Genomic DNA, 139,611 nt, shown 5'->3' with positions numbered 1-139,611 from the left:
TCCATACCCGATACAATGAAAGTGCTCACTAAACAATTGTCAGATAGGGGCGCCTGGCCCACTCAGTCGGTGGAGCATGCAATTCCTGATCTCAGGGTCATGAGTTCAAGCCCCATGATGGCTGTAGAGATTACTTTTTTAAAAATTTAAAATTAAATTAAATTTTGAAAACAGTTATCAAATAAAAAGGTACAGAAGGAAGAACGCTGCCCACAGCACATCTCTTTGGAGCTCAGTTTTCCCAACTGCATGATGGGATGATACTAACAATTCAGCCCTTGGCAGAGAGCTGTGAGATTAAGGGTGTGGAAGAGGCAGAAAAAGAACAAATGAATATTATCCCTTAGAACTGAAGAACGTTGAAATGAATCAGGGATAAAGGTGCAAAGAACTTCCTGGTCACCAGACCCAACATGTAGTTATAGAGTGTAATTGGAGATGCTTGAGGGATACTTCCTACCCTAAAATCCCTCACTGAGCTCCTGAGATTTAAAAAGAAAAAATTAGGGGCGCCTGGGTGGCACAGCGGTTAAGCGTCTGCCTTCGGCTCAGGGCGTGATCCCGGCGTTATGGGATCGAGCCCCACATCAGGCTCCTCTGCTATGAGCCTGCTTCTTCCTCTCCCACTCCCCCTGCTTGTGTTCCCTCTCTCGCTGGCTGTCTATATCTCTGTCAAATAAATAAATAAAATCTTTTAAAAAAAATAAAAAGAACAAATTAATGTTAAGTTAACATAGGGCTGCCATATATTAAACTTACTCCGAGCGTTACCCCACCTGCGGAGATGGCTTCTGATTATCAAGAGTGATCATATGTCTAAAATTCAACCCAAACTTGTCTAACTGCACAGCCCACGCCCTTATATCGTGTGACTTCTAGATGCTTAGGATTTCCCCACCCATTCCTCAAAGTGAAGGTTTGTGGAAATTCAAACAGACGCGAAAGGTCCGTGCGTTATCACGCAACCACGGCTCCACAGGAACTAATTTGTAAAATATTCTCCAACAGTCAACCGCCCGCAGACCCAGCTGCGCAGGAGTCCCTCAACGGCTAACATTCTGGTGGGAAAAGAAGAGGAAGAAAATTAGTGCGCGCAGGGGGACCAGCCAGCGCCAGGTGTCCGCTCCTAGCTCGAGCTCAGTAGGGCGAGAGAGAGAGAGAGAGAGAGATGGGGGGTCTGACTTCCACCCGCGGGTACTAGCACTGGCAGCTCAGACGCCCTCGCTCAGGTTCAGGATCTGGGCTCTCACTTCGGCCCCCCGGGGAGAATTTGGCTCCTCTCACGGAGGAGGGGGGGAGATAAGAGTGGGAGAAGCTGTCACACTTCTCACTCTCTGCAGCTTCCTATCTTCCTCAATGCCACACTCAAGAGTGTCTGGAGTCTTCCAAATATTTGCGTCTTAAAGGGTGGAAGGGGGAATGCTCCAGCTGGAATTCTCCATCTGTGATTGATTCTGAAAGTCGACTCCTTTCCAGTCAGAAATGAAGCCTGTGACCGATTAGCAATGTCTGCCATGGGTGCCATAGGAGGATAAGAACATTGTGTGATCATTTCTGTCCTTCACACCATGGGTCCTAAGTCTTTAAATCATAGACTGTTAAGATTAAAAGGGATCTCAGAGGTCATCTAGACCAGGGGTCTGCCAACTACCGCCCCCAGAGCAAATCCAGACAACTGTTTTTCTAAATAAAGTTTTATTGGAACACAGCCATACATTCATCCATTTATGCATTTCTGTGGCTACTTCCCCACTACAAATGGCAGTTACAGCAGAGACCTGCACTTACTGCAAAGCCTAAAATATTTACTCTCTGGTCCTTCACAGAAAATGTTTGCTGCCTCCTGATCTAGGCCACACCTCCAGCTTGCAGCAAGGAACTGAGGCCCTCAGGAGCGGGTACAAGCCCAGAGTTGCTTAAGGAGTTGGTTACACAGCACCAGACCGAGATTTACTAAAGCCAGTTACTCCCATGCTGATCCCCAGAACCTGCTTGGTTGGTGAACACTTCACCTCCTAACCTGATCTCAACCTGAGACTGATGCACGAAGCCTGCGGCACACACCCTCTGTTACCTTCTCCTAAATACTACGATTCACTCGTTCATTCAATTCATTCACAGGAGAGTTGTTTAATGAATTCTCACCTCCTGCCAGGTGCTGTGTGAGGCCCTGAGGCGCAGTGAAGACACATGGAGTCAATACCGCGGGGTCACTAAGAACCTAAACAAGTCAGAGTTCCCTGGGCTGGAAGAAAGGCGCTGAACGTCTCTGAGCCCGTTTCCTCAGGGTCGTATTGGTTTCTCCTATATCACGTGGCTGCTGTGGGGCATTAGGCAAACGCTCAGCACAGAGTCTGGTCCACTCAGAAGGGCAGACATGGTTCTCATCAGAGTCAGTACATTGTACACTGGGTACCCAGGGAGCTGCGGGCTTGAACGACAGACAGCCCCTGACCCTGGGCCTGGACCCCGCCTGGTCTGCCCCATTAAATGCCTAACTGAAGGACAGAGCTGCTTCTAGGACACCTGGGGGCCTGAGCAAATATTGCTTGAGGGGCCTCTGTCTATGGAAACAATTTGATTAAAAAATATATTATAGGGGCACCTGGCTGGCTCAGTCGGTGGAGCATGCGACTCTTGATCTTGGGGTTGTGAGTTCGAGTCCCACGTTGGGTGTAGAGATTACTTAAAAATTTTAAAAACCACTTAAATAAATATATATATATATTTGTAATATAATTAATTATATATAGTATAATATTAATTAAATATATATTTCTAATATACATTCTTACAATAGATATTTGTAATACGTACTTTCCAATTATAATTTATATAATTAATAATAAATTAGATTTTAATTTTAAATATATATGTAATTATATTTTGTTACATATATAATTATAATTTATTACATATTATATAATTAATTAATAATTATCTATTAATAATGATTAATAATTATATGCCTATATAATATAGTATAAATTATAAATATAATAATTATGAATTAGTATTATTATATATATATATATATATATATAACAAAATTCCTCTGTGCCCATGACAGGCACAGTGATTTAACCAGAAAGATTTGGAATAATGAAAGGGAGTGCCAGGATATTGGCTTGCTGTCCAATGAGAGCATGTGACATTTTCTCTCAGTGTCCAGGCGTCATTTCTTCCTCCACGGGTCCAGAAACCAGCTCTTCACTATCCTTATGGTTAGATGTGACGAGTTTCAGATCTCCAAGCAGAAGAAAAGATGGCAGCCCTGTTATGACTCAGAGGGCCAAGACTTTATATCATCTGTATTAAAACAATGTAGACCTTTGTGATGATTAATTTGCCCCATTGTTTAGTCAAACATCAGTCTAGGTATCACTCTGAAGGCATTTTTTAGATGTGATTAAACATTTGAATCAGTAGACTTTGAGCCCAGCAGATTTCCCTCCGTAGTGTGAGTGGGCCTCATCCAATCAGTTGAAGGCCTGAAGAGCAAAAGCAGGTTTCCCGAAGAAAGGAATGTTCCTTAAGACAGAAACCTAGAAAGCCTGGCTAACTCTCCAGCCTGCTGCTCCGCAGAGTTCAGGTGTAAGACTGCAACCTGAACTCTTACTTGAATTTCTGGACTGCCCTGTGGGTTTCATACTTGTTTGGTCTCAGGATTGCATAAGCCAATTCCTTGAAATAAAATGTCTCATTCTCTCTCTCTCTCTCCATCTATCTATCTATCTCTCATCTATCACATAATAGTATCATGTATATTATGTGTATACTATGTCCTATTATATATGTTAATATATGCATATATTATATTGCTTCTGTCTCACTACAGCGCCCTGGCCAACCCAAGCCCCTTCCCCCTGCATTCCCAGCACAGTTTCTTCAAGGCCACTTGCACCACTGCCCCTGAGACTGCAGCATCCAACATGCCGCCCCTCGCTCCTGGCTTCCAACTGGTGCTCTGAAGGCTGGTCTTTGTTGTCACCACCAGGGCAGCTGGTGGGAAGGGGGCCTTGTGGCTGGGGGGTCCTGCCCGCGGATGTGCAAGTGCCGCAGGGACCCAGGGCACCTGTGAGGCCCTGCACTCTCCCTGTGCATACCCCTGAGGGGGAGCGATACGACATGACAAATGAAACCTAGCGTGACCAATCGCAGGAAAAAGGGAAAAGTGGGGTTTTTGGTCGGGTAGGGGTATTTTAATGTCTTTATTGGCACTTTTCCCCCGCTTTTGAACAAAGCACCCACATGCTCACTTTGCCCTGGGTCCTACAACTTAGGCAGCCAACCCTTCAGGGGCTCATGGGGGAAGTGAGAGGAGCCGTCCATTTGCTCAGGAAATGTTGTTCCTCACCCTGCATGGCTCAAGTCTGACCCAGGAGAACACAGGTCAATCAGAGCTAACAACAACAACAACAACAAAAACCCCACCCCCAGCCCCCCATCCATCAGAAGGGTCTCTAGGGTTGTGGTCCAGTAGGGTGACTGTCCTGGATGCCAGCGATGAGGCCAGGCATAGAAAGTGGGAAGGACCAAAGGCAAGAAAGGAGAACCAGAACCCATTCAGGCCTCAGGCCAGGCTGGAGGTGCCACCCCTCCCCACCCCACCCCCTCCATGGCCCTGCGGCCCTGGTTGGCCCCAGGTGGCAGAGGGAACACAGACGGTTTTGAGGAAGGCACCCTAAAACGCAGGGCCGGGGAGGTGTGAGGCCCCAGGCAGGAGCCCCCATTACCCGTGTCTAAGGGAGCTACGTTTCCGAGCTCCCCATACTGATAGCAAACAGCATCTCTGCCTTTCACTAAAATTCATTATCTTTCTCAGTCTCAAAACCAAAAATCAAAACCAAAACCCTTTCAGAATCCAAAAGTCAGGAGACCAGGTTCTCATGGCTCATTCGTGTCTGGATAAGGCAGCCACGGGCTCTCTCTGTGCCTCAGTTCCTCCATCTGTCCCAAGACGATACCGTGACTCTGTAAGAAACAGTGTCGCCCTGCTTCCTTCCAGGTCATAAACACACCGCAGGAGTCGCAGCCCGTGTCCTGACCTCGGCAGTTGCCTTTATAACTTCACTTGAAATGCTCCCTCGAACGAAACACACATCATATGCAGTGGTGACTGAAGGGGGGTGGAGAGGCAGGAGCGGGAGCGCTGGAGAAGCAGCCAGACAGGGTGCTGAGACTATCGGGGAAGAATACCACCGAGCTGCGACAGAAAGAGCAGACTGAGAAGGAATTAGAGCAAGGGGTAGGGCGGGTCGTTTCAGTCGCCCCTGGAGATCCACAGGTGACAGAGATGGCAGCCAGATCTCCCCGCACCCCAGAGAGAAAAGAGGGCCTGGCCACTTCCTTCTTAGCATTTCTTTACCCAAGAACATTTGAGTTTTACAAGGTTTAAATTTCCTTCCCCAGCCACTCGTCAGATTCCTGACACAACTGGAAAATGAACTGTTCTTTTAGGCTCAGATGTGAATGGGGCAGCTGGGGAGCGCCCAGGTTAAGCACAATCCAGGCAAAGGGGAAAAATGGCCATCCGTCCAAGGTGGAAATAACCAGCAAGGGCAGATCTCAAGTGTCTTCCTACCTACCCATCGAAGAGGTAGTTGCTGTAGTCAGGGCTCTGCACTTTCGTCCTTCAAAGGCTGAGTGTCTCCCTAGGAGAAGACCCCGTTTCCTGTGAGGTCGGTGAGTCAGAGGCCGTGGTTTGCCGTGAGGAAATGCTTATGGGTCTGGGAAGACAAAAAAGAGAACAGGTGTTGGACAAGAAGTAACTGCGAGCAAGACTACCTTGGAAGGCACGAGGGAAAGAAAAATGGAAGTTTTAAACTCTGGAGCAGAGCTAGAAGCAGCCTAGGAAAGCATTCCCCCACATCACGAGACTCCACTGGTCTCCTGCAAATGTTACAGACTCCAAAATCAGTCAGAACGGGGATGATCCTGGCTTCCCCCACTTAAGGGCCGTATTTGGGCCATTGCAGTCTCCGTCGCAGACATTTACTGGGAAACATGATGGAGGGAGTGACAGTGTTAAGTGCTTTGCAGGCCTTATCACATTTCATTGTCCTGTGGTACTGAGTATGTACAGACAAGGCTCCAGAAAGTTCTCCCTGCAGCCTGCCAGGAAGGATGTCGGGGGCACTTGACGCACAGGCTGATGAGGGACGGATGGCTGCAGCTGGCTTCTCCATGGCCAGGCCTGAGGTCCGCAGAGAGCACTTAGGTGGCCCGAACAGACCAGGGGGCCCAGAGATGATGGAGGACCCGCCCTGGACAGCATGACTTCTGGCCCCCAGGGCCCTGGGGTCCTCAGGAGATAGAGCTGGAATCCTTCACTCGATGTGGGACCTCTGCTTCCCCCCGAGCCTCAAATTTCCATGTTTGTGAGATCTGAGTATTGGAACAGATGAGCCCTAGAGGGGGCAGATCTAGAATTTCAGCTGGGATTTGGCCTTAGAAGCACCCACCTCCACCACCACCACCATACTCAGGAGGCAGAGCGCCCAACCTTCCTGGAGAAGAATTCTAGAAATAGACACGATGCATACAGAGTCTCACAGGGAGCCAAGTACTTTCGCAGCCCATCTTAGAAGAAAAGGGAACCTCCGAGAAGGAAGCCCACTTGCCTAAGATGACATCATAGCAAGTGGGCGGCACAGCAAGTCTTCAGAATTCAGCGACGGGCTGCCTCATTCTGGGGCCTTCGCTCCCAGACCCAGGCTGGAGATGCCCGAGACGGAAGCACTGCCCGGAGGACCCGTGAGGCTCTGAAATGGCAAGCAAGACGGATGCAGAAAGGCAGAGAGAATAAGCAGAAGCCCTACTGAGGGGTGAGGGGTCGGGCAGCCCCTTGCCGGTGGGCCTGGGGTACCAGGACCCTGTGACCACCAGGGGCATCGATTCAAAGAAGTTTGATGACCTACACCAGACCTAAACCCCCTCGCGGCATTCCTCCTGACACAGGGGAGGAGCACATGCCTGTCTTGCGTGGTCCTTGTGGCACCTGAGTATCCATGGCCCTGACCGCCCTTTCCTCGAAGTTTGGAATGATGAGTCCCCTTCCTGGAAAGGCACTACTGCAAACTCTCTAAGCTTCACCTCATCAACAAAGCCACAGGCTAGGAACCAGAAGCCCTAACACCCTCCAAGCATTCCAGCTCCTGCCTGGGGTGGTGGACCCCCGCCACCTGCCTTCGTCCCAGGGCCGGCTCTATGCACTCCTGGAAGCAGGACGGGCCACCAGTCAGCACTACAGCACTTCTGGCCAGCAGGCTGCCCGGGACACTGAGGGACTGGGTGGCTGAGTGGTGGGTGTGCTGACTGACCGACTGACCATGGAATGACAGGCTGAGGTTTGCAAAGCCAGGAGAGAAAGTGCAGTTCCTTCCCTCCCCCCAGTCCACCTTCTGTGCTCCGAGATTCTATGATGTCAGGCTCTGGCCTTCCTGGTCCCTCTTTGCTCAATTAGAATTGAATCTCCTAAGCCTGGAGTGTCAGAGGGTCCTCATATCTGCAGTCACAAATACGATGTTGATATTCCTGTCGCTCCAGCAGTTCTAGTCGCTCCAATAGTTGAGGGCGTGGCATTTGGGGAAGAAGAAGCCAGATTCTGAAAGGGCAGACCGAGGATTCAGGGCATCATTGAGGCTAAATCATTGTTCTTGACCTTGAACATTAGGACATACTTCCCAGAGTGAGTGGGCGATGACCGCTGGCCTCAAAGTCAAGGGAAGGACCAACCATTGGGATACTCAGGACTCTGGGGAAGGAAGAGGGAAGACCAGCCAGTGAGCTGGCTAAAGGATAAACGGTGCCCGAGGACACGTACAGGGCTCACAGCCAGGGGTTCAACCCAGGGAAGGTCAGAGACTCACAGAGCTGGAGAAACAGCAGCGGAGAGTACCAGCGACGGGAGGAAGTCAGAGAGCAGCGTAATGGTGCAAGAACAGAATAACACAGACGGAGAGTTAGCGGCAAAGACAGCCAGTCAGACAAAGATGGTGAAAGAAAAAGAAAGAGCAAACCAGTGAATGATCCAGACTGAGAAGGGGACAGATCTGGAATCAGGGACAGGGTGAAGAGATGAAGAGAGAGAGAAACACGGATTTAAAGGCAGTTAGACATAGGCAGATAAGAAGATCCACAGAGTGGGAGAAGAAACGGAAACTTCTGGATGCCCAGAAATGCCACCAGTAGAAGCAGGTGGTCCACTGAACCTGCAGGGCTGTGGGGCCACCGGGAATGGGCCACCTGCCCTCTAGCCAGAGCCCCTTCCATGACTCTGCGACCATTATTGGCAACTTCCACAGCCTCGGGCGCCAGGATTTCAAGGATGGGAATCACCACAAAGGGTTTCACAGTGGGGGAAGACGTAGTGGTTGTGATGGCCCATTCCCAGCCTTGTGATGTCTACTGTCCTTAATTCGGCTTCTAGAACTGGCTCGGCTTTTCTGAGCTAGTGTTACATAGTCAGGAAGCTCAGCCAGACACCCTCAGTTCTGGCTCAGAGCAATGATAACGGCTTATCTGTTCCAGGGAGGACCCTGAGGCCTCAAAGAACAGGATGGGGTTGGGGGGGATGGAAAACATTTGAATGGGGGATCTCACTGGAATGAGCAGACCGCCAGCTTGCATGGCCAAGTTCTGAGCGAGGTGGAAGACTATGTCCGAACTCATTGTCAGCTGCACTTGAGACAAAAATCTAATTCACACAGGCATAGGAAAAAGCAGGATTTAGTGGCTCAGGAAAATCTGAATAAACCAAGAACAGGTGTTATTTTCAGGTGCAGTGTGATCAAGGGCTCAAATGATAGTTTCCAGAAGATTCTCTCCACTCCACTGCCCTTCGCTGCGAGGCTCCTTCCTGGTATATGTCAGATGGCTGTCTCTCTCTTTCCATCTCAAATCCAGGTGCAGGAAGAAAGCCTAAACACTTCTTCCAGGTAACCCAACCTATTAGAATTGACTAGAATTAAATCTTTGAACCAATGACTGGGGCCAGGGACGTGGATGTAGTGATGGACATAGGCTAAGGTCACTGAACTCCTCACTGGGTGAAGCCCCTAATGCAGCGTGATTTCCAGAAATGGGAGAGGGAGTGATTCTCCAGGGGAGATTAGGGCGTAGATGGGTGAACGGATGCCCAGTGGTAAAGACAACAGTGATCTCTCAGGCCTGTCCCTTACGGCTACTGAAATCAACGTCGTCATAAACTCACATGCAAACACTTCCCAAACCACCACCACGCACATAAAGTGCACTCAGTCTCTCTCCCGAGAAAGACAACAAGATGTCTTTTCTAGCACCCCATTCTCCTCCAGTTCCGGAATATGGATGAAAGCAGTTCTCTCCATGAAGTCCAGGGAGGGCTCCCTATAGACTTTACCGGTGAAGTAAATATAATCATTTTAAAGAAGTGTAACCATTTTGAATGTACCCAACATAAAAGGGTAGGATGAGAACAGACTAAGTGTCCTGAAAACTCCTATTCGCAAATGAGAAACATGGGAAGCAACATACAGGCGGTTACTGGCCCGTAGTGTATGTTGTAGACTGCAGAAGACAGGGATGTGAGGGCTTCCGCCTGGTGGGTGGAGTGACTTTCTTGTTCAGTGAATCGGGCTGATCCGGCTCTGCCATCTGGGAGCCTCTCCCTTGCCCAATGCCTGCCATGGCCATAACTCACGGAAGCATTGCAGAGGGTGCCCTTTTGGGGGAAAGGGGTCTGCACCTTTTTTGGGAATTCACTTCATAAGGGTGCAGTAGAAATCAGTCCATCAGAGAAAGACAAATATCAGATGATTTCACTCCTATGTGGAATTTAAGAAACAAAACAGATGAACAGAGGGGAAGGAAAGGAAAAAGAAAATAAGATGAAAACAGACAGGGAGGCAAACCATATTAGACTCTTAACTCTAGGAAACAAACTGGGGGTTGCTGGAGGGGAGGGTGGGAGGGGAGGAAGGGGTAACTGGGTGATAGGCATTAAGGAGGGCACGTGATAGAATGAGCACTGGGTGTTATATGCAACTGATGAAATCACTAAACTCTACCCTGAAACTAATAATACACTGTATGTTAATTAAATTGAATTTAAATAAAAAATTTAAAAAAATAAGGGCACAGTAGGACATCCATTTTGGCTGAGCAATTAGTGACCATCGCTGGTGAGGCTCGGGGTTCTTATTTAGTTGACTCCCGGTGCATTTGCTTCAAACAAGAGCCCGAGTTAGTAGCCAGAGTCACAAGTCTTATCAAGTCATGTTTGCCTTTTATGTGTCCTGCTCAGTCCTGAATGTGCACGTTTACTCTGAAGATGCATCTTTAGTTAATTCTGAGATTTTTCTTCCATTTCTCTATTGGAATGTTGCTTCTCTGCCATCCTCTCACTTCTCCTTCTGGAGCTTCCTTCCACTGGCTAATTATCAGACCTTCTATTTTTATTCTCCAGTCATTTTTTATTTCCAGAATTACTATTTGGAAACTGTATTATATCTAAATTTATATATATATATATATATATATATATATAATTTATATATATATATATAAATTTAGCAGAACAAAATTTTGAGCAATTATTAGGTATCTTCATGCCATGAACATTCAGCATCCTTGTTTATTTTAAATGAAGTCGAAAGATAACTAGTTTCAGTCAACAAGTACCTAACAATAACTGTCTTATTTGGTGTTCTTTTTCCTCCTGTGAATGAGAATCAGATTATCGATCAGTGGTGCTTCCATGTGAACTTAATTTTAAGATCCTCTCCAATCAGACAGGTAATCAAGAGCCATTCCTTGCGAAAAGAAAACACACGTTATATACTGGCGGAGGTAGAAAAGGAAGGAGATCAGCATGAGTTACTAACCCAGTGTGTACCTTATAGTTTTCACACAGGAAATGCAGATTGGTATCTCTATTCTGGCTTCTGTCATTTTGTATAGGTTGTTGGAGTAGCCGTGACCTTGGCTTGATTTCTGGTTCTCACCATAACCACCCCGGAGGAGAGGGTCAGAGGCCCTCTAACTCTTCCTGCTGGTCTGCTACCTTTGCCCTCTCCCTGTCCTCTAATAAATTCACGCATACGCCTTTATGAGGTTTGGAGTTTGGAATGGTCTAATATTTTCTTCTGAATAGTAGCTTTGGTGGTGCACACAACCTTGAAAGAGTCTGACACTGAGCAGATGGTAACGGCTCTTGAACTTTGAGAAGAACCCATAAGACAGGCTTGTGCTTGATTAGTGATCCGTGGGCACAGAGGATGGGACAGGACCAGAGAGCTCTCATCCGTAAGCTGATTACAACTGGTTCCGATCTTAAAATCATTGAATGTTTGCACTCAAATGTATTTCAGAATAGATTGAGGCCAATCTGTTCTACAGAGGAGAAGGCAGAATCCCAAAGGGAGGTGACCCATCCACAGTCACAGGTTCATTAGTGACACATGTGAGATGAGGTTTCTCTGAATTTGGTCACCAGAGCCTATTATTTGGCCACACCCTTCCTGAACTGATCCAGAGTCCAGATTCTTACCCCATCTTCTCCATCCATCCCCTGTCCTCTCCTCCTATATCTTGTATCCTGTAAGACTACTGAGTCTTAAGGACTCTTATTCATCTCAAAAAAATGTGTTGGGGGGCGCCTGGGTGGCACAGTCATTAAGTGTCTGCCTTTGGCTCAGGGCGTGATCCCAGCGTTCTGGGATCGAGCCCCACATCAGGCTCCTCTGCTGGGAGCCTGCTTCTTCCTCTCCCACTCCCCCTGCTTGTGTTCCCTCTCTCACTGGCTGTCTTTCTCTGTCAAATAAATAAATAAAATCTTTAAAAAAAAATGTGTTGGTACCTACTGAGAGCAAGGCACTTGCTGCAAAGGCCCTGGGGCTACAAAGGTTAATAGGACACACAGAAACAGTACAGTATAATGGATAAATGCTTGAACATCAGAGCTGACCCAATCTGGATTCAAATCTTGGCACTACACACACACACACACACACACACACACACACACACACACACACACTGGAGCTCACAGAAAGATATCAGGTCTTCCACCAACTGAGATTATTATATATCGAAAGATCTTACTCAGTCCAGTTCACTGTCAACCTAATCTACTTCCAGAGTCTAGAGCTTTTGCCACTGACTCACTGTGTGACCTTGGTCAGGACATGGTGGCTCTCTGAGCCTCAATTTCTCCACATGTTCGTGAGAAAATTGAATAGGAGAAGATGAAGGTCTCATCTAGAAGCGATGTCGCTGTTGCTAAAGACCCCCAGGATAGGCTGAGAGCCCCCCACCCCACTGCTGATGGCCTCTCCTGTTCTCAAGAACCTTCTTGGCTCTGTTCACAGGCTGGTCTCCTAAGGTTTAGGGTGGGAAAGGAATGCAGGAGGACATTGTGGCTGCTCCCTCTTCAGGGAGGCTGCTGGACCTCACCTCTGGTTCCTCCTGGCCCTCAGACTCAAGCCCACACCTCTGTCTGATGGACTTTCTCTCCTTCACTCACAGATACTATCTGCTGAGCCATCCATTGGTGTTGGGGGACCAGGGGGTCTCTGACTCTCCCTTTCTGTGTGAGATGCCCTTCTCCGTGCCTCATTTTACCTACCTCTTTGCCTTGTGATTTGTACGTCTCCACACTAGGTGATGATCTCCTTGAGGGAAAAAACTTATGTCCATTTTGCTTTTTATTAGTACTGATAGTCAGTAGGTCTCAGTAAGTGTAGATAGTAAATTCCATGAGTTTACGAACGGTGTCTATTTGGCTCTTTGTTGTATACCCACTGCTTAGCCTAAAGCCTGACACATAAGAACAATTGAATGAATGAATGAATGAATGAATGAATGAACCACTGAGTAAATGAATGATTGAGCGAAAGAACCCAAGAAGAGGCCACCAGTGCCCATCTGTTCGTCTCCAGTCCTCCCTAGTTTTCCTTCTGTCAAGGTGAAGAACTCTAAGGCTGGAAGCCCCATGAGACTGGCTAGTTGCAGGTACGGGAGTAGAAAGAAAAATAAAAAACACGCAGACGTGTGACAAACAGAGGTTGAGGAGGGAAGAGAACACAGCAGAGTCACCATGTCCGGGCAGCCAGAGCAAGCTGGGTCTTCAATGCTTTCCTTTGTCTTGAGTTTTTGCTCTTTATCCAGGTTGGATCCTTCCCTGCGATGCTGGGAAGACTGAGAAAGGTTGTTCCCGTCAGAAAAGAAGTCAGTACAAAGGAGGGCTGGGGACACCAAGGGGGAGGACAATGGCGGGCTGGGGACAGGGGCAGCGAATGTCTGAATCGGAAGTAGAAGCCAGGGAGCGTCCTCGGCCGGAGAATCTGAGACCTCGCCACGCTGGAAACGGTTTGTGACGATGTCGGATTTCAGACCAGGAGTTTCTCCCACTTCTCCCACAGGGCTGGCTAGCTCCCAAAAGGAAGGCATCTGCTTGCTCTGTGACCGACAGAAAAGAAGCTTTGTGACCCGTCCATAAAGAAGTGGTTTGGGGGCTTGAGAAACCAGACTGAAAACGGATGTGGCCTTGGCGGCGGCGGTGTTTGCCTTGTAATTACCCATTATGTTGTCCTCTTATTTTGTGTGCTTGTCCGAAAGTGTGTTTATTTTACAATGTCAGATGCCGGGGCGAAGAACGAGCATTGGAGACGAGGCGATTGTCAGCTACACTGGAGCGAGAAGGAGCCGTGACCCTCCAGAGCAAGGAGGCACATACCCCAGGCTCCCGGGAAACATCCCCCAAATGACCAACTTCCAACTCCTTCTGCTTGATTCCAGGGACTTTCATTAAAAGATCACAGACTTTGGAGTTAGACTGACCTGCTTTTAAATCCTGACCACCCCACTTAATAAATAGGCTCCTTTAGGGAATTACAACTAATAGTTACCGAGCACCTGTTACCTGCCAGGCACGGTATCGAGTTCGTTACCTGAAAACCTCGAGATTGTACGAAGAGGCGCTACAGTCATCTGATTTTGCAAACAGCAAAAACACGGCTCAGAGTTGGCCTCCTGTCTAACATGAGGGGAGGAGAGAACACTCTGGATGAGGTTGACAGAGGGCTGCCTACTGACTCATGCTCTCCGTCCAAAGCTGGGGATCAGAGGAGGGAACCCCTGGGAGGGTCACCTCTGTAGCTTGTGCAGTTGATGATGGGCCCCACGTACAAATGGTGAATGAGCTCCAGATTGAAGCATCGAGGAGCCTACATTTGTCCTTTGGGTCATTTTTTAAAAGAATATTTTTTTTTTATTTTGATGCACTCAATTTCACCCCCCCTTCCTTTATGGATTGTACTTTCTACGGCAATTTTAAGCAGACCATCCTCCCCTGAGAACAATCCCCTGTATTTTCTCTAAACCTCTTCAAAAGTTTTGTTTTCCACATTTCGTCATGAATCCATCTGGAATTTACTTTTTGTGAAAGGTTTGAACTAGGGATCTTGCTTCCATTTTTTTCCACATGGAGTGCCAATTGTTCCCCCATCTCATTGATCTCCTGTTAATTTATAAAACCACATCTGTTTTGTACCAAGTTTTCATTTATAGACGGACGTGTTCCTGCCCTCCGTAGGCGTTCTCGCTCAGTCTGTCCACACTCAAACCAGTCTTCTTTGGTCCTCTTTTAATTAACACATACCTTGTGCTTTGTTTTACATACCTTGGTGCTTTGCGGCACGCTTCTTTTCTGTTTCGCTTATTCAGAATTGTTTTGGCCTTTCTTGCGTTTTTACTCTACCACATAAATTCCAGAATCAATATTTCTTTTTTTTTTAAGATTTTATTTATTTATTTGACAGAGATAGAGACAGCCAGCGAGAGAGGGAACACAAGCAGGGGGAGTGGGAGAGGAAGAAGCAGGCTCATAGTGGAGGAGCCTGATGTGGGGCTCGATCCCATAACGCCGGGATCACGCCCTGAGCCGAAAGCAGAAGCTTAACCGCTGTGCCACCCAGGCGCCCCCAGAATCAATATTTCAAGGGCCTTAAAAAAATCTGTTGGGATTTTCATTACAGTTACATCAAAGCTCTAAATGACTGGGGGCAGCCAAAACATTTACCACAGTAAGTCCTCCCAAATAGAAAAACAGTGAGCATCAGTCTATTCAAGGCCTCTTCAAGTCATTCGATAAAGTTTTACTATCTGAAAATTATTTTAAAGTTTTATTATCTTTGCATAATTTTTGCAAACTTTGCCTTGGTTTATTTTTAGGTAGTTATCAATTTTATGATTACTGTGAACATAGAATCTCTTCCTCTTTCACATATTTAATTGTTTCTGGTGTATAAGCGTGCAGTTCATTTTTTTGTATACTGACGTGTCATCACACACTCCATGTATTTTCTCACGAGTTTTAACGGTTTCTTATTTCCATCACTGGAAACCTGTATGTCCCACTCCCCTTCCCCCATCTTGCCCAACCCCCCGCCCCAGCCACCACACAGATACGCTGCTTCATTTTTAGGTCTCGTTTTTATCGCATTGGTGTAAGATCACCAATATGATTTTGAATGACAGTGGCCATAGAGGGCATCTTGGACTTGTACTGTCTTTAGGGATGCTGCTTCTCTAGTTTCACCATTGAGCATAATATTTGCATAGGTATTTGGTAAATACCCTTTACCACGTTAAAAATATCCGCTTTTGTTCTTAATACAGTGTGTATTTTTATCAGGAATGAGCATAGAACAATATAGAATGATTTTTATAAATTTACCGCAAAGATACGGACATAGTAAAGAGAAGGGCCATATGCACCCCAATGTTCATAGCAGCAATGTCCACAATAGCTAAGCTCTGGAAGGAGCCGAGATGCCCTTCAACAGATGACTGGGTAAAGAAGATGTGGTCCATATATACAATGGAATATTACTCAGCCATCAGAAAGAATGATCACCCAACATTTGCAGCAACATGGACGGGACTGGAGGAGATTAGGCTAAGTGAAATCAGTCAAGCAGAGAAAGACAATTATCATATGGTTTCACTCATTCGTGGAACATAAGGAATAGCAGGGAGATCAGTAGGAGAAGGAAGGGAAGAATGAAGGGGGGGTAAACAGAAGGGGGAATGAACCACGAGAGACTATGGACTCTGGGAATCAAACTGAGGGTTTCAGAGGGGAGGGGGGGTGGGGGATTGGGATAGGCTGGTGATGGGTATTAAGGAGGGCACGTATTGCATGGAGCACTGGGTGTTATACGCAAACGATGAATCATGGAACACGACATCAAAAACTAAGGATGTACTGTATGGTGACTAACATAACATAATAAAAAATTAAACAAAAATAAATCGATTTAAAGACTCATCTGGCTTTTCTTCTTCAAACTTTTAATTTGCTAGGTCACATTGAGAGATTTTCTGTTCTTGAACCACCCTTGCATTCCTGGGATGTACCCTATTTATGTAAGAGGGATTTCTTTTTAGCACACTCAGTATCCTAACCCTTACTATGCTTGTCACGTTGAAATAATTTCAAATGCATAGAAAAAACTGGAAGAATAGTACAAAGAACTGTCGTATTCCTTTCACTCAAATCCACTACATGTTAACATTTGCCACGTTTGTTTTATTATTCTCTTTCCTCCACGTGTGAGTGACAGCGTAACGTTCTAAACTGTCCCTTGAGAGTAAGTTGTAGACATCAGATTTAGTTATGAATACTTCAGGATGTGTTTTCCGTGAATAAGGGCATTCTGCTACAAAACCACAGGTCAGTCATCAACTTCAGGGAACTCAACATCGACGATTTCCTAACGTTTTAATTAGGATTTTCCCATCATAGCTTCATAAGAAAACAACAAGTCTATAATTTTCTTCTCACACTCTAATTATACTGTCAAACATATGGTATAAAAAATAAAAGCCACAAAGTTTCTATCCATGCTTTCTTTGTTCTAGTCTCTGAAATAGCTTGGGATAGAAATGGTCTCTTTCTTACAAGTCTTGGTAAAAAACCATATTTGAGGAGAAAAATTTTATCACCAAATTGAAATATCTTAACCTATTTCATCTTCTGAAGGGAAAAATTTAACTATCACTTCAAATTCCTTAATGCTTATAGCTTTATTCTGGTTTTGAATTTCTTCCTGAGCCCAGGAAGGACAAAGAGGGAGGAAAGACTGGTCATATCTGGTCCCCGCTAGAGCAGTTCAGGGCAGACCCTTGTTACAACTCCTGAAAAATGAAATCAAGCAGCGTCACACCCCCGCGTGTGCTACCTTAATTTCGGAATAAAGCCCAATAGAAAGTCCTAAACCTGACCGTCAACAGCAAGTTGTAACACTTTCAATCAGAGGTGGAATGTGCTTTGGTGTGGAGAAGAACCTGGAGCTCACCCTAAAGGAAAATGAATATAACGTGATTGACTACTCACAAGTGCAACATCTTTAATGCTCACCACCGTCGAAGGAAGCAAGTACTGTTGACCATTTTACATGCCTGGAAAGGGAGGCTCAGACAGGTGAAGTCATGGGCTCAGCAATTCAGTGCTAATAATGCACGACTATGGTTCAAGCTATGATCCGTCTGACTCAGAGCCCTCTGTCCTTTCCACTCCTCATGCTGAGAAAGGAAGACCACAAATCGCATGGCCTCTCCCACTCCTCCCTCTCCTCCCGTCATCCCACATCCCATCCTGTCCCAGACAGAAGCTGAACGTGCAAAAGACATGAACTGATTCACTGTGTGTATTACCCACTATGTGCCCAGCCCTGAGCTGAGTGCTAGGGGTATGCGGATGAATGGAGTCCAAAGTTATCTTTGAAGGGTGTGTTCACACTGGGGACAAATCTTCTGCTTTTCCATCCAGGGAGGAGAAAGAGAGCCTTTGAACCACAGGACTATACGCTATTCATTTTCATTCATTCATTCATTCATTCATTCATTCAACAAGTACATGTTAAAACCAACCATGTGCCAGGCACTTTCCTAGGCGTGGGGAATTCAGAAGTAATGAAAACTCTAAGTCCCTGTCCTCTTGAACCTTGTAGAAAAGGAGGAGATTATGTTCTACTGTGAGCAGTTGACATTCTATGAGGGAGCTTCCCCTCTCTCCTGTGGGTGGTGGGAATCAGGTTTGGGGGATGAAATCAGGCCCATGCTTCAGCACTGGGGACCTGCTGTGTTTTCTTCCCACCCTTAGGGCTCAATGGGATGGATGAAGGCTCAGCACAGAAAGACCATTAGCTTGGGTTGGAGAGAGGCAAGTTCCAACCCTGGCTTCAACAGACTCCCCGTGTGATCCCATCAGTGATCTCAGTGGCAGTGGCAAATCTCCAGGGGACTTTGGAAAACCTGTAAAGGTTTTTTTGGGTTTCAAAATGATTGTGGAGGTGTACTCACCTCTAGTGGATGAGGGCTGAAGATGGCAGACATCATACGTCGCACAGACAATCTTTCACACCTAGCAAGTGTCAACATCTTGCTTGACTTTCCAAGTGTCCCATAATTGTGAGTCATGCTGCTATGAACATTTGTGTATAAGTATTTGTTTAAATACTGTTTTCAATTCTTTGGGGTATAGACCTAAGGCAAAATTGCTAGGCCATAGGGTAATTCTATGTTTGCCTATTTCAGGAAGGACTGAACTGATTTCCACAGTGTTGGTATATCCATACAATGGAATATTATTTTGCCATAAAAAGGAATGAGGTTCTGATACATGCTACAATGCGGATGAACCTTGAAAACACTACACTAAGTGAAAAGCCAGACACAAAAGATCACCTACTTTTATGAATCCATTGTATGAAACTTCCAGAATAAGTAAATCTATAGAGACATAAAGCAGACTAGTTGTTCCGAAGGGTTTAGGGGAGAGGGGAATGGAAAGCAACTGGTTAATGGTGGGGACAGGTTTCCTTTTGGGATGGCATCTCAGGATGAAATAGACGTGATGATTGCACAACACTGTGACTGCAGAAATGTCACCGAATTGTGCACTTGAAGACGGTCAACAGTAAGTTTATGTTACATGAATTTTACCTTCATTGTAAAAGTTTTTTTTAATGTCTTGCTGGGCATTTTGAAGGTGAAACATCTGTGTAATGGGCCTCATACTAAATTCACATTAGGTATCAGCACAAAATATTCTTTGTCCAATTTTAATAACCACTGTTCTTCTTTTTTTTTTTTCCAGAATGCAACCACCATCTAAGTTCAGAGAAGTTTATCTTCTGTTCAGAACTTCATCAAGAGCTGTTGACAATTTACAACACAATATCCCCAAGAGAGACACTTCCGTAATCTTTGAGTTGTAGCTACAGCCAACTGCATTTGTGGACATCAAGTCCCCATATAATGTGAGCTCCTCGCAACTTCCTCACATCTCCAAGGAGCCTTGGTGGGGCATTTAAATATTGGAACACATGTCATTTTATTATAAATTTTACTTTCCTTTTACTTCATTTCTATCATTACAGTTAGTACATGATAGCGACACGTTTCTGATATTACACATGTAGATAAGTAGAGGATGTAACAAAAGATTTGGTACTAAAAGGGTGCAGGACATTGGGTCCATAGGGTTGAAAAGCACTTACTTAGATCATCTTCAGAGGGACTCTGACTATGAAACAAGTTTGGGCTTGACTCTAGGCAGCGAGCCCACACTCATTCCCCACCCACCCAGAGACCCCAGCAAACCACTTCAGAGGTGGAATCTGTGGATTGACTCACTCACCATCCATTTCGACCTCTTTCTTTCTGGTCTACCTCTCAACAGCACAGAGGCTGGGAAGTTAAGAGCTACATTGCCATGACCCCCCAGAGCTGGGGTTCTGGCTGTGATTTGGGTTTCACCAACCAGATGTGCTCTCTAAAACATTGAACCAAAGCTTAGTCTGGAGGGACAGAGCAGAGAGCACAGACCGTAGCTGAGAGCATGTTCTCCAGTTGGTACCCTCCTGAACTGTGCCAAGGCAGCATGACTCAGAAGAGGAAATTTTCCCAGAAACTCAGTTCACAGCCTCCGCCAGCCCTCCTAGGGATTTTGTAGGATATCAGTTTCTGGTAATAAATCACTCTCTACTTAAACTAGCTAGAGTGGTTCCTGGTTTTGTAACCAACCCTTAACCAATATGGATAATAAGAGAGATACAGGGCTTGCCTGAGGTCAAATGCCAGTTAATGGCAGAACTGAGGTTCAAATCCAAAGCTCTTTAGGATGTGGCCTCCTGCCCCCCAGCCCCAAGCGGCCCTCACTCCCAGAACCCCGATCAGAGGGAATTGGGGTTGAGGCACTTCTTGGGGAGATCCTGTTGGTGAGGGAGGGATTCCTGCCCCCGGGTGTGAGGATGGCCAAACACATGACCCCCCCCCACGCTGGACAGATGATATCGACAGCTGTTTAGCAGCCCCATATGCTCACAGCTTGAGGGAAGACACTACATACTGCACAGTGGCACATGGCAGTTGTACTTGAAAACAGAGCAAACCACCAAGAGTTGTGGGAGGATGGGTTTGTAGTATCAACAGGGTGTGGTGTCCCCTGGTTCCCATGGGGGGATATAATTGGTTTGTTTCAATAATTCCACAACTGCAGGGAACTGAAAACTGGCTACTCAGGGGTAAGAAGGAACTGTGCCCGGTTCTTTGATAAGGGGTCGTTTAGCTAAGAGACTTTACCAGCGGGTGCAGAGTGGGGGTGAGGAGAGGCTGAGGTCCGGACATTCCACGTTTCCCCCAATCTTACCAGTCATCAAGACAACACATAATATTGAGTCTTAATTTGACACCTTACACCACAGCTCCTTGTGCGAAATTATTGAGGTGATAAAAGAAAGTGTTGAAGATAGAAATGCCAAACAGGTGCTCCACTAAGAGGTAAACACTACTGCCTCGAGCCCCCAAGGTCCCTCCAGGCCAGAACCAGGTTTTGTTTCAGCAGCTCAGAGCTACCCTGACCTGGTTCTAACATGGAGTGGACGTGGTTTCAAAGATCGTTGAGGCCAAACCAGCCATGTCTCTGAGAAAGAAAACAGACTCTGAGAAGAGGGGCCTTGCCCAGGTCACCGGCCAGGTAGATGTCACTCCCGGAGCCTGGTCTGTACTACCTTACCTCTCTTGACCAGCTCTTGCTCCTGGAATCCAACTGAGGCTTCTCCACCCAGCTTCCAACACCTCCTCCTAAATTGTACTTCCTCATTCAATCCCTTGAAAACGCCTCCTGCGTGCCCGGCACTGTGCTCGCTGGGGCAACTGGGAATAAGAAACCCACAAATGCAAAGCAGGCAGAGGTGGGCTGTGGGTCAGAATGGTCTGGACTCCAAGCCTGACTCTGCAATGTGTTTCCTGTTTGATTGGGGCAGATCAGGAGACCTCTATTATTTTTGGGAACCTATGTAAAATAGACATCATCATTCCTCCCTTATTTAGGGCCATTGTTTGCAGTAAGTGACGGGACAGTCATATGGCATCCTGTTCAGTGTCTGGCGGGGTGGGGGTGGTCAGGCTCTTCTGTCACCTCAGATCTTGCTCAGGCCAGGTGACCATCAGCCCCATCTGGTCCTGTCCTCTAAGTCTACAGTTCTCTCTCCACAGCCTAGCAGATGCCCTCTTTAACCTTGACCAGAGTCCCTCTGCCTCTGCCCCATCCTCTCTGAACTGGCAGCTCAGCGACCTGGATCCTCGAGACCTTGTCCCTGACTCACCCCACAGTCTTGACATAGGCGCAGCCTCTGTCTCTCTGAGCCTCAACTTCCTCACCTGTACAAAGAGTGTGTTGGGTTAGGTAAAGGTGAAGACCCCTCCTAGCACTGACACCCCTCAGAGTGTGGGAATTACCATGCCCTCTGCATCCTCCCAGGCGGCAAGCCCAAGATGGTCAGTCTCCCGATAGAGGAAAGCCCTCATGCTCACGGGTTTCCGTTAGCCAGCTCCAGCGAGGTTTCTTAGAGGCAAGAGGGGAGAAGGGATCCTCCTTAAATGGGGGTATGGGAGCCAACTTCTGACTCCAGAACGGCCCTGAGGCTCTACACTTCTGCGAAGGCTTCTTTATCTGAGGTCCAAGGATCCCCCATGGGCTCTATAAACCCCAGGAAATGTATGCAGATATCCTCTGCATCTCTGTAGCTCTCATCACAATCCCAAAATGGTTTGGACTCCAAAATGGTTAAGATCCACGGAAGCCTAGTGCATGCCTCCATCCCTTAACCTCGAATATCCTTGTCTGTGTTGACAGGCAGGACCTGGAATGTGGAGCAAAGGCAGCAAAGGGCTACCTCCGTGGTAGAAGAGGGAACAGACTGGGGGAGCTTGGATGCCTTCCCCACCAGTAACCCTGTCCAGAAATGATTTGGGAAGATGTCAGAGATATACCAGGGCATTCTGGCAGTCCCTCCAGGGCTCGGAAGAAAGCATGCCACGTATCAAGCTGCTGATGGAAGAAGCTGCAGTCTCTCTCGAGGAAATGATTGAGGGCCCTGACAAGACTGAGAAGAGATCATTGACGATTAAGAATCTGTCAGCCAGAGCTGGACACGATCCATGAGAAAGGCCATAAGAGAATCCAGAGGGGGATTCTCTGAACTACAAAACAGCATCAGGGATTTGTCATCTTTTTTAAAGGTAGAACTTATATTCAATAAAATGCACAGACTCAAATGACTATTGGAGGAGTTCTGATAAATGTGCATATGTAAGCAGTGCCCAGACAAGATACAGAACATTTCCAGCAAACCAGGGAGTTCTTTATAATCAGTTTCACCCCCCTCCATGGTCCCAGCCTAGAAAGCCAATTCTTTCACTGTAGATTCGTTTTGTCTGCTCTGGAAATTCAGATATATGGAATCGTATTTATGTAGTCTTTTGTGCTGGCTCTTTTGGGTCAACATAATGTTTTTGGGATTCATCCACATTGTTGCTCGCGTGGGTAGCCTGTTCCTTTTCATTGCTAAACAGTATTCCATTGTATGACGATATCACGATCTGTGTATCCATTCTCCTGTTGATGGCCGTTTGCATTGTCTCCCGTTTGGGGCTATTATAAGCAGAACTGCTGTGAATGTTCTTTTCAAATCTCTCCATGGATATTTGCCTTATATTCTGTTGAATAAATACCTATGAATGGAATTTCTGGTCACTGAGTAAGTGGATATTGAACTTTATTATAAACTGCCGGTCTTCCTAAGTGGTTGTACCATTTTGCGTTTTCTCCAGAAGAGTATCAGAATTCTGGTTGCTCCGGGGCACCTGGGTGGCTCAGTCAGTTAAGCATCGGACTCTTGATATCAGCTCAGGTCATGATCTCGGGGTTGTGAGCCCTCTGAGCTGAGCGTGGGGACTATTTAAGGTTCTATCTCTCGTCTCTCTCTGCCCCATCCCCTTCTCCTCCCCACCCCGCACGCACACTCTCTCTCTCTTTCTCTCTCTCTCTCTCAAAAAAAATTCTGGTTGCTTCACATCCTCACCAGCACTTGATATTGTCAGGGTTTTTGCTTGTTTGTTTGTTTTTTAATGTTAGCCATTTTAGTACGAATGAAATGACATCTCATTGTGGTTTCAAATTGCATTTTTCTGGGAATTAATGATATTGAGTCTCTTTAATGTGCTGCTGGCCATTCATATATCTTCTTTTGTGAAATATCAATTCAGGTCTTTGTGTTTTTGTGTGTGTTTAGTCTTTGGGTTGTAGATGCTCTTTATATAACCTAATAGTTTATGCGTGCCCTTTGTCAGATAGAAGTATTCCTCGTCAGGTACGTGCATTGTAAGTATCATTTTCTGTCTACCCGTATCCGACCATCCTTCCTAATGCAGGGAACCTCCTCTACATAGATGTACACGTCCTGCCTTAGGAAAAATGTCCCAGATAGAGCAGTAGTGGAAAGGACCGTTTCAGCTCCTGTGCGGAGTGTGATTCCACTTCTTAAAAAGACGTTGACAGGAGATGCCAAGTGAAGTGTGTGCATTTTTTTTTTAAGATTTTATTTTATTTATGTGACAGAGAGACAGCCAGTGAGAGAGGGAACACAGCAGGGGGAGTGGGAGAGGAAGAAGCAGGCTCCCAGCGGAGGAGCCCGATGCGGGACTCCATCCTGGAACGCCAGGACCACGCCCTGAGCCGAAGGCAGACGCTTTAACGACTGCGCTACCCAGGCGCCCCAAGTGTGTGCATTTTTGATACCTGTGTATTTCTGGTGACTGTACAGTGTGAAATACCATTTTTTATCAAGTTTTATAAAAATGCAGAATTTTATTTCACTTTTTTTTTAAAGCTATGTCATTGGCACACTGAACACTTCATTGTTATTTGGGAGAAAGGGCACATGTCATGAATAGAATATCTTCAAAGCTAGATTGAATCCAAGGGGGAAAACACCTTTCCCTTCTGGTTTTGAGGAACTTCCTCTTGGTTCCCAGAAGGAAGGATTCCTTGATGTTGACACACATGAGCCACCTTGGCGCAAATGCCTTGTGGTTTGGAAAAACTAAAATTCATTTTTTTATATCCTCTTCTCCCAGTCGGCCTTCCACAGAGACTCGACACCCTTAAGCCCAGAGACCTGTTGGAACCTGACCCCAAAACATAGTTCCCAGTCAGGGAATCTGGACATTCCAGTGTCACCATGGAGATGGCATACCTCCAGAAAGTTCTTTTACTTTTTGCTTGTGGATCTTCAGAGGGATAATTCTGTCATTTTCATTTCATTTCCTGAAAGTCAGGGTCGGCTTGCGAAAAGTTATTGAACAACACGCCAAATGTGAAGGGTCAGCCCTCACTCCGAACTTTCCTTGCTCAGAGCTTCGTGTGAAGACTTCATCGGGTTTCACGGTGGCTTTCTGATTGTGGCGTCCATGCAAGAAGGGAGTTTGACAGTTGTCTACTGTTGATGATTGTCTGCCCATGTCCTGCCTGAAATACCATGATTGCTTATGAAAAGTATCTTTAATAAAGCTGGATACAATGTGGCTTGGAAAAAAACAAAAATAAATCAAAAGAAGTTTATAAAAATACATACTGAAATCACTTATACAGTACTTCCTGGATGCCAGTCACTGAAAAGTTTACTTGAATTAATTTATTTAATCCTCAAGACAACTCTGTGAGGGTCCTACTATTATTAAGTCCATCTTATGAATGAGGAAACTAAGACAACTGATCCAACATATTCGTCAAACAAGAAACAAAGTTAGGATTCCAAACCAAGCACTCTGGCTTCAGAGCCCTACACTGGCTGCCTCTGTGAGTACAGGAAACGTCTGGAAAGAATCACAAGGAACCATTGTCCTGTGGTTACCTCTGGGGAATAGGATTAGGAGAGCCAGGTGATTTTTTTTTCACTTGATACTCTCTGTGTTATTCAAGTTTTATTTTAGCAATGAGCCTGAATTACTTTTATAATTACAAAAAAAAATGTCTGTAATACTAATAATTTATTTATCAGTTGTTTGTTTTTTTTTAAATCTGTGCATGTGAAGCTAAAAATGGAGCCCGTCCTGGAGGGAGGAGGCTCGGGAGGACGGTGAGTGCTGACACCTGCCATCAGGGAGCTCTGTCAGGATGGGGGGCTGGGGACATTGTGGGGGGACCCTGCAGGGGGAGCTGTGAGCGAGGCTGAGGAACAGGAATTGAATGCCATCACTCTTGGACCGCTGGTCACAAACTTGGGTGCACATCACCGCCCCGGGGGGTTTGTGGAAACGCAGATTGCGGAGGCCACTCCCAGAGCTATGGCGCCCTTGATCCAGGGTGGGACCTGAGAACATGCATTCCTACAAGCTCCCAGGCAATGATGAGGCTGGGGCGACACTCAGAACCAGACCTCTATCCTTCTCTCATGGGCAGCATTTTAAGTTTATGAAGCATTTGAACGTCACCTGTCTCATCGGATCCTCGCCGTGCCCTGAGACAGAAGGGGGCAGGCCAGGGAGGGGCAGCAGAGGAGCCCGAGAGGTGCCCACGGAGCACGGTCACCAGGAGCACAGCCAGCAGCCCGCCCAGCCCAGCTCCCCTCGGGGGCCTCTCGCCACCCACCTTCAACTCCCACCCCGCTGTCCTGCCCACCAAGCTTCAGCCCCGGGGCCTTCTTTTCTTGGCACTGGGGTCACCAGGCTGGCTCGCCTACAGCCCTGCATTTGCACTCTCGCCCCAGAACACTGCAAGGCCGGCCCCCTTCTCCTCACTTGGACCTCAGCACAAAGACCGCCACCTGGGGCAAGTCTCCCTTCACCACCTCTTCTGAAGTCTTCCCCTCTCTCCCTTCCCTACGCTGCCCAATACAGTAGCCAATAACCACATGGGGCTGTTAAACTTGTAATTAATTAATTAACAAATTAATTGAGACAATACTTAAAATTCAGTTCCTCAGCCACGTGAGCCACATTTCAAGTGCTCAGTAGTCACATGTTGGCTACTAACATTGGGCAGTGCGGATATGGACGTGCTGCCGAAGCGGGCACTGGACAATGCAGGACTAGAACATTTCCCCCGTCACAGAAACTCTACCCGACAGCACTGCTCCTACCTTTATTTTATTATCTTCTTAGTATTTATCACTATTTGAACCTTTATTCATTTACTTATTTGTTGTCCGCCTCCCCCTCCTAGAACATAAATTGGAGACAAGGAGTACGATCCTTTTTTTTAAGCATTGCATCCCCGGTGCCTAGGACAATAGCTAACATATCTCTGAACTGGACATTCGAGAAATACTCACTGGGAAGGTATTTTTTGAGCACCTGCCAAGATTAGGATTAGTTGCCCTCTATCAGGGGATAGAGGTCACGCTGCGATTCTCTTGTTCATCTGGGAGAAAATGCACCTGACTGTCCTGTGCGTGTTGTATGCTGGCATGGTTACCTTCCTCTGCCAGCTCCCTCCACAAATCCCCAACCCCAGCCTAGCTGCCAGGGCGAACTTCACCTGCCTTGTGCCCCCTGGTGGGGGAGAGGGGAGTCCCAGGGAACAGCGGAAGGTTTTATTCGTTTCAGGAAAAAGACTCTCCTTGGACCTGGGAAAGGCAGAGCAGGGCGTGGGGGCAGGTAGAGATGGGACTGCCCAGGGCAGGGCGAAGAGCAGGAAGAACCGTGACTCTTGGACCTAGGAGTTTTAAATATGCTCGAGATACCCCTCAACAGAGAACCACCATCCTGCCCCCTCTTCCCTTCCACACCTTGGGCTTTGCTTTTGTCGGCCTTGTAAGTTTCCCAGTAAAAGTTTCTTTGAAAAAGTTCAGCCTTGTCTCTGATGACTTGAAGGGTAGAAATGCGAGTGAGGCACACTCTGGGATCAGGGACACCTGGGTTCAAATCCTAGCTCTGAAGTTCTGTGACCTTGACAACTGGACTCTTTGAACCCGTTTTCCCTTTGTAAGTTGCGGGGTTTAAACACGACAATACAGGTACAAGACATAGCATGGTCCCTGGCACATTGTAGGTGTTTTGTGATTGATAATTTTCTTCTCTCCCGTTTCTCGCTATCTTGGGTCCAAAGATCCAGAAGAGTAGAGAACCCTTGAAGAGAGCAGCTTTGCCAACCAGAGAAACTGAGAAGAGCTTTGAGCTAGAAGGATAGAACTGCCAAAAATCATAGAGAAACAGAGAGGGGTGGAATTCAGAAAGGGGTCAGGGTAACTGGCTGAGGCTGCAGCCCTTCTTGCCCTTGGCCTTCCTGTGTGAGATCATGTCTAGTGCGTGCTACCAAGGATAAGGGACAGTTCCACGAATGACCTCTCAGTCAACCACTACAGAAGATACTGTCCTTTTTAAATATTCAGATCTGCAGGGAACCAAGAGGGCTTCAGGCTCTGAGTTCCCTCCAGGACACCTGGGCTCAAGAGTCCCCCAAAACATACTTGCCCTGTGCCCAGTCTTACCAGGTTCTGAGAGCCACATAACCGCCGTGCTCGCCAGGACTCGAGGAAGACCAGTGTCTGTTCAGTCTCCTTGCCTTCTCGCAACCTAAGCTTGCTTGGCAGTGTTACTCTCCCTCCACTGTTACTTGGATTCTTGTTTTCTGTTCTTGGGTTAATGCATATTTGTTTTGCTGAACCAATGAGCCCATTGTAAGTCTTCTATCCTTTGAAGGAAAAGGGTGCAAACAAAGTAGCAAGGGCCAGCTATCCATCTGTGGGACATTCGTTCTGATCCAAAAGGATAAAGGGGGTAAAAGGAAAGGGAAATGAGAGAGAGGGCGAGTTGGGAGATGGACAAGGGAACCTGCCACTGTCAACACCGACACATAGCTGTCGAGTAGCAGGGCTGGTCTACAAATCCAGGAGTGTATGGCCAATGCCTAAGGGACAGAAGCAGCTTCTAGGCTGGGGTTGTGGATCTTCCAGAGTGGGGAAGTGGTATCAAAGGAAAGGAGGGTCTTATGGAGAAGGGCAGGCCTGGTTCATCAGTCCAAGCTCCAGGTGTCAGGTGCCTAGGAGGGCGCTGGGACCCAACTCCAAGTCAGAGCTCTGGGCGCCATCCAGTGGCCACTAGGGAGACTGCAGGAGGAAAGAGCTGGCGAGGAAAGAAAGGCTGGAGAAGGGCCAGTTCTGGCAGGAGGGAAGGAGGGAGCCGTCCTTCGCCCTCAATGCTCCCCTCATCAGCTGAGGACCCGCTCCTCATCAGAGTCCCCAGGCCGCTGCCTCATCCGGCTGGTGTGCTCTCACTGCGTGATGCTGGGCAGGCAATTCTGTCCTCTGGGCCCAACTGTGCTTAACACTTCAGCTCACCTGCCCCTCTTGTGTGGGGAAGATCTCAGTCATCTTGCTCCCCCATACTCCAGTCACTCCTGACCACACACATTCACGCCGTGCAGAAACTCCAGCCAGGGATTAGGTCTGGGCTGCAGGTCTCCTCCTCCAGGATATCTCCCTGCTTACCTGCGCTTATCCATCTGCTCCACCTTCTCACCTGTAGGTCCCTCCTTCTGCTGCAGTGAGAGTCAGGGCACCTCACCCCCCCAGCCCTTAGCCATGCCCCCCCATGGGCTTTTCTCAGTTGTTTCTCCCTCTTCAAGCCTAGCAAGGTGCCAGGCATAGACGTGCTTCAGAGGTCTGCTCTGACGTCAGTCTGTGGGGCTTCAGACCTGTGTGTAGGCAGAATACGGGTCCCCCCAAAGATGCCCACACTCTAGTCTCTGGAACATGCGAATATGTCACCTGACGTGGCAAAGGGATTTTGCAGCTGTGATGAAGTTAGAGACTGAGATGCAGAGATTAGCATGGATTATCTGGGTCACCCCAGTATCATCACAAGGGTCCTTGTGATATGGAGACGGGAGGGGGGGGTCAGAGTCACAGAAGGAGGTGTGATGCCAGAAGCCGAGGTGGAGGTGACTCCAGGCCACAAACCAAATCGGGTAGCCTCTAGAAGCTGGGAAAGGCAAGAAAACAGAAGCTTCCGGAAGAAATACAGCCCTGCCAGCCCCTTTTGGACTTCTGACCTCCAGAACCATAAGATAATAAGCTGTGTTGTGTAAAGCCACATGGTTTGTCACAATGGCCATTGCAAACCAATATGCCCCACTTCCACTTCTTACTAGGTCTGTGACCTTGGGAAACTTACTTAACCTCTCTATGCCTCAGTTTCCTCCCTGAAAATGGGGGTGATAAAGGCGATAATTCCCACCTTCTAAGGTTGTCTGAGGATTAAATGAAAACACCTGCAAATCACTTGGAGTTACGCCCAAGACAAAATATGTTAACTATTATCATAAGATTAATAGCTACCGTTAATTGAGGGCCTAATATGTACCAGGCACAATTCAGATGCCTTGGAATCATTTCCACCATTCTCCCCGTTACCCTTGGGGGTAACAACTTCAATCCCCATTTTACAGATAAGGAAACCAACCCAGGGTTATAAGCCAAAATCTGGAGGACTGGAGTATTTTAATCTTAGCAATTTCTTACATGCACTTGGGAAATGGCAAGCTTTGTGCTCTTTCCTGATAGAGGGTTGACTTTTGTTTTTGTTTTGGGGGGTGGAGGGGTGAAGAGGGTGGGTCACAGCCTGAGCGGCAGCTCTGGCCAGAAGTCCTGGCTGATACCTCCTCGTCTTCCTTCGCAGTGGAGGGAGATAAAATCCAAGCGACACTCACCTATCCGCAACCGCCCCCCCACCCCTAGTCAAGGGGTTCAATGACTGACTCTCGCTTCCTCACAGACTCCCCGACCCAGTTCTAGCAGCTTTTCAGCCCGATCTGGGTGCACCACCAGATAGGCACGGCCAGAGAGCGAAGCGCTCGGTCCCATGCGGGATGGAGGGGTGCAGTCCTGCTCAAACCCCGAGGGCTCGCGCTGAGCCCCTCCCTTCCCGCTGCGCGCATAAGGAGCCGTCTGTTCGCGGCTGAATAAACAAGGCGGGAAAGCAGCGCCGGGCCCCCTACCCCCCAGCCCGGCCCGCTGCCCCCCAGCCCGACCCCCGCACAAAGCGCCTTTCTCCGACGAGCCGCCGCCCGGGCGCCGCCGGAGCGCGCTCCGTCTGGCCTCCCCTCCCCCTGGCGGCACAGCAAGACCCACAAACCGAACCCGTGGAAACAAAAAAAATATATTTTTTTTCTTTTCTTTTTTTTTTTTTTAAGAAAACAAAAAGGAAATCCAACAACGAACTGAGCGCAGCACGCAGCGAGGGCGTGCGGACCTAGTGCGCCCCTCAGTCCCCCGCAGTCCGGCTTCTGGTCCAGGCGAGGCCAGCAGGAGCGCAGCGCTGGGAACCCGCCAGCGCCCCCTCCCGACAGCCCAAGTCCTCGGGGGCCCCGGTGCTGCCGGGCCCCGGCGCCCCGACCGCGCACCGAGGGCACAGTCGGCGGGGCCGCGTCCCTGCCCGGCTCCCGGCCACCGGCGGCCCTCACTTCTGGGTGGCCAGCTGGTTCTCCAGATCCTCCAAGCGCGCCGTCAGCTGGGCCAGTGAGCTTCAGGTTAAGGAAGCCGCTGGGGGTCTCGGGGGTTCCTACACCTCCCCTCCAGCCCGGGCCCTCGACCCCAAAGGATATGGTTCTCCGTCAGCGTCTCGAGCGCCCCCAGCGTGCGGCCCTGGAACTCCACGAGGCTTTCGCACTCGCACGGGCTTCGAAGCTCTGTACCCGCGCCGATGCCCTCCTCTGCCGGCCGGGCACAGAGAGTCAGGGCAATGAGAAGGTGCAGGAGGACCAGCCGACCCTGGCAAGGCCCTCCGATACACCTCCACCCGCCTGTGGCTGAGTATGTGGGCTTCGGTCAAACAGACCTAGGATGAATACTAGCTAGGGAGCTGTGAGATACTGCAAACGTCACTCAACCTTTCCCAGCCTGAGTTTCCTTGTCTGTAAAAATGGATACAATGAGAAAACCTATTCATTGGGTAGTGCTGAGGATTCTATGGGGGGGGGGGGCGTGTGTGCGTGTACACATCTTAGAAGAGTATTTCTCAAACCTTAATGCTCATTGGAATCACCTGATCTTGTTAAAATACAGATTCTGATTCTGAATGGTGAAGGAGCCGAAACTCCACGTTTCTGATAAGCTACGGAATGATGCTGACGCCGCTGGTCTGCGGACCACACTTTGAGTAGCAAGCGTCCAAATGACAGCAGCACTCTCCAAATGAAACTTCATGCAGCGATGGGAATATTCTGTTTCTGGTCTGTCTAGTGCCATACCCACAAGCCACATGCGGATAGTTAACATTTGAAATGTGCCTAATTCATCGAAGAACTAAACTTTTAACCTTTTTAAGTAATTTAAATTAAGTGGGCACATGTAGCTGGTGATTACCTTATTAGAGAGGGAAGAGCTACTGTATTGCCTGGCTCAAGTAGACACCTTATTATGTATTTCCATCAGACCAGCAGTTCTCAAAGTGTGGTCCCTGGACCAGCACCAGCAGCATCACCTAGAAATGCAGATGATCAGACGCCACCTCAGACCTACTGAATCAGAAACTCAGGGGTTGGAGCCCAGCAAATGGTGTTGTAACGAAGCCTCCAGGTGAAACTGATGCACCCTGATGTCTAAAAACCACTGATCCAAGTCTATCTCTAAACACATTCCAACATTTCTGGAATCAAAATATGTGCCTTACAATTAAATTTGGCACCGATTTTTGCTTAGCAGTATATAAAATAATGGAGAGTCTTACAATGGGTGGTATCTCAGATTCACCAGAATTTTGTAAACGTGTGCCCTTTTCCATATAACAGCACAATGCCTGGTGCCTGGCCTTCACAAAAGAGTTGCTCTTATGATTTAAGAGTGATTTCTCATTCTCATTGGACCCTTAGCAAATTGCTATATGATATGTCATCAGTGGTCTTGATAACAGTCCTGCAAGGACTCCTAACGTCACAGCTGGGGACCAAGTGCCAAAAAAGGGGAAAGAGCTGCCCAAGGTCATACAGCCGATTGGTGAAGAGCCTCAACCACAGAACCCAGGTTTCTCTTAGAATTTTAGAGCTGGAAGCAAGCTTGGCCAGCCAGCGCCCTCCCCTGTTACAGAAAAGGAAAGTTATGGCCTTAGGGGTGGAGGTTAAGTGACTTGCCCAAAGTCACCCTGCAGGGGACATAAGAGTCAGGACAGGAAGGGTCCTGACAGAGCAGCTAATCCAGTGCCTCCACAATACCCTAGCTAATTATTAGGGTTAGCCTGGAGAAACAGAGAGGGAGAGAGATGGGTAGGTGTGTACGTGTATGTATGTATATGCACATACATACACCTATGTGCATATATGTATGCGTATATACGTATATGTATACACACACCTGTGGGTATATATGCATGTGTATATACATGTATGTATAGGTGTGTATGTGTATGTATGTATATGTATACATACACCTGTGTATATATGTCTGTGTATATACGTATATGTATACACACACCTGTGGGTATATATGTATGTGTATATACATATATGTATAGGTGTGTATGTGTGTGTATGTATATGTATACATACACCTGTGTATATATGTCTGTGTATATACATATATGTATACACACACACATATATTTTAAAACTATTTTTTGAAACTACAGATTCTCGAGGCCAGCCCAGCTCTACTGAACCTAGCTCTGGAGGGGCCTGGTAATGTGAAAGAGTCACATCTCCGGCCTGGGTTAGAGTCAAAAGACTCTGTGGTAAAAATTATGCCCGAGAAGTTCCCTATATGACCTACAAAGTACAGTACACAGGTCCAACAGCCCGCTTCTCCTCCGCAGATAGACTCGGTCCCTTCCTCCTCAACTGAGCACCAGATGCAGTTGATGGATTGAATTTATGGGCGATGTTGAAAAAAAAAAAAACTACATGCCTTTGCGAACTTGGAACACTCTCAGTCCTGCCACTTTGCCAGGTCTGTGTAGTTGAATTCCAACACGTTAAAGGAATATGTGATGTGACTCTGCTAGCAAGGAGTCTGGCGTGCCTTTGAAAAAGTTTCCTCCAATTACTGTGAACACCGACTAATGTGCGGGGCAGGTAGCCAGTCCAGTCTAGTGCTTAACTCTGACGTCCTTGGGAGTCACCCGAGGGTCTTGTTAAAGTACAAAATCGGGTTCATTGGGGCTGGAGAGCTCTGAAAATGCAGTGCTAACGAGCCACCAGGTGACCGCTCTGCCGCTGGTCCAGGGACCCCACTTGGAGTAACAGGGCTCTGTCTAGAGAGTCCCACCCCCGGCTCTAACTCTACCAAGGGGTTCGGGTTGGATAGGAGGCTGGGCACTGAGTGAAGTCGGATGCGCTCACCAGGGCAGATGCTGCCTCTGAGGTTGTCCAGCAGGTGCGTCATGGTGTCAAAGTCAGGGGAGTAGGACACGTGCAGCTCCGCCGGCTCGGAGGCGATCTGGCGCAGCTCCTCTTCCACCGCCTTGCCCACGCCCACGGCGTACATGACGATGCCTACAAGGCCGGCGGGGTGGGGGGGGGACAAAGGGGGCGCCCCAGGCCTCAGTTAGGATCCCCCCCACGTCCAACCCAACCCCAGGCCACTCCGTCCTGCGCCAAGCCCACCTTCCTCCTTGGCGCGCGCGGCCCACACCGAGATGTCATCCTGGGAGCGGCCGTCAGTGAAGACCAGGCCCACGCGAGGCACGTTGAGGGCGCGGGGCCGTGCGCCCTGCGCCTCGGAGAAGCTGTGCTCCACCATGTGGCGCAGTGCCAGCCCTGTCATGGTACCGCGCTCCATGTATTCCACGGCCAGGACCGCCTGCTTGACCTCGGCCGCGGTGCCGTAGCGGCCCAGCGGGAACTCGGTGCGCACGCGGCTCGAGAACTGCACCAGCCCCACGCGCGTGCCCTCGGGGGACACGTCCAGGAAGTCCACGATCTGGTTCACAAAGCGCTTCACCAGCTCGAAATTCTGCGGGCGCACGCTCTTGGAGCCATCGACAAGCAGAACCAGGTCCACGTGGCCTTCCCGGCACCCTAGCAGAGAGAAGAGCTTAGATTGGGGGCCAGATGCCGGGCTGGCAGCAGCCATCTACCCACCTGGTCATTCACAAACATTTACTACATAACAGGTACGATGTATGAAGTCCTTCCTGTGCCAGGAATTGTACTAGATAATAATAGTAGTAATAATAAATTAATAAAACTTAATAACAATAATAAATTTATCAACAACAATAAATACTGAAAAAAATATGTTGTTAATATATAAACAATCACAATAATAAATAAAAACTAAAACATTATTATTTGACAGCTTACCATGTGCCAGGTACTGGGCTAGGTGCTTCATATATTTTTTTTCAGTCCTCCCAATAATCTTGGGTACTATCCCCATTTTTTAAATTATGTTCAGTTAGCCACTGTATCCCCATTTTACATAACCTTAGGTTCTGAAGGTCATTTGCTCCAGACTCCATAGCTAATAGTGGCTGAGCAGGATTTGCAGCCAGGTCTGTCTGACCCCAAAACCCATGCTCCTGAATCACTCTACAATGTTACCTTCCTGTTCTGAATCAGGGACTTCGCTAGGCCCTGAAGGGGGTTGAACAATAAACGAACAGGACCCTGATCCTAAGGAAATCAGGACATAACAGAGCAGTCAGACATGCCCTATGCTGCAGCCTGGGAAAGTGCTAGAAGAGAGGGGCATATAGGGAGGCCAAGGTAGAAATAATTCACTCTTCCTGGAGTTGGGGAGGAAGGTTGCACGGATGAGCCCCTTCAGCATGAGCAGATGTGCTAGGCAATCTGCTGACGAGGTTGGCTGAGATGAGGTGAGCCAGTGGTTTCAAGATTTTGAATACACCCCACAGTAACAATAATAATACAATATGACACACTTCTGATGCTCACATATAATTAAATTTCATGAAACAATTCCTACGCTTTCCACATGCAGTAAGCTCTATTTTCTCCTTTTTAAAAAAAACTAATTTGATTTCATTATCCACGAATGTGGCTGCACCCACCATCTGAAAAACTCACGGGTAAAGCATCTGAACTCTGGGGTAGGCACTGGCAAGCCCAGGACACTCTCGAGCAAGGCAGAAATAGGATCAAATGTATACTTTTGATTAACCTGGGCAGCAGGGTAGAGGATTGAGGGGAAAGAGATGGAGGCAGGACAGGGCACGCCCTTCACCCCCCACCCCACCATCTCCAACACACACACATTCACAGCACACCCTTGGGCCACAGCAAGGGCAGAATTGGGGATGCTCAGAAGGTGGGCAGTGGGGCGGGGCAGACGGAACACCCTCCCACCCGTCACTCACGGTTGCAGCTCTTGCCATCTGCCTGGAGTTGCTGGCCCTCGGGGCACAGGCAGCGGTAAGAGAGGCCCTCACTCACACACTGGAACTCACATCCATGGTCTACACCATTGCAAAGGTCCCGGGCTTCAAGGAGAGACAAGACAGGATGAGTCAGGGTGGACTCTGCCAGCCAAGATCCCTTGCCCCTCTGCACAAATACAAGAGACGGCTCCTCACCCTGACAGCTCCTCCCATCGGGCAGCAAGTCGTGGCCCTCTCTGCAGTAGCACCGTGGCCCAGCGAAGGTGCTAACACACTCATGCTGGCAGCTGTGGTTCCCAAAGCTGCAGTGGTCAATGGCTGGTGGGAAGGAAGAGAGACAGCAAGGTGTCGCTTCTGATTGGAGCCATCAGGGACCTCAGTCCAGGATGCAAGTGGTGGGGCTCGCTTACCCCTGCAGCTTCTCTGGTCCTGCTGGAGTACAAAGCCAGCTCGGCAGCGACAAAAATAGGAGCCTGGGGAGCTGATGCAGTGGTGCTCACAGCCATGGGTCCCTTCAGCGCACAGGTCAATGGCTGGGGAAGAGGTGAGGTCAGCATATGCCCGGGTGGGGCTGCACTTCTCAGCCCCAAAAGAACACTCGTCTGAGGAACTTTTTAAAAAATACCCATGCCTGGGCCCCAATCCCCCAAGATCCAGACTTAATTAGTCTAGGGTGGTACCCAGGCATCTCTGATTTCTGTAAGCACAGGCCTCCTTTCTAGTGGGCCAGTGGCTCTCCCAACTCAAGGCCCAGCTGCATCCCAACATGCCCGTTACTAAGCCAGGCATAAGAGCAAGAAACCACAGCTGTAGAAGACAGGGCCCCTGCCCTCAACCTGCTGCCTGACACAGAGTACGACCAGGCTCTGCCACTCTACCTACTGAGCCTCTATTTCCCCGTCTGCAAAATGGGAATATACTGGAGGAGTGTGCTTGCTATTTACGACGTCCTTCCAAGGAGAGTGAACTATTGCCTGCTGAGTATCTTGAGGGTTTAGATGTGCAAAGACAGCCCGGAGCTGAGCTGGAAAATACGGACCGGAGAGATGTAGATTGCCCTGAACGAAAAAAGTGAGAATTTGGGGTTCCTAGAAGAGAGATGGGAGAGGAGAAAGAACAAGAGGATAGTGTGAGCATGAGTACCTGTGTGGGCTGAGGTTGCCAGTGAAAAATCACTTGTGACGGGGTGACAAGACTTCAGGGATCAAGGGTGTCTAATATTCTATTATTAATCACAGGTGTTTCTTTTGTGTGTATATGTTGGACTTTACTTAGAGGTAACACACACCTCTGTCCACTTCCATCTTTAGTAAAATGGACATACGCACGACTTCCATATACACACACATGCCCTTGTGTGCACAAGTGTGCAAACCAAGGAAGAGGCTGATTTGCATGCATAGAACAAGAACAGCACGTGTGGGTTGAGAAATTGAGCGAGGACCCATAAACGGAATGAATTCAGTAGAAGCTCAGAGCGAGAGCTGACCATAGAATGTAAGCACTTGGGGAATTCCCAGAGATGTGCTGGAGAGATTCAAATGTTCAGAGGTCATCACATGAGGCTTCAAGCCAGCCTTTGCTAAGTTCTAGAAACAAGAAGACCCCAGCTGACATCTGCATTATTGGGAACACATGACTTCTCTTCCCCAGTTGTTGTGAGATTGAGAGATGATGAATGGAAACCTTCAAGTGCATTGTCCAATACTAAATCAGGGCTCCACGGATGGTAGCTGCTGTCATGATCAAAGGATTGGACACACATACACACGAAAAAGCAAATCCCAATTGTATAAGGGAGGCATAGTGTGCCATAGCTTTTCAGAAGGCAAAAATGAAGAACCAGGCCTTGAAGCATTTGCAGAGAGAAGCAGCAGGGGCAGCCCAGAAAGAGCTAAGATGCAGAAGCAGAAACAAGCAGTGTATATGGAGGGGAGGGGAGAGGTATGGAGACCCTAACCGAAGACCCCAACAATGAGTGTCTGAGTAACAGAAACAGTAAGAAGATATGCATGTGAGAATTCACAAACAAATTGGGGAAGCATATAGGAGCCAGGTAGGAGACAAGCCTGAAATAAGAGAGACAATGATGTAGAAAGCATACTTAACCGTGGGGTCAAGATTTCACCAAGGAATTGCGTGGCCGCAGGAAATATGTTCCCTTTCTTAGACCCATAAAGCAAGGGCGCTGAACTTTTACTTCTAAAAGCCCTTCCAGATTTATCCGTCTGATGATGGGGGAATGGGGAGCCACAGAAGACTCAGGAGCAGTGAGCAGGGCAGGGACAGCTCTCACCCAAACAGCTCTTGTTATCTGCAGCTAGCTGGTAGCCGGGGTTGCAGGCACAGTGGAACGTGCCCGGGGCGCTGACACATTGGTGCTGGCAGCCGTGTCCCCCCTCAGCACACAGGTCCTTTCCTGAGGACACACAACAATAGGATCAAGGGACAGATGGGCAGAACCCTCCAACAAGAAGAGGCTGGGTGGGGTCAGGGGCGGGCACCAAGCTCAAGTACAGCTCTAGATGGGTCAAGCCTCATTTGAGAGGGCCAATCCAGGTGGGAGGGCTTAGGGAAAGAAGTGGGCCTGAGTAGCTCCTATGAATAGGCTCAGAAGGGGTCACCGGGCTAGATGCGTCAATGGGATAGGGCAGGACTGCACAAGGGGTAAGGTAGAGGAGGCGGAGAGGTACTAAATCAAGGTGGGTGAAATAATTCAAGGTGTGACTAGAACAGACCTGCGGCTTTGTGGGAGGAACTAAAATGAGAGTGGGCGGGGACATGCCCCGTGGGCGGGACATACTCTTCCGGGTGGACGATTGCTCTCAGCTTTGAAAGGCGGTGCTTTTAGTGCCGAGGGGCGATTTTGCAGTTTGGCCTTAGGCCTGTGGTAAACCACAATAGCTCATCCGGGTGAGCAGGCACGAGAAATGTTGCTTCTTGCGGGCGAAGCCTAAGCAAAAGTGGGCAGAGCTGGAATTTGACACAGCCTGCGGTAGCCCAGTGCCGCGCAACCATCTGGTGGGCGGGGCTAACGCCGGAGTGGGCGGTGCCTCCCCGCAGCTGCTGGTATTTATGTGATGGGTCGGGGCATCTAAGCGGCTGAGGAGTTCGCGCCTCGCTCTAGCGCTCTGCTAACTCACCACACAGCCGGCCCTGGAACTGCAGGCCAAACTCCTGGATGAGATCGAAGGACTCAACGAGGAAGACGTGCTCGTCCAGCGGGGGAGACGCCATGGCCCGCAGGGAGCCCACGTCGGCGCGCTGCACCCCCACTGCGTAGATCTCGATGCCGCGGGCGCGCGCCTGCGCCGCCACCTCAGCCACGCGATCCTGGGGCCGCCCGTCGGTCACGATGACAGCGATGCGCGGCACGCGCGCCTCCGGGGGGCGTGCGCCCTCGGCCACACTGAAGGCCACGTTCATGGCGTACTGGATTGCCAGCCCCGTCATGGTGCCCTGAGCTAGCGGCACCAGCGCGCGGATGGCGCGCTCCATATCCTCGCGGCGAGAGAAGGCGCCGAGCGGGAAGACGCTCTGCACTTGACTCGAGTACTGGATCACACCAACGCGCGTGGCATTGGGCCCCACGTCCAGGCCGCGGAGGAGGCCCACCAGGAACTGCCGCATGGTCTCGAACTCAAAGGGGCGCACGCTGCGCGAGCTGTCAATCACGAACACCAAATCCAGGGGCCCCGTCCGGCACCCGGGACCTTCGAGGAGATCAGGAAGGACTTTCCTAGGTCTGCAAAACCTCATCTGGGAGGAGATCCCCAGGGAAACCCAGGGCGAAATGGTGCTATCCCGGCGGTAACAGCGCCTAGCGCAGAATTAACCTAGCAAATGCGAGTTAGATACGTTCACTCCTCCAGCATTTGCTAAGGGCCTGGGCCAGACTTCCCCCAGTTCTCTATCCTACAGCTCTTAAGGCTATTCTGAGAAGGTATTCTCCAATTTGGGAGTGGGCGAAGGGATGTGGCAAACTCAAATGTCTACAGGGACCAGGCAGGCAACATGAATGAGTGAACTGGTTGGGTTAGGCTGGCGGGCACCTGTATCCCTCCTCCAGCCAAATGCTGCCCTGCAGCCATGTAGTCCCCAAGTTAACAGATCCTTGGATTTTTCAAGAGAGAAGTCCCAAACCAGGATTTGTATGTGAAGTGTCCTGATTTTTCAATTAACTTTTTAAAATTAAACACCAAATGGCAGTTTTGCATGACCTCAACTTTGTCACTTCTAAGCCACATCCTACAGATAAGGAAACTGAGTCCCAGAGAGGGGAAGCTGTGAACTAGAACCCCACCCCTTTATGATTTCAGAGCCTTTGCTTTTTCTCTCCCCAGCAGACCTAGCTGGCTGCAGACAGAGAACCAGCTTTTGCTCCCTTCCCCTTGTTGGTGAGGGCCAAGCCCCACTCACCTGCCAACTCGAGCTGGGTTTCCCAGGGCTGGAGAAGAAACAGCAACATGGGCAGTGGCCAGCAGAGAAGGCCCCTCATGGTGCTTGGGTGGCAGGGAACGGAAGTGTCGAAACCTGGAGGGTGCAAGGAAAAAAGCAAAGCAATATTTATGGAACTCTTATTCTGGGTTGTGGGCACTTGGAGGGGGAGAAGGATCATGGATTTATTTTACTAATCTCCCTACCTTTGTGTATGTTTGAAATTTGTCATAACAAAAAATATTGCATTACAGTGCTGGGAAATAGAAGGAATTCTACTTTGCAGAATTGCAGAATAGTAAATAAATAGAAGGTAGATTTAAATATATATATATATAACACTTAAAAAGAAAAAAGCCCCCTGGGGCACCTGGGTGGCTCAGTCGTTAAGCATCTGCCTTCGGCTCAGGGCGTGATCCCCGCGCTCTGGGATCGAGCCCCCCGCATCAGGCTTCTCCGCTGGGAGCCTGCTTCTTCCTCTCCCACTCCCCCTGCTTGTGTTCCCTCTCTCGCTGTCTCTCTCTGTCAAATAAATAAATAAATAAAATCTTTTAAAAAACCAAAAACCTAAAAAGAAAAGAAAAAGCCCCCTAAAAGAAAACAAAAACAAAAAAATGAAAAAGAAAAAAGCCTTTCTAAATACCGAGCACAGTATTAAATGCTTTTCATGCATTCGGACATTTAATCCTCTCGGCAGTTCTATGAGACTAAGACCGTTCCTGTTCCCATTGTACAGATGAGGAAACAGGCTCAGAGACGGTAAGCTCCGGTACCCAAAGTCGCTTGGCAAAAAAGTGGGTCGCCACGATACAGTCCTATGCTTAAGTGGTTCCAAAGACCAGCGGCGCGCTCCGTTCCTGGGAGAACCCCTGCAGACGAAAGCTGGTCATTCCCCACTCGGACCCCCTCCGCTCCTCACACAAGGGGCTTCTATGTGGCTGTCCTTCGAACACACAGGCGCGCGCCCACACGCACGCACATACTCAGACATGCACCGCCCAGCCTCGGGCCGCCGCGAGAGCCGCGCCCTTTCACGGGCGTCGGGGGTTGGGACCGGCCGCACGTAGGCCAAAGCCCACCACGCTGGTTTGGCGCCTCCACTTCCCTCCTGCTCTCAGGAGAGGCCGCCAGGGGGCGTCTTCCTGGGACTGGCTGCATTGGTTAGGTGGCCGTGGGAAGCCCACATCTGCCTAGCAGGTGCCCCTGCCCAGAGCAAACAGTGGCCGGGAGCCCGGAGGCCTTGGAGATAAGCCCGGGGCAGGATATATCCCGCACAAGGGCCAAGAAGCAGGGGCGCGCAGGGTTCGGGGGACAGCTGCATTGGATGCGCCCGGAGGGCGGTGAGTGAGGCCCGAGTGCGGCCATGGACCCTGTGCGGGCAACAGGTGAGCACTCACTCTCCCACTGCCCTTGACGACGCCCCTTGATAATCCCGAAGGATTCCCGTGTACAGATGGGAAAATTGAGGCCCAAGAAGGCTGCCCGCCGAGTTGCAAAGGAGCCTGCGACTAGAACCTGGGACCCCTGGCTCCCCTTCTCCCTTCTGGGCTGCCTGGCTGCCTAGCAACCTGGCGCCTAGGAGTCACTAAACCTCTTCTTATATTCACTCCCACTGCTCTGTACCCCGCCCCACCCCCGCCCCATGCTGAAGCTGCGTTAGCCATTTTTCTGTTGCTTGTTTCTTGGCAGAGGGGACCAGCTGCCCTAATCCAACCGCAGCCCCTCTACCCCCCCCCTCCCCCAATTCCATGAATGGGCCTATTCTGAGCAAGGTCGAGTGCCTGCAGCTCACTCACTCCAGGCGGCCTTTCCGACCCGGATCCTCTCCGCCCTCGCCTTTCAGGCCTGGTAGAAGAACAAAAATCCCTCTGGCAGGGCCCGTGGCGGGAGGCTGAGTAAGCCAGATGTGTCAGCTGCCGCTGGAATCAGGAGGGTGCAGAATGCCTTCCCCAGCTTGGGCCATAGCCAGGGCCAGCACCTCTGGGGAGCACCGGGGTCAAGACAGGGGCCTTTGCCACCTCCCGTTCTTTCCCACCTGCAGAAGCCTCTGGGCCCCCAAATCTTGATTAGGATTCCCCCTTATCCTGCTCTTGGCCTGAGCCAACGTCTGGCCTGGCACCCCACCGCCACCCCAGGAATCCTAGAAAGTCAAAATAGAGACTGCCTCAACGTCCATCACCTTCCCAACCCTCTCATTCCACGGAGGGAGAAACGAGGTCCAGAGACTAGTGTCTTGCCCAAGGTCACACGGCAACCTGGTGACACGTCTAACACTAGAGCCCTGAGCTCCTCTGAAGGGTTAATCCTCAAGTACAAAGATTCGGAAATGCCTGAGGGTTGGGATACAGGGCTCGAAAGGGAGGAGAGGTCTGTGAATAACTGACTGAAGTTGGCTGAAGAATAAACACCGTGGGGACGTTCTTGGAGGTTGGTTCCTCGAGGGAGGAGATTAGGGGGAAAGTCCCTCTCCCCGTGGTGGCCTTGTTGGTGGGGGCTCAACTTGGAAAGGACCCCACAGAAATGAAGATGGGCACTGCAAGTCAGACGGGGGTACCGTCCGTGATTAAATACGGTCGCCTGATCTGGCTTGACGCCTGCTCCCCCGCAGACCCCTTAGCGCCCCCAGGCCCTTTGACTCACCTGAGCCTGCCGGACAGCTCGGAGGCGCGGCCGCACAGCGGAGCCGACGGGCGGAGCCTCTCGGGCAATTGGACCAGGTAACGGCGCCGGCAGCGTGCCCGAGGTGGGGACTGCCAGGCAGCTGGAGCGAGCGGAGGCGGCGGCCGCATTTAACCCGGGGCTGACGGTGGGGAGGGGGAGCGCGGGCTGCGACCCCTCCCACCGGCAGGGAGCGATCCCCTTTCCTCCGAGGGCTGGGGCGGGGCCAGCGCGGCGCCCCTGCTCCGGCCACCCCGGGAGCCGGCGGCGCAAGCTGCGGGGTCGAAAAGCGGCTCCCAGCAGGAGGCTGGGCGGCTCCGCTCTCTGCCGCCGGAATGCGTCGGAAGCCTCCGAGGCCCTTCCCAGAGTAGAGCCCCAAGGGGCGGAGCGGAGCCTGGCTCCTGCCGCCGACTGCCTGGCCCCGCTTCCGAGGGCGCGGCCGGGCTCCTGCCCTCCGCTGCCCCCTCCAGGAGTGAGGAGAGGCCCGAGACTCTGGTCCTGCACGAAGGGTGAAGGGTTCGGAGGGGAAGACGCAGGGTTCCTGGCTCCCCGGGCCCCACCTGGTGGTCCCTCAAATCTCTGCCCTCGCGGACTCCTCCACAGGATCTCTGCGACTGCTTAAGTCTTGGGCCCACCCACCACCCTCGCTCCCCCAAACTCCCAGGCTCCTAGGCTCCGAGTGGCCCAGTCCCTTGATTATGGAGGCCCTGTTATCAAGGGAAGGAAAGTAGCGACAGTTTCAGGCCCCTTCTCTAGGGAGAAAGGGGATAAGGAGGGTTGTTTTGACCCTCCGAAGGACTCAAATATTCCCCCCAGGATCCTGGGCACACCGTTTGGGGGCGCTTCCATGTTTCCAGGCTTCTGAGGGCAGGCAAGAGAGCACTCTGGTCCAGGGGGTCCAGCAAAACTCTTCTCCCGGGCATCAAGATGTCATTGGGGTGGGCCCCCTCAAAGTTCAAGGAAACCATGCACCCTCACAGACTCACTCTCCATCCCAAGGCTGGCACAAGTGTGGCCTCTGTGCTGCTGAGGCCCCTCCCTAGTGCTTCAGGCTGCAGCGGGCAAGGCGCCAGACCTGCGGAGTGGTGCCTGGGTGGTCCCGGTGGGCTCTGTGCAGGCCTCATTGAGTACCTGGCAGCCTAAATATTTAACCCATGGCTTACACCCAAATCCCCTCTGTTGCCTAAGGCTTCCCCTCCCTGACCCTGAGGGGGGGAGGACTAAATTAGCCCCTTCCTCCCATTCATTTCATTCAACCTGCTTGTTGGGTTCCATGCTCCCCTTAACAATTACTGCTGCCCCGCCGCCGGCCTGCCCCCACTCCCAGGTCATCCCCAGAGCGCGCCGCGGTCCTGAGGGAAGGCGTGCGACAATGCCTGCAGCAACAGTGCGAGCGGACGGTGCGGATCCTGCATGCCAAGGTGGCCCAGAAGTCATACGGAAATGAGAAGCGGTAGGTGCCTCAGCGTCCCCTCCAAGCGGCCACCTTCCTCTCTATGCTTGCCTCCCAGTTCAGTGCCTTTTAGAAACCTGGGGAGGACTCAGGGCTCAACTCTTGGCCAATCAGAAACCTTTTTCCTCAGCCACCGCTAGCCCCCACTTTGGAACCTCCCTGTGAATCTGCAGTCCCCACTCACTCACTGAGCCACCCATTAATTCCTTCTTCCATTCAACAACTACTTAGTAGACATTTGTCGGGTGCCAAGGTCTGGACAGCGCTGGGCCCTGGACGTACAGTTCCAGAAGACAGATACAGCCCCTGCTCTCAAGGCATCTTCACTGTAGTGGAGAAGAGGCAGACTACAAACTCCCCACAAATCAGTGAACAAGATCCTTCCAGATCGTGAGAAGAGCTAGCAGAGGGATAGAACAGCATAATGTGGCAGACATTGAAGCGGGGGCACTTTAGCTAGAAAGCTCAAGATGGTGGAGAGGCCTTTTAAGGAGGTGACATCTGAACTGAGACTTGAATGTGAAAGAGAAGCCAGACAAGAGAAAATCCAGAAGTGTGTTCCCATTAGAAAGAAAAGAAAATGCGCACACCTTGAGGCTGTAACCAGCTTGGCCTGTTCTGGTACAAAAGAAGTCAGAGGGGCTGGAATTAGAAAAGGAGAGGGATGCTGCAGGGGATAAGGTTGGAGAGATAAAGCAGGGTCCCATCATGTGAGGACTTTGGATTTAAACCACCGAAGGATTTTAGGAAGTCAAGTAACATGATTGACTCGTGGTTTTAAGAAAGGAAAAGATAGTGTGACTGCTTTGTGCAAAGCAGATTGGGGGTGCGGGGGGGGGCGCGAAAGCAGAGAGAGCCGTGGGAAGGCTGGTGCTGCGTTCCAGGCAATGTGATGGCCGTTGGGATTAAGGTGGAGATGGTCAGACACCGGTGGATTCTGGGTGTGTTTTGAATGTGGAGGAGACAGAACTGATTAATGGGTTGAGTGAAAGGAGTAATAAAGAAGGTTCAGGTGTTAATGGGGTCCACAGTCATGGAGAAGCCCTGGGAGGGCGGTGGGAAAGGTGGAGGAGCAACCCAGGATCTTGCCCCATTTATGCTGCCTTTGAAATGTCTACAGACAGTCAAGTGGATTTGGACGTGCGAGTCCAGCCCTTGCTTGCATGTCTCCGCAGGTTCTTCTGCCCCCCGCCCTGTGTCTACCTCGCAGGTCCCGGCTGGAGGGTGAAGCCAGTGCAGGGCCAAGGTGAGGGCGGACTCCTGGGCTGCCGGACGCCTCCCTCTGCTGGGGGACGGCGCCTTGGGGCCTGAGAGCCGGGCGGGTCGCAGGCGCAGTCTCGCCGCGCCCTCTGGCGGCGAGAACTCAGCTTGCCTGCCACCTGAGTCCTTCCTGAGCCGCTAGCGTCCCTTTCCAGCCCATCAGGCAGGGGAAACCGGGCCCACGGTCTGCGGTTACATGGGACTGGACGGAGCGTCCGGCAGCACCGCCGAGACGCAAAAGTTGAATTTTGAAGAGCAGCCGGACTCCAGGGTGAGAGCGCACGGGACACGGTCCGATTCCGGCTCCCATCCTTGCCCCTGCCTCGGCGAGGAGGGCTCCTTTACACCCACCCCACCCCCGCAGAAGCCAAGAGACGGGTAGAGAGGCGGGGGGGGGGGGGGGGCGGTACCGGGGTTCTGCCTCGAGGGTGAGCCCGGGAGCTGGGATCGTGCTGCTTCACGTCACGTCTGATGGGGCAGACGTCAGAGAACTGGTGGCGGAGGGCCGGGATGAGATGGCCCCGTGCCCGCGCACCCCGTAGGAATTCGGTTGCGCCAAGACCCTGTACATCTCGGACGCAGACAAGAGGAAGCACTTCCGGCTGGTGCTGCGGCTGGTGCACCGAGGGGGCCGAGAGCTGGGCACCTTCCACAGCCGCCTCATCAAGGTCATCTCGAAGCCCTCGCAGAAGAAGCAGTCGCTGAAAAACACCGACCGTGAGCCGGGCGGGGCGTGAGCGCCAGGCGGGGCGGGGAGGTGCCACCTGGTCTGCAGCTGCAGACTGGGGAGGGCGGAGGCCTAGGCTGGAGGGGTGGGGCCAGAGTGGGAGAGGTGGAGTCTGAGCCGAGAGAGGGGCGGGGTCTGGGTGAGCCGGGGAGGCTGAGGTCGGAGAATGAGAAACCAGCAAAGCGAGAGCAGAGGGGAAAGGGGACCGACCCCAGACACAGGGAAGGGGGGCGGGAGACGGCGTCCAGAGCAGACAAAAATGGCCAGCGGGTGCTGAGCTAAAGAAATTAAAAGTGACAATAAAAGGGTAGCGGAAATTTAGTCAAAAATACCTAGTCAAGGGGCGCCTGGGTGGCGCAGTCGTTGGGCGTCTGCCTTCGTCTCAGGGCGTGATCCCGGCGTTGCGGGATCGAGTTCCGCTTCGGGCTCCTCCGCTGGGAGCCTGCTTCTTCCTCTCCCACTCCCCTGCTGTGTTCCCTCTCTCGCTTGCTGTCTCTCTGTCAGATTTAAAGATTCTGGATAGAATCTTAAAAAAAAAAAAAAAAAAAAAAACCTAGTCAGTGCCCGATGTAGGCCCGGCTCTGTGCTAGCGGCTGTCCTAAGTAAGGACAAGTGTTTGTTCTGGAGTAACCCACAGCCTAGCAGGGGGGGAAGGACACACATCGCTTATCAAAGAGACAGTTTGAAATCAGTACCGCCCTGGGTGCCAAGTGACAAATCCCGGGGCTGGGGGCTTTGAGAAGTGGGGGATGGGGCCTGAATAACAATGATGACATCACCACTACGCTGGCGGGAAGGTGGGGGAAGACCTAGGGGAAGGTGGAGCTTTCCTGGTAACTGGAGTCATCCTATTTGATGTTCATTCATCATGTCCCTCTGAAGTCGGTACTATCATTGTTTGTAAGTCAGGGATGAGGAAAATGAGGTCTGGAACCTTCACCCATTCACTTACTGAACTGTTGGAGCCTATGGCAATCCAGGTGACTTGGCTAAGACTGCCCAGCTAGGGAGAGACCCAGCAGGATTTGAACTTGAGTCAGTGTGACTCCAGAGCCCAGCTCCTACCCCCACATCGTACTTACCTAACTGTCCATTAAACACCCCGTAGAACGTCTCAGACCCAGGCAGCGCTCTGTCTGGCCCTTGGTATGAGTAAGTGCCATAGGGTGATGGTTAGCGGTGCAGATTCTGAAGCCAGGTGGCCTGGGTTTGAATCCTGACTCTGCTACTCACTGGCCTTGTGATGTGGAACAAGTTGCTGTCTTCAATAGAGATAATATCTGCTCCAGAGCACTGTTGAGAGACTCAAATGAGCTAATACATGGAAAGCGTTTAAAACAGCACCTGACACGGAACAAATGTCAGCTGTCATCATTACCCAATGGATGGGAACTTGGACTAAGTATAAACTGAGCACCTACAGTATGCCTAGCCCTGGGGGGTGGGGCAGGGATGGGGCAGGGAGGGAGATGACCCTGTGCTTTCTCCCCAGGTGGTTAGAGCTCAGTCAGAAAATAAAACCATGGCTCTGAGGATGTGTGAAAGCTAGAAGAGATCAGTGTCAAGCCCTAGAAATATCACACTGCTGTTTCACACCACATGGTCCTTGCTCATGCAGGCCCTGAGCAGCTCCTACCTACTTCCTGCTCCCCAGCTGAGAGTTTAACCTTCTCCAGGAAGCCCTCCTTCACGCAGCCTTTACCACATCATTTTGAAATTTTATATTTATGTCTCTCCTCTCTGAGAATGTGAACTCCTTCAGAGCAAAACTGGGTCAAATTCACCCTTTGGTGCCCAGTACCCAGCACAGTGCCTGCCTGAAAGGAGGCACTTAGTGAATACTTGGTAATATTGTTTGTCCAACTGAAGGATGCTAGGCAGCAAAAAGGAGCTGGGCAAATTTCAAAAGCAGGACTACAGCAGGTACTAGGTATATGACCATGAAATAGGCCCAGTGTGTCTAAGGCAGTGAGCATATGACGGGACTGACACAGGGGACAGGGGACCAGAAATTGTCTGGCACGTGCAAGGAACCAAGCCAGGCTTGGGTGCTGATTTCACCTCCCCTCACAGTGTGCATATCCTCGGGCTCAAAGGTCTCTCTCTTCAACCGCCTGCGCTCCCAGACGGTGTCCACTCGCTACCTCTCTGTGGAGGATGGGGCCTTCGTGGCCAGCGCACGGCAGTGGGCTGCCGTCACGCTCCACCTGGGTAACCACAGCAGCAGCCCCCGGGCTGGGCGCTTCGCATGCATGAGTTCATCTCACCTTCACTATAACCCCTCGAGAAAAGTAAACTTTGCCCACAGAATTGAGGCTTGCCCAAAAGTCCCAGTGAGTCTGTGACTAGTCCAAGCCATTCTGGCACCAATGTCCAGCTCTCTCCCCTCATCTCAAACCCCACCCACCCCAGGAGCAAACATTTTCAAGGATGGCCACACGTGACCCTCCAGGATGAGACCCTTCAGCCTTAGCTGCCTCCCTGCATGCTGACCTTACCCACAGGACTCATGTGTGATGTGGGGTGGGGCCAGAGGCAAGGAGGGCAGGGTTGGGTCAGAAGCTTGGAACCTCTGAAACCTTCCTTCCTTCCCTTCCCTCTTTCACCCCAGCTGATGAACACTGTTCCCAGGGGGACTTTCCGCCTCGAGAGGGCTACGTCCGCTATGGCTCCCTAGTGCAACTTGTCTGCACTGTCACAGGCATCACGCTACCTCCAATGGTATGAGAAGGGAGGACATACCTGGGGGGTGGGGAATCCCTGCAGATGCATGCAGAAGGTATGACCCACAAGGGCAGGGCTAGAGGCTGAGGGCCCCATCGGAAAGACACCTATTCTCACTCTGGCTACTTAGTGCTTTGTGGGACTGGAGGGAGGTTAAGGGTGGGCAGGGTGGGGGGAGGGGGGCAGAAACTGCCAGTGCCTACATGGCTATTGGATAGCAGAAAGCTAGCTGGGAGGGCAGCCTCTGGCCCCCCGGGCACCTTGCGGCCCTGCACCCCTTCTGCTCTAGATCATCCGCAAAGTAGCCAAACAGTGCGCGCTCCTCGACGTGGATGAGCCCATCTCCCAACTGCACAAGTGCGCATTCCAGTTTCCTGGTGATCCTCCTGGAGGGGTTGGCACTTACCTGTGCCTGGCTACAGACAAAGTGGTGCAATTCCAGGTGAGGGGTGGGGTCTTGGCATCAAGCAGCCTAGAAAGCTAGAACACAGAGAACCACAGATCATAAGATCAGCAGCGGCAGCATGGCTGCTGCTTACGGGGCAATACTGCCTCCCGTGGAATGTTAGACCATCAGGCCAGAATCCGAGAATGAGGACAAACTAGTAATAATATTACGGAGCCATGCTCCTTCCCAAAGAATATTAGAGTCATTGAAAGTTTGGAGATAAGATTATAGAATGAAAATAAAAATAGCAATTAGTAATAGTATTGAGTATTATTGTGCAAAGAGCATTAGAATCATAAAATGGTAAGCCATAGAATTATAGAATGTGGAAAATTATGATGATGATGATGATTAAGCAGTACAACTCTCAAAAGAATATGGTCATAGAATGTTGAGATAAAATCACAACACGTAGAAAATAACATTATTATTGAGCAATATTTCCTCCCAATGTAGAATAGAATTGCACACTGTTAAAAAATAGCATTCTAGAATCCTAAGACAATAGACCTTTAGAAACCAGCTAGTTCAGCGAACTTATTTACCTCTGGGAACGTAAGGGTCTTGTCCAAGCTCACAGGGCAGGTAGAGCTCAGAGCCTAGGACTGGACCTCAGAATGCAGAGACTCAGGTGGTCCGCTGGCTCCCCCCTGCTGGTGGCCACCATCCCTTCGGTCTCCTCCCAGGCCTCCCCCTGCCCCAAGGAGGCAAATAGGGCGCTGCTCAACGACAGCTCTTGCTGGACCATCATCGGCACCGAGTCCGTGGAGTTCTCCTTCAGCACCAGCCTGGTGTGGACCCGGGAGCCGGTCACTCCAGTGCCCCTCATCAGCACCCTGGAGGTGAATCTGGGCGCAGGCGGGTGCAGGCGGGAGAGATCTCACTGTGGGTGTGGTGTAGGGGCTGGCGAGGGAGAGCAGCAGGCTCTGGGCCACCCGCTCCCTCTCTCCCCCAGCTGAGCGGTGGGGGCGACGTGGCCACGCTGGAACTCCACGGTGAGAACTTCCACGCGGGGCTCAAGGTGTGGTTCGGGGACGTGGAGGCCGAAACCATGTACAGGTATGGGAGCGCCTCCCTTGGGCCCCGGGGGACTGGGCGGGTGCGCGTCATCGGCGTCATTGCAGCCCTAACCCCGGTGCCACCCCAGGAGCCCGCGGTCCCTGGTGTGCGTGGTGCCCGACATAGCCGCCTTCGGCAGCGACTGGCGCTGGCTGCGCACACCCATCACTGTGCCCGTGAGCCTGGTGCGCGCCGACGGCCTCTTCTACCCCAGCGCCTTCTCCTTCACCTACACCCCGGAATACAGCGCGCGGCCTGGGCCCCCGGGCGCCCCTGAGCCCGCCGCGGACGCCGACGCGCTCCTCGAGAGCATCCACCACGAGTTCACGCGCACCAACTTCCACCTCTTCATCCAGACTTAGGTCCGCGCCCACGACTGGCCCCGGGCCGGTTTTCTGGGTCCCAGGCCCTGCCCCCTGCCCCTTTGCTGCAAAGTGAAGGCCAAAGCGTGGGTAGGGGGGAGGCTCTCGCCATAGAAACTGTCACTCACTCGTCTTTATCCATCCAAGACGCGACCTGAGTGATGCTATGATGTCTGTGTCCAGACAGGAGTGTGGCTCTCCCTGTGTTTGTCCGACTCTCTTTTTAAATCAAGCAATCAATCTCTCTCTTCTGCAGTAACTTTGCATGTCTCCCTACTTGTGTGTCCCTATCCCTCCAACTTGGTCTCTCCCTGTTTCTCTCCATGCCTCACTAGGATTTCACACACTCTTAGACATCAAGTCTAGGGTGTTGACCCTCCATGCAGTTTTGTCTCCTCTTGCAGAGAAGACACCTAGTGTCACACACGTAGGCATGGAGCACGGGCCCCTGAGACATGCCCTGGACCATCGCGTCCTACGTGGAGTACTAGATCAGCCCTGCAATGCCAACTACCTAGAGCCCAAGATCCTGCCGACAGTACTGGCTCTTACCTGGGGCATCAGGGGCCACCTGGCACAGGTGCTTGCTGGAGAACCAGGTCCAATCCGCAGCACTGGATCCCACGGGAAGCACTGAGTCCCTCCTGGAGCATGAGGGGTCTGCCCTGGAGTACTGGCTTCCCCCTAGAACACAAAGACTGGCCCTTCCTCGTCCTCGCCATGGCCGGATCAGGCACACTACCCTTGCCTGTGTTTGCTGTCTGGCCTGTGGCTTTGGTGCCTGGGACAGAGGTCGGGTCTTGCCATCTTAACTGTCCACACAGGCACTTCTCTTGCAGGCCCAGTGGGATGCAGTCTTGCAGGTCAGGGATTCCTCTATGCCAAGGCAGAGTCTGATCTGCATGCCCTACCTCCCCAAGGAGGGGATGCTCAGTGTGCTTCCCACCCCCCCCCAACCTGATACACACACAGAAGGGACCACAAGTCCGATGGAACACAGAGCCTACCTTTTTGACTGTTTTTGGAGAAGGAATGGCGTTCAGAAGCAGCTAGCATCCCTGAGCTCCTGTTCCTGCCCCGGGGCCCACCTGTTGGCTCTAGGGATGAGTCACCCTACTAGCTATCCCCCCAATCCAAGCAAAGAGGCACCCCAGGCCCAGGGGCAAACACAGGATACAAAACACAGGACAACTCCGGGCAGAAGTGCTGGGATCAGCTGGGCAAAAACCCAGCTGAGAGAGGAGCTGCTCTGCATGGGGCCTGGGGACTGAATCAGTCCATCCTGATCAACCCGCCCCTCCTCTGTCGAGTCTGTGCTTTACAGGGAAGCAGAAACACCAGGCAGGGTCCTGGCTCAGGCCGTTGGAACCAAGGATATAGATATACCATGGGTGCCAGAGACCTGTACCCGTCCCTGTGGTGCCCCATGGGGAGAACTGATCTGAAATGTGAGTTCGAGGCTCTCACCCCTCTTGGCCCTTCCTTGAATTCTGAGCAAGGGCCCATTTCCCAAAGGGAAGAGGTGGCCTTTGCTCTTTAAACTTCCTAAAGTCATCGGGAACCTCCTTCATCGGCCATCAGCGGGCTGAAACCCACTGTGGCAGGGAAGGAAAACTTGTTTAAGGGATCTCGTGGCCCCTGAGAAATGCAGGGGCGGAGGAATGCAGGCAACAAGTTGAATGGGAAACAGCCCCCACTCGAGTGCCCGCCTCAGGAGAGTTTGCTCTCATGGCCCCATGATGCTGTTGGAGCAGGAAGCCACTTGTAGGAGACTGAGTTGCACAGCACAGCACACAGGGCATTGGGGCACGAGGGCCCATCCAGCCCTGCCCTCAAGGACTTCCTCTGCCACTTCACAAGGCAGGAGTCCTGGAAGCCAAGATCCTGGGTTGGCCTGAGCACCCAGGCCCAGCCGTGCAGCTCTGTCTTCTTTTGCACTCCAGTCGGGGAACCGTAGGGCCCTGGGTCCCACCTGGGCACCCACGTGGAAGTCTGTGACCTCAGAGCCCCAGCCCTGGCCTGTCTTCTGCGTCCCAGCTGCTGTAATGTGTTTGGAGGTCCTCCTAGTCCCGAACCTGAATCCCTCTAACACCCAGTCCCCTCCCTGTCCACCCCCTCCCAGCAACGCACCCTCCATCCCCTTCCCTCACACCTCCCCATCACAGAGGCCGAAGGACTCCACCTCTCCACCTTGCCTCCTGCACTAGAATAGGCTTCCTTCTTTCCTCTCCCTCCACCTACTGCCCTGTTCTCCAAATCCAGCTCAAATGTCACCTGTTCCAAGATTTCCCCAGGGGACGACCAGTTAGCTACATACCTTATGGGGCCCAGTGCAAAACGAAAATGTATGGGGGGAAAAAAGAAGAAGAAGAAGGAAATGAAAATGTATGGCACCTTGCTCAAAAATTATTAAGAATTTCAAGACAGTGACACCAGAGCATAAAATCAAGACGGCCTTGAGTGACTGCACAATTCACATGCCCTGGCCACACCCCGTGTTCCTTAGAACTTCACTGGGACCATGTAATCACCCACCCTGGATCAAGGGGCTGTATGTACATGTCAATTGTCCCCTCTATTTCTGTGAGCTCATGGGGGAAGAGGCTCATGGCTGTGTCCTAGAGGGCGCATTAGCATACCTTGAGCTTTGAGTGGGGCTCCATAAATATCAAACGCCATGCATTGCATTGGCAATTTGCATATGGCAAGTGCAAAGTGAGACCAGCAGGTGGCACTGTTTCCCACCCAAGAATTAAGTTTTCATTTATTTCCCGTTCAAGAACTGTTAGGGTCTTAAAAGATAATCTTAACATTTTCACACTGTTGGGATCTGAACCCCAGGGCTGAGAGTCCTTGCTCTAGACCATATGTCCTCTTTGTTTTACAAAAGGGGAAACAGGTTCAGAGAGAAGGCCCATGAAGCTCCAAGAACAGGCTGATGGCAGAGCCTAATTTAAATCCTATACTCCTGACGCTATACCTGGGGCTCTGAGGTTCTCAGAGTGAGAATATAGACGAAACCTCGGTTCCAAAATCTCCTAGTTTACCAGCTCTCATGCTGCTTGAGGTTCCACCATGAACTAGCTAGTCTGCAGGCTGAAGCCTTGACCTTTGGGTTTCTCTCTCTTGTTTCTTTTAAGTGGGGTTTTCTCAAAGAGAAACTGCTATAACCGCAGCGTGGGTAGAATTCTCAGACACCTTCCTCCCTGGGGAAGACTAGACTGCTGAGGGCACAGACCTTGAAGACAGCGAGGAAGGAAGGAAACAGCTTTAAGGGGAATGAAACCAATAAAATAATATCCACAAAGTTCTGAAAAAGTCATCCCTGACCATACTCACCAAATAAAGGTCCTCCAGGCAGGCTTGGCTCTCGTCCCAACCCAGGGGACAAAGGCAGGCGGGGCACTAGTGGCACAATAATGCTTTCAGGGGCCGAAACGGTAAACACCTGCTCCGGCTGGCTGCTGGCCCGAGGCAGGCAGAGTTCTAGGGGAAGGCAGAGCCTTGTGACCAAGTTCTGTATGGATTCACTGTGATTACAGAAGGCGGAAGTGGAGCCCACTCTGCAGGGCCCATCCCCAAGCCCCCATCTTGTTCAAAGCATCCTCCTCTCCTCCCCAGCCCTGTCTGGCGTCTAAAAGTGCACCATCAGGGCCTCGTCCTGGAGAGGGGTACCCTGGGCTTGGCTGATTTCGTCCTTCTCACACTGATTACTCGTATATACTTTCAGAGGGATCACCTTAAAACCAAGGGATACAGAGCAAATGGTCGTTTTTCAGACAGCAGCCATCTTGGACGCAAAGTTGTAGGTTGAAGCTGGGCAGGGTTTGGCAAGTTTCAAGTCACTTAACCTCTCTGTTCCTCGGTACCCCCTTCTGTAAAAGGGGAAGAGTTTGTTTCACAAGACATCACGAGGAATCAAATAACCAGAATATGTAAAGCACTTTCAGAGGCCTGGGCCCACTGTCACCATTTTATAGGGGACCCCGCTGCTTAGCCGGGTCTTCTGCTAAGGGTCTTCCAAAGCCATAATCAAGGTGCGAGCCAGGGCTGACAGGGCAGTGTGTCTGAGGTGAAGGGTCCTATTCCAAGCTCACTGTTGTTGGCAAAATTCATGTCCTTGTAGCTGCAGAACTCATGGGAGCTTGCTTTGTCAAGGCCAACAGGAGAACATCTCTCTTACAAGGAAGTTTCCACACCCTCTTATTCGTGCTTTCAAATGATTAAGCTTGGCCCACCCAGGGTAATCTCTCTTTTCACTATCTCAAAAAAAAAAACCAAACTAATTTGGGACTTCAATTATATCTGCAAAACCCCTTCGTCTTTCCTACCTAATGTAACCTAATCATAGAAGTGGTACCCATCACGTTCACAGGTCCTGCCCACGTTCAAGGGGAAGGAATATACAGGTGTCTACAACAGGGCGCAGAATTCTCAGGGGTCACCTTAGAATTCTGACTCTCCCACCCCCCAAAAGTACTTAACAAATTCTTGGCAAGGGGTATCTATTTGGCCTATAGGCCTCCCCATGCCCCGTGTAGGAATTGCCCCATACAGGGGTCCATGTTTCTCCTGCTTCAGGAAAATGGCAAGATCATGAACAAAATGGCTCAATATTGTCTAAAATCTACTTTGCATCTTGTGCCCAATTCTCAGATATAATATTATCCCAAGTTGCACTCAGAGTTAGTGCTCTCGGGAAATTAAGCCCTGTCCAGAGTCGACCAGCAGCCAGGCTAGCATTAACCAGCCTTTAAGATGGCTTCTAAGTGGTCTTGTCTCCCGAAGGCATTCCTGCCCTCCTGGAGTCTTCTTTCACAATGAATAGGGCTGACCTGTGTGACCAACAGGATACTTCGTGACAGTGTGTGACTCTAGCTTTAGCCGTAGAATGTATTGTATTTTCCACCTGGCTCTCTTGGCTCACTGTCTGGGAAAAGCCAGCCGAGCCGCTATGTCATGAGGACACACAATTGGCCCTGAGGGTCCACATGGCAAGGAACTGGGGCCTCTTGTCAACAGCCAGCACCAACTTGCCAGACCTGTGAGTGAGCCACCTCGGAAGTGGGCCCTCCAGCCCAGTCAAGCTTCCAGATGGCTGCAGCCTGGTCAACATGTTGGCTACAACTTTATGAGACCCCACGACCCCCTAGCTCAGCTGCTCCCACATTCCTGATCTGCAGAAACTCTGTGAGATAGTGGTCGTAAGCCCCTACCTTTGGGGGTGATTTTGCACAGCGATAGGTAACAGAGGGGCCTTCTGGCCAAAAGATGGCGCTGAGGATGAGAATAAAGTGCCTTTCATTGAGCACTTACTGCATACCGGGCTCTGACCTTCCCCCCTGCAGGCCATTGGTGCACAAGGCAACAGCTGGTCAAAGCTGAAATCCAAGCCCAGAGGTCGCGAGTCACAGTCTCCCATCACCCGACAGAGACCTACCAGAGATTTCTGAGACAGTGGACATGTTCTGCTCTGTCTGCTCTGGCCCAGGGTAGCCAGCAGCTGCACGTGGCCGTTGATCACTTGAGACGTGGCTAGTACAACTGAGGAACTGAGTTTTTCGTTTTTAAAAATCCACTTCGATGGAAACAGCCACATGGCCAACAGCTACTGTACTGGAGAGCGCAGACAGGCCTGACAGACGCGGGGAACTTCTGCGAGAACCGGGTTATCAGGGACAGGGACACACGCAAGCCTCACGGAACTCAGGAAAACAAGGCGTAGTGGGCGCCTCGGGAGGGACTTGAGACCAGACTCGCTGCTTCAGGGGGGTGAATGGGTCCCGAGCAGCCTCCAATGAAGGGGCCTTGGGCCACATAAACCCTTTGATGGGGAGTGTGGTTGCAGACAGACTCCAGAGCCCAAATGCCTGGGTTCAAATCCCACCTCTGCCGCTGATGAGCTGGGTCACTTCGGACAAGTCCTGCAACCTCTTAGCTGTAGTGTCCCCATCCGTATAACGCGGACACTAACAGCACCTTCTTTGTGGAATTGTTGTGCCGATAAAGTGGGTTCCGCCGAGAAGCATCGAATGGGTTCTGGCACACGCATGTGACGTGAAGGTTTGTTTCCACTGCCGGTTCCTCTGTATCCTTCCCCTGACCCCAGCCAAGCACTGGGCCACATGGCACCAAGGTCAGACCCCCAAAGCCCAACGCCCTGGAATTAACGTTTAAGTCTGCAGACAAGCTAAGGGCAGCTTTCCCCCTTGGTAAAAAGGCTCTTCCCAGGACCGAGAGAGGCTTCGATGGCGTTTGTCCAGTTACCGCAATGCCTGCAGTGGCCAAGCGGGCGACATGAGTGACAGTAGGTGGACAGAGACTGTGGCGAGGCAGGGAACCCATCTAGACAGGATCCTGCCTGTGGATAACTTCCAACTGTGGCCACGAGGCCGGAGTGGAGCCAAATCTTGAGTTTTCCCCAGAGAAGTGGTGAATTTGGATATATATGGGGGACATCATTTCTACAGCTGGCGCCTAATCCAAGGACTTTGGTGTTTTGTTTTTGCAACAAGGCGTCATCTGAACAAAACCAAGGCAGGCACGACAAGCCCACAGGCCGCCATGTGCACTTTCTGACTCTCCTCCTCTCCAAGCCCTTTCTTGGCTTCTTACGTCTCTGCCTCCGGTGTCTGGCACCCCAATTCTCTCAGGCTCTACTGCTATCAAGTGATACAGAACCCAAAAGGGATGACCTCTTACAAACTTTAACATGACAGGAAAAAAAAAAAAGAGACAGGCTATCTAGAAAGTACCAGGTTTTATTATCTTATCAAAAAAAAAATTAAGTAACAGACAACAGTGTGAGGTGGCTACAAGAGGTGCTCACTCCCAACATAGCCAGAAGGACATGGGGTGGGGGGGCGGTGCACAGGACCCAGCCAGCTGGGACCCTGGGTTGTGGTGGTGGAAGGTGCAGGAGGCAAGGGCGACTCCCCTGTACCCCCAGCCAGTGGGGTCAGGAGAAGCAGCAGCCTGTCCAGGCTAAGCCACCAGTCCTCCTCTTTGTGGAGAGGGAGGGTCGCCATTAACAAGCTCCAGAGCCAGGGCCCAGTCAGCCCTCCCCCATCCCCCCCTTTGTCCAGGGAGACCAAGGCTCCCCCCTGCAAGGCTGGGGCTGGGACTTGTTAAGCCAGTTTAGTTCTCTAGCAGTGCGGTTCAACAGGTGGACGTGGTGTCTACCTGCGTGTTCACTATAGCAGCCACGAGCCACATGTGGCAAACGAGCACTTGAAATGTGATTAGTGTAAATGAGGAATGAATTTTTAACTTTATGTGATTTTCATTGATTTGAGTAGCCACGTGGCCAGTGGCCACTGTAGCCAATAGCACAGCTCTCCAATTTTCTTGTGAATGTGGAAAGAGCAAACAAAGGAACACCAGTTGGGCTCAAAGCACGAGCTAGAAAGAAGGCAGAATTGTCTACCCTCAACTATTCCAGCCCAATCAGAAGGCACCAGGAACAGAGACAGAGAGAGAAAAAGAGAGAGAGAGAGAGGCAAAACCCCACTCAGCCACACAAAAACCCACTCACTCAACCATCCAGCCAACTTCAAATGGGACATATCACACTATTTCCTGAAAAAATATATTTATCTATTTTTCTAGAACCAAGGCAGAATAATAATATATTACAAGAAAAGAGACACAAATATCCCACCATCCCCCACACTGTATTTTGGGATCTTCTAGAAAACTTTCAGCAAAAGCTACTTCTTAGAGGAAGCAGCTTCAGAAAGGGCCAAGGTCATGAGCCGGGGAGTGTTAAGTTAAAAAAAAAAAAAATGGGGAGGATATTTAAAGAAAAAGAGGGAAGAGGGCCCTGTCTGAAGCTATAAATAGTAAAAAAAAAAAAAAAAAAAAATTAATAAAAATCATTATCTCCGTCTCTTCTCTCATTTTTGAGAAATAAAAATAAAAAACCATTAAATACAAACTGAGCAGGTACTGTGGAACGTGCAAGAGAGCGGAGAACATCTCGGCGTCGGCACACTTGCCCAGGCAGAGGCTCTGCACCAAGGAATGAACCATTCAGAAAAAAATACCCCACCAAAGGTAGATTTGCAATACTCAGCAAATCCATTTCGGTATGAACTTGGAGTTCTTCTCCCCACCCTCCCTCCTACCCCACCCCCTCCCCCAAATAAAAACGGCTGATTTCCAAAAGTCACTAGAAGGAGCCGAGAATGGCCCAAGGTATACCACAGACTCCTGCAGTGTGGTCACAAGTGCCCTTTGACGGACACATCTCAAGGTGCAGATGGCAAATGGTTCTAGTTCCTTCTCCCAGCTCCTTTTCACAAGAGGGAGGGAGAAGGCTGCTGGGGGCAGAGCTCCAGCAGGACTCCTGTCCCAGCTGCAGAGGGGCTCTGGGGGAGGCATGTTCACGATAGGTTGTAAGCTGGGCCCACATTTTAAGTGTAAGATTAAGAAATGATCTAATCCCAGACCTGCCTTCAGCAAGGCCAAGTGTAACCCTATTTTTCTGCCGGGACAATCGAGGCCCAGAGAATCAAGAAGAGGCAGGCAGGAACAGAAGATGATGTCTCTTCTGACGCTTGAAACAGAATCAGAGCTGGAGATGCCGACAGGTCAGTATTAGGTTGCCCTCCCCTTACCCTAACGTCCACCCTTCAAAATCCTCCAGCTTCCCTCCCCGCAGAGGTCCAAGCCAGTGCCCAGGTGGGCGCTTCAGGCATAGAACTCGTTGGTGGGGGCTTTCGTGTAGATGGGTTTCTTGCCCAGGTCATAGGTGCCTTCGTCCTTCTTCTTCATGCGGTACACCAGCAGCAGGACCAGGAAAACGGCGAAGAGGATACCCACGCCGCCACCCACGATCAGAGCTGTAGGGGAAGAACGGCAGAGCTGCGGGTCAGGACTTTGGGTACACTGCCAAATCCCCCCGTTCAGCTCTCTCACAACTGGACGTGCTCCCCTTTGCTGTCGCCTGTGCCTGGCATGACCTCATTCACAAGACCAGGGTCGGGGTGGGGGTCACCGTAAGTCACTGAAAACCACAGAGCTAGGGCGGCAAAGCCATCATTCCAACCTGCACCTGCTGGAGCCCAGAGCCAGGCACGCGCCCCAGCAACAGCTCAGCACTAACGGGGCCAGGAGCTGGCAAGCCCGTAGGCGGCCACCATCTGCCTTACAGCACAGGCCCGAGCACAGCGGACTGCGAAGTGGGCTGTGTGCACATACCCACACAGGCGGGTTTACACGTTCTCCACACACGCAGGTGCACACTACCAAACACAGCTCGAACACACGAACATGGCCAAGCTACTGTGTCACAGACAATAACATACTGTGGTTTCCCCTCCTACGTGTGCCGCTGGTGGCTGAGGCCTACGACCCACTTCCATTACTCATCGCTGGCTGTGTGATCGGGCGAGTTCCTTCATCTCTCTCATTGCAAAATGGAAATAGGAGGACCTTTCTCACACATCTGTCCTAAGGATTAAATAAATTCACCCACCGAAAGTACTTAGAACAATGCATGGCAGAGGCTCAGTACTCACTAACTGTAAACCTCGGGGGTTTCTATCTGTGTCCCTAACACCCTGGGACACAACTGGGCCTGGCACGACAGTTAGGTGCTTCTGAAATGACTCTCCCAATTCAGTGCAGACAGGAGCGCTGGCCAAGGGTGCCTGCTGGTGTCAGGCAGATGCGGGCTGCTAACCTCAGGTGAACAGCCGTTTTGCAGTGTGCCAGGCCGCCTGAAGGGGCTCATTCCTGTTTGTTGAGGGGGCAGGGATACCTCACAGAATCCTTGCTGTGGCAGACTGAGTTCCCTAATTCGGTCTTACTAGGGCTAAGGAGATCAATTTTCCATCCTGGCACACACTCCAAATCTATACGCAGAATGGGGGCAGAGTGGCACAGAGGAGCCCGGTAAGGTTCTTTCTTGGATAAAACTCTATGAAAAGGCAGCAACAAAGTGACCCCAGGAAATACAGAAAAAGCACATGGAATGAGGTATCAACTCCATGACTGTTTTTATCATTTTTCTCTCTGATACCACCGCCCCACCACCACGGGCTCCTCTTATCAGGACCTTGGTCTGCGCTGGGGCTCTCCACTAGGTTAAGGTTCAAGGACAGTCTCAAATGTGACTTTGGTCCTAGGTTCAAATGCCAGGGCTACCACTGCCTAGTTTTGTGACTTTGGACAAGGGATTTGGCTTCTCTTGAGCCTCCGTTTCCTTATCTGTAAGAGTACAGAGAGCCAGCCGTACCTGTCTGATAGGGTTGTGGGGACCCAGCGAGGGGTATCCGTGGACCAGGTGGCATCCAGCAAGCACTTGAGAAACTTCCAGGTGCCACTGAGATGCTACTAGAACGGAGGGTCCCACCCCAATTAGCGCAACGACGTAACTTCCCCCATGAAGATCTTATGCTCGTCTAACTCTCAGCTGGAAGATTTAAGAGATACCTGGCTTTGGTTCTGTCTCTTTTCGCTATGTGACCCAAGCGAGTGGTTTGCTTTCCCTGGGCTTCAGTCTTCCCATTTGTAAGACACACTTGGTTGGACTAGATCAGTGGTTTTAAAATTTTTCTTTAAAAGCAGCAGAAGCCTTAGTTGGTGAAAGCAAAACCTTATGCTAATCCCAGGGATGCCAGCTAAAAGTGAAACTCTGTGGTTGAAAAAGATGGGGGAAGTTTTACCAAGTATTTTGAAGCTCAGAAGCTTAAAAGGTCTCTAAGGGCCCCTCTAGTTAAAACAGCACCCCCTAACCCCTCCCGTCTTACATCGCACAGCAAGTAGTGAAGAAAAAGGAGAAAGAACATTGGTTCTGGTACCAGGAGGCCAGGGTCAGGACTGAGCTGGGCCCAAAGTCACCTGGGGTTATATTCTTCCAGGAAGCCTTATCAGCAAAATGCAGGGCACAGGGCGCTTTCCTTGTACCTCAAGCCTCCTGGGAGCGAGCACAGCTGGCTGCTAGGAGGCGGGTGTAACTGAGCCTGGGCCCAGGGCGCCCACTCACCAGGCTGGTTCATGCAGACAGGCCCTTGGCCTATAAAACTTGGCCAGAAAGAGAGTTCCCTCTGACAATCCACTCCCCAGCTTTGGAGATCCCAAAGCTGCCAGGGAGAGAGGGAACAGTCACCACCCCAGATGAAGGCCACACCCAGAGCCCCACCCTGGGACAGAGCTTCCACGATAGCACACCACAGTCAAGAACCCTGGGGCTCTCACATCAGGCCAAACACAGAACCTCTTTCTCTAGGCCTCAGTGTCTTCATCTGTCCTATGAAGGTTCCCAGTATGCCATCTAGTATGAAAAGTCAATGAAGACTCAATGACAGATTATTTCAGATTCTAATTTTCATGGAGTCATGACACAAACCCAAGGGGTAGCATTGTACCCATTTATAGAGGAGTAAACTGAGGCTCATCTCCTCCACTAGGGTTGGAAAGCTTCTCAGGCAAGGTCACAAGGTCACTCTGTCAAGTGGCACAGCAGGGGGATGGGGAGCCAGCCCAACCCAAAGAAGTCTCAGGACTTTCAAGGAAGTTAATGTTTAATAATTAACTCCCCGGGGACCAACGCCAGGCTGTGCAAATGTTTTAAAAACAAGACAGAAGGACTTCAGGCAAGTGACCCACTCTTAGGCTATTCTTTAGAAGCCTTTGATATGCAATTCCTCCCCCCTTCCACCAGGCTTCAGAGCCACCCCCTAGGGAGGTGTGGTTCCTTGAGTCTCCAGGGTACCCTGTGGTGGGAAGGAAGGGTAGACGGGCTCTGTGTCTGCAGCACTATCTCCTCCTGAGTCCTCTTCCCCTTCCAACTCTCTGGTGCGGAACTTACCTGCCAGAACCTCTGTCCTCTCAAACATGCTGCTGCCCTGCGCAGTGCTGGACATGGACACCTTGTTAGACACATCCTCATCCCCTTCGAAGGGTGAGATCCTTTTGGGGATGACCTCGTTCTCCTCCAATTCCTTGGGTTCGGTAGGCACCCAGCTCCCAGGCCCTGCCCTCTCAGGGATGTGGTTCTCTAGAGGCACCTGGATGGGGTGCAAGGAGAAGAGACAAACTCAGCGTGGTCTGGGTTCATGATGAACCCAGGGCAGGGGCAGGAACATTCACCCAGGGAGGGAGTCTGCTTTTGCCATCTCACTGGCTGAACCAGGTGGTCCTGGGACAGAAAGCAGCACCAACCTCTCAACAATGATGCCGTCGAATGCTCACCCTCAACCTTTTCAGATCTGCCTCGATGGGGCATGAATAATGTGACTGAGGGTGCAGGGAAGCAGGTGTTCCCACTGCCTGCTGGGTAGTGGTATTCGAGAATCACCACCCCGGAGGGCAGTGTGGCAAAGCTGCAGAAACTGCTGGCCCTTTAAGGCAATACCTTTGCCTCTGGGACTCTGTCCCAAGGAGCAATTTGGAGATTTGAGTGAAAGAAGCTTGCTGTAGGGTTATAATTTTAGAAAATCAAAAAATCATAAGCAACATTTCCATCAATAAGGGAAAAGCAGTGAACTATGATTATGTGGCCTATAAAAATGATCAGGAAGCACATTTAATTATGTGAGGAAATAAATTCAAACACTCATGACCACTTTAAGTGAAAAATACAGCACACAAAACCATATACAATTTGATATTAATGTTGGGAAATGCCTAGAAATGCGCAGAAAAGGGGCTGGAAACACATCTAAGTGTTGACAGTGATTATCCCCGCAGGAAGGCTGGCCTACCCATGACCCACCCTTGCGCCTGCCCCTCGGGAGCCAGGGCCACAGATAAAAGCTTTCCTGCAGAGTGAGGTCAGACACTCATTTATGGGCCCCTCTCGACAGGTGTTATAGAGGAGTAAGTGGAGAGAGGCAAAAGCATGGAATTACTCACCAGGGGCTGGATTACTTTGGGGAAGATCTGGGGGTCCTCTGAGTCATCTGGAAAGTCAGAAAGGCTGTGTGAGTGTGAGGTCACTTCCCCTTAAATAAAGGACCTCTCCCTTCTTCGGCCATGGCTGGTGGGAGTCCTAACGTACAACCAGCCCTCAAACGCTCCATGTACAGCAAGTGACCATTCCCACCCCGGCTTCAGTCACCTCATCTGTAAAATGGGGCTCCAAACACTGGCCTCCTTGGTTCTTCACAAGAAGGCTGAGCTGGTGGCTGAGCAGAGGGGAGGGGGCTGAGCTCCGAACCCTTGCTCTCTAATGTATGGATCTGGACCGATAGCATCCCCTGGGAGCCGCTTAGAAATGCAGAACTTCAGGGCCCACTGAATCAGAGCCTGCATTTTCCTAAGATCCCCAGGGGATTCTTTTGAGAAGACTCTAGATTGTAATATTAAATATTGGAACTTGCAACATTAAAATATATCCTGAGTGCTTGGTATATGTGCCAAGAGAGCTTCAACTCAGTCCAATTCCCAACACACTGCTTTACTATTTTACAGATTTGGAAGCCAAGGCTCAGAGGTCACAGAGAGGCAGTATGAACTCAAGACTACGTGACCCCAAGGCTCAGACTTCAAATCGTCACACTACTCTGCACCGAGGATGGACGCTTCTGAGTGGCAGCCAAGGTGGGGAGTCACCAAAGACCATGACGAGCCCTGCTCCTCCCCCTAGTCCAGCCCACCCCTCCCCTCCACAGGCCTGGGCCCCTTCATCCACTCCCCACTTTGAAGCAGGAGCTCGTTCCTGGGTCCGCACCCACACCTTTGCCCACACACACGCTCCCAGGCTTTTGAGCTGGTCCTTTTCCTTTTCATAAGAAGAAAACACTTATCAGTTCTTTCCAGTCCCCCCCCCACCCAGGCCCCCAGCCACAGGCAGACAGGTCCAGGCTGGTGCTCGGAAAACCTAGAGCTACAAATGAACTCAAGGCAACAAATAACTCTCCCAAGGAGGGTTGTCAGGGACGGAAGAGGGTTCATAGTTACTTTTGTTTCCTCTTTATGGAGAGGGGAGGAGCACTGTAGGAAAATCCCCACACAAACCCAAGTCTCAAAGCAAGCTCGCTACCCTGTGCTCGGTGAGACCACTTTCCCTCCAGCCCCATGACCCCAGGCCTGGCCACCACACCCTCCATACCCAGATCTCCAGAGCCAGACAGCTCAAAGTCATCGGGTTCCTGCCCAGGCCCCCCAATATCCTCGTCATCTGGTAGGGCTCCAGAAAAGTATCGGCCTTCTAGGAGGTCTTGGGGGTCGATGACTTCGGTCTCTCGGATCTAGGGTGAAAAAGGAGAGTCACGTCAGCCACATCAGTAGCCCCCCGGTGCTCTATCGCAAGGCCCCGAGCCCCAAAAGGCAGTGAAGTGGGCATTCAGTAAGATCATCTGGGGTGCTGGAAGGTAATGAGGCCAGAATTTGAAGACCTGGGTCCTGCACCCCTCCTGGTCCCTAACTTGCTGTGTGACCTTAGGCAAATCTCTTTCCCATCCTAGGCTAATAAAAATCATAAAGTTGGCAATAATCAGAACATCAAATATTACTGGGTACCGTTGACTAAGCAATCACTATGTGTTGGTCCCTGTTCTTAACACCAAAGGCATATCTTTAACCTCATTTTACAACAGAGGAAACTGGGCATTTCCTTCTAACACGAGCAGCAGGCGCGAGAGTGAAGATTCAGCATGGAGCTGCCTGACCGCAGAACCACGAAGGCTGGAGGATATGACACTGCAGGGCTCTAGGGTGCAGATGAAGTCACGGCTGATTCACCTGAGGCAGGGAGAGGGCTGGTGGCCCGGGTCTTGCCCAGCCCAGGACACCTTTCCCAGCTGACTCAGTCTGGGCTGGGACAGACAGGGCTGGCTCACCCACACCCCAGGGCAGCCTCAAGCCAGGCGCTGCGCAGACCTGGTGACTCACAAGTCCAGAAGCATACTCTCGTACTCAGCTTTCCAGCATCTCCCACAGATCTGCTCAGCACCAGCACTAGGGAGGGAGCACCCACAAATGTCCTCGGCCCCTACCCCTCGGGGACCCAGCCTGTCCCATCACAGCAGAATCTTAAACCTACTTCCACCAAGAAGCTTTCAAAGGGAAATTTCCAAGGTCCAGGGAGACAAAGACTTCCCCAAGGTCCTGTAAGTACATCAGCTACTCTGTTCCCATCCCCCAGAGCTCACAAGGGTAGGAAACATTCAGAATGCCTACCACCTTCCTCTTAGCTCTGGGGCTAAGGCTTCCCAAAGAACAACAGCCCTGAGCAAAGTTCATTTTTCTTCGCTGATTAACTCAAATACTAAAGTGCCTACTATTTGCCAAAAGAGTTCGGGTTTCCATGAAGTTCAATACACATCCCTCCTCTAAAACATTCTCCTCTTCTTTCCCTGAGCCCCTAACTGTAGGAGACCGGGGCTGTGCTCAGAACCACCAAAATACTAGCTACAGAGGCCAGGGAGGTCCCGTCCTCTCATTTCACAGAATTTGAGAGATTCTGAGCCCTGGACAGGGCAGTGACTTGCCTAAGATCACATAACTAAGTTAGCCAGACAGCTCAGAATGGAGATGCCAGGTGTCTGATGGCCCCAGGCTGTCCTTCACCCAGCTGAGACTGCCAGTGACACAGGGGGGAGCCCGAGAAGGAATATCTGTTCCTAGGACAAGGTAAGCATTGCAGGAGAGGCTCAGGCTTGTCCTATACTTCCGTCACTGGCTTCCGGGGAGAGGCGGGCAGGACCTGACTGTCATGCCCTCTTCCACCCCGGCAACGGCAGATGCTGGATTCCCGGAAGGGAGGGGGGTCAGGCTAGGGGGAAGGCAGTGGGCACGCAGCCCTCTTCCACCGGATGGGAGAATCTTTGCTGAACACTGGGCACACGTGGGGGTGGGGAGCCAGAAAGGGGTTAAGCGCTGGTTGGGGATGACTTCATGACTCGGGAATCAGGAGCTGCTGAGCTGCTGGTGTTGGAATTCCAGCCCCCGCACACAGCCCCGTGCCTGTGGCTTCGGTTTGGCAGCTCGGGAGGAAGGCCACGGTGGTTGCGAAACTGTCCCTAGGGCGAGGTCCCTGTGCTCCAACCCCCATCTCCTGCCGTGAATTCCCCCAGGCCCAAAATCTGAAAGAGCAGGACCTCCTAAGCCCTTAGCAAATGAAGTACGTCCTCCTGATAGATCTTGTGCAGAAGTGGAACCGGGGCCTCAGAGAGGTTAAGTGGCCAGCCCAAGGTCACATCGGCAGAAGTGGCCACTCTGGACCAGAACGCAGGCCAGGTCACCTGAGCCTTTAACCACGTGCTCATGAACACACCTGTACATAGATGGAGTGGCCGGCCAACCAAGCTAGGAGGGAGCCCTGTCGAGTGGAAGTCAAATCCAGCCCAGGAGAGAAAAAAGGTACTTTGGCCACTTGTCGACCTGGCCTGGAGACCAAACCACCTGTGGGAGTCAGGGGCTGGGGTCCCAACACTGGGCAGTTTCAGGCTGGAGACCCTCCCCACCCGGTTCTTGTCCCCCTTGTCCCCCGGAGCCCTGGAATGTTGTTTACACATCCTGCCCTTCTTTTACTATGTGAAAGTGCTAAGGGGTGTTTCAAAACAACCCATGGCATTGGCATGCTGATTGGCTGAGAGTTACCAGCTCCAGTTTTTCATTAGCCAAACGGAGCCAAAGAGAGGAGGCAGGTATGGTGGTCTCGAAACCAAAGCTGAAACCCAGATTCTCTGGCAGCTCAGCCCTCTCAGGGGTCACCTGGTGATCCCTCCTCCTTCCTTTCTATACCACGTTCCTGGGGAGGATAAACAGCTTGACTAAGGATGCACCAGGGGTCAGCGGCAGGGCCAGGAGTAGACCCGGTCACACACCTATCCCAGGGCTCTCAAGGCTGCGTTACAGGAGCCAACGTGCTTTCCTCCAGCAAGGCACAGGGCCTGGAAGCAGCTTTGTGGAGTGTGCTCATGGGAGGGCACAGGAAGACAAATCCTTCTCCCACTCCAGAAACACCCTCTCTGCCTGAGACTCCACAAGAGGGAAATTCTCAAGTGGGAACCCTTTAGGACTAGGTCAGCAAGAGAGGACCAAGCCCCACGGAATCGTGGGCAAGCATCCCTTTGTGTGTATGGGGGCGGGGGGCATGCCAACAGCCCTCCCTTGCCTCACCTGCTTTGCAGACAAGGCCCATTCAGTCTAGGGTGGATGTGAAGACCCAGGCTACTCAGCAGTCAGACCCAGGTCTGACCAGAGGCCCCGCCACCCCTGCTCCCGGCTGAGCTTACCCGTCTGTTCTCCACTCACCCCCATCCCTGCCTTCCGACCATGTGTTCACGGGTGTGCACGCACACACAGGCACCCTCTCTGGGCCCTCGGGTCTCCTTTCTCACAGACTCCAACAGAACTCACCAGCTCAACAGGTCAGTGGGCCTGGGTCCCACAGACCCTGCTTGCCCCGGGCCGTTGGGCACCTGGGATTGGTGCCCGGGGGTTGAGATGCTGGATGCCCCCCCAGATTATCCACAGAAGAGGGCGTAGGTGCTCTTTTGTTCTAAAGGAACTAACACCTGCCACCAGAAGGTAACTGAAGTCACTGAGCCCAACGGTCTCATTTTATAACCCAGCAAACAGATTAAAAGACAAAGGACTTCGCCAAGGTCACCCAAGCAGTTGGCAGCAGAGCTGGACTTAGAACCTAGGTCTCCTGGCTCCAGGCCGGAATTGTCCCCCCCCTGCTTCAAGGATTTTGGCTCCAAAACTAAGGGTCTCAGCAAACCCACAGGCTGCAGCTGTCACTCGACCTATTCCGCATTCAGTCCTTACGCTATACGCACGGAGCTAGGAAAAGGTCACCAACCCCATCTGCAAGTCCTCCAGCGTCAGTCACCAGGACAAAGCCTAGGGGCTGGGGTGACTAGCTCAAGTGTCCACTGTGAGCCAGGCATCAAGCTGGATTCTTCTCTTTATGAGCTCGTTTACATTGGCCCAGCAGTCTCGTAACGGGCTCTGGCCACTTTGCAGGAAACTCAGGTGCAACAGAGTCATTTATCCAAAGTCGCACATCCAGAAAGCAACGGAGCTGGGATTTGAACCTAGATCTTTCTCAAGACCATGCTTCAGCCACAACCAGGTTTCTCACTGCCACCCACGCGTCACCTCTCCACCCCAACCCCACACTGCCAGGCCGGGCTCCACCAGGGAGCAAACAAAGGTGAAAGTGATATTGCTTAAACAAAAGAAGAAAACCTTGGCCGGGGCACCAGCGAGAAGTTCAGGGTCAAGGCCTGGTTTGCTGGTGGGAGGAAAAGAGGGAGGAGAGCCTCCCCCCACCCCCTGCGCCCTCAGGCTCCTCCCCAGCAGAGGTAGGGTCAGGGACACACCTGACCCTTCTTTCAGGAGGTGAGACCAGAAGGACAACCATGCAAGCCAAACTGGGGGGGTGGGGTGCGCAAGAACACTGGGCTCCAACTACTGAACCCACCAGAATGATTCTGACCGGAGATTCCCCAGAAATGGCCTCGGGTACAATCACTGTCTGCCACCATCCCCCTTTCTGAAGGGTCAGATATCCCCCAGAATGAGTGAACCCGGGAGCCACAATCAGAGCTCTACACCTCGGCAGAAACGAAGGATCTGCCAGCAGAGTGGTTACCCACAAGCAAAGTACAGTCTGGCCACTTCCTAACTACAGGAGTCTTGGGGTGTACCCTCAGCTTTCTCTTCTGGTAACCAAGGCTGGGAGCCCCCTGCAGGATGATGAGGATTAAGTGCAATGCATTAGCGTGTGCAAGGGACTCAGCATATGGCCTGGTACACAGCAGGTGCTCAATGAGTAGCAGCTATTATTAATCCCCACCTGCCTTCCTCCTTCTGGCTAACGGGATTAGTGCTCAAAGGGTCAGAGAGACCTGGGAAAAGCTGTGAAGCCATTCCATTGTTAGAAACAAGGTGGTCAGTGGACGGGGGTGTGGGGAAGTGTGCTTTGCAAATTATGAATAAATACCTATAATGGATATTTATTTTGCTTCTGGGACCAGAGACTTTTCAACAACCAATCAGGTCCCTTGAAATTGCAAAGGACCCAGAGATGGGCAGAGACCACACAACGCGGAACACCCATTCCAGGAAGACAGAGGCAGAGGAAACTCAGTTGTATTCTTGCAAAAGGAGCAAATGGCAGTGACCAGAGATGCCTGACATTCTACTTGGCAACCTGTACCCCCCAGGTATTTCCTGACCTGCCTTGGGGACAAAAAAAAAAGTATCCAAAAGGCAAAAAGAAACCACATACCAATCCACAGCCTGATGCTCTGGTATCTGAAGGGTTAAGCCAGGTCTGGGGTGGGGGTGGGGCTACGGTGGGGGTTCGAATGTCAGCTCTGCCCACTCCAAGGTCGGGTTACTCTGAACACAATCACTCAGGAGAGAAGCCAGGCTTGGCACTGCCAGCAGCCAACTTTTCACCAACCCCCCAGGGCAACCCATTCCACAGCAAGGGGGCTCTAGGATCCTGGGGTGCCAGCTAGAAATGGGGGTGGGGGTGGGAGCTCCTGCATTCTGGACATCCCCCTGCCAGCAGGTGATGGAGATTGCCCCACTGGGCCTCAGTTTGCCCACCTGTAAAAGACGGTGCTCAAAAAGACAAGCCTCCCTCTGTCTCAGGGCCTGGTAACCAAGCTGGGCACCGCTCCGATTACCGCTGGAGACAGCCGGGAGGGGGCTGGCTCCCTGAGGGCCGCAGAGACAGAGGTGCATTGAAGCTGGGGCTTGTAATCTAGGCAGCAGATCCAAAGTCCCTGCTGGATCTACAGGCGGGACGTAAACAAGCCTCCCGTGTTCTCAAGAGCAGAGTCGATAGCCTTGTCTCGGCTGATTAGATCAGCCCTGGGTGCTGGCTTCCTGCCCCTTCCCAGCCTTCCCCCTCCACCCCCTGCCCCACGTGGGGAAGCCACTGCTCCAGACCAGGTCAGTCTGTCCCACAGACGTCTCCCAGCCGGTCTTTCCCCGGGCAAGGAGTGTCCCCACTCCCTGTGACCGGCCACGCGTCATCCCTGCCCCCATGCCCGGAGGTCTGAGTGGTACAGCTAGTCCCGCAGGCCTGGCCGCGACCAGCGCGCTCCACCAAGTCACTGTTTCCACACATACCAGCCTCTCCCTGCCTCCCCTTTCCATTACCCCAGGTGTCACCTGACTAGCCAGCCTCTTCCGTGCCAGAGAAAACTGGGGCAGCGGAGCTCCCAGCCTGCAGGGTGGGGGAGGGGAGAGGCACACTAAAGAAGGGGGTGCTGAGTAGGAGGGACTGGCCAGAGGGTGCGGGTGGTGAGTAACTGGGGGCACAGACGTGGTGATAAGTAGCAGGGATAGATAGGGGGGACTGTAGAAGGCCAAAGCTGGGAAGCACTGTTCAGATCATGAAGTGATCTCCTGGGGACTCCTGGATCCCTCTGGAAAGGATAAAAAGTTTTAAACCCCAAGAACTGTAACTATCGGTTTACATTTTCAGCAGGCACTCAGATACCACCTGCCTGAAGCCAACATCTGGCTGGGGTTAAGAACCCTCGTCTAGCCACTAAGATAATTTAAGATCAAGCCAGCGCTTTACAGGTTTGCCAGACACCGATGATGACCGTCGAGTGACACAGGTGTTTTACAGAGGACACACTGGTGAAGTGACTTATTAACTAACTGCATGTCCCTGGGTGAGCAGCAGAGCTGGGATGGTGATTCAGGTTTTTCTGGCTGTGAACTGTGCCCACTTCCAGACACCCTGCCTCTAGCAGACAGGGCCAAAGGGCCTGGCCAGGTGCAGGGACGTGCCTGAAGGTCACCAGTGAGTTAATAACTAACCAGCCCGAGAAGTCAGGCTTCTAGTACTTCTAGGGTTAAGTCAGGCCCCAACTGTTGACACAGGCCTTCTCCTCCCTCTCTAGGCGCCCGTGCACTGAAAACCTACTGGTTTTTCAGACACGGTCCCGTCCACCATCACCACACCCCTGTCTCCAAGGCCAGAGTGCTACTTGCAATTCACTCAGCCTCTGTAGGCCTAGAAACTCAGCCCCTCCAACTCAGGAGGGCGACCCTGTTCTGGGCTTTGTCCAGGCGGTCCCATACCCTTAGCAAAGCCCCATCACCCTCCAGGACGCAAACAGCTCAGTGAGGGGTTCCTATGGGTCCCAGCCGGAGGGGTGGGGCTGCTGAGAACGGGTTCTTGTTTAAATATAAACCCATCTGATAATTAGCAAACAGCCCACTTCTTAAACAAACAAACAGGAGATTTGAACTCCATCCACCCCACCCTAGACTCCTCTCCCTTCCCACCTTGCAGCTGTTGGGGGGAGGGTTCCAGGGGCCCTGGGAGTGGAATCCTCAAAGGTACAGGACCACCTGGCATCCTGGTCACTAAGAATGCGGCCTCCCGACCAGGCACACCCTGGGAGATTTACTTGCAGCCTTACCACCATGCCCAGGAAGCAGAGGCCGGGGAGACTGGGTGACATGCTCACAGCCATGCAGCTAGTAAGAGGTGGACTTCACACCCCTGCAAGTTAGGTCTCTCGGGCCCCAAACCACTGTTCCAGTGCTCTCCAGCCAGTTCCAGAAGCAAGGAGAGGGCATCTGAAAAATCCAAGCCTCGCGGGCTGTGATCGTATCTGGACAGCACCAGCTTTGCTCTGGGAGCTCAGACCATGGCATCTTTAACTCTGCTTTCAGGGAAACAAAGCATTACCTGCTTTGCACCAGGTCCGAAGACCAATTCTGAAGGCTGGCTGAATTCGCACCTTATGGAAGCCCACCCCCAGACAAGGCACTGGGAAGGTCTCAGGCCTAATAACTAGCATTTCCGTCCATCCCCTCAAAGCCCCAGGGCACTGAGACACTATCTTTAATAGGCTCTCAGAGGACAAGGTAAAACTCTGGAGCCCATTCCAACACCCCCCACCAGAATCATCCTCCTAGCCAAGAGGTTGAAAGGAAATGGGTGACTCAGGCCAGCCACCGCTCTCCTCCAGTGACTCACAGGCCCTGTCCAGCCCCTACCCCCAATTTTAAATGGTCATTTGGAAATCACACCCACCAGTGCAGGAGGCTGAGAACGGACTAGGAGCCAATTCCTCCCAAGAGGAAACTGGGGCGGGAAGCCCAGCCTGGCTCCCAGGACCCAGCTCCTCATTCAGGACGGCCCAGCACTCCAAGTCCTTGGAAAAGCCCTCTGTTTCCAGGAGCTGGGGATGGCAGAAGCTGAATGTCTCCACCCCCCAGCTTCTCCTCTTGTTTAGGATTTTACCAAGAGGGCCAAGAAAGCTCCCCTCCCCCCACCAGTGTGTTTTCAGGGCAGGAAGGACCCTTAGAGGGCTTTAGTCCAAGGTGGGCTTATTACAGAGTTCGGACACAGAGACCCAGAGATAGGCCACATTTGCTCAAGGTCACCTTGCAGTTCAGAAGCAGAATGCAAAGTATCTGCCTTCAAACCCAGCCGACTTCCGCATCTGGAATGTTCTGAGGATGCTCAAACCAGACTCCTTGTATGATCAGAGAGACCTGGTTCTGACCTTGGCAAGCCACTACCTTCCTCTGAGCATCAGCTTCTTGTAAAAACGTAGATAAAAAAAACCTACCTCACAGTATCCCTGGAAGACCTTCGTATTAGTGAGAAATAACCTCAATGCACCTTTTAGAATGAAGTTACGTGCATGAATTTATTCATTCATACAAACATTTCCTGAGTACTAAGGGACAAGTATTTCACTGAAGATGAATAGAGCAGAAATCCCCATGTGGGCGGAAGTGGTATGTGTGGTGGGGAGGGGGGGGAGGGCTGGATGTACGACTCAGAATTTGGTGGGATATATTTATTAATTATCTCACAGACTAAGTTTCTTCAAGGGAGGGAATGCATTAGATGTCCAGGGTTTCTACAGTCCCTTTCAGAGTGTAGGTATTTAATTAACAGAACACTTGAGCTGAAAAGGGCACTCAAGGTCATTTGTTTCAAACCCCATTTTACAGATGGGGGAATGTCAACCTCACAGAACCCTCTAAACCACGGCCCAAATTTCGTCTTTAGTGGCTCTCTGGGCTTCTAAGAATTCCAAAGAGCTCTCGCTGGCCACTCAAGGGTCCCAGAGCCCCTGGGCTTCCGCCCCACTCCTAACTGGGTGCAATCAAGGAAAGAATTCTCAAGGAGATCAGAAACATCTCTAAGTTGAAGTATACTTCCCCAGAACCCACTGGGCCTGGTGCCACATCAGCAGGCTGTGCCCCTGGGCAGCAACACCTCTGGGGGGGTCCGGCTCCCAAAACAAGGCTGTCTTTAATTGGCTGGGGAAGGAGTGGCAGGAAGGCAGCTCAGGGGAATGCTCCCAGCTGGACAGGAAGAACTGGTTTGGGATAGCAAGCCCCACCAGGGAAGAGGCTGGCTGCTCAGACTGGGTTCCCTTCCCAAAACTTGTGGCACCAAGCCCTTGGGGTGGGGGTAGGGTACCACCCAAGGGGAGGGCAGGCCTTTGGCTTAAACCTAAAACTTGGGGAGGGGCCTCAATAGCACTACTGGAGGGGGACCTCAGTTCCCTCATCTGTAAAGTAGGCATAATATAATCCCCACATGCTGGGCTTCAAGTGAGGATCAACTGCACCAGACCCGGCATTTGGAAAGCACTCAACAAATCATAACTGCAATCAGCAAATCCCTTCTCCCTGGGCCTGTTTTCCCCACCTGCAAAAAGAAGAAGGCAGACGTCTCCATCCTATCTATTCAGCTATGACTAGGTCTGATTTTCCTGACCACAACCTTGGCAGGAAGGGAACAGGGGAGGCAAAAGGGGAAGCCCTGTGACCCAATTAGAGGTGGAAGGTCTGTGACATTTCACCAGGAACGGGAGTGCTGAGGTCAGGATGAGAGAGACACGGACACCTCTCTCCGGAAGCAGCTGCTCAGGAACCGCTTCTCCCCAGCTGATGGGTCACCACGCGCAGGGCTGACACAGCTGCCCTCCCCCAAACCATATCCTTCCGATGGCCCCCAGGACACAGCTGTCTGCTCCTCACCCTGAAGCACCTGCGGACTCAATAGCCCCTGAACCGGGACTGCCACGTGACTGCCCACGCAATGACCTCACAACCTCCTGGGCCTTTCTTTTCCCCCTACACAGCCCAGGCCGACAGGACCCAACCCCGGCATTCCTTCAGCGGTCTCCCCAGCTGCTTGACTCCAACACATCTCTCAGGACCTAGGGAGCAGCAGGTGTAGGATGGAGTCCTGGCTCAGACACTAACCTTTCGGTCAGGTTGCCCTTGGTTTGGGGAGGTCATCACCTCACTCTGGGCCCCTGTTTCCTTCCACCTCAGAATTCCCTGAGGCTCGCCAGCCCCAAATCGCAACAGATTCTAAACTCTTGAGTTACCTGAAGATGGGACACGAGGGCAGCCCCTCGGAAAGCATCAGACGGCAGCTTATCGTAAGAGCAGGAATTTGGAAGCGCGGCTGCCTGAATGTAATGACTCAGCGCCTTACTAGCTGTGCAACCTTGGGTAAGTGAGCTACCCTCCTCAGCCTCAGGACCAATTTAAGAACAGTAAACTGCAGGGTGGTCAGAATTAAGCTGGTTGATAGGCCATTGTAACAGCCATTAGAAAGCTATTAGAACACCGTAAGGCACACCATAAGCGCTAAATGTCTGCTATCATCACTGCTTGCCCTGCAATTGTGCTAGCAGGTTATTCTCAGGGTCTCACTCATTCCCCAACAGAAGCCTGCCAGGCAGAAAGGACTTTCCCCTAAGCCCAGACAAAAAGGAGCCCCATAAAGGAATCGACAATGATTAAACTCCATAGACTTGCTCCCCCTAAAAAGGGGGGCTTAAGGGCATGAAGGCGGCACAGAGCTGGGGTTCTTAGGGGGCAGACAGCCTCTCCCATCAATTCCTGTTCCCCCAACTTCCCAGATGAGATTGCCACCCTCCTCCCCCTCTAGTGGTTGGGATGAATGGAGCTTCTGGTGGCCTAGGGCTTTGTAAACTAGGACAGGGACCTGCGGACAGTGAGGAGGAGAGCTTCTCAGGACTCACTGAGGCCTTCTCTCCCCCCAACCCCCTTTCCCCCACTCAAGGTGGGTACTCTGATTTCCTGTTCAGCAGAAATAAACAATATTCCCGCAGAAAGCAAGAGGTTCAACTTAGTGAAGTGCTGAGCCCAAACCATCCCTTCCATCTGCCCTTGAAGGGTCAGAGTCCCAACTTTGTAGGGACCCTAAAGCAGCACGGTCATCTCCTGCTGTGCTCCCCCAAGCCCGTTGTGCAGATGGGGAAACTGACACTCAGAAGGGGCAGGGCCTTGCTCTGTCACAAGCCAGTGGCGGGGCTGGGGCCAGACCTGAGGTCAGGGCTCAAGTCTTCACTCCCCGGTGTGTGAAACAACTCCCCGCACAACCGGTCCCATTCCCCCTTCCCCCTTCCGAGTACACGCAGCCCCCTGTCCCCAGGCCCTGTAGGACTCCAGAGCCGCCGCTCTGGGCGCTTACGGAGGGCGAGCAGGGGGATCCAGGACACGGAGCCTACCCCAGGATCACCAGGGAAGGGCGCGAGTGTGGGGGGAGAAGAGGTGACACCGGCTTAGTCACGTCCGAGCCTGGAGCGCGCGGCGGGGCCGAGGCCAGGGGAGGCGGGAAGAGCAACAGGCTGGGGCGCACGTTCGCGCGGGGGAGCCACCCCGGCCCGGCGCCTCCCCGTGACCCCAGAGCCAAGTTTCCAGCAAAGTTTCCCCGGCCTCGGCGTCTAGTTGGGGGAGGCGCGGTCCCCTGAGCCCCCCTATCCCAGGCCCTCAGGAACAAAGGAAGCACCGGGCCGCCCCCCAGGGATCCCCAAGCTCCTACCGATTCGGCAGCTACGGCGGGGGCGCCCACGAGGAGCAGCAGCAGCGCGAGCAGGCGGGCGGGGGCCATGGTACCGCGGTCCGCAGAGGGCGCGCAGGCGAGTGGCTCGGGCGGGCGTGCGGCCCCCTCTTATAGGCGGTGGCCGGCCCCGCCCCGCCCCGCCCCGCCCCGTCGCCGCACCCCGCCCGGAATTCCCCTGCGAAAGCTGGGCCTCGAGGCGCTGAGCCCGCCCACGCGGCTGGAAACCCCGAGGGACCCGCCCGGCGCGTTCCCGCCCGGTCCCGATCTACCCCGAGTCCCTGTCCCCTTTATTTCTTTAACGTCCTGCCAGGCAGGCCCCTAGAGATCACTGCGTCTAACCTCGTTTTATACCTGGGGAAACTGAGGACACGGCGTTGCCCACGGTCTTCAGTTTAGACCAGTGCTCCTCAAACCCCGTACGTTCCCCCTTGAGGGTACCGAGCACATTCCAAATGGGACGTGAACGTGCATAGCCTTAAGAGGTCAGCAAACTTTGTGTGAAGAGCTAAATATTTTCGTGTTTGCCGGCCATTCGGTCTGTTGTCATATTTAGCAAACTCCAGCATCGTAGCTTGAAAGCAGCCCTAAGTACTTAAAAGAAAGAACCTGGCTGTGTTCTAATAAAACACTGTTTATGGAACACTGACATTTGTATTTCATATAATTTTTATGTGTCACGAAATAGCATCCTTGTTTTGGTTTTTTCCCCCAATCATTTAAAAATAAAAAAGCCATTCTTCGCAGCAGACTGAGACAGAAACAAGCAATGGGCAGACTCTTTGGTCTTAGGGATGGCTGACCTCTATTTTAAGGGAGTCTTTTTCCAGATTTTGAACTTCAGAAAAAGTTTGATCTCTCTGAGAACTAGTCTGCAAGTCTATCTCAGAGCTGCTTCCACCCTTGTAAAAGAAGTTGTGTGTCTTCCTTACTCCTGCATCGTCCCAAGCAGTAGGGAAGGGTTGGAGGTGGGAATCCTCTGGGGCTCCCAGGTACAGATACTGCTGGAATTATTAGGGGGAAGCATCCTATGATAATCAGTCAAAGTACCAAAGATGCCTAGACTTCTCTCACCCTGATTGATTTCCATATGTATCTTTCTAAGGCAGAGGCATGGCTTCATAACCAGGGTATTTTTGGCCTCAGTTGGCAAACGCAATTCATATACTTTGTGGAGTAGAGAGTTGGGAGTGATCTTTCCTCTTCCCTCCCTTAATTATTATCAAAGGTTGGAAATTTCATGCTGCAGAAATCCTTGACAGTAAAGCAAGCTTCAAATGCCGATCATATTTTTCCCTACGGATTTAAAGGTAAGCAATTTTTTCCAGCTACTCCCCTAGGATTGAGAAATAAACTGAGAAAATGAGTGAATTTCATGTCAGAATAAAAAAATCCTTTCGCAAGTCAGATGGTTTTTGCAATCTTTGCTTTCCACACAACTGAAGGAGGGCCTAATCTAGTTGTCAGTACATAGATCATTAAAATAATTTTTTTTTTAATTTACTCGACAGAGATAGAGACAGCCAGTGAGAGAGGGAACACAAGCAGGGGGAGTGAGAGAGGAAGAAGCAGGCTCATAGCAGAGGAGCCTGATGTGGGGCTCGATCCCACAACGCCAGGATCACGCCCTGAGCCGAAGGCAAACGCTTAACCGCTGTGCCACCCAGGCGCCCCTAAAATAATTTTTGATGATAGATCATTATGCGATTTTGGTTCTCTGTCAACACTCACTATAACGGAACTCCTTTTACTCCCACCAACTTCTTACAGCCAGCCCTGTACTGGTAAACGTTTAACAATAGGTTGGGGGAAGCAGGAAGTGCTAATTTGTACCATTTGCCAATTTCTCCCACCCAGCTGATTTTAAGCTGTGAGTGTGCATTGAACGTGGAATTGGTTAGAGATGAGCAGTGTTTCTACCACACAGAGTGCAAAATTATAGGTGCAAATAATATCAAGAGCATAGATAACAAGATACAGTGAAATAATTAGGAAGTAATGAGTCTTGAGAACAAAGTATTCCCTTTGTTTTTAATATAGTTTATTTAATTGTAAGTTGATATAATTTAAGTTTTAGTAATGGTCATGTTCCCTAGGGTGCCTAGCCTCTGTGGGTGCCTAAACCACCCACAATTTCCTAAAACTTGAACCAGTACAATCTCATTCCAGCACACCACTGCTTGACAGCTATAAACAATTAAAAGTAGGAATAATATTATTGCTAAAGCTTGTCTCATTCTTGCACAAACAATAGCCCTCCAGGGACATGTGGACTAATGGGGAAGGAAACATTATCCAGTTTTACTTTTTTTTTGTTTAATAATTATTTATCAAAATTTGTAGAACTGGTTTCACCAGTGTATACATATGTCAAATTGCACACTTTAAATATGTGTAGTTTATTTTATTTCAGTTATATCTCCAAAACCATTAAAAATGCTTTTAGGACTTCAAAAAATTGTAATATATTTACACTGTTTGATCAATTGCATTTTTATGATAATTGTAATGATTGAAAATTTTAAAGCTAATCTTATGGTCATAGAAGGTAAAATAATGATTCCAATTATGTATATATATTTTTAGGCAGAGAAATATGATAGTGCTATCAATAAGCTATTTAAGCATTAAAAAATACATTATTGGTGGGCTGCCTGGCTGGCTCAGTCGGTAGAGCATGCGACTTTTAATCTAAGGTCATGAGTTCAAGTCCCCCCATGTTGGGCATCGAGCCTACTTAAAATAAAAAAAAATACATCATGGTAAATTTTTAATGTGGTGAAACATGGGGTGGACATTTGAGTTTGAATAGAAAAAAGAATGATGTGAAATTTCTATTAGAGAAGAACCTATTCATGATTGATTGGTTGATTGATTTTAGTAAACTCTACACCCAACATAGGGCTCAAACTCATGACCCAGAAATCAAAAGTCACATGCTCTACCCACTAAGCCATTCAAGCACCTCTGTTCATGTATTTTTCAAAAGGATGGCTGTAGGTATCGAATTGCTAGGATATTTAATTCAACCGGATATGTTTAAAAGAATGACATAAACACTTATTTTTTTTAAACACTTATTTTTGAGTGTATGAACTTATAATATGTCAGAAATGGCAGCCTTTGCAACTATTTAAACTCTTGATGATAAAAGGTTAGCTGTCAACTAAAAAATGTGCCAGGAAGTACATAGTTGTTCAATAATCATTTGGAAAGCGCACTAACAAAAAAGATTGAATTCTGCCAGTTTAGACAGCAGAAGCTCTTCTATAAAACCATCCCGACCTCCTGAAATGAAGGAATTCATTTCCCCTTCTCCGAGTTCTGAGAATCTCTCTGAAGGCATGAAACACGTTTGAATGTGGTTATTCGTAGATTTGTGGGATTTTAACCTGTGCCTCTTGGATTGGGGACAAGGGGGAACATGGATGGTCACTACTTCCATAGGGTATGTGTCTCTAGGTAAATTTCTGGGGCAAGAAACTTCAGATTCTCCCTTCCTGATCCCCAAGAGGTTCAAAACAATCTGAACAGACCTGAGGCCTTTTAAGACATCTTAATGGGTTCTTCAAAGGTTTAGTGAACTGAGTTGAAGTCCCCAATTCCCTACATGCGACTGAAGTAAAACACAACACAACAAAAAGCCAAGCAAGCAAACAAAACCCACCTGGGTATTAGGGCCGGAGGTTCTTGATTAAAATCCTGTTTCTGACACTTGCCAGTTAGAGGAGAGTTTGAAAGTCCCTTTGCTCCTCGGTGACATGGAGGATAAAAGGCCTACCTCTTGGGAAAATTAGGAGGATGAACTACGGTGATGAGCCCCTGCCCCCTACATTATGGCACTTCCTTATTTGCTACCCCTGCGGTGGAGGGAGTCTGGGGGAAGGCATGGGCCACACACAGATCCTCCTGCCATCTTCCTTTCAAGCAAAGAGAAGTGATTCAGGGAGTCAACAGGCAGCAGGCAGCTGAGATCTGGCCTATTAACTGGGGTAAAGCTGCCCCTCTCCCTTTTCTGAGGCCTCCTAGGCCAGAGGTAACCGAGGCTAATTACAAACCTGGAGCATCCAGAGATGTCCAGCCCAAGAAACTACAACTAATCCTGTCCTTAATGGCTCAGCTCAAGTGCCTCCTTTCTTGGAAGGCTTCTCAAAACCTTCTCGCCTTTTCCTTCTAGCGCTCCTCTTTCCTTCCCCTGAGGCCCCTGTCACTCCATCTGTCCCTCTTCTTGGGCAAACGTCCTTTTCTCTCTTATATTGGAGATTAAGGGCACAGGCTTCAGGGTCAGAGAGAGCTGGGCTATCATCCTTGCCGTGTGACCCAAGACAAGACACTTTACCTCGCTCTGTGCCTCAGTTTCCCTTTAGTAACTTGGGAGCCATGCGTGTTGAGAGTATGGTGCTTAGCACAACACCCACCACAAAAACGACACCCGTCTTTATGATCACAGAGGTCTCCCTCTAGAGTCTTGAGTTGGGGAGCTTTCTTGCCAAAAGCTCCTCACACGAAGTAAATAACAGGTAATCATGTCACTATTTTCAGAACAGCTGAGAGAGTGGGCGTGGGGCTCTCTCTCCCAGAATGGTGCCAACCCTCTTTGGTCTTCCTCACTCCATGCAAATCTCTCTCCAGCTCCAGATAATGACAGCCTGGAGTTTCCAGAGGCCATGGAATGTCCAGCCACTGCCTTGCATAACCACAGAACCTGGGAACACTGGACAAGGAAGGGCCCTCCCAGACCGTTCACCCCAACAGCACCCCCATCGTAAGACAGGCAAACCAAGGCCCACACAGTGAGTCAGCACCCACTGGAAGGATGGTAAAGAATTCTAAAAATAGCCCCACCCCCTCTAATCACTTTCTCCTTGCTTTGCTTTATTTTTTTTGTCATAACACTTTCCTCACCTGACATCATGTCTTTACCCTTTTCCTTGTTTATCGTCTGTTTCCCCACCAGATGAAGGCTCCATGAGAGCAGGGATGTTGTCTTGCGTGTGGATGGGTCCCTGACATCTCGCCCAAGATCTGGCCTAACTCAGTGTCCTGTAAATGTTTGTTGTGCAGATAAATGAATGAATGCCATTTGGATGTTTGTCCTTAGAGATTCAGACACAAGCCATTCACTCATTTGCTCATCTATCCAACAAACATTTGATGAACATCTTCTATGTGAGAGGTTTATTGAAAAATCCTGGTGAATGAGACACTGCCCTTGCTCTCAAGCAGCTCCCTGATTAGGGAACAGTAGCCTCCAGTGGCTAAGGACCTATTATATGCCAAGCTCTGGGCTGGCAATTTTATGTGCATCCTCTCTGTATGTGCAGCCACTGCAATATCAAAGGACCATGTCTCACTCCACACTCCTTAAGAAAAAAGGGCTTGGGTCTTATTAGAAGGATACAGGAGAGCTAAAGACTAAAACAGAAAGGAGGACATCAAGAACTGAGATGACTCCAGGGGCCGGCCACCTTATCTCCAGCTCTTAAAGCCTGGGTGGTCTTTATTTGAGGGTGTCTCTTCTTCCTGGATGTGTGCCCCTCTCTCTTTGACTGACTTATTAACTTTCTTTCTAGTTTGAGTTTGGGGGGCGGTCCATCTGATTGGCACTGCCAATGGCCTTCATTGTCTCCCAGAGTGAGGATTTTTAGGTCAAACTGCTTCTTGAATTACTAGTCGGCCTTGAGGGTAAACATCACCTGCCTTATAACATACCCTGAAAGAGGGTATCTTTAGTTAGAAGGGAGTGTTGAACATCATCCTCACTCTGACCCCATGAAGTTGGTAGTGTTACTTCTGTTTTATAGATGGGAGAACAGGCTGGGGGAGGGGGTGACAACAAAGTTGTAACAAAGCTGCCCCAGCTGACCTGCAAACCTATGACTGAGAAATACATGCCGTTGCTCTTTGCCACTGTGATCTGGAGGGGCTGTTTATTATGCAGCAACAGCTGACTAATACAGGATTAAATCAGGTTTCTCTGATTCAGTCTCACTATATTGTCCCACTGAATTGATAGCTCTGATTCCTGTTCTCCCCACAAAAACAATTTTTTAAATTTATTTTTTAATTTAAATTCAATTAATTAACATATATTATTCATTTCAGGGGTACAGGTCTGTGATCATCAGTCATATAATACACAGTGCTTATTACAAAACATACCCTCCCCAATGTCCACCACCCAGTTAACCCATTTCCCCCACCCCGCCTCCACAACCCTTATTTTGCTTCCTAAGTTTAACAGTCTCTTATGGTTTGTCTCCCTCTCTGGTTTCATTTTGTTTCATTCTTTTCTCTCTTCCCCTACGATTCTATCCCTTTTTTCTCAAATTCCACATATCAGTAAGATCATGTGATAATTGTCTTTCTCTGATTGACTTATTTCGCTTAGCATAATACCCTCTAGTTCCATCCATGTTGTTGCAAATGGCAAGATTTCATTTTTGAGGGCTGAGTAGTATTCCATAGTGTGTGTGTGTGTGTGTGTGTGTGTGTGTGTGTGTGTGTGTGTGTTCTTTATCCATTCATCTGTCGATGGACATCGGGTTCTTTCCATAGTTTGGCTATTGTGAACATTGCTGCTATAAACATTGGGGTACAGGTGCCCCTTTTGATCACTACCTTTGTATCTTTGGGGTAAATACCCAGTAGTGCAATTGCTGGGTCATAGGGTAGCTCTATTTTCAGCTTTCTTAGGAACCTCCACGCTGTTTGCCAAAGTGGCTGCACTAACTTGCATTCCCACCAAGAGGGTAAGAGGGTCCCCCTTTCTCCACAACCTCACCAACATCTGTCATTTCCTGACTTGTTAATTTTAGCCATTCTGACTGGTATGAGGTGGTATCTCATTGTCCCCACAGGAATGTTTTGAAGTGTTCCATCCCCAGGAGTAGAGAGGAAGATGCTGGAAAAGAGGTGAGAGATTTGTCTCTCTGAGAATCTCCTACATACTAAACTTGTGCTTCCCCTTCAGTCCCCTACACTGACAGCTGGAGAAAAGCACAGGTAATAAAAATCCCAACCATTCACAGAGTGCTAGACAGTTCTTCAAAGGGATTTTGTCTAAGTTATTGCATTTACATACCTCAAACCATCCCAGAGGGTAGCCAGGGCTGATGTTATTACAACCAGTTTATAGTTGAGGAAATAAAGCTCAGAGAGGTGAAGTGAGTTGTCCAGGTTACAAAGTTTCATCTAAACCTGGACCCCTTGTTTTCTAGCCCTGAGCTCCTTCCATATGCCGTATGTCCTCTGCGTCCTTGAGAGACCATCATCTGAGTGCTTACCTGTGGGAGGCATAGCACCATGGGATTCACATGCTGCAGCCCTGGGGCCGGAGTGCAAGGAGCAGAGCAGGCCACTCTGAGCCCCACTTTACCAGCATCCAGCTGAGTTTTCCCATTCCCCTCAACTTTTCCTGCCCCCCTCGAGGTCCTTTCCCCCAGCCTCCGTCCAACATCTGGTCAAGGTGGAGATAGTGCAACTATTTTCTAGATGCCACAGAAATCAGGGAAAAATGAAGGGGGGATATCAGAGGGGGAGACGAACCATGAGAGACTATGGACTCTGGGCAAAAATCTGAGGGTTTTAGAAGGGAAGGGGGTGGGGGGATGGGCTAGCCCAGTGATGGGTATGAAAGAGGGCAGGAATTGCATGGAGCACTGGGTGTTCTACGCAAACAATGAATCATGGAACATGACATCAAAAACTAAGGATGTACTTACTGTATGGTGACTAACATATCAGGATTAAAAAACATAAAATAAAATAATAATTAAAAAAAAAAGAAATCAGAATCTGCTCTTTGCAAATAGCAAAAGCTGTTGGTGCAGCGGAAATGGGGCAGTGAGGACAAGAACGTCAGCTGAAGCCTCCCCAGCCGTTTGACTTATGACATGCTCAGTCCTCCCACACCATGGGTCTGTTTCCTCCTCCAATAAACGAGAATCCTCCCGTGACGATGGGGCTATGACGGGCTATGACACCGTCTCCTTGCCCGGTACATCCTTGCCCCAGCTACCTCCCCTCATCTTTAGGGTCTACTCCTTTTACCACTTCCTCAGAGAGAACTTCCCCTGAGGCCAAATTGTCTTCCTGCCCAACTTCTTTTACATCGCTTCCTTCCCAGCATTCACTACAACTTCTATTTCTACCATCATGATTCTGTTTTCTGTCTTTGTTGTGTAGAAGCTTCCCAAGGGGAGGGACTAAGTCCGGTTTCTAGCACAGCACCTGCTACATCGTAAGTACTCAATATGTATTTGTCGGATGCGTGAATGAATGAATCTACTTTCCTCCTCTCATCCCTCCTGCCTACCCCCACCTGCCCAACCCAAAGAGCTCCCGGGGGTGTGGTAAGGTGATGATGAACTGTAGGCTGGAAATTCTTGGGCCAGGGCTGATGGCCGTAGCCTCCGCTGCTCCCTGTTCCTGCCACACTGGCCTTGCAATTCGGAGAATATGTCAATCTCATCCCTGCCTCACGGGTTTGCATTTGGGTGCCCTCTCTCTCTCGGATGTTCTTTCTAGATACCAGTTGGCTTCATCCTTCACTTCCATCACATCTCTGCTCACATGCTGCCTCTTCAGGGAGGTCTTTGCTGACTGCCATTTCTGAAGTAATCCCTCTCAGCTTCCCGCATCCATTGTTCTCTCCCCCTTCCCCCATCTTCATAGCTCTTCTCATGACTGGATGGTAAGTTTTACCTTATTGGTTGACGTATTTATTCTCTGTCTCCTCCGTGAGAACATACACTCTCTGAAGTCAGAGTTTTTCTTTTTATTTTCTTTATTCAGTTCCTGGCATATAGTAAATGCTCAGTGAATATTTATCAAATGATTGATTGGTGAAAAGGGAGGAGAAGAAAACAGCTTTCTTTTTAAAATAAAGCCTTGAATTCTTCACGTCAGAGCAAAGAATGATTTCTAGGGAGGAGCAGAGAGTATAGCACACGGCAGGGTCAGGAAGCCTGGGGAATGGAGCAACTCTTTTCAGAAAATTTCACTTCTCTTTCTCCGGGGGTGTCTTAGACCTGGTAACCAACCCCTGGAAAAGAGTTCTTTATTCAAAAGAAACAATACAGGGACGATTGGGTGGCTCAGTCAGTTAAGTGTCTGCCTTCGGCTCAGGTCATGATCCTGGAGTCCCTGGATCGAGCCCCGCATCAGGCTCTCCACTGCCTGCTTCTCCCTCTCCCGCTCCCCCTACTTGGACTCTCTGTTTTTCTCTCTCTCTGTCACATGAATAAATAAAATCTTAAAAAAAAAAAAAGAAAGAAAAAGAGAGAGAGAGAGAGAGAGAGAGAGAGAGAGAGAAACAATACCCCCAGAGGCCCAGCTGCCTGCTGGAACCCCTGGCAGCATCTACTCTTCATAGAGATGATTTGCAGAAAAGCACTGACCATTGAGCTTCCTCCTCTGAGCTTCAGTCTCCTCATCTGTAAGATGGGGAAGATGTACATACCTACCTCCTTAGGGCTGTCGGAATGATAGGAAGATCATGTAGGTGAAAGCCTTGTGTAAACTGTAATGTCCAGTGCATTTCCTACTATGCATTGGGAAGAGGTAGCATGTGGAGTCGGGTTGGCCTGGGTGGAGTTCCCGCTCTACCACTCGCTGGCAGTTGGCCTTGGTTAAATGGTGTCCTTTCTCTGAACCTTGGGTTCTTTATCTATTGAGTGGGACTATTACTTGTATCTACAATTTACAAGCTTGTTTTAGAAATTAAGTAAGAATCAAGTGAGATCATGTACGTGTCTGGCACACAGTAGGTAACTCAGCAAGTGTTCCTCAGAGGCACACACAGCCCTTAAAATACTCTGGATGGCTCAGTCAGTTAAGTGTCCAACTCTTGATATCGTCTCAGGTCATGAGATCGAGCCCCGCATCAGGCTCTGCACTGGGCGTGAAGCCTGCTTAAGATTCTCTCTCTCCCTCTCCCCCACCTCCGGCTCCTGCTCTATCTCTCTCTCTCTAAAAAAAAATACTCTGGGTAACAAAGTGTTCTCAATCTGAAGGAGAAAACAGACAACGATGAGTTCTTTCTCTCCAGTTTCTCTTCTGAGAGAGGAAATCACTGGCCAGAACCCATGCGAAGGACAGGCAGCCAAATGCAACCTCCCACATGGGGTTTCCGAAAAGTGTGAGCGCAGAGTTGCATAACCTGTCCTCGAGACACGTGTCTCTCCTGAAATGTTTTCGTCAGACATTCCCTGAAAGGGATCACGTGAGCAGGAAGCCTAGGGAGGGAGGAAGGGAGAAAGAGTGGTGTTGGAGAACCCTGCAGGTGGGGTGGGATTAAGAAAAGAAGGTACTGCATTTACTGAGTTCCTACTGTGTGCCAGGCACTGGGCTCACTCTATCTGACATCCACTTAGATCTTTTCCATAAATCTGAGAGATCCGGTGTTACCACTCCCACATTCCAAGGGAAGAAATAACAATAATTAATATTGCTAACGTTTACATAATGCTGACTGCCTATCAGGTAGTAGTAGGGTGAGCACATATTTGATCCTCAGGACAGCCCATGTCATGGGTACTATTCTCATAGCCATTTTTATAGAGAAGGAAACAGAATCAGAAATGAAGTAGTTTCCCGAAGGTCTCCCAGCAGGATAATAGTAGGGCTAGGATTCGAATATAAGCGGGGCTCAAAGCCCACAGACCTGTATGAGGACATCACTCAAGGGATTTATGGGGTGGGGAGATCTGGAAAGTGATCCCAACAAGAGTTGACCTTACAAACCCACAGTGGGAGTTCAGTGTGGAAGTGACGTAAGCAACCAAGTAACCAGAGGCCCTCCTCTTCTCTGCACCCAGAGGACAGTTTGTCCCAGCTTGTGGCTGTTTGTCATTCGCTCTCTGACCTAAAGTTTAAAATTTCATTCATAAGTTTGGAACCACAGACCCAGCAGCGTGGGAAGGGCCCTTGGAGATCAGCTATTCTAGTCCAACCCCCTCAGATTTCAGATGGAAAAAAAACACCCTGAGGCCTAATGAGAGCCATGGGCATGGCAAGGTCACAGAGCAATTTTCTGTTAGAAGGAGGATTTGGTTTGAGGTCAATTACAGATCATCTTGTTCTGTAATTACCAAATGTTGGCTGTACCTCTGAATCACTTGGGGAGCTCTTTAAATATCCAGATTTCTGCAGTCTGCTTCTGGAGATTCAGACTTTGGTTTGCAACAAGGCCTGGGAATCTGACAATATAATATGTTCCTCAGCTGATTCAGATGGCACAAGGCCAGGGACTGCATTTGGAAGTTGGAGTCCAATTCTCCTCCTTCATTTTATACTTTGGCATACTAAGACCCAGCATGGGACTTGCCCAAGGTCACATGGCAGGTCCCTGGGGCCGTAGTTCAGGCTTTGTGATCATTCTTCTTCTCCAGGCTTCCTGTCGTCAGATTCTCAAAATGGGCCAGGGGAGTTACTGTGGTTTTCCCAGCTCTTGGTTTCCTTGTACCCAGATTAAGACAGAGGATGGTGCCCCATTTCCCAAGCTTGGAAAGATGGGACTTCAAGAGCTGAAATCCTCCAGGTAAAAGGCTGTCCTTCAGGCCCTTGGGGCTTTCCCAGAGGCGAGCTCCTGGCTCCAAGAATGACGTCAGACCCCAGCAATTCAGTGCCCTAAAGCCTCAGGCTACCTGTGTTTTCACCGGTAGGGAGGGCCTTCTGTCCGTGGGAGGTGATGGGTGGAGAGGGCCCAGCTGTGACATGAGAGGGGGCCTGACTCAGGAGGAGCCAAACATTCCGGCACTTGGAAGGAAGACCAAGCTGCTTGCGGGAACTGGGTCAAGCCTCTCGAGCACTTTTCCTGAGCTTCTCACTACTCAACCATTTATTTGGCTCTCTCTTTCTCCCCTTGGGGAATGGTTATTTGGGTTTTGGAGTGTGGTGTTTTGGGTTTGAAACTGCTTAGTTTCTTATGAGCTCCCTTACCTATGTAGAGTCACGCTCCCTTTCTCAGCCTCTGTTTCCTCATTTTTAAAAAGATGGATAATATCCACTTTCTCAGATTGTGAGGATGAAACAAGATCACATACGTATTTGATAAACAGAAGACATTTTCTCAGAAACAGTAGATCATATGGGTAATCAGTGGACTGGAGGGATTTGAATATATTTTTGTTGATCCGAGTTGAGGCGCCTAAAAGAATGGTTGAGCTGGAAAGCACCTCAGAAACCTTTGGGCCTTAATAACTTCCAAACTGGAGTCCAAGGGAACTGTTTACAATATTTCTAAATGATAAGGGAAACCACATACTTACTCTTGATAAGTCTCACATTTCTTTACTTTTGTCTAGAATTGTATCAACTCAAGGTGATAATATGATTACCACATGCTGTTCAGAGTTCTGATTGGCAATTACATGTGTCTTTGATAAGTTTTTTAATGGGGAATTAATTAGTGGAGGGTAGATTGAATGTTGGCAAACGTTAATCTTGTCTAACTCCTCATTTCGTAATCAGGGAAGCTGGGGTTTAAAGAAGGAAGTGGCTTGCTAGTCACACAGCTGGTAGAGCTGGCTCTAAAACCCACCTTCTTTTCCTGGAATCCGTTACTTCCTTTTTTTCCATGCTGGAGAATGGGGATCTAGGCTCAATGAAGGTGAGGGGTTTGGGTCAGCTGGGACAGGAATAAAGTGATTCATCAATTTGCTGTTACTCTTTCTCTGTTTTGACTCATTCAGCAAATATTTACTGACTGTGTACACTATGTGGACTCAGAGGAGGCGGAAGGAAAGCAGCTATGGTGGCAGGCAGGGTCAGAACCTGTTTCCAGGTATGACTTCAGAACCTGTCCTTTCTTCTATTTTAAATATATATGTATATATAAATATAAATGGATACCCACGTTATAAAGCACCCACTACTTTGCCTCCTAGTAATTAGGTTGTGTCAGAGGACAGGGACTGTCCCATTCGTACGTGTCCAAACCTTCCTGGCACCCAGTAGCACGAAATTAGTGCTGCGATGTTGGCCCGTGAATTCTACTCCTGACTGCCACTAACTCTATGTCTCTGAGGCCGTATGTTGCTTTCCTTCTCTGACCCTTAGTCATCTGTAAAACGTGAACAGTGGCAAAGTCCTGCGTGGAAGAGCTGGCACGTTCATTTAAAGTTAGCCCAGACTTTAGAAGAAAATAGAATCTACATTCTATTTATGTTAATTCCTAAACACCTTTCCCGGGCTCTTGCCCACCCCTCTCCCTACTCTCCAGGCTGCCCCCCTTTTCTTCAAGATTCCCCTGTAGAGGGCACGCAAGCTCTACAGCTCTCGCGCCTCACTTCCGTTCGCCCTCAATCTTCATCTTGCGCATGAGCATACTTCGCTTCCCAGCAGCCCATACCCAGCTCTAGGTGGCTCGGCCAAAGATTGCACCCATTACGCCTGCGTACTGTCGGCCCCGCCCCCTCCACCGCCGTCCCCGGAAACGCTTCCTTCCTAAGCCGTCGCCGCTGCCGCTGCCGCAGCCGCGGTCCCTGGACTTTTGCCTCTCTAGGCCGGTAGGCCTTCTCCTCCATGGTCCTGTCTGTCAGCGCTGTTTGGGGAGCCAGCGGGTGAGGCTGGGACGCGCTCGGACGCTTCGAGCCTCGAGTCCGTCACTGGTGAGTGAACCCCAAAGGAGCCTGCGGACGGGCGGGCCCGAGCAGCCGGAATGGGCAGGATTTCCCCTCACTCTGGGAATGGGTCTGTCCGCCCCGCCCTCACCCCCACTCCCACTCCCGGAATGGGCTCGCCCCCTCCGTCCCAGTCCCTACTCCCGGGCGGGGCGGCGTTGCCATGGTGATGGCCGGCTGGCTGAGGTCAGGCGTGTGTCCTCGCAGGTGCCAGGGCGGCCCTGGGCCCATGGCGCGGCGGCGCTGACCCAGGCCCCGGGTGGCGGCCGGGCCCCGAGGGCCGGCATGGCGGGCCAGTTTCGCAGCTACGTGTGGGACCCGTTGTTGATCCTGTCGCAGATCGTCCTCATGCAGACCGTCTATTACGGCTCGCTGGGCCTGTGGCTGGCGCTGGTGGACGGGCTGGTGCGCAGCAGCCCCTCGCTGGACCAGATGTTCGACGCCGAGGTAGGGTCCCCTGGCCGGCGCGGGCGGAGTCTCGGCCTCATGGGGTGTGCTTTGTGGGTCCGACCCCCCCTTGGGATCTAGATGTGGCTGGACCACCGTCTCACTTTGTGACCCTGGGAAGGGGGCCTCTTCTTTTTGAGCCTCAGGTGCCCCATCCATAAAATGAAACCACTGACAACTGAGGCAGATTATTAGTACAAAGGAAAGGAGCTGGATATCGTAAGGAACAGGCCTGTGTTCCAGGCAACCTGATGCATCTCCCCTCTGATGCTCTGAGAAAGTGACTTCACTTCCCTGGCCCCAGATTCTCAGGTGCCAAATTGGAGAGGGGGGTGGATAGAAGAACATTCATGGAAGTATTATAGAAACTGCCTAGACTTTGGAATTGGGCCTTAATTTAAATTTCGCTTACTACCTGTGTGATGTGGGGCAAGTCCCCTCTAAACCTCAGTATTTTTGTCTGCAAAATCATGAGACCAGTAGCAGAGCTTGTGGACTGCATGCAAAGAGCCTGTACTTTGGATTCAGAAAGGTTTAGCGCCAGATCTACGTCTAAATATACTAGCCGTGGGACTTTGGGCAAGTTGCTTCACCTTTCTGAGCCTGTTTTCTCTTCTGGAAACTGGACGGAATAATTCTCAGCAAAATGTTAGGAGGCCCAGAGACCCCAGAGGTACCTCGGAAGATGAAAGTGCCTTATCAAGTAATGGAGGGCTATGAGATGGTTGCATCGGAGAGGCAGCTGTGGTGTATGGTAATGAACACAGCTCTCCGAGCCAGGACATCGGGAATGGAATCTTTGTTCCTGCTGCTTATTCTCTGTGTAGCCCTTGGGCAAGGTATTATCTGAAAAGAGGTAACAGTAACGATAACAATAGCTTTGTGAGGTTGTTGTGAGGATAACAGGAGATGATGAAAGTCAGAGGCCTTCGTCATCTGACAGTGCTGGGCAGATGTTTGGTATTCAGTAGCATTGTCTCAAGAGTGGTGCAAGTTGCACACACTGGGTGTCCAGTAGTAGCCAATTAGGAGCTTCCGTCCTCCTGGGAAGGGCCTGTGGGAATCCTGGGCTTTGTTGAAGAGCCGTCTCCTGCACACGACCTGGATTCTAGATCAGGGCTTGGTGGACCTTTCCTTAAAAGGCAAGAGGGTAAAGGTTTTAGGTCACAACTACTCAGCTCCACCATTGTGGTACAAAAGGAGCCAGAGACTGTACTAAGCAAATAGGTGTGGTAGCGTTTCCATAAGACTTTGTTTACAAAGCTAGATGTCTGACTGGTGGGGGCCTCAGTTTGCCCAACCCTGTAATAGTCCTTACTCTTGCTGTTTACTTACTGTATCACTTTGGGCAAGTTACTTAAAGTCTCTGAACTTTTGCTTTTCCTTTGTAAGTCTCTTCCTGGCTGCTGTTTGGGGTCAAACGAGATACCATAGTGGATGTCTGTGAAAGCACCTTGTTGGAAATAGGCAGTCATATAGATGTAGGGCCCTATTGTTTTCTGTTCCCTGGGGAGAATGCTTTTTCCTTAGGAGGTCCTGGAGCCTGGAGCTCTGCCAAGCCAAGTCACTTTTCCAGCATATTTCCATTTGTGATTCCCCCTCAGATCCTGGGCTTTTCCACCCCTCCAGGCCGGCTCTCCATGATGTCCTTCATCCTGAACGCCCTTACCTGGTGAGTATCACCAGTTATGCTCTCCAGCTTTTGGGGTCCTAGCACTGGAACTAACTTCCTAAATTCGGACATGAGACATGCTGGCACTTGTTCCTGGGGAGTGGTGGACTAAAGTGGGTGGCAAAGGCCAGTTCTGGGACTGGTTGCATTATAGGGCTCCTTCCATCACGATTTTGCCCTAGCTGGAAAGCTCTTACATCACTCTGCATGCTGCCTGTGGGATAGCTTCCATCTCAGATCACTTCCCTGTTGTGGAGCGAGGTGAGGCAGGGATTGGACCCGTAGTCAGGAGAAGTCGGTTCTGTTCTTGGTCTGTGTGCCATTGGCCAAATTACTTCCCTCCTCTCTAGGCCTCGGGCTCCTCATCGGTACACCTGAGGGGTTTGGCTAGGTAACATTTAAGGCCACTTGTGACCATCGCCTGCCTCTTGAAAGGCAGCTTAGCGTAGTGCTCAAGATCTCAGGCTCTGAAGGCAGACTCACTTGGTCTTGAATCTCAGCTTTCCCACTAGTCTAGTGACTTTGGTCAAGTTGATCTACCTAGGCCCCAGTTTCCTCATCAGTAAAATGAGGCAAATAATATTACCCATCTCATAGTTGTAAGGGTTAAATGAATTCATTCATGGGAAGTACTTAGGACAACACCTTGCACATTACCGTTCTTGACCTTACACTGGAGATTGAAAACGAGTGGGCTATCACCTGAATTTGGCTCCTAGGTATGTTCTGTTTGGCATCCCACAAGTGTGTTTGAAACATTTTTCCACTTAGTTGAAAGTCAGGACATTTTGTGTATATATATATATATATATATAAAATCCAGATTTCTGGTTTCTCTTGAAAAATGGGAAGATCATTTGATTCCAGGCCAACCTTCCAGCATGAGGATTTGCCCAGCCGCAAGTAGCTTGTTGTCCCTACTTTCAATGGCCCATGTATACTTCAGAGTGCCGCAGTCCCCACCAGTCCCTAGGATTCCTGAGTGACAGTTACTATTTCTCATCAAGCTTGTACTTTTGTTTTTCTTCTACCCAGCCTGACTCCCTCCCAGCATTACCTGCCGGCTCTCCCTAGGCATCTAATGTAACCTCTGCTTCACACTTCTCTTGCTTGCTTCTGACCACTATGCTGTTATCCTAATTGTCTCTACTCCCCAAATGATCTAAGGCCAGGACAACCCAGTGACAACTCACTGCTGTCCTCTCCCCACAGTGCCCTGGGCTTGCTGTACTTCATCCGGCGAGGGAAGCAGTGTCTGGATTTCACTGTCACTGTCCATTTCTTTCACCTCCTGGGCTGCTGGTTCTACAGCTCCCGTTTCCCCTCGGCGCTGACCTGGTGGCTGGTCCAAGCCGTGTGCATTGCACTCATGGCTGTCATCGGGGAGTACCTGTGCATGCGGACGGAGCTCAAGGAGATCCCCCTCAACTCAGCCCCTAAATCCAATGTCTAGAATCGGGTCCTTTGGACACCCGGCTGGGCACTTGGCCCCACCCTGCCACTCCCCAGCACCTTGGGCTGCTCAGACTCTCCAGACGAGGTCCAGCCCAGGTCTGAGAGGAACCCTGGAAATGTGAAGTCTGTTGGTGTGGGAGAGATAGTGAGGCCCCATCAAGAAGGCAGGTAGCAGTCAGGACCACAGCTGCAAGAATGGCCTCTGTCTGCTGAAGCCTTGCTGCCTGGGAGGTCAGCAAGGGGACCTCCTTCAGGGTAATAACAGAATTGGAACCATGTCATTCTTGAGCCACCATACCTGTCACCAGCCTGTTATTTTAAAAAAGAACCAAATCAAGGATATCTGATTGGAGCAAACCACTCTTCTAGTCATCTGTCTTACCTTCCCGGGACAGCTGTTACCTTTGCCATGTTGCTGAACTGCAGCTATTCCGTTTGGAGAAACACTCGGTTTCTGGATCCGTAGCCACAGAAAGAGGCAGAGGTGCAAAGTATTAGGCTGCTGTCAGGGAGAGGACGGCAGATGGAGGCATCAAGCACAAGGAAAATGCACAGCCTGTGTCCTGCTACACGCATGTGTGCGCACACCCGTGAACCCATGACTAACTTTCTTCCAATTCTCTACTGGGTCCCCAGCTGCTGCCAGCTTTCAACAGAGCAGGCCATAGGACCCAGAGAAGAGTCCCAGCGTCGCTCCTGGTCCACCCCTCGTGATAGAGTCACTGTCTCTTCTCTAGGAGTGACTAGGCACCCCAGCTCCCACCGGACCTCACTTCTGGCAATAGTTCCTTTTTCCTGCCTTCCTGAGAATTCTGCAGTGGGAAGGGTATGACAGGTGCCCAGAGACAGGAAGCCCAGCCTTCCAACTTGGGTTGTGCTGATAGTGCTGAGGGAGATAGGAATTTGCTGCTAAGATTTCTCTTTGGGGTGGCGTGTGCCCTGTGAGGGGCTTGCAGCTGTCCCTCCTATGTACATAAATACAGTATTTTCCACGGTTTTGCCTGTGCTTGCTTTCTACTGCCATGGTTGGGCTGGTGAGAGACCTGCACAGCCGGACAGGGAAGCTATGAAGAATGATTAGGCCATCTTCTCCTCTTCTACACCCCAGACTGTTCTTCCCATTTGTTAAAATACTAAGTGCGGGGAATTCCTGTGTTCTGCCCCCTCCATCTGCAGCCACCTCTGCTCTGCCTTGAGTGCACTGCCATGACTGAGTTTCCTTTTTCTGGCCAGTGATTTCTGAATGTGTCTAGTGGAACACACTTGGCCTAGACCCACTTCTGTATTGAAACCATTGGTGTTCCTCTTCGGGTTCTCTGGAGTCTGCCCAAGAGTGTGGTCCACTTTCAGCTTGCACTGTTAGGGCCTCACAGATAAGTTTAGCTCTCTGCCCACAAAGCCTTTCCAGCTTCCTGGCTTCCAGCCCTGCAGAGTAGGGAGGTGAGGCTGACAGGATGAAAGTTGAAGAGTGAACGTGCCTGGGGGGAGACAGGGAAAGTGCTAGGGTGAGCCACTTCAGTAACTCAGTGCTCTGGCCAAGCTGAAAGGAAGCAGCTTGTTAATGGGACTTGAATCCCGGCTGCAGGGTCCAAGAGATAAGACCAGCTGAGGTGACTTCCCCTGGGTTGGTGGATTTCCCCCAGACACCACAAACCATAAAGGCATGTGGCTAACGTTATTTGGGGAAGGTCACCAGAGCACGTGTCATGTGGCTGCTGCCTCCCTTGGTCAGCTGGGCGCTGGTGGCTCCAGCTGTGTTGGCACACATCTTTGGGAGTTTCCTTCAGAGACCTGTGCCTGTTCTGCATGTCTTCTGTAATGACAAAGCTTTGCCCTTTGAGTGGCAATTTGGTTTTTGGAAACTGCCAGAAGTCAGGGGAGCCAATTTTTTTTTCTCCAACAATACAGTGATAGAGCCATATGACAGTTGGGGGTGAAAAATGTGTGACCTTAATGAAATTATGATTTTTTAATTTTTTTTTTTTTTATTTGAGAGAGAGCACAAGCCAGGGAGAAGGCAGAGGGAAAAGCAGATTCCTCGCTGAGCAGGGAGCCTGATGTGGGGCTTGATCCCAGGACCCCAGGATCCTGACCTGAGCTGAAGGCAGATGCTTAACCAACTGAGCCACGCAACCTCCCTGAAATTGTTACGATTTTCTAAAATATCAATAAAAGCGGTGTCTAGAGGCAAGTTCCAGAGAGAACTGGGCAGTGGCATGGACATATTTGTCATTTTATTTATTTTTATTTTTTAATATATATATATTTTAAAGATTGATTTATTTATTTTAGGGAGAGAGAGGAGGAGCGAGAATCCCAAGCAGACTCTGCTGGGTGGGGAGCCCGATGTGGGGCTCAATCTCACAACCCTGAGATCACAACCCAAGCTGAAACCAAGAATCCGATGCCCAACCGGCTGTGCCACCCAGGCGCACCATTTATCATTTTAGTAATAAGTAGCTGTGCTTAATAGATGTCCAGCAGTGGGCTAAGTGCTTTACATGTTGTTTTCCTAATCTTCACAACAATGCTTGGAAGTAGGAAATATCATCTCTATCTTATGGATAAGGAAACTAAGGCATTTGCCTGAGGTTATGTGTTAGGTACTGGTAGACCCAGGATTTGGGCTCTGACAATAAACTCATTTTGAAGACATTAAGAGTTAAAGGACATGCAAGTTCTTTAATTAGTTATACAATCTGTCACCTCTGCCTTCCACTGTATTGTTTTAAGTACAAAGGATATACAGTGCTTTGTAAACATTACGAGCTTTCTTAGAACTGGTAGCCAGTATATTGAATACAGCCACAGATTCCCAAGCGAACGGATGAATGTAGGAAATGTTTTTATTTCCAAAGGATAAGGGAAAGTTACCTCCACCCTGCCACTGAGTTGGTGTATCTTTTGACTTTCTAGGGGGTCTGAAGCCTGGACTTCCTTTCATCCCCCACCTCCCACCCCCCACTACCTCAGCTTCCATTTGGAGAGAGAAGAGACTAGTGCATAGCTGGTGCTCAGAATAGTTCATGACCCAGAGGGAAGATGGGAAAGGAGAAAGGGATGTCTAGCTCAGAGGGTGCCCCTAACTGCCAGTTCTAGGCAGCCCTGTCCAGATCAGGGCCACATGGGGGCCGGGATGGCAGCTAGCAGATACCAGGGGGTCGGGTGGGAAGTCCAGGCCCCCATGAATCCTATGGGGTGCACGGCTCAGACAGGCTCCCTTGGAAGCACTTTGGCTGCTCAGTGACTTCCCAGATCAGAGTAGCAGCTCTGGCAGCCCGGGGGGCAGTCCGTGCACAGACGTGGATCTCCTCCCTGTATCTGTAGCTCAAGGAGCACAGAGCTTCAGGGGCGGGTGGAGTATGGGCAGATTCAGGGCACAAGAGAGGCGCTCTGTGGAGAGGGAATTGAAGTTTTTTGCTTGAGTTTTTCTGTAGGAAAGTAACAAGTGGTGGTGAAAAGAGCATTCAGACAGGATTGGGTAGAGGTTGCTGAGGGTTGGGATCCCTGTCCTGCCACCGTTTGGGCAAGACAGAATTGTAGGGGCCTGGGGCACCGGGGTGACTTGGTTGGTTAAGTGTCTGACTTTTTTTTTTTTTTTTAAGATTTTATTTATTTATTTGACACAGAGACAGCCAGGGAGAGAGGGAACACAAACAGAGGGAGTGGGAGAGGAAGAAGCAGAGTCCCAGCAGGGAGCCCGATGTGGGGCTCATCCCAGGACCCTGGGATCACGCCATGAGCTGAAGGCAGACGCCCAACGACTGAGCCACCCAGGTGCCCCTAAGTGCCTGACTCTTGATCTTGGCTTAAATCTTGATCTCAGGGTCATGAGATCAAGCCCTATGTTGGGCTCCATGCTGAGTGTGGTGCCTACTTAAAAAAAACAAACAAACAAAAAAAAACAAAACAAAAAACAACGAATTGCCAGGACCCAAGGCTGTAGGACTTGAGAGAGCTGCCATGGAGTGCAGGGTTAAATCCTGGGTCCCATTATTAGCTGTGAGGCCTTAGATAAGCTGCTTGACTCCCCCTTACCTTGGTTTCCTGGTTTGTAAAATGAGGATAAGCTAGCACTTCCTGTGTTGTTGTGATGAGTCAATGAGATACCTAGTGTAGAGCACTTAGCATGGTGCCTGGCACATAGGAAGTGATCCAGAAGTCTAAACAGGTAGAGTTACTGGGCCACTGCCCCATCTCTGCTCCTTTTACAGAGGAGACACCTTTCTTCCCTCCCTCAGTGTTTGCAACTGTTAGGTGGGGGACAGGTTTGCCTATGATTGGGGTGCAGCTACCAAGTACTGCGCTCCTAGGTGCCATGCAGTGCAGACTGACTTCTGTGTATTCTTACTTAATCCAATGAGATAGGCACCATTATTTTCCCATTTTGCAGACAGAGAAACTGAAGATTAGGAGTAAACAACTTTCTCTACCATCACACAGCTGATGAGAAACTGATGAGAAGCTGTCATCTTCAACAGCCTCATCCTTTGTATGTTCCAATCGTGTTTAGTGGTAGGTGATCCAGAATAGGAGAGGGACAGTCTCTGGAATCCAGATGTCATTACAGCAAAAGGTTGTGAATGTGAACATAAGATTGGCTTTTTAACAAGCAGCTAATTCCCTAAAAGGTGAGCAGTTAGGCGGGTGCTCATGAGTGAGAAACAAGGGGCTTTATTATGGCACAGGGCCAGGGAGGAGGCAGGAAAAAAAGGACAGACATTTGTTCAACACCTCACAAACTGGCTTCACCTGCATCAAGGCTGATTTGCTCGAAGCCCTTTGGACTGGATATTAGTATCCCTATTTTACAAACGAGGAAATAGGCTCGGAGAGGTCATGTGACTTCTTAAAAGTCACTCTGAATCAAACACTTTAATTTTTCCCCCAGCTAACTGGTAGGGATCTGTTTCTGGGGGTGGTCTCCTCTGATCGCTGAGATGTGTTGCAGCCTCCTGCCCAAAGCAGGATCTAACTGAGCCCAGAATACGAGCCTCAGATTGAAGTAGTCAAGCACAGGGAAAGTGGTAATGGGAGGACCCCAGTTGTGGGATTGTGGGAGGCAGGTTGAGCCCCAAGTGCCAGCTCAGGTGGGGATAAGGCTGGAAAGAGTGCACTGCTGGGAACCATTCACGCTGCAGCCTTGCCCCTCCTCTCAGCGGTGCCCCAGACACCAGGGTTCCCAGCCTCAGCACACAGGCACGGCCCATCCAGCTGCTGTCCTTGGGCCCAGCTCTGGCTCCCTTTGCGGCAAAGTGGAAGCTGCCAATCTTACCCAGGCCCACGCCTTTCAGGTCCCCACTTGGGGCTCCTGGGGGGGGGCTACCACGAGGACTAGTGCCGGTGGCCGCCAACACCGTGTGTTTTGGTTGGGAGCGCGCCGCCCTGATCGCCTGCTGATAGCGCGCACGGACAGACGTTCGCGCGAAGGTTGATGGAATGGAGGGCCCTGGGGGTGAAAGAGCGAGTAGGGGTGATTTTCGAAGACTGATGGGATTAATGATGTCCAGCAAGGAAACCGAAATGGCGACTACCCAGGAAGTGGGCCGGAGCGCAAGCCTAGCGGGAGGACAGCTTGGAGTGGAGGTTGCGGGGTGGAGGCGGTGCGGGAAGCGGCGCGCGTGGGCTCGCGGGAGCGGAGCCGGGCAGGGCAGCACCGAGCAGCCCCGCGCCGGCGGGATCAGGCTGGCAGCGCCGCCCAGGGCTAACGCGGTGCATTTCGTGCCCGCGCCCGCCCGCGAGACGCCGTCTCCGAGCTGAGAGCGCCGGGGCGGAGGAGGGTGCAGGCGGGCGGGTTCCGGGGAACCCCTCTCACCTTCCTTCCGCTCGCACGAGGTATCTCCACCACCGCCTGGATTCCTCCCGGGAGGGCTCTGCACCCCTTGATCGCTGCGCTGCCTCCAGGGGAAGATCACCAGAGAGCCCGGGTTCCCTGGGTTTTCCTCTCCCCAGCTGGATGTACAGGGCTATGGCTCCTGCCGACAGAGGGCGACCCTGACCCGATGGGGTCGAGCAGGGCTTGGGATTGGGGGGTGGGGGGTGGCGTGTAGTGTCCCACAGGAGCTGTAGTGACACTGGGCCTGACTGGGTGCTTTCCTCGACCCAGGCGGGACACATTTCGAGGCCCTGCGGACACCCATTTGTTGACACCCGACGCTGCAATAACCGGGGCTCAGTGCATATGAACGACGGGCTGGATAGATACTCCCTTGTGCCTCTTTCCTTTCATTGGGAAAATGGAATGGGGAGCCGCCAGCAGTTCTAGATTAGACTTCTGACCCCGCCACTTCTAGACGTGTGATCCTGGCCAAGTCACCTTCTGTCTGGGCGCCGCGGTGTCTCATCTCTTTGGCTTGCAGGGCAATTGTGAACATCGGGCACCCAGAAAGTACCTGACACATGTCTCCCTTCTATGACCTCACAGAGTACACTCTTCGGGAGGCCAGTTTGCAGGGGTGGGGAGGGGTGCAGCTTGCTGGTTTCTGTGCCACGTTCTAGACTGACCTTAGGGACCTGGGAATGGGGTGGAAGAAACCTAAAATCGCGAGGCACGCTTTCCCTCCCCACCTCGGACAAGGGCCTCTTTCCTCCATCCTTTCCAGCCCCAAACAGGCAGAGCGGGCGGTAGTATTCTTCAGTTCCCAATGGGAGATTTTATTTGTAGTCTCGTGAATATGCCCGCCCATCCCTCCCGCTCAGATGATTGCGCCATCTTCACCTTCACCTCACACCTCCCGCTCCGGTCCAAGGCCACACCACCTGTGAGCAGAGACCTCGGTGTTAGGAGCTAAGAAGGCCGCCAGGGGGCGCTGCCGCCCGGGAATAAGGCTCAGGGACCAGGGCCCGCTGAAGTCCTGCAGGTTGGGGATCGGGGTTTTGTGAAGGGGAAGCCTTCCTTTCAGCTGGACCCCCAAGCCCTTCATCCCTTCCTCTCTTGGGACCTCAGTTCTCTCATGGAAGGGTGGAGTATTTTGTTTTCTTTCTTTCTTTTTCTTTTTTTTTCCTAAGGAATTTTTGTTCAGAGTAAATCTTATTTGAAGCATAAATGAAACAAATGTGGGGTGGTGATTTGGTCTAAGAGGGGATGGGATATGGCAGAGCTCTACTTGACTGCTCCCCCTCCCCCCAACATTTGGAAACACTGAACTCCCTTACTTAGACTCCTGACTGAGATTCTGAGCCACAGCAATTGTGGACCCTTCTGAGGCCTCCAGGCAGTGAGAGGACCCACCTCAGAACCCCCACTTCCAGTGCCCCTCCCCAGAGCCCCTGTTTGGACCTTGAGAGGCCCCAGCCTAGCCACCAGCCTGCTGTGTGGCCTCCATCAATGGTTTCCCCTTCTCTGGGCACTGGTATCTAGCCACAGCCCCCAAGAATCTGGATCCTGAGCCTCTGATTCTGGGGCCCAGCTCCAAGGCTGGCTTGGGGCCTGTGTCTCACCCTGGCCGGGCAGTGGTGTTGTCACACTCTGTACGGATGGCACATAGGGAGCTCAAGTGATGCTGAGCAGAAGCGGGTACAGCAGCGCTTCACCCAGCGCAGGGCAGATGATCGACACATCACCCGAGGCCCTGGGAGGTGGATTCGTGTGGGCAACCCCTCAAACCAGATCCACTGGTCAGCTGCTTCTGGCTGCTGCTTGTCTCCCATGGGAGTCCTGTGCTGGTAGGTCTTCAGGAAGATGATGCGGGGGTCCCCAGTGGGTGATTGCCTCCCCTGGGCTCCAAGGCAAGTGGTCAGACCATGATCCTTTGATGTCCTTGGGAGCTCAGGTGCCACCTGCTCATCGCTCTGGCATGCTCCTGCAGGTGACTGCTGCGCCTTGCTCTTCTCTCCCAACCCCACCTTGGGCTCCCTTGTGGACTCTAATTTCTTGGATTCCAGTATCTTCGTGGGGCACTCAGCCTCGTGGAGCTCTTCGTTATCTTGTTGCACTCTATCGCAGACATTGCTGCTCCTGGCACAGGAAGGGAAGGCAGTCAGCAGAGCAGGACGAAGGCCCTGGTCCTCCAGCCTTGCCCTGAGACCATTGCTGTGCAGCCAGCTCACGGGAGGAAGCTAGAGAGGCCTGGAAAAGAAACTTCACCACGAGAGACCTTGTGCGTGGAGGCAGGGGAGGTGATAAGGACTGGCGAAGGACCAAGAGAGGTTGGGGGGGGGCGAGAGTCAGTAACCAGGGGTTAGGACACCTAGGACTAGATGTTGTCTGCACAGGCTGCTGGCCAGGGTTCTGCCTCTCTGGATTTCAGTTGATGGGGTGAACTAGTCTAGGGTTTTCAAATTGTGCTGCAAAAAACCTTACATTTCTGAGGAGACCTCTCAAATGCCCTCCCCACCCTAGGGAGGGCAGGGTGAGGGCAGGATACCTTTCTGCCCAACAACACAATTGGGGCCTGAGGAATGATACTCAGAGAGGTTCTGCTGCTTTAAACAGGTTGGAAAACTATGGGATGAGAGAGACCTGGCCCTTCCAGCCCAGTGTTAACTGATTGCTGGCATCTAGGAGGCCAGCACAGAGAGAGGAGCTCCGAGAGGGGCATTAGCCTTCTGGTGCTAGAAGGAGACTGGCCCCAAGGGTGTGTGTAATAGACTGAGTCCTCTGTAAAGTGGCGGCATTGTCCTAGCTGAGTGTGTGTGGGGCGGCACGAGGACTCAGGCTCAACATAATGCCAGTACCGGTGATAACTGCCACCATTGATTGTCTGCTGTACATCAGGCCTGGGACCGTCACACCAGCCCCACAAAGAAGGAGGCGTGAAGTGGCAGAGTGGCTTGGTGAGAACAGGCTGTCAAGACCCACAAACCGGGGTTCACATATGCTTGTGCCTCTTACCATCTGCCTGATTTGGGGCAAGAAATTTCACCTCTCAAAGCTTTAGTTTCCTTATCTATAAAACTGGGATAACTCTTGTCTACCTAATAGGATTGCTGTGAAGAATTAACGAAATGGGAAATGCTTGTGAAGTACTTAGCAGGTGCCTAATAAATGTCAGCTTTCTTAATATTCTGACATGATTTTTGAGGAAGCCGAGCCTTAGCAAGATGACTGGTCTGCACTTGAATCTCTGGGTTGTGTGGATTTGAGGGGGAGGAGGAGGAGGAGGAGTGGCCCCTCTTGCTTGGGTGGTGCCCCAGTTGGTGGTTAGTCCCATAATTGGATGATTGTGACCATGGTTAGGACCACAGCCCTGATATCACACAGGAGTGGCTTCAAATCCTGCCACTTACCAGTTGAGTTAGCTGGGACGGGTCCCTGCATCTACTGAGCCTCTGCTCCCCGTCAGGAAAATAGGGCTAATAAATACGTTTGTCGTTGAGGCTGTGTGAAAATTAGGTTTTCTAAATTTGTCAGCATAGATAGACAGTGCCTGTTCCCAGCGAAGATAGTCACTGGTCTGTAGTGGGGGCCAGGGGTGTGCCGAGCTCACCCAGTGGAGATCCCAAGGATCTTCGGAACTCTGAGCAGTGAATTCCAACACCTTTTGGCCAGGTTATGCAGTTCTTGGATCCGGGGGTTCGAGCTCTTGAGCAGCCTCAAGAGCGACAAGTTTTTTAATACCTGCCAGGGTCGAGAAACCAGGAAAACAGAAGCTTCAGCTTTCCTGGGGTAGCCTCCCCCACCCCACCTAGACTTTGGCTCAACTCAATTCAGTGCTGGGCCTGGTGACTCCTGGGTCACTACAAGCCTGGCAACCAGGAAGGACCAAAATGGGGCGTCTCACCATCTTAAGTCGGTTCCGCCCGATCACTTTGCTGACAGGTTGCGGTATCTTGTCCTGTGGCTCTTCATCTAGTATCTGCGAGACAGAGGGAGAGAGTGCGCTAACCCAGGGGCAATCCCCCTGAACGCCTCCGCTATGCTTCTCCGTTTGGCTGAGCACGGCTTGACCAACCTTTGGGCATTTTGTCACCTTAGTTTGGGGGCAGAAATGGGGAGACCATTCTAACTCTCCTGACCTCCCTTCACCCTTCACCTCTCCCTTCCCCCCCCCCTGAGGCTGGATGGACCCTGCTCTGGGTGTAGTCCAACCCCCTCTGTGTCCACTCCCACATCCCACCTTGGAAACCATTCTATTCTTGGGCCTCTTCTTTGCTGATGGACTCATACTGGGGCTGTGAGACCTCAAAGACAGATGGAGCAAGACTGGTACCAGGCACCACCTGCTCCCTGCCCCTCTCAGTTCAGCCAGCACTCAGGCTGGCCATCAGGATGGCTGTGCTGGAGCTTCCAGGGAGGGGAGCTGTGACATCACTGAAATTTGTGACAGCGGCAGGGCTGGGTCTCCAAGAAGTATGTGTGTGGCAGGGGTGGAGGGTGAGGAGGAAACTCCCATCTGTGGAAAAACCTAGTAGGTACCAGACAGAGGCCTGTGAGGTAAGAGAATTATCTCCTCTTTTTAAATAAAGAAGCCAAGGTTCAAAGAGGTTAAATAATTTACTCGAGGCCACACAGCTGGGTAATGGTGGAGCTGGAAATTAAGGTCTGACCGCATGAAACCAGGTGTTCCCACCTATGCTCATCTGTTCATTCGTGTCATATGTGGACCGCGCACCTGCTACATTTGTTATTCTAAGCACTGAAATAAAACAGTTCTTACCTTCAAGGAATGTACGTTCTAGTGGAGGGAAAACAAAACAGCGTGAGTGCTTGTAAATGTTGAACATTCGGCTCTCTGAAACAAAATGTGTGTGTGTGTGTGTGTGTTATTATAAATTTTACTGATAGAAATCTAACATAATAAAATTCTACAATACTCCTTGTTGTAAATTCCAAAGAGCCAGTTCATTCAAGTGACTTCTCTTGGATTCTGCCTAACTCGTATCCATAACCAACTTATGGTTGCAGCGGGTGCACAAGGGTGGCTCCAACATAAATGTTGACATTTTTACTTACACTAAAGAGGAAGGAGAAAGTACAAAAGTGAAAGAATAAAAATGGTTGAGTTTAGCTCATTCCTCAATGACCTATCGACTTATCTGCTGTATTGGATCAGAGTTTTCCAATACTGGAAGTATGTTTTCTCAAATTTTTTTTCATGGTGTGCTATTTACAATGTACCAGCTATAGACGGGACATATGTGTTTACACTTAATTGCATTATTAACATCTCCTCCATTAGTTTCTTAAGGCTAGACCAGGGGTCAGCAAATTTCTTCTGTAAAGGGCAAGATAATAAATGTGTCAGACTTTATAGGCCATATTGTTGCAACTGCTCAGCTCTGCTATTGTAGTGTGAAAGCAGCCACGGATTCTATGCAAATGAGTAGGCATGGCTGTGTTGCAATAAAACTTTATTTACAAAAACAGTTGTACTGGATTTGGCCCATGATCAAACCCTGGTCTAGACAGTCAACAAAATAATAAATCAAAACCAGATTTATAACAAGTACCTGTGTCTCTGGGGTAAAAACTCCTACCAGGGCGGATTTCAAGCTACCAGTGTGATGTCACTGAATGCCGAGTTGAATGGAAATGCACCGTAGCGCACCATTATACCTACTACAGTTCTACAAATGCGAAGACTCTCAAGAACTGGATAGTAGCAAAAGGTAGCAAACAATTGGAAAGTGATGAGTTTGAGCGTTTTTCACCTTTGTTTTTAACATCATTAATTTAATTAAGTTTGTATAATTTGATTTTTAATGATCACTATGCTTAACAACCAGTCAGCAGAGTTCGTAGAAGCATAACAGGCTTTTGCAAGCTCTTATGAGTCAGTTCCAGCACACCACTGTCATGTCAGCGGGAAGTAAAGTGGGGAGAAAAGTCAACAGGGCAGAGGGCCGAGGGAGAGCAAAGGTAGAAGGTTTGCTATGATTAAAAAGGATGGAATGGGCAGCACTCGCCAACCAGATGAGATTTGAGCAGGGACCTGAAGGAGGTGAAGGAAGGGCAGACTGGTGGTGGCAGGAGATGAGGGGAGGGTGGAGGTTGTGGTGAAGGGTTGGGACAGATGAGGGCTGCTCTGAAGGATCTGCCTAGCTGGCCGCATCAGAAATTGGAAGAGCCTGTGAAAAACAGCTTCCCGCTACCACCCCATTCAGTCAGCCAGTCCGATACCCAACCGAGCGTAAGAACCACTCTCCACCATACTGCCTCTAGGGCAGAGGGCTGTGCTTGCGTAGGGGGTGCTTAGCTCTGCCTTTTAGGGGTGACAGACCAAGCCTAGGCTACAGAACAGCTTTGTCATGTCAGTGTCCTTTATTGTTAGGGTGAAGGGGGAGGTTAACATGCTGTGACCTAGGGAAGAAACCTGGAGGTGACTCAAGAGGAAAGCTGTGGGGGCGCCTGGGTGGCACAGTGGTTAAGCGTCTGCCTTTGGCTCAGGGCGTGATCCCGGCGTTCTGGGATCGAGCCCCACATCAGGCTCCTCCGCTATGAGCCTGCTTCTTCCTCTCCCACTCCCTCTGCTTGTGTTCCCTCTCTCGCTGGCTGTCTCTATCTCTGTCGAATAAATAAATAAAATCTTAAAAAAAAAAAAAGAGGAAAGCTGTGGGGGACACTCCCTCTCCCCTCTCCCTTCTGTCCAACCCACTAGTCCTGACTCCTCTGCCTGCCCAGGCACCACTCTTCATGCCAGCACGATTTCAGCCCTTACCACCTGAACCTGGCGGGCTGTATCAGGAGCATGGATGGCTGCCACTCAGCCCCCAGGTGCCAAGGGCCTGCGGCCCCACCATGTGCTACACACGCAGGACAGCAGCGTGAATAGGCAGGGCATGCCTCCTCTCAAGAAGTTCATAGGCCCGGGGGAGAGATACCACTAGAATATGGGCTCTTCAAGGGCAGAGAGTTTTGTCTGTTCTGCTCATTGATAAACCCCCAGAGCCTCATAGGTCACACTAAGTATTTTTTGAAAAAGTGAAGTGAGCAGCATTATCAAGGACAAAGGAAACCCAAGGGCTGTTGGACTACAGAGGACCAGCCCGAGGAGGTCAGACAAGTCTTCGTAGACACGGTGATGAGGGATGAAGGAGTAGAAGTTGGCCAGGCAAAGGGGTGTGAGGTAGGCAGGGCATTCTCAAAGGAGGGAATTTTGAAAACATAGGTGTGGAAAAGAATTATGAACAGTTATATGTTGCTAGAATAGAAAGGAGGGGCCAAGAGTGCCAGTGGCTGACTGTTCAGGGCTTTACCACCAGGCTGCTTGGAGTTTGTCCTGAGGGTCCGGGGACCCCCTGGAAGGGCTCCGGCAGCCAGGGCCGGAGATTTGGTGCTGGGGGCCTGGCCCGGCTGGCCCTGCCACTATGTTCTAGTCCACGCTTTTCCCCTCACGTACTCCCGTCCCTCGGAAACGGTGTCTGTCTGAGCATTTCACCCCCACGGGGGCAGGGAGTTCTCCACGCCCAGACTCTACCCCAGCAGAGAGTCCCACAGCAATTTTCCATGTTCCATCTTGTTTGTGCCTTCCATTTACACAGGAAACCCATTGGTGGGGAGAGAGACTTATCCGAGGACACACAGCCTCGTGGACCAACTCCAAGGCTCTTGAGTGGAAAACCACGACTCTTTTTCTCCTTAGTTGTGGTAAAATACACATAACATAAAATTTACCAACTTAACCATTTTTAAGTGTACAGTAGAGTTAAGCACATTCCCACTGTTGTGCAACCATCACCACCATCCATCTCCAGAACTCTTTTTCATCTTGCAAAACTGAAGCTCAATACCCATGAAACATCAACCTCCCATTTCCCCCTCCCCCCTTCCCCATCCCTGGCAATCACCCTTCTGCTTTCTGCCTCTAGGAATGTGACTGCTCTAAGTACCTCGTGTAAGTGGAATCATACAATAGTTGTCTTTTTGTGTCTGTCTTATTTCACTTAGCACAGTGTCCTTAAGGTCCATCCATGTTATAGACTGTGTCAGAACTTTCTTCCTTTTTTAAGGCTGAATTATTATTATTATTATTATTTTGTATACCATATTTGGTTTATTCATCTATCCGTGGATGCTAGGTTTGCTTCTACCTTTTTTGGCTATTATGAATAACGCTGCTAGAACATGGGTGTATAAATATCTCTTTAAGACCCTGCTTTAAATTCTTTTGGGTATATACCCACAAATAGCTGGATGATATGGTAATTCTATTTTTAATTTTTTGAGGAACTGCCATGCTGTTTTCTATAGCGGCTGCACCATTATGCATTTCCGCCAACAGGGCACAAGGGTTCCAGTTTCTCCACATTTTCACCAACACTTATTTTCTTCCTCCACTTCCTCTTCCTTTTCTTCTCCTCCTCCTCCTCCTTCTTCCCCTCCTCCTTCTTCCTCAGATAGCAGCCATCCATAGAACATGAGGTTCCACTTTTGTTTGTTTCCTCTCATAGTTTGTGCTTTAGATTCTTTGAAGTCAGGTTTATTGGGATATCTTTTAATACAGTAAAATTCATCCTTTTTAGTTCCATGAGTTTGACAAATGCAAACCACCACAATCAATGTATAGAACGTTTTTTAATCCCTCAAGTTCCCCCGCACAATCTCTTTGCAGTTAACCCCCTCCCCTTCCTGGCCCTGGCAACAGTTGATGTCTTCTCAGGCCCTACAGCTTTGCCTTTTCCAGACCATCAAACAGAGCCTTTTGAATCTGGAATTCTTTCACTTCAAACAATGCACCTGAGATGAGCACATCTCTGGGGGTAGTGGTCATTTGTTTCTTTTCATTGCTGAGTAGTATTTCACTGATGAGTACACTACTGTGTGTTACATAATCATTGAAGGACATCTGGGCTGGGTTTTGGCAGTTACGAATAAGGTTACCAAAAGCATTTGTGTGCAGGTTTTTGTGGGAATATAAGTTTTTATTTCACTTGAGTGAATACCTAGGAGTAGGACTATTGGATCATATGGTAATTGTATGTTTAACTTAATAAGAAACCGCCACACAGTTTTTCCGAAGTTGTCATTCTGTTTTATATCCTGCCGGCAATGTGGGACGGGTCTACTTGCTGCACATCCTGGGCCGCCCTGGGTATTGTTAGGTTGTGTTTTTTAAATTAATTAATTAACTTATTTGAGAAAGAGCATGAGTGGGAAAGAGAGAGAGAGAATGTGAAGCAGACTCTGTACTGAGTGCAGAGCCCAATGCAGGGCTTGATCTCTCGACTACGAGATCATGACTTGAGCCGAAACCAAGAGTCAACTGCTCAACTGACTGCCCCACCCAGACACCCCAGGTTGTGTTTTTAAAAAGCCATTCTAGTAGATATGTAGTGGTATCTCACAGTAGTGTTGACATTTCCCTAATGACTAATAATCTTGAGCATCTTTTCATGTGCTAATTTGCCATCTATTTATCTCCTCTGATGAAGTGTCTGTTCAGGTCTTTTGCCCATTTTTAAAAATTGGGTTGTTTTTGAGGTGCCTGGGGGGCTCAGTCAGTTGGGCATCTGACTCCTGATCTTGGCTGGGGTGTTGATCTTGGAGTTGTGGGTTTGAGCCCCACGTTGGGCTCCATACTGGGCATAGAGCCTACTTAAAAAAATAATAAAAATTGGGTTGTTTTTCATACTATTAAGTTGGGAGTTCTTTGTAAATTCTGGATCCCTTTGTCAGACATGTTTTACAAGTATTTTCTGCAGTCTCTTGTTTATCTTTTCATTTTCTTAACTGCCTTTTGAAGACCAGATTCTTAATTATCAGGTTTTTTAATGGATTATGTTTTGGTGGTGTATCTAAGAAATACTTGTTTAGCCCCAAATCACTAAGGCTTACTCTTATGTTTTCTCCTCAACGTTTTATTGTTTCAGGTTTTTAAATTTAGGTCAATGGCTCATTTTGCATTAATTTTTATATATAGTGTAAAGTATGAATCAAGTTTCTTCTATATGGATATCCAGTTATTCCTACACAATTTGATAAGGCTGTCCTCTTTCCTTTGAATTCCTTTGCACTTTTCTCAGTAGTCAATTGACCATGCATGTATGGATCTATTTCTAGATTCTGTTCTGTTTCTTTGACTTATATGTCTATCCTTTTGCCAATAGCATACTGTCTGGATTCCTTTATAGTAAGTCTTATAATCTGTCTTGATTACTATAGCACTATATAGTAATACTCAAAATTAGATAGTGAGTTCTCCAACTTTCCTATTCTTTTTTTTTTTAAGTTTATTTATTTAAGTGATCTCTACACCCAACATGGGGCTCAAACTCATAACCCCAAGATCAAGAGTGGCATGCTCTTCTGACTGAGGCAGCCAGGCATCCCTTCTGTTCTTTTCAAAAAAATTGTTTTGGCTATCATGCTTCAATGGTCTTTCCTTATGAATTTTAAGATCAGCTTGTTGATTTCTACACAAAAGCCTACTAAGATTTTGACTCTGTCCCTTGGACTTTTTGTTCTGAGTTATCCTTTCTTTTTTGGGCACATTTGCAGTTGAGTCATTTTCTCAACATGTTTCCTGCCAGTAAAAATTTGAGGTTCAAAGGCCTCTTTTAATTTTTCTCAATTATTTTTGTTAATTTTGAAATAATTATAGATCTGTAGGGAGTTGCAAAAGTAGTACAGTTTCCTCCAGGGGTGGCACTTACAATATATACAGTATGAAAACCAGGAAATTGATATTGTACAATCCACAGACCTAATTCAGATTTTAGCAGTTTTACATGCATTCACTTGTGTGTGTACGTTTCATCACCACCAAGATCTCCCTTGTGCTATCCTCCCCTCTCCCCGCCATCCCGTCCCTAATCCTTAGAAACCACCAATTTGTTTTCCATCTCTATGATTTTGTCATTTCAAGAATGTTATGTGAATAGAATCATATAGTATGTGACCTTTCGAGATGGGCTTTTTTTCACTCAGCATAATGCTCTTGAGATCCATTCAGGTTGTTGCTGTATCCATAGCTCCTTTTATAGACTTAAAAAATCACTATAGAGTCACAGAAAATTCTAAAAAGATACATGCATGGAGGTTCTATGACCTTTCACTCATTTTCCTCCAATGGTAACATCTTGCACAACTCCATTATAATATCAAAACCACTTGTTGATTCATGTAACCACCACCAAAATCCAGATACAGAGCTGTTGTATCATCCAAGGCTTCTTCATGTTCTTTGTAGCTATACCTACCCCTCTTTCCTCCCACCCTACCCCCGGCAACCCCTCGTCATTTCTATAATTTTGTTATTTCAAGGATGTTACATAGATGGAATCTTACAGTACGTAACATTACAAGTTTGGCTTTTTTTCACTCAGAATAATGCCCTCAATATCCACCCAGTTGTTGCGTGTATCAATAATTTGTCCCCCCCCCTTTTTTTTGCTGAGTTTTATTCCACAGTATGGAATATACCACAGTTTAACTATTCACTCATTGAAGAACATTTGAATTATTGCAAATTAGCAACAAGTAAATTAGCTATTACAAGTAAAGCTGCTGTGAACATTCATGTGTAGGTTTTTGTATGGACATCGTTTTCATTTCTCCATAATAAATGCCGAGGAGTGTGATTACTAGATCATATGGAGTCTGCTTAGTTTTCTAAGAAGACACAAACTATTTCCCATAGTGACTATATTATTTTACATTCCCACCAGCAATGTATGAATGATCTGTTTTCTCTGCATCCTGACCTGCTTTTGGTATGGTCACTATTTTTTAAAACTATTCTGGTAAGTGTATAGGGATATCTCATCAGGGTTTTAATTTGCATTTCCCTAATGGCTGTTGATGTTGAACATATTTTAGTGTGTTATTTGCCACTGCTGTATCCTCTTTGATGAAATATCTGTTTTGCCCATTTTCTAATTGAACTATTTGTTTGCTGTTGAGTTTTGAGAGTTCTTTATGTATTTTAGATTTGAATCCTTTATAATATATGTGATTTGAAATATTTTTTCCCATCTATATACCTTTAATTTCCTTTTTTGATCTTATTTTGCTGACTAGAACTTCCAGTACCATGTTGCATAAAGGTGATGAGAACAGTCATCCTTGCCTTGTTTTTGATCTTATCTTTCACCAGTAAATATGATGTTAGCTGTAGGTTTTCTGTAGATGCTCTTTATCAAGTTCAAAGTTACCCTCTATTCCTAGTTTGTTGAGAGTTTTTATAATAATACACATTGGATTTTGCCTAATGATTTTTGTGCATCAGTTGATATGGTCATGTGATTTTTTCTTCTTTAGTTCATTACTATGGTAGATTATTATTAATTGATATTTGAATGTTGAACTAGGCCTGCATGCCTGAAAAAATCTGACTTGGTTTTTTTTTTTTTTTTTTAATTTTTATTTATGAGAGAGAGCATGAGCAGGGGGAGAGGCCGATGGAGAGAGAGAAGCAGGCTCACTGCCAAGCAGGGAGCCCGATGTAGGGCTTAATCCCAGGACGCGGGGTTCTATCCCAGGACCCTGGGATTATGACCAGAGCGAAAGGCAGACGCTTAACTGTCTGAGCCACTCAGGCGCCCCAAATCCCACTTGGTTTTGGTGTTTAATTCTTTTTATATATTTTTGGATTGAATTTTTGCTAATATTTTGTTGAAGATTTTTTATCTATTTTTGTGAGGGCTATGGGTCCTTTATATAGGACCTGCACTACCCTTGAACTGGTATAGTGTTATTTGAGAGTAGACTTAAAATAGTTGTAAATATATATTATAAATTCTAGGGAAATAACTAAATTTTTTTTAAAGAAGTGTAATTGGTAGGCTAAGAAAGGAGAGAAAAGTGAATCACATAAAATGCTCAAAACGAAAGCAGAAAAAGAGGGGAAGAAAGAAAAAGAAATAAAGAACAAGTACAACAAATAGAAAACAGTTATAAACATGATTGATATTATGGCAATTATATCAATAATCACTTTAAATGTGAATGGCCTAAATATATTCTATATAAGAGATTGAAACTGTCAGAGTAGACAAAAAACCAAGACCTAATATCTGTTGTTGAAAGAACCCCACTTTAAATATAAAGCCAAAGATAGTTTAAAAATAAAGGGATAGAGAAAGACATACCATCCTAACACTAATCAAAGGAAAGCTAAAATAGCTATATTAATTTCAGGTAAAGCAGACTTCAGAGCAAGAAACATTATCAGGGATAAAGAGGATCATTAAATAATAATAAAGGAGTCCGTAATCCAAGAAGACACAATAATCTTTAATATGTGTGTCCCTAACAATAGAGTATCAAAATATGTGAGGCAAAAACTGGTAGAACTCCAAGGATAAATAGATAAATCCACTATTATAGTTGGAGACTTCAACACCTCTATTTCAATATTTATAAATCAAACATGCAGAACATCAGTAAGGGTATAGTTGAACATCACCAGCAGTGAACTTGATCTAACTGGCATTTGTGGAATACTTCATCCACCAAACAGCAGAATATGCATTCTTCTCAAACTTATATGGAACATTCATGATAGACCACATTCTGGGCCATAAAACACACCTGAACAGATTTAAAAGAATAGAAATCATATGAAGTATGTTCTCAAACCACAGTGGAATTAAATTAGAGACCAATAACACATAGCTGGAAAAGTCCAAGATACTTGGAGATTAAACAATACACTACTAAATAACACATGGATCACAGAATAAATCTCAAGAGAAACTTAAATATATTTTGAACTAGGGGCGTCTGGGTGACTCAGTTGGTTAAGTGTCCAGCTCTTGATTTTGCCTCAGGTCATGATCTCGGGGTCATGAGATTGAGTCCCATGTAGGGCTCTGCTGTCAGCAGGGAGTCTGCTTGAGATTCTCTCTCTCCCTCTGCCTCTCCTACTGCCCCCTACCCGGCCCTCACATGCTCTCTCACTCTCTCTGAAAATAAGTAAATAAAATCTTAAAAAATTTTTTTGAACGAAATGCAAGTGAAAATACAACTTATCTAAAGTGTAGGGTGCAGTGAAAACAATGCTTGGAGGGAAATTTATACCACTAGTGTATATATTGGAAAAGAGGAAAGATCAGAAATCAATGCAAGCTTTCACCTTATAAAACTAGAGAAAGAAGGGGAGTTAAAGCCTAAACCAAGCAAAAGAAAAATAATAAAAATTAGAGCAGAAATCAATGAAATTGAAAACAGGAACACAATAGAGAATATCAATGAACCCCACAAGTTGTTTTTTGAAAAAGTAAATAAAATCTACAGACCTCTAGCCAACCTAACCAAGAAAAAAAGAAAGAAGACACAAATTACCAATACCAGAAATTTAAGTGAGGCCACCACTACTGATCCTAGGGACATCAAAAGGATAACAGAGAAATATCATCAACAACTCCATGCCCTCAAATTTGATAACTTAGATCAAATGTGTCTATTGTGTTGTGTTTTGTTTTGGTACTGTCTTTGTCTGGGTTTGGTAATACTAACCTCTTAAAATTACATTGAGAAGTGTTCCTTCCTATTCCATTTTCTGAAAGAGTTTGTATAGAATTGGTATTAATTCTTCTAATTAGTCCTTCTAATAAATAAATAAATCCTTCTAGTGAAACTATCTGGTGCTGGATATTTCTTTTTCAAGAGGGTGTGTGTGTGTGTGTGTGTGTGTGTGTGTGTGTGTGTTTTGCATTGACTACAAATTCAATTTCTTTAATAGTTATAGAGCTATTTTTATGATCTATCTCATGTTGGGTGAGTTTTGGCAGTTTGTACTTTTTGAGGATTTAGTCCTTTTCATCTAAATTGCCAAATTTATGTGTGTAGAATTGTTCTTTATAGACCCTTATTATCTCTTTATTGTCGGAGCCTGTAGGGATATCCTCTGTGGCACTCTTGAAATTGACTGTTTAGGTCTTTTTTTTCTTTTTTTCCTTTGTCAATCTTGTTAGAGGTTTGTCCACGTTAGAGATCTTTCCAAAGAACCAGCTTTTTGTTTCTTTGATTTTCTCTATTGTTTTTCTATTTTCAGTTCTTTGGGATTTTTGCTCTTCTGATTCTAGTTTAAGGCAGGAACTTAGATTATTAGTTAGCGGTCTTTCTTCCTTTGAAAGTAAATATTTAGTGCTGTAAATTTCCCTTTCAGCATGGCCTTAGTTGTGCTCCACATATTTTGATACTTTGCATTCAGCTAAATTTTAAAAAATGTTGAGATCTTCACTTTGACCCATAGATTTTTTAGAAGTATGTTGTTTAATTTCCATATGTTTGGAGATTTTCCTGTCACCTTTCTGTTACTGATTTGGATCTGTTTGATTCCATTGTGGTCAAGGGAACACACACTGTATGATTTTGATTGTTTAAGTCTCTTGAGGTTGACTTTGGACTTAGGATATTGTCTTTTGGGGTGAGTGTTCCATGGGCACTTGAAAAGAATGTGTATCTTGCTGTGGTTGGGTGGAGTGTTCTCTAAATGTCAATTAGATCCTTTTGGATGATGGTTCTGTTAAGTTCTTACATATTCTGCTGCTTTTCTGCTTTGTATTTCAATCAGTATTTTATTTTATTTATTTAAAGATTTTATTTATTTATTTGACAGAGAGAGAGAAAGCACAAGCAGGGGGAGCGGCAGAGGAAGAGGGAGAAGCAGGCTCTCTGCTGAGCAGAGAGCCTGATGCAGGGCTCAATACCAGGACTCAGGGATCATGACCTGAGCCGAAGGCAGATGCTTAACCGACTAAGCCACCCAGGCGCCCTTCTATCAGTATTTTAGAGATGTGTTGAAGTCTCCAACTCTGAGAGTGGATTTGTCTGTTTCTCCTTTCAGTTCTATCAGTTTGGTGCCTATACATTTAGGATTGCTTTGTCTTCCTCATGGTTTGACCCTGTTATCATTATGTAATGTAACCTCTTTTCCCTGGTGATTTTCTTTTATCTAATATTAAGATGGCAGATTCTGCTGTCTTTTGATTAATGTTTGTTTGGCATATCTTTTTCAATCCTTTTACTTTCAACCTACCTATGTCATTATACTTGAAGTGAATTTCTTGTTGACAGCTTATATTTGGGTCATTTTTCATATTCTATTTTGCAGGTCTTTCTCACTTTTAAATGATATATTTAGGCCATTGCCTGTTCATGTAATTATTTGTGTCTTAGTGCTTCCATTTGCCATTTTATTGTTTGTTTCTCTGTTTTTCATTCCTCTGTTCCATTTTTCTACCCTTCCTGTGTTACTTGAACATTTTTTAGGATTCCATTTTTTATTTAATCTATAGTGTTTTTCTTTCTTTCTTTTTTAAAGATTTTATTTTTTAAAGTCATCTCTACACCCATTGTGGGGCTCAAACTCACAACCTGAGATCAAGAGTTGCATGCTGTACCGATTGAGCCAGCCACGTGCTCTCTTTGGTCATTCTTTTAGGGTAGGTTTTCAGACAACAAATTCTCTTAGTATTTCTTTCATTTGAGAATGTCTTGATTTCTCATTCCTAAAAAGTCTTCTTGCTGGGTACAGCATGTCAGAGATAATCAAATTATTTAAAGTAGAAAGGACAGATTTTGATCAGTAATACACTGTTGTAATAGGAAAAAGAATCCAGTGTGAACTGAACTCAACTTTGATTTGTACAAGAGATGACTCAGCATCTTAAAGGAATTTGGGAATAGGAGGGGGTGAGGGGGGTGCTCTGTAGAGTTAAGGAAGTGAAAATTTACAGAAAGCAGAAGGGGGATATTGGTACATGTAAAACCCATCTAGGTTTGCTAACTGCAACTACTGATGTTAGGCTCCTACCCTCCCACAGAAGACGTGTATCTTGCTGCTGGGAGACAGGGGCCATATCTTCAGGGGTTGGCTGGAACAGTGAGTTCATTGGGCAGCTTTGAGTTTCTCAGACAGGCACTTTAAGGGGTCTGGGGTCATCCTAGCTGATAGAAACTATGTTGGTGTTTGTTCAAGTCTTTATAGACCAAGGTTAAGGCCTGGTCGAAAAGAGGGCTCAGAGGAACCCAGGTAGAGTTTGGGTCAAGGAGACAGTCTTTGTCAAGCACTCTGGATCGACTGTGTTTTCCTTCACTACTTAAAAATGTTGTGCCACTTTTGTTCTGGCCTCCAAGGATCATGAGAACCTGCTGCAACTGAACTGTTGTTCTCCTATAGATAGGATATCATTTCTCCAACTGCCTACAAGATTCTTTCTTTGACTTTTCAGAAGTTTGATTATGGTGTGTGTGATCATGGATTTATTTGTCTTTATGTTGGAGATTCAGTCGGCTTCTTGAACCTGTAGGTTCAGGTCTTTGTCGAATTTGGGGAAATTTCAGCTATTATTTTCTTGAATGTTTTTTCAGCTTCACTTCCTTTTCCTCTCCACCTGGAACTCCAATGACACAAATGTTAAATCTTTTGTTATTGTCTCACAGGCTCCTGAGGCTCTGTACTTTCTTTGTTTCTTTCTTAATATAATTTTCTCTCTTTTTCAGATTGGATCGTTTCTACTGTTCTCCCTTCAAATTCACCGATCCTTTCATATGTTATCTCCATTCTTCTATTGAACCTCTCCAGTAAGGTTTTTGTTTTTTTGTTTGTTTAATTTTGGTTTCTGTATTAATTTCCTAGACCTGCCTGCTGTAACAACTGGCTTGATGGCTTAAAACTATAGAAGTTTATTTTCGCACAGTACTGGAGGCCAAGAGTCCACAAATCAAGGTGTTAATTCCTTCTGGAGGCTCTAAGGGAGAATCTGCCCCGTGCCTAGCTAGCTTCTGGTGATTGCCCACAATCCTTGGTGTTCCTTGGCTTAGAGACCTATCATCCTGGTATTTGCTTCTATCTCACATGGTGGTCTCCCTTGGGTATCTATCTGTGTTTTCACATAGTCTTCTTATAAGGGCTACTAGTTATTGGATTTAGTGCCTACACTAATCCAGTATGACCTCATTTTAACTAATTATTTCTGCAAAGATTCTATTTCCAAATAAGGTCACATTCTGTAGTACTGGGTAGACATGAATTTTTGGAGAACACTATTCAACCCAGCACAGTAATTTTTTCTTCAGTTCTAGGATTTCTATTTTCTTTATGCCTTCTATTTTTTTCCCCTGAAAATTTTTTTTTTTATTTATTTCAAGAATATTTATTGAAGCATTTTTATAGTGATTGTCTTAAAATCGGAGTCAGGTAAATCCAGCAACGCCGTGATCTGTTGTCATCTGTTCTTTGTCTTTTCTTATCCAAATTGAGATTTTCCTGGTTCTAAGTATGATGGATTATTTTCAGCTATAACCTGGACATTTTGGAAATTATGTTATGAGACTGGATCTCATTTAAATCTTCTGTTTTAGTAGGCCTTGGATGACCTGGGCCAGTGAGACGGGGCACCAACTCTTTACCACCAGGTGAGAGTGAAAATCGAGGCTAGGTTCATGACCCCACTCATACCACCCAGTTGGGCAAGGGGAGGGTTATCTCATTACTGCTGGGCAGAGGTGGACATCTAGGCTCTACACTTGGCCTCCTTTACACTGGGGGAAAGGAGTGGTGCCTCATTATTGCTGGGTGGGGATGACAGTGCGGCTTCCCACATGGCCTCCTCTGACACCATGGAAATGGGGAGAGATTCTTGGGGAGGGGTACTTGTTACTGCTGGGCAGTGATGAAGCCCAGGCTCCCACCCGGTCTCCTCTAACAGTACCTAGAGGTGAAGTGGGGGAGGCGACCTGTTACCTTTGTTACAAGACAAACATTGAAGTCTGGCTTTCCCCTCTGTCTTTGCTAGTGGAGGCTGGGAGTGGTTTTTCCTCTAGTATTGCTGGAGTGGGACATTTAATGTCAGAAGATTTCTGTCTTGCTAAGGTGGCCCTTTCTCAGGCTTTTCATGGGGACAGTTTTTATCTGTGCCTGTTTGGCATTTCCAGGTTGCAGGCTTCTCCAGACCCTAGCAAAAAGAAAACCTGCTAGGGTTCCTGGTTGGTCTGCCTTCCCATGTTTGCTTGAGATACAATGTCCAGCATTTTAAGCTGTACTTAGTGGGAGGGATAGAGAGAAATACATCTACTCCATTTTGTTCAGAACCAAAAATCCTGTTTATAATTAATACTCTCTTTATCCCTATACATCCAAGCTGGAGATGTTTCTGGATATATTATCCTTTTAAGAACTTGTAGGTCACTCTGAATCTTATTCAGGGCACTCTATTAGGCAAAAGCCATGCCCACAATTTCTTTGAGATAAGCCCTTCTCTGCATTAGGCTTCTGCTGAAATGGCTAAGGGACTACACCACACCCCTAAGCTTTCTAGAATTCCTATTGTTTGATTCAGAGGATCTGTGAGGCACACCTATAATTTCTTTAGATCTTTTATCTGACTGAATAGTACTCTAAGGCATTGCCTTTAATCTTCCTGAGATGTAAACTCAAGATTTTGTAGCCATATTCTCAGTTTCTTTTTTTTTTATTTTAAGATTTTATTTATTTGAGAGGGAGAATGAGAAAGAAAACACAAGTGAAGGGAGGGGCAGAGGGAGAGGGAGAAGCAGATTCCCCTGCTGCGCAGGGAGCCCGACACGGGCCTCGATACCAGGACCCTGGGATCATGATCTGAGCCCAAGGCAGACGCTTAACCTACTAAACCATCGAGGCGCCCCTCTCAGTTTCATTTTGGACCACATTGTTTTGGATGTTTTCAATGTCGTGGATTTGAGGTTTGCTAGGAAACCACTTCTTAATGTTACCGTCATTTGCCATTTGGAGAGGCTGAGAATTTCCTCCCGTGAAGTCCTGGCTCCTTCATATTTAACAGTGCTTCCTTTTTGCCCAGGGTGTCTCCACCTTGGCACTACTGACACCCTGGGCGGGCTGATTCTGTGTGTGGGGGCGGTGGGGCGAGGGGTCTGTCTTGTGCCCTAGAGGATAGTTAGCAGCGTCCCTGGCCTCTACGACCTAGATGCAGGAGCAACCTCTCCAGTTTCGACAACCAAAAACGTCCCCAGACATTGCCAAATGTCCCCCTGGGAGGCAGCCTCGCCATCACTTGGGAACTGCTGCTTTAGTTCCTCTCTCCCTGCTGGCATTTTACTGTCAGCAGCGAGAAGAGACCAGGTGGCACCTTCACCACCTTGCTTGGAAATGCCCTTAGCTAGACCACCCTGTTCATTAGGCATACTCTCTGCTTTCCTCTTCACTGCAGGTGATGGGACTGCTAACCTCTGTGTCGTGATATCACGAGCTTCCTCCTCCCCCAGTTTCCAGGAGCGTTTACCTGCTTTCCTGTCTGTCCTGGCTGCTGTCTTATCAAAGGCCTGAGGCTTCTATCAGCAGCTTTTCCAAGGTACTTTGACTACACTCTTCTCCGTTTGTTGCCAGTTCTAATGCCACCGCCACGCTTCGGAGCTGACACGGCAGCACTCTACCCCAGTACCAAAGTCTCTACCCCTTTTCTCCTGCTGCATGGCAATACAAACTTAGCCGTTTGATACGACTATTTAGTATCTCAGAGGCTTTGGGCAGCAGGAATCCAGGAATGCTCCAGCTGAAAGGGTTCTGCCTCAATCTCTCACGAGGTTGCAGGCAGGCTGCTGGCCAGGACTGCAGTCCTCTCAGGGCGCTACCAGGGCTGGTGGATCTGTTGACGTGCTCACTCATGTGGTTGCTGGCAGGCCTCTGCTCTTCCTGGCTGTTGGCTGGAATCTTCTGTTGCTTGCCACGTGGGCCTCTCTGCATGGCTTTTGACAACATAGCAACTTGCTTCTCCCAGAGTGAGTGATCCAAGCAATAGAGGACACACACCCAAGATGGAAGCTGTGGTCTTCTGTTTTCTTAATCCTAACTTTGGATGGGACCCACCATCCTTTCTTAGTGGCCACAGAGAGTAACCTTGATCCAGTGTAGCCGAGGACTATACAAAGGTATGACTAACGACAGGCACCGAGCTCTGGGGGCTATTTTGGTGGGCAGCTTGCTGCATTTCAGTTTTAGTCAAGTCAGGATATTTTTCTAATTTCCTTTTGGACTTCGTTTTTTGACTCATGGGTTATTGTGAAGTGTTATGTTTTACTTCCAAGTATTGGGGGTGTTTCCCAGATATCTTTATTAGTTATGTTTCAGTTCTCGTAGAGTCGTATCAACATTTTGTATGATTTAATTTTTTAAAAATTTTTGTTGAGGTTTGTTTTGTGGCCCAGACTACAGTGTATCTTGGTGCGGTTTTATGTGCATTTGAAAGACTGTTTACTCTGCTACTTTGGGTGAAGTGTTATAAAAGTATCAGCCGGAACAGGTCAGTTGATAGCATTCAGGTTTTCTACATCCTCCCTTCTTTGTCTGTCTACTTGTTTTACTGATTACTCAGAGAGCAGTATCGAATTCTCTAACTGAAATATAGATTTTTCTCTTTCTATTTTAGGTCTATTGGCTTTTACTTCACCCATTTTTGAAACTCTGTTATTAAATGTATTCACATTTATAATAGTGGAGTCTTCTTGGTGAATTGAACCTCTTATCGTTATGAATATCCCTCTTCATCACTGGTAACAGTCTTTTTGAAGCTTACATTTGTCTGGTATTAATAGTGGCACTCCAATTTGCTTTGATTACTGTTTGTATGGTGTATCTCGTTCCGTTCATTTACTTTTAACCCATATATTTCTTTATAGTTAAATCGGGTTTCTTACGGACCATACATCACTGCCTTTAGTTTTACTCCTCACTGCACTAGTCATCTTTTAACTGGTCGTCTTCCATTGACAGTCGGATTAAAATCTTATATCTTGCTATTTGTTTTATATTTTACATCTTTTTTCCTCGTTTTTTCTCTCTTTCTTCCTTACTTTGGATTAATTACATTTTTTCAGCGAAAAACATCCATCTATTGGGTACCAAAAATAGACAATAAGACTTACTGCATTTGATCGCAACAGTTGATGACTCATAGCATACCCAAGAACACGAACAGCAGCACAGTTGTGTTTGTTGTTTCCCTTGGCCCCAAGTCCAGCAGCTGACATGGTGGCCCAGATGCCCAACACATACAGAGTGGGTTTACACCATGGCTGAGGAGCCAGGCCCAGAACTTTTATAGCAAGTTATAGCAAGCAGTAAGCAAGCCCTCCTGGATTTGACAAAGATCTGATCTGATCTCTCAAGCTCTATTAACAATCAACAATCCTGGGCAAGGACCCAGGTGAAAGAGAAGTCATATCCTTGCAATCTTGACATAGTCAACAAGACATGTTGAACAAAAAAAAGCTCAGGGAGATTGCCTCCCAATATTTTTATTACCCCACTTTATCTCCATATTGGCTTGTTATGTAAACTTCTTTAAAAAATTTTTTTTAGTGGTGGCCCTTGCATTTAGAACATATACCTTCAATTACTCAATGTCAATCTTCAAATAATGTTATACAACTTCTTATATAGCAGAGGCTCCTTCAGCAGTGTATTTCCAATTACTCATCCCATCATTTTGACTATTGTTATTGTTATACATTTTACTTTTATATATGCCATCTATCCACAACATATTGCTACTTTTTAGAATTGAAATGTAGTGACATACAATTTTACATTAGTTTCAGGTGTACAACGCAGTCATTCGACAATTATATACACTACAAAATGCTCACCACGGTAAGTGTACTTACCATCTGTCACCACACGAAGTGATTGACTATATTCCCTATGCTGCACTTTACATCCCCATGACTTCTAAAGCGAAAGAGTAGTGTATTGCCACTCTTGCTTTAGATAGTCAGTTGTCTTGTAAGGTGATTAAAAACAGAAAAATGTCTCTTCTATTTACCTTTATTCTGTCCATTTCTGGAGATCTTTACTTCCTTACGTAGACCTTTCTGGAGGCAGAAAGAATGTGATGCCGGAGAGAAACCTGAATCTACCTAAGGAAATGAACTCTTCTTACCCATCTGCACGGAGGCCCCATCTTCCTCCCACCTCACAAGTGTGGCAGTGCCCGCGTCCCATTTCTTCTTGGAGGTTCCTGTCTTTCTTTGGAATTCAGGTTAATTGGTTACTCTGCAACCTGAGCTCTCTGATGGGTTTGACAAAAGTTGTAATTTTTTAGACTACCTAACAATTTTTAAAAATTGTGATTAGTGTGGTAATGATGCTCTTCGCAGCTTTATGCATCCTGGATGGAAGCCGGGAATCTCAGCCATCTACCTGTCCATGGCTCCTTCCACCTCCTTCTGCCGTCTGCTCCTGGGGATGCTGCCTGGGTCTTTCTCTTGCCTGACACCCTTCCAGCTTAGCCTCCTGAATTATCTCTAGCGTGGATGCTTTTCCCTCTCTAGCCCCTCACGTGGCAACTATCTGGCAAAGAGAAGGGACGGAGGTTCCAGATCTGTCACCATCTTGGGGACAGGTCAAAACAATCCATGGAGTTCTGTTCCTAGGGATGAGCCTGGAATGGGGGGGGGGGCGTGGCTTTGGGAGCTGAGCTCTCACCCAGCATACTCCTGAGTTGGCCTCATTCCTCTGTGCTAGGACGTGGGACCAAGTATCTACTTTATTCATTAATGAGGAATAAGAATCAAACTGACTAAAATATTTCTTGGAAGCTGGAAACTGCCACAGGGCAGAAGGGGAACAGGCTGGGAGCAGTGGTTACAAGCACAGTCTCTAGGGGCAGCCTCTGTGGATTTGAATTCCATCACTTATTTGCTGTATGGCCTTGGACAAGTCCCTTCACCTCTCTGTCTCTCAGTTTCTGGATCTGTAAAATGGAAATAATAATACTATTTACTTCACAAGATTGTTGAGAAGATTAAAAGAGTTAATATATGCAAAGTACTTATAATAACAACAGATATATAATAAGCTCTGTAGAAGTATTAACTATTAGGGTGGACTTCCTGTAACTTCAGAAATTCACTTAAGAAAGCACTTTCCTCCCTTTCTCAGAACCCATTACAATCAAAACACCTAATGTTTATTGAGCATCTTCGAAGTGCCCACATCCTGTATTAAACATTTTATATGAATTATCTCACGAGTGGTAGGGATTAATTAGTCCTACCTAATAAGCAAGGAAATCAAGGAACAGGGAAATTAAGTGTTTACACAGCTGGCTAGATGCAGAGCTAGGTTTGTAACCCAGGAGGGTCCGACTACCACGCCTGTGCTCTTAACCACTTGCTTCCCACAAACTAGTTTCCTTGCTTGTAAAATAGTGGGAACGCTGCTTGCTGTATTTCTCTCACAGGGTTGTGTTGAGATCCCACTAACAATAGGAGAAGCTGCGCTTTGGCTATTTGTACAGTGCTGGTCCCCTGACAGGGAAACCTGAATATGTCCTGACTCCATCCCTTCGCACATGCCCATCCCCCGTCTTCACTGCTTGTTGAACTCATTTCTTCAAGACTCGGCTCAGATATCAGCACCTAGATTTTGTTCTAACAATGGAGGGATTAAAGCAGGGGGTGGCGTTTTGAACGCAGACTTGCGTTTTGAAATGGTGGCTGATTGCTGTGTGTTACAGGGCGGGGGATTGGGGGGGATGGAGAGTAGCAAGGCCAAAGCGAATACAGGAAAACCAGGTAGAAGGGTGCTGGAAGAGCCAGAGGAGAGAAAGAGATGGAAACCGAGAGGAATGGTGGATTGAAAAGTTATTTAGGGAAGAGAATCGACAGAGAATGGAGGTGTATTTAGCACAGGACAGGGAGGTGCCAAGGATGACTCCTAGTTCCTGGCTTGCTCCCGGATGTTTGTTGAGTGAATGAACGAATGACCCCACGGAAGAAGTATTCCCGACAGACACCCCCGACCCCGTTCTGTTCCCGCGGCTTCTGGAGCTGTGAGCACAAGCGGATGGGTGGGAGGGAGGAGGGAAAGAATGGGCATAGAATCTCAGTCCAGAAGCTGCAAGATTGGACACTTCTGGCACTGGTTTGAGCAGGAGGCGCGGAGAGGGGGTCAAGCGTTTCCTCCTGTCCGCCGGCAGTTTGCGCCTCGCCCCTCCACCCCCACCAGCCTAGAAGCGCAGCGCCCCTGTTCGCGCCCTGGAGGACTTGGCTCCACGCCGGCGTCTCGGGCGCGGCGCAGCGGCCCACCCCTGCAGCCCTGACCCGCCCCGTCCCGGCGCCCACCCCGCCCAGTGCGCTGGAAGACTGGGTGGCGGCTCGGTGCGGTCCCGAAGCCAAAACCCGGGGCTGCCGGGTGAGTGCCAGGGTCAGGGGGCCCTCCGCCGCGGCGCACCTGCCCTGATGCGCCGCACCGGGTCAGTGCCCTCCCGGCTCCAGCGGGTCCCCTTCCCCGCTGCCCCTTCTCGCGCAAGGTGCGAGTGCGTTGCGGCGGGGCTGCCCGGGAGTCGCGAGCAGCAAGTGCGCGTGGGTCGAGAACCCGCGCGTGTCCCCGCTGCGGGGCTGCGCCGCACAGCGCGACGCAGCAAGTGGATCTGAGCGTGCGGAGCCGAGCGCCCCGGCGGCGGGCGGAGTGCGGACCAGTGCGGCCAGCTGCGGGGCAAGGATGCGCGCCGGGAACTTTTCGCCCGGCCTGGAAGTGCGAGCGGCCGCGCCCGAGGGGGCTCCCCGAGGCCGCCGGGAGGGAGGCGAGCGCGGGTGCCCGCCGCCGCCCCTCCCCCACTTCCGCCGCCCGCCGCTTCCTCGTTCCCGGCTCCCAGGGCCCGGCCGTCCCGCGGGAGCCCCGGCGGCGCAGCCCCACCCCGGCCGGCGCGGCTCGCTCCCACGCCCCCGCCGCCGTCTCGCCGGAGCCGAGCGACCGAGGCAGCGGGGGCGCGGGGCGTTGCAGGTAGGGGCTCGGCGGCGGGGGCGCAGAGGCGGCGGGCGGGCCAGGGCCGGGGGCCGGCCGCACTAGCCGGCCGCCCGGGGGACCTTGGCCGCCTCCTCCCCCCAACCCGCGGGCGCGCCCCGGCCCTTTTTAGGGAATTTTCTCGCTCCCGCGGACTCCAGGGCGGGTGGGGCGGAGACCGGCAGGGCGCTCTGCATTTCTCGGGCTCCCCGGGCTCCCCAGACCTTGTCTCCCTTCTCCCAGCACCTCTCATCGCGTAAACAACTCCCTTCCTCTCCCCGGCCCCGGCTCCGCTGCCCCCTGGGGACAGCCCCTCAGGTCTCGGGAGATGGAAGGGGTTAGGGGGAGGGGGAGAGGGGGCGTCCTGGTACCCCCGGCCCGTGGGCGCCCCCACCCTCGTCCTCTCCTTCCCCGCCCCCCGCCCGGCCGCTGGAGCAGACGGCCCCAGGGGCCCCGGGTATTTTTAGCGCTGTGACCTGGGCGGCAGCTCGGAGAGCCTTTCCCAGGAATCGGCGTCAGCGCCTCCCTCCCCCGTCTGCCAGCCGGCGGCCACTCGGTCTCCGCACACTGCCTTTGGCCCTGGCGGGCCCACTTGGGTTTGAGCCCCTCGCGGCCCGCAGCAGCGCCTGTGGAGCTGGCCGGGGTCTCAGCCACTGAGTCCAGATGAAGCAAGGGAGGCAGGCGACAGAGGATGACGAGCTGGTCCTCAAGCCAGATACTCCCTTGCCTCCGGTGATGGGCTCAGAGCGCGCTGCCGGGAAGGAGATGGAATGAATGAGAGTAGATGTATAGGGCCTGCGCTGGCCCAGAGCTCTGGTGTTATGGAAAGCTCTTAGCTCGGGGGATCCGGGGGGCCTATTCTGTATTGGACCCAGGACCCGCCCTTCCAATTGTTACTCACTGACTAGTCGGGATATAAGACTGCGATGTGTCAGAGGAGAGGTGCTCAAAGAGCTGGGGAGTATGGAGAAGAAAGAGATGGGGGGGGGGCTCTAAATAGCACGGTATCCGGGCTTTACATTTTACAGAGCACCTGCACCAGCAGCTGCTGGGTTGTGTTTGAGGCAGATAGGACTATTAAGTCATTTTCGGATGGGAAGTCTGAGGCTGGAAGGATGATTTCCTTAGGGGCAGAGCTAAGTCTGGAAGTCAGGTCTGTGACTTCAGAGCACAGTTTGGAGGGGATGGTGGTGATGGGGTGTGTGGAGGAGAGGGGTGCTTTGGTCTTTGGGTTTTGAAGGCTGGGCATGAACCAGAGTTGCAATGCTTGAGCACCCTGAGATCCCCATCCGACCATCTTCCATGGCCTTCTGAGGGGTGGCTGGGTCCATTAGAAGTGCCTCCCTCTTTGGGGCTGGACCAATCCCTCCAACCCCTCTCACAAGGGCATGATACTGACACTTGGCTATTGGCCCCGTTCCCTGAATACAGAGGAGCTTCTTTTGCCGTGCCTGGAACCAGCATCCCCTTTGTGGAGCCAGGCTCAGCCGTGCCTCTCTATGAGACTTGAAGTTGGTAGTAACAGACTTTGTTTCAAGGAAGGGGAGGAGGTAACCAAGGCCAGTGGTGTCCAGGCTGCAGCGCCGGGATGCTGGCTGCAAAGGGGTTCCCCAAGCCTAGGCCCCCGCTGTATTCCCTCTCAGCTTCATAGCTGTGCTTGCTCTTCTACCTTCCAGGAGCTGACATGGACCCAAATCCTCGGGCAGCCCTGGAGCGCCAGCAGCTCCGCCTTCGGGAGCGGCAGAAATTCTTTGAGGAAATTTTACAGCCAGAGACAGAGTTTGTCTTCCCCCTGTCCCACCTGCATCTCGAGTCGCAGAGACGTAAGCTCTGAGTCCTGGGGAGAGGGACTGGAGTGGGCTGGGGGAGGGGGTTGTCTTGTAGGTCCTGAATCAGGGGACCCTCTTCCCCTTGTATTTTTGGCCCTCGAAACTTCTGTCTCTAGACCTGACACGTATCTTTGACCATCTTAGGGGCCTGCGTCCTCCTCATTTGGCCCCTTCTTGATGCGCAGCCCCCATAGGTAGTATCTCGTCCATGGAAGTGAATGTGGATGCGCTGGAGCAGGTGGAACTTATCGACCTTGGAGACCAGGATGGAGCAGATGTGTTCTTGCCTTGTGAGGACCCTCCACCAGCCTCCCAGACATCTGGTATGGCCCTTGGCTTTGGGGACTTGGGCACCAGTTAGCCAGAGCTGGGTGTCAGGCTCTGAAGTGAGGCTGCAACAGGGCTGGGGAAGTCAACTTGTAGGGACTGGAAATGAGTGTTTCTGCCAATGAAACAGCTGTCTGTTCTGATTTTAGGGAAGTTGACCCCGAGGGGAACTGGGTGACAGATCTCCAGTCTAAAATTTTGGGAATGCCCCAATCCCCCCTTAGCCTTTGTTAATTTTGTATTCGTGAAATTAATGTAATTAATTCATATAATTAAGATAATATAAAGTATAAATTTTTATATTAGATAACTTAAGCCATTTTAGTCATCTTCATATGAATATTTACTGTGCACTTTTTTTTTTTAGGTTGCTAATACTGTGCTCAATTAGCTCAGTCCTTACAATGTCCTATTAGGGCAGGCGGTATTATCCCGATTTTATAAAGGAGGAAATTAGACTCAGAAGTGGTCACAAGCCAGAAAGTGGAAAAAAGCTGGGTTCAAACCATGGCTGTCTCATTCCAAAGCCCATATGCTTAGCTTATAAGATAGATATTCTCTTATTTAAAGCTGCTGCTATTTATTGATGGCCTATGGCATGCCAGACATTTTATAATCATTCTTCGATTTTATCCTCAAAACCCATCTGGAATGTAGGTGCATATCCCATTTTTAGAGAAGATTAAGTTCTTGAGGGGGAAAGTGACTTGCCCAAAGCCACTCAGGAGCAAGTAAGTGACGTAGGTAGAATTTGAACTCTTGAATTGATTGACCTGACTCTAGGGCCCAGACATGGTGTAGTGAAGTGGAAGGAACTGAGAGGAGAGTCAGGAGACCTGGCTCTTTGCGGACTGGGTCAGTGACTGGTCACTCCCCTGCCCTTCTCTGGGCTTCAGCCTCTCCTGGCCAGAGCATCTCTGAGAGTCCCCTGAAGCCCTGTTTGTGGCCCTGACCAACTCTTTGTTCTGGGCAGGGCTGGATGACCATCCAGAGGAGTTGAGCCTGCCAATGCCCACACCAGACAGGACTGCATCGCGCACCTCCTCCTCGTCTTCTGACGATTCCACCAACCTGCACAGCCCAAATCCCAGTGACGGCGGAGCAGACACGCCCTTGGCACAGTCCGATGAGGAAGAGGATGGAGCTGATGGTGGGGCAGAGCCTGGAGCTTGCAGCTAGTGGTGGGCCTCCATCTACAGACTGACCGAGCTGGCTCTTCTCCACAGGAGACCCTAAGCCCAGCCAGAGCCTTTCAGAGAAGACCAGACTCTTTACTTGCAGTAGGCACCAGGGGGAGGCAAGGATAGTGGGATGGTGTACCTCTCTGGGAGTTAACCCCCTGCTTTCCTGCTAACCTTTCCTGCTATAACCCTCCCACCAGTTTTTGGCTTCCTCCTGAGGTAGGGCTTACAGGCGAGGAGATGAAGATGAGGCGGGACAAGATGCTACTGCTTTTCTTAGAACCCCTCCTTCCCCCAGACTCTCCTGCAGAGTCTTCTGATAGAGTCTTCTGATAGAGTCTCCCAAACCAGTGTCTCTGAGTGGACGTGAACTCCTTAGCACTCCCTGTGCGGTGGTACTCCGGCCATCCTGCTCCCTTACATCCTGTTTGGGAACAGGGCACGGTATAAATAATAAACAATAATCTACCAACCATTCCCCTTGGTGTGTCACGTTGCAGAGATCTCAGACCCACTGTGTCTACCCAACTCCATTCCCCATCTTTCATGTGCTCCGTCTCTTCAGGAAATAGGTCTTGAATATGTGCACAGGGCATTTGGAATACAGTTCTGAACAAGATAGGCTGCATCCCTGCCTTCGGTACTTGACTGTCTCTGGAGGAGAAAACCAAGTAAACACCGCGGTTCACGGTGTAATCGGTAGCATGACAAGGAACGACTCTGGTATCAGAAAATAGCTCGTGTGGCCACCGAAGAGCTGCTTTTTAAGCTGAGATCCAGAGGCTGAGTAGGAGTTTGCCAAGTGGGGGCTGTAATCCGAGCAGAAAGAGCAGCTTGGGAAGACTGTAAATGGAGAGAAGTAGCTGTGAGCAGCTGAGAAACATTCAGCTGGGCTGAACTGTTGAATTTGGGAACGAGAGGAAGGTGAGAGAGGTAAGACAGACCAAGGTTAGTCATGAAATTCTTGGAAGCCTGTATCAAGTTTCAATTCGGCTGCTAAAAGTCAGAGACTAAAGATACAAATTTATTTCCTCATATAAAAGAAGTCCAAAGTGCAGGGCTGTGTGGCCGCTCTGAAGTTATTGGGCGCCGGGGCCCTTTTTGGCTCTTTTTGCTCCACCATCCCCGCCACATGGGTCGAATTCCCATTGATAGCGCCTGTCTGAGATAGCCGGTGTTGAAGCCCCGCCCATCATGTCCTTGAAACTGGCAGAAAGTGGGAGAAGAAACGGGTCGGGCAAAGCACAGCCTGCTGTCTATTTCCACTTCAGGAAGCGTTCTTGGAAGTTCTAACCAGTGGCATCCCCTTTCATCTCACTGACCAGAGCTTGCTAACATGAGAAATGTTTCGCTTACAGATATTTTATAGACATAGGGACACAACATTATCTGGAAGAAAGAAAATTCTGGCCTTTGGAAAGACAATAACCTTTCAACCCACTGAACCCACCAAGGCATCTGCCTTTCAAACCTCTCAGAAGCACCGTGGCCACTGGAGAGGCCAGGACGGTCCTTTAGTAGAGCACATGGCTGTCTTGATAAAATCAGGTCTATGTTTCTAAAGAACAAGAGGACAATAGTCTTTGGATAGGTAACTAGCAGTTTACATGTTAGAGGCCAGAGTAATGAATCTGAACTTTATGGGGAGTAATGAAGGATTACAAGTGGTTGCATTTGCTTGTTAAAAAGGTAATTCTGGCCACAGTGTAGGGAATACACTGGAGGAGGACAGGCTCAGGACAGACACCTAACACAATACTTCATGCAACAGATCATGGTAACGATCAGCTTGACTGGGTTGAGGCAGGGTATAAAAAATAAATGACATTCATTTGATAAATACTTGTTAAATTAATGTCACTATTTAACATGTGTAAGACACTGAACAAGGAATGGGGGAGGGGGGGAAGACAGTGCTACTTTTATGGGAGTCTAGTCTAGTGAGGGCCCAAATGCAAAATTGCAACTATGACCAGTGCGAGGAAGGAGTTCATAGCCTATTAAGAGCAGTCACAGGGGCATTTCCCTTGAGGAAGTGGCATCTGAGCTGAGCCCTGAAGGATAAGAAGGAGTCAGTGAGGGGGAGTGAGGGGTGTGGCGGGGGGTGCTGACAGAAGGGCACCAGCTTGGATGCCTGGGAACCAGAAGGTGATGGCAGCCAGCTACATAGAGGGGTGATGGACTAGGGTGGAGATAGACGGGATGTAGAAAGGTGGAAGGAATGAAGAGAAATTTAGGAGACAGGTTCCAAAAGATTTGACAGGCAGGTGAGAGAGAGGAAGGGGTCAAGGGTGCCAGCATTGTTTCTCCCTTGTGCAACAGGATGATGTGGAGGGTTATTCACCCAGATGGGGAGTGGAGGGGAGAACCAGGTTTGGAAGGTCACAGATTTGGTTTTGCCCTGAGCTCTGGGTGCTTTCGAGACCCATAGTAGGACATGTTGGGTAGGCACTCGGACGCACGCATGTTGGATTTAGAGAGGATTAGGCTGGGAAAATAAATAGACGGAGCTACCAGTGTGTAGGTGGTGAGTGAGTGTGCCCAGGGAGGGAGGGGGAGTGGAAGGAGAAAGGAGGGTTCTAGGACCCAGCTGTAAGGGGCATCAAGTCATTTCTCACATCAGAAAAAAGAAACCATTCCGCCTCCCTGTACATCAAACACCACCAGTGGGATCAATGGCCTTCAGCCTAAATCCCAAAGCTCTTTGTGCCACCCAGGCTGAGTGAGTGACAGGCCTGCAGTCTTCCCATAGTCCCAGCCTGCTTCCACCCCTGCAGGAAGCCATTGTAAGTGACAGCTCTTAAGTGCTTTTCCTAGCGCTGGTGAGAAACTTGTGGGAGTTCTGTGCTCCTTTTGTCTAAAAGCCTCTGTGTCCAAGTTGAGATCATCTACTAAACTGGGCCAGGGCTCAGTCTCCTGTAAAATTTTGCAGTTTTTCTAGGTTGCTTATGACTTTGCTGCACACAAAGGACATGGTCTCCGTCCTTGTGCCCTCTCCCTGCCTTTGGAGTAGCAAAACTCAACCACCTGTCTGACTGTGGCTGAGCCTTCCCCTGAGCTACAGCGTATGAGCTCCGTGCTTCTGCTGTACGGGGCTTCTCAGCTCCCAGGATCACGCTACTCCCCTCCTAGGCAAATGATGGGAAGCTAGACTAGTTTGGTTGCTGTCAACATGTCAACAAATCTCTTAGTACTCCAGGCACGTGATGCTAAGATCTGTGAGGTTTGGGGCAGGGTGCCTGCCTGGGGACGGGGATCTCCAGTCTTCTGGAGAGGGAGAATTGTGTGTGAGCCTCTGGGGAGCCTCCAGTTCAGCTGCTATGAGCCCCAGCCCTGCCTGCAAAAGCCTGGGGTCAGCTGGAACCCCAGGACCACTTCCTGCTTGGACAATGATCTCTTCTTCTGCCAAACCACAGGGGCTTGGCTAGCCTTCAGAGCCAGCATCTCCAGCTGACTATTTCTTGAGGCCACACAGTGCCCCTGGAGAGGAGAGGATAATTTGGAGCCAGCTCCGAGGCAAGCAGCCCAGCTTTCAGTCTCCAAGCCACAGTGTGGCTTCTTCCGTCTATTGCAGACTTGTCACGGACTCTGGGGAGGAGGGAAGAAGACAGACTCATCCTGTAGAATCCTATGTTGTGGAGGAAAGAGGAGGGACCAGAACTCGGGAGAAGATTCCCTGGAAAGTGCACACTGTAGCAGTCCCTAAAGAATGCACAGAATCTGACACTGTGACCAGCATGGCAGTGTGAGGATAGTATGAACTGTGCTGTGACTTGTTTGGTCAGACATTGCCGAGCACCTAGGATGTGCTAGCATCCTTGCTTCTGTGCTAGTCTTCCTCAGCTTCCTCACCTCACTAAGGTGACCAGGAGCTCTTCCAGGAGCAGACGTGGCCACAGATAATGGAAAGAGAACCCAGGCTGTAGCAGAAGTGCACAGAAGACTGTAGGCAGCACACTAGAGAGGGAGAAGGTAAGTCTCCTGGAGGCGGCTGGTCTTCAGTGATGGGGACAGGCAATTTCAAAAGGAGACAAAGCATAGAAATATAAAATAATGATGGCAGCTCCTCATTCTTTTTTTTTTTTTTTTTGAGGTTGATGGTGTGAACTCTGGTCCTGGCTTCATGACTCACTGTGATCTGAGGCAGTATTTCAGTTTCTGTACCTGTTTTCTCATTATCAAATGGAGATCATAGACCCTACATCCAAGAATTGTTTGAGCCAATGATGGTCTAATATTGTATTGTATTAAGCACTTAATACATTCTAGATCCTACATATACATAATTTCTAGTCCTTACAACAACCCTGAAAGTAGGTTTATCCATTTTACAGAAGAAGGAAAGTGACCCTCAGGTTGCTTGTGCTCCTGGAGTAAAAGCTGATGGGATTTGTCTGACATCTAAACTCATGGCCTTATTCCATGTCTAGTGGGAGATGAACACTAGATGGAAGGAGAATAGGGCATAATGATAGACATCTTTTTGACACTTCCTCTTTAGTTGGTTGGGGTATATCTTGGCAGACCTGTCCAACACCAGATTTGGCTCTTTGTAGTATGGTTGTGAGTTTTACCAAGAAACTATGAGTAAAATCCTTCACGAATGTGTTCCTCATAGGGCAGCTGGAAAAACCAAAGCAGGAATTTAACTTCGGAACTCCTACAACTCAATAATAAAAAGGCAAACAAGCCAATATAAAAGGTGGGGGGTGCAAAAAGATTTTTAGCTCTTCACAAGATAAAATATATGTATGGCCAATAAGCATATGAAAAGATGCTCAACATCATTAGGTACCAGGGAAATGCAAAATAAAACCACAATAAGATACCACTACGTATACCATAAAGCTGAACCTAAAAAGTCCCCCAATTAAAAACAAAAGTTGAGCAGGATGTGGATCAACCAGAACTCTCATATATTGTTGGCGCAAGTATAAAATGATACATTTTGGGAAGAGATCTGGCAGTGACTTAAAAAATTAAACATCACCTATGACTTTTGACCACTCCTAAATATTCACCCCAAGGCAGTAAACATATGTCTACAAAATAACTTATATAGTAACCTACTTCATAATAGCTAAAGACTTGAAAGAGTTCAGGTGTTGATCATCAAGAGAATGGATATACAGGTATATTTATACAATGTGAAACCACACAGCAATAAAAAGAAACTGCTGATACCTTTAAGAACATGGATGATTCTCAGAAAGATTCTTCCTGTGAAAGAACTCTTACACAAGACAATGTACATACTATATGATAGTTCCACTTACATGAACCTCTAGAACAGATTAATCTGTTTTGTGGAGAAAAATCAGAATAGTGGTTGCCTCTGGAGGGTAGGAAGGGGACAGGGATTTGTTGGCAAGGGGCATTAACCAACTTTCTGGGTTTTTTTGGAACGTTCTATATCCTGATAGGAGTTTGGCTTACACAGGTGTATGGTTTTGTCAGACTCGGTGAATGTGCGCTTCAGAGTTGTGCATTTCATTGTATGTAAGTTTTACACCAAAATGTAAACAAATATTAAGCTTTATTTAATGACATGCATGCTGAAATATTTAGTGGAGAAGTGTACTTATGTCTGCAATTTACCTTGAAATGTATCAAAACATAAGAGGAATTGAGGGATTTACAGACCAAAGTGTGATAAAGCAAGTATAGTAATATGTTAATGGAGGAATCTAGGTGATGAGGAAATAGGTGTGCGTTGTAACAGGTGTTCATTCTTTCAACTTCGCTGATGTTTGACAAATTTACATAATAAAGGGGCCAGTTATTCGGGGGTTTTATAGGAAAGCTCTGCACCAGGCTTGGGACTGAGCAAATGGACACACCAGAAGCTGAGGAAGAGGCACGCACGAGCCCTGCCGTGTGATCTCGCAGGACTTTTTCAGTCTGTTTCCTCAACGATCACACAGGCACAACGGCAGTGGCGGCGCTCGGTATTATTAAGCACATTCTAATGGCCAGGAATACCCCAAAGTAGGGGGGCGAGGTCCGCAGTCCAGCCCCCAGTCGTGCCAGACGTCCACCTCCCTTTGTGCCCTCCCGCGCTCGCTCAAACCCAACCGCCTTGAAGGACCTAGCCGGGTTGTCGCTCTGGTAACCTCACACGGTTTCCGGGATGGTACCGGAAGTCGTTTCTCATACGCTCTTCCTATTGGGGGCCGGCTTTCGTGGGGGCGGGCAGCGCTGGGAGGCGGAAGCAGCCGCAGGCATGGCGGCGGTCTTGCCGCCTGCTGTGCTAGTGCTGCTGCTCCTGGGGCCGGTGGGCGGGGGCCATGCAGAGCCTCCACGCGACACCCTGCGGGAGGAGCTCGTTATCACCCCGTTGCCTTCTGGGGACGTAGCCGCCACATTCCAGTTCCGCACGCGCTGGGATTCGGACCTGCAGCGGGAAGAAGGTGAGAGGATCACAGTGGAGAAAGACAACTGTGCCACTTGCTGGGTAGGGGCGTGGAGGCAAGCCCTGGGGGCGGAGCCTTGTCCCTGGGAGGGAGTCTGGCTCTTTGGATGAAGGATGGGATAATTATTGAAGAACCCCATTGTACTGGGTGAAACTAAGGCCCGGAGAGGGGCCAGACTCCTAAACCAGGTGCTCTTTCCGCAGGTCCAGGCTGCCACTCTAATCCTTTAGTTAGAGCCCTCTGTCGACAACACCGAGGATGATGCTGTTGGCTGTTGTCATTTATTCTGGGTGCTAGGCACAGAGCTAAGTTCTGTAAGAGATTGTGAGGAAGAAGTTAGAGATGTAGAGAGATAAAGGCACTTGTCAAGATCACATCGCTAGTTAATGGCGGTTTGGTCCTGCATTCAGATCTCTCCAGCCCCAGAGCTTGGGGTCTATTGCTGCTTTGGGGTGGCTGAGAACCCGTACTCCAGGATCATCACTCACCTACTCCCCTTTTCCAGTGTCTCATTATAGGCTATTTCCCAAAGCCCTGGGGCAATTGATCTCCAAGTATTCTCTACGAGAGCTGCACTTGTCATTCACGCAAGGCTTCTGGAGGACTCGATACTGGGGGCCACCTTTCCTGCAGGCCCCATCAGGTGCAGAGCTCTGGGTCTGGTTCCAAGACACCGTCACTGAGTGAGTGCCCACCCTGAGGCCATTTGCATGCCACGGAGGAAATGTGGCAGTGGCTGGTGTTGTCATCCTGCCACTGCTCTTGGAGGGCAGCAGTTCCAGCACACAGCAATTCCATGGGGGGTAAAGGTGGCATCGGAAGTGAGAAATGGTATTACCACTGAGTGGCATTCTTTACTTTGGTGCTTTTCACTTCCCCTGATACTTCCAGACTTCAGGTAGCACATGCATGTATCTACAGAGACAGGTAACAAATAATTTGAAGCATACTTGGATGTAAGGCAGTAAAAGTCTCTGGCAAACTGGATAACCTTTTAAAAGACATTCGCTCACATATTAATAATAATAATGGTAATGATGATGATCATCATACCATGAGGCCAAACAAAACAGAATTGACCTACAGGATCCCAGATCTCGATATTGGAGGAATAGCTTTTGTTTGGGAGAGGGACAGGTTTAGGTACTGCTGTTGTACCACAATTTCCTCTTAATCCCGCTATGAGAAATCAGTAGCACAAGCATGATTTTAAAGGGGGGGGGGTTAATAGGGAGTGGTGGGGACTGTGGCAGGCTAGAGAGCTTGAGAGGACAGCCGCCACTCACCCCCAGTGGATTGTGGCCCTGTGCGAATAGCGGCCTACTGTCATCAGATACTCTTATTTTCAAGAGAGGCCAGAAGTCTGGATTTTAGTGTGAAAACTGGCAAATTTAAAGATCAGTAAGTAATTTTAAAGTGTAAGAAATGCTATGCGGGTCAGTGTTGTGCACACTACATGAAACATGATTATGGGTTGGGTAGAGCTTTTAGGCTTCAACTTTGCAGTTTTTACGTGAGGCTTACCGATTGGAGCAATTGAAAAGCTCTGAACAGAGGATTATCAAAAAACCCCAGGACAACACTGAGATGATATCAGATGAGGTGCAAGTAGTGACTTCCAGATTTGCCAAGCCTTTCTTTTTTGCCTGAACTCTAACTACTTTGCTTCATCCCCCCCACCCCACCCCCCATCTGCCTTGCTGTCACTGTCTCGCCTCAGCTCAGAATTGCCTATAATGTGGAGCTGGTGTTAAGAATTTTGGTTTTATGCTTTCTGTTCTTAATACGGAGAGCAACTCTGTTGTGATATTTTTCTTTCTAATTTAATTTGATGTTTTTTGTAGGGTCCTGGAATGGTTGTTTTCCCTTGTTCAGTGAGCCTTTATGTGTGTAAGACTTCCCACTCTGAGGGTGGGGGCAGGACTTACTTTCATGCCCAGGGTGTTCACTGGGAAGTATGTCGTTTGCCTAGCTGGACACACTTCAGGGTGGATCAGCGGGCTGATCTCAGCCTCTGAAGATGTGGGGGCACTTTACACAGTGCAGTGGTATATACATAGGTGACCCAAACTTGTTCCCTGTCCCCAGGTTGAGGAGAAAAAACGCTTAGAACAGGAGGCTTCCTAGCCATGTCCCATTAGGGACCTTGTGAGAGGCTCAGATAGTCAGAACCATGGCCGCACAGTAGGAGGCTGTGGTCGTGGAGGCCAGGAAAGGCTTCCTGGAGGAGGAAGCCTCTTTGAAGGTGGGCGGAGAGGGGTGCGTAGGGCATTGCCGGGCAGGAGGAGGAATCGCCTGAGCAGAGACCTGTGGGGATTCTGGGATATCCAGGAGAGAGTGAGGATGAAGGGGTGGGTAGGGCGAGACCCAAGAGGCAGCTGAGCAGGGCAGTGGTGCCATGGCAGCTCCATCAGCTAGCCATTCTGTCGGTTTGGCAGCCAAGTGCAGGCTTGGAGGGAGGGAGCGCCGTGCCAGTGAGTGGGTTTGTGTCTCCATCCAGCGTGGATAAATCTTGGAAGGAGCTCAGTAATGTCCTCTCGGGGATCTTCTGTGCCTCTCTGAACTTCATCGACTCTACCAACACGGTCACTCCCACTGCCTCCTTCAAACCCCTGGGGCTGGCCAATGGTGAGATAGCCCCGTGGCCCTTTCCTTCTTCCTCTTGCCCGAACTTTTGCCTCCTTTCTCTTCAGCTTCCTCCTCCTCCACCTGGGCTGGACCCTCAATCCCCTGGGTGTGCAGGCCCCGGATGAAAGCTTCCCGAGACCATGCTGTCTCTGCGTTGCCTTCTCCCAGGGAGAGGAGGGGTCCCAATCTGGCTGGGACCGTTAGGGTGGTGGTACTGGAGAGTTGCATGGCGAGCGGGAGGGGGTCACCCCAGGGCCCATGCTAGACAGACTTGTGTCTCCTCAGGCACTGATCATTCTTTCCTGCGCTACGCTGTGCTGCCACGAGAGGTCGTCTGCACGGAGAACCTTACCCCGTGGAAGAAACTCTTGCCCTGTAGTTCCAAGGTGAGGACGCCAGAGTGCTCCCAATGTGTGCGGGAGCCCGGGAGAGTGGCATTGGCGCCTGTCCCCTCCTGCCTGACTGCCATGCCAAGTTTGCGGTTCCCCTCCACCCCTGTGCAGGTGTCTTATGGTGATGGACACTGACCTTTCGTCTCTTCCTGCTCCCTCCAGGCAGGCCTGTCTGTGCTGCTGAAGGCTGATCGCTTATTCCACACCAGCTACCACTCCCAGGCGGTGCATATCCGTCCTGTGTGCAGAGTAAGTCATGGGGAGCGGGGGCGGGTGCCATGTGGCGGCTCTGAAGGAACGTGCAGATAAAGCACGTAGCCTGGTGTGTTTTGCGGGCTGAGCCACTAGTAGGTGTTAGCTGGGATGCTGATTATTTGGGGCACTGGCCACATACCAAGGAAATGGCGTGGTTCCCTGGCAAGTGTTCGGTAAATCTGTCCTGGGGCATCGTGTGCAGAACAGGAGCTGTGCGTGCAGCTGCCAGCTCAGTCCCTCGTGGGCAGGACCTCGAGCGGATCATTTCATTTCCCTGAGCCTGATTTCCTCATCTGTCAAGTGAGACTAACCGTAGTATCAGTTCCTGTGGGCGTCGGTGACAGTTTCTCCAACTGGTACACATGACCGCTGGCACAGGGTCGCATGCTCAGTAGTGAGCGGAAGCAAATTGATGGGTGGGAAGATACATGACAGATGAGGGATCGAGCCCAGGTAGGTGTGGGAGGAGAGTGACGCGTCCTGATTGCTGCTGTCTGGCCCTTGTGGTAGAACACACGCTGTACCAGCATCTCCTGGGAGCTGAGGCAGACCCTCTCTGTGGTATATGATGCCTTCGTCACAGGACAGGGGAAGAAAGGTAGGCTGCCATGGCAACTCACTGGCTACCTACCATCCCGGGTCCCGCCCTGTCTCTGCAGACCAGGCCTAGTCCTCACCCCCGCTCAACCCTCCTCTCTGCTCCTCAGACTGGTCCCTCTTCCGGATGTTCTCCCGAACACTTACAGAGCCCTGTCCCCTGGCTTCAGAGAGCCGAGTCTATGTGGACATCACCAGCTACCACCAGGTACCCAGGTCTCCAGTCGCAATCGTCCCCCTCCACCCAAGGCCAGCCTGCCCCTCTGCTCGCTTCTCAGCCCTGCCCTTGTGCCCCCAGGACAATGAGACGTTGGAGGTGAACCCGCCCCCAACCACCACATACCAGGATGTCACCCTCGGTACCCTGAAGACCTACGCCGTCTACGACTTGCTTGACACAGCCGTGATCAACAACTCCCGTAACCTCAACCTCCAGCTCAAGTGGAAGAGCCCTCCTGCGAATGGTGAGTGCGCATGGGCCACCAGGACACTGGGCTACAGAGCTTCCTCTCTCGGCCAAGACTCATACCACGGGCTATGAGGCTTGTGGTTAGACCCAGGTCCTGAGTCGATGTCTTGATTCTAAATCCACATCTTCTAAGCTC

The 139,611-nt window shown here is 49.6% G+C and overlaps 7 protein-coding genes across 9 annotated transcripts in view; 4 read left to right on the top strand and 3 right to left on the bottom strand.

The window, feature by feature from the left end:
• Window positions 1-30,470: 30,470 nt before the first annotated feature.
• On the bottom strand, window positions 30,471-40,159 carry MATN4 (matrilin 4). The gene is made up of 10 exons (XM_087853543.1): window positions 40,081-40,159; window positions 38,805-39,374; window positions 37,958-38,080; window positions 36,072-36,194; window positions 35,857-35,979; window positions 35,641-35,763; window positions 33,926-34,339; window positions 33,662-33,814; window positions 30,936-31,042; window positions 30,471-30,849 (listed from the first exon to the last, which is right to left on the bottom strand). The coding sequence occupies exons 1-10, from the start codon at window positions 40,157-40,159 to the stop codon at window positions 30,790-30,792; spliced, it is 1,875 nt and encodes a 624-aa protein (XP_087709669.1). The 3' UTR covers window positions 30,471-30,789.
• A 1,225-nt stretch (window positions 40,160-41,384) lies between these two features.
• Window positions 41,385-58,663, top strand: RBPJL (recombination signal binding protein for immunoglobulin kappa J region like). The gene is made up of 12 exons (XM_045804515.2): window positions 41,385-41,483; window positions 42,707-42,815; window positions 44,084-44,209; window positions 45,385-45,455; window positions 45,625-45,740; window positions 46,012-46,186; window positions 48,270-48,407; window positions 48,808-48,917; window positions 49,210-49,362; window positions 50,055-50,210; window positions 50,324-50,427; window positions 50,516-58,663. The coding sequence occupies exons 1-12, from the start codon at window positions 41,462-41,464 to the stop codon at window positions 50,787-50,789; spliced, it is 1,554 nt and encodes a 517-aa protein (XP_045660471.1). The 5' UTR covers window positions 41,385-41,461; the 3' UTR covers window positions 50,790-58,663.
• Window positions 57,535-76,677, bottom strand: SDC4 (syndecan 4). The gene is made up of 5 exons (XM_045804717.2): window positions 76,561-76,677; window positions 64,849-64,987; window positions 63,651-63,697; window positions 62,605-62,803; window positions 57,535-59,632 (listed from the first exon to the last, which is right to left on the bottom strand). The coding sequence occupies exons 1-5, from the start codon at window positions 76,627-76,629 to the stop codon at window positions 59,481-59,483; spliced, it is 606 nt and encodes a 201-aa protein (XP_045660673.1). The 5' UTR covers window positions 76,630-76,677; the 3' UTR covers window positions 57,535-59,480.
• A 13,320-nt stretch (window positions 76,678-89,997) lies between these two features.
• Window positions 89,998-95,998, top strand: SYS1 (SYS1 golgi trafficking protein). Its single transcript, XM_045804719.2, has 4 exons — window positions 89,998-90,191; window positions 90,411-90,650; window positions 92,255-92,322; window positions 93,535-95,998. The coding sequence occupies exons 2-4, from the start codon at window positions 90,489-90,491 to the stop codon at window positions 93,773-93,775; spliced, it is 471 nt and encodes a 156-aa protein (XP_045660675.1). The 5' UTR covers window positions 89,998-90,191; window positions 90,411-90,488; the 3' UTR covers window positions 93,776-95,998.
• Window positions 95,999-101,238: 5,240 nt separating this feature from the next.
• On the bottom strand, window positions 101,239-103,889 carry TP53TG5 (TP53 target 5). The gene is made up of 4 exons (XM_087853542.1): window positions 103,836-103,889; window positions 103,500-103,574; window positions 103,206-103,336; window positions 101,239-101,734 (listed from the first exon to the last, which is right to left on the bottom strand). Exons 1-4 carry the CDS (start codon window positions 103,881-103,883, stop codon window positions 101,239-101,241), a joined length of 750 nt encoding a protein of 249 aa, XP_087709668.1. The 5' UTR covers window positions 103,884-103,889.
• A 16,483-nt stretch (window positions 103,890-120,372) lies between these two features.
• Window positions 120,373-129,198, top strand: DBNDD2 (dysbindin domain containing 2). Of its 3 annotated transcripts, none has more exons than XM_087853540.1 (4): window positions 120,373-120,529; window positions 127,061-127,207; window positions 127,399-127,536; window positions 128,514-129,198. In XM_087853540.1, the coding sequence occupies exons 2-4, from the start codon at window positions 127,069-127,071 to the stop codon at window positions 128,717-128,719; spliced, it is 483 nt and encodes a 160-aa protein (XP_087709666.1). In that variant the 5' UTR covers window positions 120,373-120,529; window positions 127,061-127,068; the 3' UTR covers window positions 128,720-129,198. The 3 variants fall into 3 exon arrangements, with proteins under 3 accessions (XP_087709666.1, XP_087709667.1, XP_045660674.1); XM_087853541.1 differs by lacking the exon at window positions 120,373-120,529 and adding an exon at window positions 124,647-124,793; XM_045804718.2 differs by lacking the exon at window positions 120,373-120,529 and adding an exon at window positions 125,250-125,384.
• A 5,716-nt stretch (window positions 129,199-134,914) lies between these two features.
• Window positions 134,915-139,611, top strand: part of PIGT (phosphatidylinositol glycan anchor biosynthesis class T) — an 8,818-nt gene continuing 4,121 nt past the window's right edge. The window contains exons 1-8 of the mRNA XM_045804722.2: window positions 134,915-135,131; window positions 135,640-135,817; window positions 137,635-137,762; window positions 138,048-138,148; window positions 138,317-138,403; window positions 138,920-139,007; window positions 139,117-139,214; window positions 139,305-139,470. Coding sequence (XP_045660678.1) covers window positions 134,945-135,131; window positions 135,640-135,817; window positions 137,635-137,762; window positions 138,048-138,148; window positions 138,317-138,403; window positions 138,920-139,007; window positions 139,117-139,214; window positions 139,305-139,470 — 1,033 coding nt within the window. The 5' untranslated portion in view covers window positions 134,915-134,944. The remainder of the gene's footprint in view (window positions 135,132-135,639; window positions 135,818-137,634; window positions 137,763-138,047; window positions 138,149-138,316; window positions 138,404-138,919; window positions 139,008-139,116; window positions 139,215-139,304; window positions 139,471-139,611) is intronic.

This window comes from Ursus americanus, chromosome 22 (genome assembly GCF_024610735.1).
Source record: "Ursus americanus isolate L20-20 chromosome 22, mUrsAme1.1.p, whole genome shotgun sequence".
Taxonomy (NCBI): Eukaryota; Metazoa; Chordata; class Mammalia; order Carnivora; family Ursidae; genus Ursus; species Ursus americanus.
This window is presented reverse-complemented; position numbering and strand designations above follow the sequence as displayed.

What these genes read in the sequence shown, in the direction of transcription:
- MATN4 (XM_087853543.1), bottom strand. Translation starts at nt 40,159, where the DNA reads ATGAGGGGCCTTCTCTGCTGGCCACTGCCCATGTTGCTGTTTCTTCTC. An exon ending in AACCCAGCTCGAGTTGGCAG is followed by an intron (nt 39,375 to 40,080) that starts GTGAGTGGGGCT and finishes ATCTCCTCGAAG; the next exon opens with GTCCCGGGTGCCGGACGGGG. An exon ending in CAGAGGCAGCATCTGCCCTG is followed by an intron (nt 31,043 to 33,661) that starts GTGAGCGCATCC and finishes CCCGGCCGGCAG; the next exon opens with AGGAGGGCATCGGCGCGGGT.
- RBPJL (XM_045804515.2), top strand. Translation starts at nt 41,462, where the DNA reads ATGGACCCTGTGCGGGCAACAG. An exon ending in GAAGCCAGTGCAGGGCCAAG is followed by an intron (nt 45,456 to 45,624) that starts GTGAGGGCGGAC and finishes GTCCCTTTCCAG; the next exon opens with CCCATCAGGCAGGGGAAACC. An exon ending in GCATCACGCTACCTCCAATG is followed by an intron (nt 48,918 to 49,209) that starts GTATGAGAAGGG and finishes CTTCTGCTCTAG; the next exon opens with ATCATCCGCAAAGTAGCCAA.
- SDC4 (XM_045804717.2), bottom strand. Translation starts at nt 76,629, where the DNA reads ATGGCCCCCGCCCGCCTGCTCGCGCTGCTGCTGCTCCTCGTGGGCGCC. An exon ending in CCGCCGTAGCTGCCGAATCG is followed by an intron (nt 64,988 to 76,560) that starts GTAGGAGCTTGG and finishes TTTTCACCCTAG; the next exon opens with ATCCGAGAGACCGAAGTCAT. An exon ending in GTCTGGCTCTGGAGATCTGG is followed by an intron (nt 63,698 to 64,848) that starts GTATGGAGGGTG and finishes CTGACTTTCCAG; the next exon opens with ATGACTCAGAGGACCCCCAG.
- SYS1 (XM_045804719.2), top strand. Translation starts at nt 90,489, where the DNA reads ATGGCGGGCCAGTTTCGCAGCTACGTGTGGGACCCGTTGTTGATCCTG. An exon ending in ACCAGATGTTCGACGCCGAG is followed by an intron (nt 90,651 to 92,254) that starts GTAGGGTCCCCT and finishes ATTCCCCCTCAG; the next exon opens with ATCCTGGGCTTTTCCACCCC. An exon ending in ATCCTGAACGCCCTTACCTG is followed by an intron (nt 92,323 to 93,534) that starts GTGAGTATCACC and finishes CTCTCCCCACAG; the next exon opens with TGCCCTGGGCTTGCTGTACT.
- TP53TG5 (XM_087853542.1), bottom strand. Translation starts at nt 103,883, where the DNA reads ATGAGTCCATCAGCAAAGAAGAGGCCCAAGAATAGAATGGTTTCCAAG. An exon ending in GGCGGAACCGACTTAAGATG is followed by an intron (nt 103,337 to 103,499) that starts GTGAGACGCCCC and finishes CGACCCTGGCAG; the next exon opens with GTATTAAAAAACTTGTCGCT. An exon ending in ATCCTTGGGATCTCCACTGG is followed by an intron (nt 101,735 to 103,205) that starts GTGAGCTCGGCA and finishes TTCCTGTGCCAG; the next exon opens with GAGCAGCAATGTCTGCGATA.
- DBNDD2 (XM_087853540.1), top strand. Translation starts at nt 127,069, where the DNA reads ATGGACCCAAATCCTCGGGCAGCCCTGGAGCGCCAGCAGCTCCGCCTT. An exon ending in GCATCTCGAGTCGCAGAGAC is followed by an intron (nt 127,208 to 127,398) that starts GTAAGCTCTGAG and finishes CTTGATGCGCAG; the next exon opens with CCCCCATAGGTAGTATCTCG. An exon ending in ACCAGCCTCCCAGACATCTG is followed by an intron (nt 127,537 to 128,513) that starts GTATGGCCCTTG and finishes TGTTCTGGGCAG; the next exon opens with GGCTGGATGACCATCCAGAG.